This window comes from Podarcis gaigeae (genome assembly GCF_964106915.1).
Source record: "Podarcis gaigeae genome assembly, chromosome: 10".
NCBI lineage: Eukaryota > Metazoa > Chordata > Lepidosauria > Squamata > Lacertidae > Podarcis > Podarcis gaigeae.
This window is the reverse complement of record NC_139686.1, coordinates 49,643,202-49,782,646: the sequence shown is the minus strand read 5'-3', so window position 1 is coordinate 49,782,646 and position 139,445 is coordinate 49,643,202. Positions and strand designations below refer to the sequence as shown.

The following is a 139,445-nucleotide window of genomic DNA, read 5'->3' as shown; positions in this document are numbered from 1 at the left end:
AGGTGCCCTGCACTGGCAATGGGGAGTGAGGCCTTGAATTCAAAAGACAAGCTACAAAGTGTGTAGTTTGCTCCAGTGCCACCTTCCATGCCAACAGTGAGGATTTGAGAATCCTTACTTTAGCCATGCTTATTTCCTTAGGCACCAAAACAGCTGAAAATATCCCCTTCCATTTGGTATACGGCTGTGGCTATGTCATGATTAAGGGATGACCAATCTGTATTAACAGCACAGTCTTATACACGTTTACTCAGAAGTGAATCCCAATACTGTAAGATCAGTGGGGCATATACACCCAGGCAAAGGACTGCAGGCCTTAGTGATGTCCTCAGTATACACCCAGCATTAAGGGATGAAAATCACCCTGAATATGATTGCGAAATAGTGCTGAAGTAGCTGCACTGTTATTAATATGTAAGAACGCCGTGTACTGCTTGCTCACCTAACTTTATTACCCTGGAAGAACGCCTGGAATGTTAGAGCTAATACTGGCTGATACCCATTATTGCAAAGCTCTTCAATTTGCAAACCATTTGCACTGTTTTTGCATTTTCTTGGGAGTAACTTCAGTTGGGTTAAAATATGCTAATAGCCCGAGCACAGTGCCTGACACAGCATGCCAACAAAGATAAAAAACCAAATCTATTAGTATAAGTCACGTCTCTAGTCCATCCATGTAACATACGTACACCCTGACATTTTTAAACTCCAGCAGCACAGTGCCACAGTCCTGCCACAGCAAAGCACATTTAAATCCTATCATTATTCCATTAATATCAATGGAATGAAAAGTCCTTCCTTTGGCTGAAGCATGCCCTAGGAATGCCTCACCCTGGCAGCAGTCCTTATGCCACCTATGCACTCTGAGAGGTCTAGTCCCTCAAAATCCAAGGGACTTGATGGTGCAGAGGCCTGTGTTCCCCGATACGTCACCCCTTTGGGCCAGCATACAGCAAGGGGTGCGATGGACCCTCTGCTTGTGTGAGAGTGGCCTCGGAGACCAGAGAGAGGCATAGAGAATTATGAGGAGTAACTAGCAACTAGAGCCCCAGATGCACAGTAGGTGTTTGTGAGGTGAGCAGGTGGGGTCTTCTGAATCCTCTGTCTTGGCCTCCCTCATCTCATCAAGAGGAGGGGAGGGCTGCAGGGACTGGGAGTTTATTTCCTTCTTGAGCGATGAAATAAAAGGAGTGTGGTGACATGTTCTCCATGCATCCCAAATTCCTTTATTTGGTGACTTCCTGCAATCAGAAAGGATTTGTGCTGGCCCTGTTGTTCATTGGCACTCACTGTCCATGCAGCCAACTCCGCCCAATTGGCGGGCTGTGCCAGATGTTTGCAGAGGATGTACAGGGGTACCTTAAACTGGATGACAATATGGTTCAAGTGGGAGAGCTGCTGAGGTTTTGGAAATTATCTACATAAAGCAGCATTGCAAGTAATATTTCTTATGCTGGTCTATGACCATAATAAAGTTTTGCTTATGATGATGTAATATTTCTGTTCATACCTAATTAAATGAAAATAGAAAGATTTTTTTTATTTTTTTACAATTTAAACATGTAGGGGTGTATCCATACATTGTGGTTTAGTCGTGTCCGACTCTTCGTGACCCCATGGACCAGAGCACGCCAGGCCCTCCTGTCTTCCACTGCCTCCCGCAGTTTGGTCAAACTCATGCTGGTAGCTTCGAAAACACTGTCCAACCATCTCGTCCTCTGTCGTCCCCTTCTCCTTGTGCCCTCCATCTTTCCCAACATCAGGGTCTTTTCCAGGAAGTCTTCTCTTCTCATGAGGTGGCCAAAGTACATATTGGAGTCTCAGCTTCAGGATCTGTCCTTCCAGTGAGCACTCAGGGCCGATTTCCTTCAGAATGGATAGGTTTGATCTTCTTGCAGTCCATGGGACTCTCAAGAGTCTCCTCCGGCACAATAATTCAAAAGCATCAATTCTTCAGCGATCCATACTTACGGACACACAACATTCATAGGGTTTATTAGCAGGGGCTCGGTGCTGTTTATAGGGCAAATTTTGTCCTTGAAAAAGTGAACATTTATAACCATATAGAAGTGATCAGAATGTGGCCTAGGTGGATTGTCTTGAAAATATTTCTGTGTAGAGATGAAAGGGATATAGAGGGTAAAATATGCCAACATCACTGTTTTTTAATTAATTTGATTAATCGGCTCAGTTTTTCGTAGGAAAGCTGTGGAGAGGGGTCTGTGGACAATTAAAAATGAGCATATATTGCTACATTAGTCTTGTCATACATCATATTATGACCAATTCTTAAAGAAACTCCCCCATACTTTCTCTTCTCATCAATGATAAAACAATGTGGAAGTAGAAAAAATCTGCATGCAAATTCATTTTACAGAAAACTGAAAACTTAGGTTCCTGGCTACAATCCTATCCATATGTATTTGGGAGTGAGACCCATTAAACACAGTGGGATTTACTTCAGAGTAAATATGCAAAGGATTGCATGCATTGGAGATAATATTCAGTTCTTTATTTCTGCAATCTCATATGACCAATATTATATATATATATATATATATATATATATATATATATATATATATTCTGCCTGATTGGAGCTTTACTGAGCACGTTGCTAACACATTTTTTGTAAATTAAACAGAGAAAACAAGAATATAGAAAATAATAGTTGCAGACAATGAGTCTGGGACAGATTTTGGGAGTTTGCAGTAGGGATCACCAAAAATCTCCCCATTCCACTGTAGGAAGTCTAAACTGGACTGCTGTCAGTAGAGGAACTTGAAATTGAATTGGATATAACCCAGTTAACATACTTCTGGGAGAGACAGATGATGGTGATTAAATTTATAAACTGCTTAATATATTAAAAAATATCTCTAAGCGGTGTACAAAAAACTGAAGATATCTATCCATCATCTATCTATCTCAGTTCATTTTCCTTCTGACGTGACCTCCCTCTCGGCCTCCGGGTTCTCATCCAGGGTCCAAACAAACTCTCAGCTCACCCACAAAGGTCTCACAACGAGAAGATGTCCTGGGAAAACACAGACATCGCCCTAGTCTCTCGTTTGAGGCTTACTTTTTATGGACAGGCCAAAGGTAGGTGGTACTTCCTTAGGCTGCCCACAACTGTGTCCCATTTAACTTCCCTCTCCACACACAGTTCCAAGTACAGCAGGTTTGTTGAGTTTCCCAGGGGGTCTAAAGGGCAGGAAAAGGGTTCCCCTCCATTCATAGCTCTTTCTTCACACCCTCTGTCCTCTACTCATCCTCCAGCTGATTTCAGAAGAAATCAAAATAATCTGAACTTCTTTCACACATCCGGGTGCCAGTTGTGTCCCCATGTCTACTCTGATCTAACAATGTTATGCACAACATTCATTCACCTCCTCATCTTGCAATGTGATATATGTCATCATTTGCCAGCAGTACCCTTCCACATTCTACCCAGGGCAAGCAGACCAGTCTCTGCTCCAAAGAAAACATGGACACAAATCTGACACCAGAAATGGCAATATTCATAAGCCAGTTCTATGCACTCTGTAAGCAATCTTAAGAGAGCCAGCCTTTGAGCATGGGGTTTGATGCTATTACTTATGGACTGAAGTGAAGCCTAAGATTTTTAGCACATTGTATGAGTTGATTGATTACCAATGCCAGAATTCCTGAGTCAGTTTTGTGAATTACCATTATTGATAATTTTTTTTTTTACATAATTAGCAATGGTAATTTTATTTCCCTCAGACCTCAGTGTTTACAAATCCATCCCCAAACCATATATGTATTCCTGTACTTCAGGATAGCACTTCAAGATTTTGAAGAGGACTGTAGTCCATGAAAATTCATGCCATAATTAAATATGTCAGGCTTAAAGAGCCACACAACTCTTTGACCTTTTTTCTGCACAAGGCTACTGCAGCTGCTCCTCTGGAAAGTGCTGTAATGGTACAGTGGTGAGTAATTTGAAACGTTGCAGTGGGGAATATTATCTGCCACCACAATAATGCTGTTTTTGGCCGCATCCCTGTGGCAAAAGTGACATGTTTGTGTGAACCTGTATTTCCATGTGGGTTGTGTATTTGTCTAACCACAAATATTTACACGGTGGCATCAGCACTTCCCCATGGAAATTGTGATAGCCACATAATGAACTGCCCACATGGAATCCCCAGTTTAAACGAAGAACTGACATCCTGCAAGCACGATCTGTCGTGCTCAGAGGGAGGGGGCAATTGTGTGGGAGAAACTGGTTTGTGTGAATTGGCCCAAAGACAAACCATCTGAGGTTGAACAGATCTCCAGTTGAGTGTTATTGACATAAAACTTCAAGCATGTGTCATGCATCTTCCAGGCTGCTCGCAAAAATGGCTGAATGAATGTATTCCAGCTGCAAAAGAAATACTGTTTCGAGGGGGGTCGTGGAATGCAAAGCAGAATGGACACAAAAGATAGGACAACTGCAGAAAGCATGATTAAGGACCATATAGCAGGGCAAAAGCCACACAACTTAATGACACAGGAAAACTGAAGCAAATAATGCAAGGTAAATCTAAAACAAAGGGGGAGGGACCCTATAATTTTATTTTACTCTGCTCCAGTACACCTTCTATCTCTGAAAAAGAAAGGATAATATTTAAATGGAAATTTACCCAACAGAATATTGCTTTTGTATGCTGTTTATGGATATTAGCTTTCAGAACTAGCTATGTACTCAATGTGTTCCTCCACAGGTTTATTATAACAAACAGTAAAGATTGTGTGGCCTCATGCTTAAGAAACTGGGCTTTTTTTCCAATATTATAAATGGCACCCCTAAGCTGTTGTCTAACAACCCTAAATATTCTTACATGAGTTTTGGTCTGATGAATTACAGTACTGCAAATTCCTGTCCCTTATTGGTAGGCAGGGTTGGAAACATTTCAAGTGTCATGTTGCCCAAGGGCCAAAAAGTTTAATCTTGGTGCTAAGAAACTTGAAATATTTCCATTCCTTTTGAGGTCAGGGTCTAAATACTTGATTCTGCCCAAAATTATATGGAAGATGAATTAACAGTATATCCACAAGAAATAGTAACAAAGTGAAGTACAGCCAGAAATGTTGACATGATGGGTTGCCATGTGTCCTCTTTTTCCTGGACATGCCCTCCTTTTCATGGGTAGAGTCGTCATAGTGATCTATAGTTAAAAATAGAAGTTGGCAAATGTGTCCTTTTTGCTCTTTAAAATATGGCAACCCAAATTTTTGTGCTCACATCTGCCAGAAAGTGGGTGCAGATTCTAATAGCTGAAGATGCTTTCAATTGATATGTTTTTTTTCAAAATCTCTCTGGAACGACTGCCAAAGGAGTGTTGCAACAGCAACCTGCTTGCGAATGAAGTGCCTCTGTTATGTTGGTTCATTTTGACCTGTGACAGTTTGTTCTGACGTATTCAACAACCCAGTCTTCTTTACAAAACTCGAACCACATGCTTGACACCTGCATGCGCAGGCAGGTGCTTTTAGAATACATATTTTTTGTTGTTGTTCCAGCAACAGCTGCCAAAGCAGGACTGCTTTTTAACTCAGGAAACATTTAAAGTGTAGACTCCGGTCAAGAGTTTGAAATAACTATTTCAGCTCATTCAACATTATCATGAATGGTACTGCACTGGGGAAGCAACCTTGAAAAGTTTTGTTTTTGATTATTTCAGAGAAAGGGAGAATTGTGAAATGAAATGTGCTTTCAGTGAATACTTGATGGACATCCCAAGTGCAGCAATTATGGGAACAAGCTTTATCTCTGTCGGCACATCGGAAATGTCAAGTTGTTTTAAGGACGAAACTGGTACTTTCTGAATGGGAAGGCAGTGCTGCTCCATTGTTCCCTTTTTAGCTGGGTGGGAACAATAGAAAAGCAGTCACAGTTGTGATGCAAAGACTCAAGAGGTTGTCTGTAAATACCTAAGGAGAGTCCTGGTGGGTCAGAACAAGCTCATCTAGTTTGGCATTCTGTTAACACAGTGGTCACCCTAGTGACTATGGGAAGCCCTCAAGCAGACATTAGTACAGCATCATTCTCCATCTTTTGTCCCCCAAGAACTGATGTTTAGAGGCAATAATTATAGCCATCATGACTAGTAGCCATGATTACATCCTTCTGAGAATCACAGGCATAACTCTACTGCTGCATGTATAATGATTGAAATAGAAGACTTCTTCCATAACCAAAAAGTTCTTCCATTCGCAGAACTGAGCCTTTGGAAACAACCCAGGACTACTATAAGCCACTCTTATAAGAAACAATGGGCCATATTCAGCCAAACAGAGCTTTCCCTTCCATTCTCTCCCCCCTGGTACCCCCCACAATCGGCTGAGCTGGGGTTTGGGAGCACTCCCAGAACAGTACCGGGGGAAGGAAACGGGAGATCATTCCATCTGACAAGAGCAGAAATGTTTGGGAAGCCTTAGCGTGACACTGAATTCCCACCACCATTTTGATGTTACAGCAATGCTGTGGAAGCCATTTTCTGCAGCCCCACCCCATAGTGCTCTGTAACATTTAAAGGACCAGCACCAGGTCTCCACTAGGTGATGACTGCTTAGACAGGGCCAGTGTGATTGAACCCACCCGCATGGTGTTGGGACTTAAGTATTACAGCAGTGGTGTGGGGTTAGACCAGAAAAAGTGGCTCCTACATCACTGTTTTAACCTGTAAAATACGCCTAAACGTGGGAGATATTCAGAATTCAGTACAAGTATATATTGACCCAGTTCTCACATCACATCACACCAATCTTAAACCATAGATTTATTGAACGAACCATGCTTAAGCCAATGATGATCAAAGTAACTATGGTTTCTTTCATCCTATTCTGCACTCCTTCCATTCTGAATTCTTCCTGCCTAAGCTGTTTCTCTGCCTGACATCCCAGCTGCTAGCATTTCCTTGCAGCATCGCCATTTCCCTTTCTGCTGGTCAGCTGCAAAAGAGCAAGGATGTGAATTTTCAACAAACAATTGCTCTTCCCTTCCATGGCAGCCATTTTGTGTCACTCTACACCCCTATGGCTGCCTTTTTGTGACTCCTATTTTATTACTTCGTGAGTTTTTGCCCTGAAACCCCATACCCATCTGCCAGGTTCTTAATGTGATATTTCAATGCTCGTGGATTACATAGTAGGGATTTCTTCTTCTCTTTAATCCCTGGCTTTCTTGCAAATAGGTTCAAGCGTAAAACATAGAACGCTATTCTAAGCATGCGCACTATAACTCCGCAATGAGAATAATCAAAGGGCATATTGCAATGCGGTGTGTTTTATATGTTTCCTGAAGCCATTGAAAATGAACACAGATGCCAAGCTGGGGTTTGAGCTTAAAACACAGGATGGTCCCATTATTGTGTGTGTGCATGTCTCCTTCAAAGATGCCTCATTATTCACGGCACCTTTGAAAATGGGCATAGCAACATCTCATGATAACATTTCATGCAGCTAATGAAGTCCACAAAACCTTATACCATAATAAACATGTTTAGTCTTTAAGGCGCCACGAGACTTTGTTGATTTTGCTTGTTATTACTTTGGTGATAGCAATGATAACAGTGATAACAATGGCCTGGCTGATCCACACATCATGTTAAGCCACAATATGGCTTAACGTGACTGTGCTTGCACCCATTTTGTTTCTTCCTGGGTTTTCAAGGTCAATGCAGGATGGTAGCCACGCCAAAGTTTGGCTTGGCGTCTTGTGTGAACCCAAAATCGTGGTTAAGGTCTTCCCTATTTAACCATGACCTGTAACCAACCGTAGGGCAAAGCTTGGCTACAGACTGTGGTTAAGGAGTAGTAGAGACCTTAACCATGCACCAAAGTTCAGATAACTTGCTAAGCCAAATTTTGGCTTTGTAGCCATGCAATCTCTTCGGAAGCTAGCATGAAAAAAGCCAAAATTTGGCTTAGTGTAAAAGAGAAACGCAACCAATGAATGAAACAGTGAATGAGGATACAGACAGAATGAAATGCTGGTATCTCCCGATAATATAACTTAATATTGTGCCGTTCTGTTTTGCAAATATTATCAAATGAATTCTCCTTAAACATTTTACAGAAGTTGCACCCCCTGCACAGGCAAAATAATGAATTGGCTCTACTATAAAAGCAGGCAAGTAGAATCTGTGTTATTAATTTCAAAAAAAGAATGCACTTATCATTTTTTTATAATAAAAGTGTCATAGCTTTTAAGTTCTCTGCTAAAATCATTTGTAAAAGCAACAAGATGTATTATGGGATCTTAATGTTTGAGACAAATGTCGGCTCATTCTCCTCACCGTATCTTTGTATGCTTTCGGAAAGCAGTCTGGGTTCGCTATTATTTCAGCATTTCATTTCTGCCTTGTGAAGATACCAAAGCCTGCATACCATGCCACCAAAAAAAGTCAGCCTCATCAAAGCTATCACATTAGCTTCCCCACACAACTGAGGTTTTCTTCTGGGAGACAAACGTTTCTTACTGCACATATGTGCACTTACAGTTCCATGGCCAGCTTTGAAAATCTCATTCAGTCTGAAATATAGTATTTGGATCTCATTGTCAGGAAATAATACACTCTACAAGTCCATTATTTCTGCCATTGTCATATAGACAAAAGATAGTTTCAAGCACTTTCCCCCCTGCTAAAACTTAAGTTGTTGCCACTTCCTTTGATGACAATAATTAGCCCAGACTATCCTGCATTTATATAAACCCAAGAGAGCAAAGGGAGTCAATGAGGCCTCTTTTAAGTTCCTTCCTGCCTTATCTATTGTGGCAGGTTGGTATTCTACAGAATGATAGGCACAGTCTACAAATGAGTTGGTGACTGTGTGATTGCTTGCACAGGTTTTACATCTTCAAAAGGATATATGGAAAGTTGCATTTTGGTGGGAATATGGGATTGCTTAAATTACACTAAAGTGGAAGATACTGCATATTTTTTTTGATCCACAAAACTGATGTGGAAAACATAAAATTGTATTTAGCATAAATGAAATTTATTTTTTTATCTATTATTTAGTTGAAATGATCTGTTTACCAATTAAGTACATCAGCAGGGAGACATCGTCTTTGCATCTCACACATCCATTCATCCTCTGATGTAGCCTGAAGCGATGATGATCAATTATTCAGCAAGGCATTTTAAGCTGCATCCATCCTTTCATAGCATGTCATCAGCTAAATTGCAAGCCACAGCAAAAGAAAGAAAACAAATATGATATTTCCTAAGCCTCTCTGAAACTTCAGTTGCTAGAGGACGGTTTCAACGGAGTCATCAGCGTCGCTAGAAGAGAATGCATTCCCAGTTTTTACGTGCTATTCTCAGAATGAAACGCTGTTTCCAGTTGTCCAAACATGCAGCCTTATTAATTAAAAGAAACAAAAAACCCATCAGTCACACTGCATTATCTCATATCTTTGCCTCCAGACAGAACTGACGGCATACCAATAGGACTAGAAGGAATGGATTTGAGAATGATTGGTCTTATTTGAACAAGGAACAGTAATAATCCGTCCACCTTCTAATGTTACAGACCTTGACCTTGTAGGGAAAACTGTGCTCTGATTGTACAAAAGGCAACATCTTAAAGTCAAGTAAGCTGCATTGATGTTTTGTTTTTTTAATCTGACCTCCTTCAACAATTACATATTGCGCTAGACTTGGTTTAGTTTCTGTTTGCATTAATAAATAAATAGAATGTATGCAAGATTAAAATTAGCCAGCATATCAATGGAAACCGACAGCTACAGATAGGTAAAAGGTAAAGGACCCTTGGACGGTTAAGTTCAGACAAAGGCGGCTATGGGGCTGTGGCCCTCATCTTGTTTTCAGGCCAAGGGAGCTCCTGATCAGCAAGCCCAAGAGGCTCAGTGGTTTAGACCACAGTGCCACCTCATCCTTATCTCTAACCCAGGATGGGGCCAGAAAACCATCATCCCTGAGCATTGGCTGTGCTGCCTACGTTGATGGAAGGCCAACAGCATCTGGGGTTGTTTAATGTCTCTGCCACTAACACCCTGCCTAAAAAAATAGTATTTTTCCCCTATTCCTCTAGAAGATGCTCAGAATAAAACTATAAGGAGCTAGGGAGCTGCCACAACAAATGTCTCTAAGAACTCTGACCATTTGCTCAGTGGCTCTGCTTCTTTCTGCTTGTATATGATGTTCTACTTTGACTTTCAGTACAATGAAACGATAACAAAATCAATTATGGGATTCTTTTGATTAAAAGCAAATCACCTGCTGTCGAGAAGTAATGTAATCTGGGATGTTAGCTTGTGCAATTGTTTTCTGTACCCTCTCCTTGCCAGTTTCTGTTGCCCTTGTTTTTATTGGTAATTTGTGAGAGTTCCCAAGTACTCCAGGAGCAGCTAATGAATCTCCTAAAATACTTTTACAATTGCTTATTGCAGAGGTTTTCAACCTTTCTGAGTCTGCAGCTCCCTTGACCAGCTACATTCTTTCTGTGGCACCCTTGTGGGGCTCAGGAGTTATGTCATCCCATGGCTGCAGAGCTGGCAGCCCCACACCCCTTTTTGAACACCCTCCTTAGTGGAGTGTTCCCTCTGCCTCCTCTCCTATCCCCTCTCCTTTGGAGTCCTCTGGGAAACCACTGCTGCCATCCCGGTCTCTGAGCTACCCCCCCTGCCCCAAAGAGGGGTGCCTCCTCACACTGCCCCACAGGTGTCTGGAAAGAGGGTGCCCCCAGCCTTAGTGGCCCAATGGAGACTGGCCAAAGGTGAACATGAGGCCAGCACCTTACCTTGGGAAGCAGCAGTGGCAGCAACCGGCGATGCCAGGCTTGCATGGTGGAAAGGCTCCACTTTGGTGTGGGACACTCAGCTCCCAGGCAGGCATTGCACACAACAAGCACAAGAAAGGCCAGCACAGTGTCACAGTCCAGTCTACAGGTGATCGAAGTCCCGGCTGAGGACGTCAGGACCGGGGTAAGATGGCGGAATAGGAGCAGGAACAAGAGTCCAGAAGCCAGGGGTCCGCGGGTCAGGAAGCAAGAAGTCACGAAGTCAAGGGTCCGAGGGTCAAGAAGCAAGGAGTCAAGAAGCCGAGGTCTGAGGATCAGGAAGCAAGAAGCCCAAGGCAGGAAACGAGTTGCTGTGGCAAAGAGCCGAAGGGAAATGCTGACCTTATATCCCTTCCCGGCTCTTGCCACCAGGTGCAGTGAGCGGCCTCACCTGTGCGACCATGCCTTGCCTCTCCAGAACAAACATAGGAAGGCCCCAGTCCTGCAAAGCCCTACTGGTCACAGGGCTTGGCTCCTGCATGCACTCCTGACACACAGTGCCCGTCTGCCTGCCTGCCCGCCCTCCCACATGTCTGTCCGTTCCCAACAACAAGGGCTGGTGGACTGGCTGGCTGGGCTCCCTCACTTGCTTACTCCAAGGCCGCCTCAGCTCCTAGCAACCAGCACCCCTTGACCAGCCCTAGAGACACCATTCGCTTGGGGAGCTTGTAGCCAGGGCTGCTGCAACAAACAGCTGTGCAAGCCTTTGGGAGGCAGAGACTCAAGAGCGCATTAGAGGAGGGAGGGAAGGAAGAAGGACAGAGGCCAGTGTTTCCCAGCGGCACCCCTCCCCATCATTCAAGGCACCCCAGGGTGCCACAGTACACTGGTTGAAAACCACTGGCTTACTGCACAATCCTATAAATTTCTACTCATTGGGGCTTATTTTGAGGTAAATGGGTATGAATACACCTAACCTCTATTGAACTCAATGGAACTTTCTTCTGAGTGGGTATTTATAGGATTGCGCTGTTAATTTGAGTTCACATAGTTGTTGTTATTTATAAAGTGGCATCAACGTCCATGGCACTTTCTAGAGTGTCATAAACAAACAATCAAACAAAAACCAGCTCCCCCAAGGAATTTACAATCTAAACATCAATTAATTCTTTTTGTGGAATTTCATAAAACAGTTAAAATCCACCTTCCTAATAATAAATCATCACCCTAGCCACAATGCTTAATCAGTAGCAAAAAATACAGTTGAAAAATATATGTATAAACATTTGTTCAAGCTGTATTTTACAACCTTTCAATATAATGTGAATTCTATATACCTGTTATTAGCCACAATTATTATTATTTTGCAAGAAAAACACACTAAAGGCATAAAAGGCTCAGGATCCTTCACAATGATAGATCTCTTTTTCTCTTGCAGAGCCAAATTGCTCTTCTCTACCTTTGAGGCATCAGTATTTTTCATAAGTTTAATACAGATCTCTGACACACTTTCCCCCACCCCTTTCATGTATTATGTTGCCATGGGTGTTCTCGTCTTTTGCCTGAAATGTCAATGTGGATAAGTGGCTATTATCTTCCTAAATTTATTCACTTTAGTAATAAACTCTGCTTGAGCTGTTACAGGTCAGCCAGCCTCTTTAAAAGCTATTAATATGTGACAGGCATTAAATTAACCTTTAGAGTATGGGGTGGCTAGCATGCAGCCTCCCAGATGTTGTTGAACTCCATCTCCCATCAGCCCCAGCCAGCATGGTCCATGGAGTCCGCAGTAACATCTGGAGAGAGACAGGTTAGCCATCTCTACTTTAGGGTGAAAAATCTTATTGACTCTTAATGGAACAAATACTGCCACAGGTACATTTTCAGGAAGTCAGCTGTGAATTACATCTTGGAAATACTGATGGGAATAAGATTGCTCTGTGTAAAATCCTGTGAGGAAGCCAGATGTTAGGAGAGCTCACTATATGTCAAGAGCAGCTCCAAGACTATCCAGTCAAGCGTGCCTCCTCTTGAATGAATAACCTGGGATAAGGAAAGTGATAAAGGTCTCCAACCCACTGAGTTTGGTTAGCCAGGACTGGGTGGCTGGCCAGAGCTGGCCAAAACACACAGCTAGAAACAAGATGGTGGCTAGAGCATTAACCTAGGCTCACATCAACAACATATATTTAAAACCAAGTTATATCACTTTAGCACTTGTGACAGGGCAGATAGTCAAAGCTGGGGGGAAATATTGGAGAATCATACACTGAAAATGCTGTCTATAAGAATAAAGGAAAATGATTATAAATTAATTTGGAGACGGTATTTAACACCAGTCAGATTAAATCAAGTAAACAAGGAATATTCGGGGTTACGTTGGAGGGGATCCCAGGAAACGGGGAATTAGGTTCACATGTGGTGGGGGTGTAAATATGTACAATTTTTTTTGGCAAGGGGTGTTTAAGGAGATAACAGAAATCACTGGGTTAAAGCTGACCAAAAGTCCAGAGGTAGCGTTATTATCAACTTACGATGGGGTGGAAGGTTCACAGCCCATGAAGGACTTGCTCACAAATTCATTGACAGCTGCACAAATTATTATAGCTTGAAAGTGGGGCAAGTGGAATATAAAATGGAAGAATGGTATAAAGAGGTGTGGGATATAGCTATTTATGATAAATTAACATGCACCATTAAAGGAGAAATGATTTTGAGCAGACATGGAGGATGTTTGTAGAATTTGTACTGTTAAAATGGAAAGGGTTCAAACCATCGCAAGAGGGGTTGAAATTTTGGGAGTTTGGATAGTTACAATGGAATGGTCTTGGTGATGTGGTGCACATTTTTATTCTTATTGATTTATGATTATTACTTTGTCAAAATAATAATAATAAAAACACTCATGGCTTTCCCCCAAATAATCCTGGGAACTGTATTTTAACCCTCATAGAGATACCATTCCCTGTCCCCTCAATAAACTAGTTCCCAGGATTATTGGTGGGGAAGCCAATTAGGGCTTTTTTCAGCCAGAACTTGCCGGAACTCAGTTGTGGCACCTCTCAGGTGGGTGGGGAGAACTCTGTATGTTGCTTTGAGCTGCCTGGGGGTAAAAATGGGAAATAAATTATAGCTACACTTTGAGCTGCAGAAAAATCAGTGTAAAGAAAGTCAGACCTGTAAGCTTGGTATTCAAAGAAATAATTCTAGTGAACTCTAAAGACCCTGTGCTACCTAAGGGTCTCGCATCCTCCCTGCTAACAACTTTCACAGTTCACCTCAGCCTCTATGTATGAGGACATTGGAGATGACATCAGTTGGGTAAGGACTGACGGTTGTGTTTGCACATTATTTGTGTCTGCTGAGACACAGAAAAAATTGTTTGGGCTCTGTCGAACTCCTGAAACTGCTTATGACCTGTTTTACTACAAAAGTATGCACATACTCATCCCTTCTAATCATATGCATGATGAATGAACTGAATATTTGAGAGTAGGTTTTGACTAAACCAGATGATTAGTGCGAAAAGATGGAGAAATGTAAGCAAAAGTTGAGCCTAAGTAAATGGATAACAGGGAAACAAAACATTTAAGGAAGCTCAAAGGGTAAGAAACATGACTGTGCTCTTAACAATGTTAAAATAGAAATCATTATTAATAATAATAATAATAATAATAATAATAATAATAATAATAATAATTTATTTATAACCCGCCCATCTGGCTGGGCTTCCCCAGCCACTTAATATTAACAAAATATTAAAATACAGTAATGCATCAAACATTTAAAGCTTTCCTAAACAGGGCTGCCTTCACATGTCTTCTAAAAGTCTGGTAGCTGCTGTTCTCTTTGACATTTGGTGGGAGGGCATTCCACAGGGCGGGTGCCACTACCGAGAAGGCCCTCTGCCTGGTTCCCTGTAACTTGGCTTCTCGCAGTGAGGGAACCACCAGAAGGCCTTCGGTGCTGTACCTCAAGTGTCCGGGTAGAACGATGGGGGTGGAGATGCTCCTTTAGGTATTCTGGGCTGAGGCCATTTAGGGCTTTAAAGGTCAGACCAACACTTTGAATTGTGCTCAGAAACGTACTGGGAGCCAATGTAGGTCTTTCAAGACCGGTATTATGTGGTCTCGGCAGCTGCTCCAAGTCACCAGTCTAGCTGCTGCATTCTGGATTAGTTGTAATTAATAATGCTCCATAAATTATACCATGCTCATTTACCATATCAGGGATCAGAAGACAGCAGATAATCAGTTTCATGTGGACATTGGAGATTAGGACTATTGTCTGAAGTGCTATTTTGGCATGTCTAAAAGCTGGCACATAATTCCCACCCACCCGGTAGAAGAAAATTCTCCTATGTCATGTCACCTTGTCATGCAAAACAAGTGGTTGGTGTGAGTTCTTTGTAATCCAGGCCTATAGACCTCCCTTGCTTTCAAACATCCTGCATTAGGTGTAGCATTCAACCTTATAACCATACAGTAATAGTTGCTTATTTAGCAGAAACAGACCTTTCGCTTAGAATAAGGAATGGCAATGTAGTAGCTTAGAAAGCTGGCCCTAGTGGCAAAATAGGAGCAGAGTTATTCTATATTCATGCTTGCTTAGGCAAAGCCATACATAGAATTTGCATATACACATTAAAAACCATACATACATACACTGGGGTGACTTGTAGTCCTCCAGCATTCATTGACTCCAACTCCCATCAGTCCCAGCCAATGGTCAGGGATGATGTGAGCTGGATTTCAGCAACATCTGGAAGTTCCCCATCCCTGCCTTAAAAATTTGGCCCTAATCATTTGCTTACATAAGCAGTACAGGGCTTATGCATTTATTTAGCCCCCGGTGGATTATTCCAAAGTGCAGCAGCTTGCAGAACTGAATCTTTTATCTGCTGCCTTGTGAATTATAATAAACGCAGTTAGTTCCAGGAAGTCACGTGATCGCTTGCAACGTATCACTGTTGCTATGATGTCTAAACTTGGATGTCCTCTAACTTCCCTTAGCTGCATACTGATAAGAAAGGGCTACAGGGGATTGGTTCACTCCGGTGCAGGATTCTTTCCCCACTCCCCACTTCCAAACAGTTGCCTTTGATGGTCTTATAACCTTGGTGATGCATTTGATCTGAAACTCTCCCGAGGAATCATCATATTAATCAGACAGGAAGATTCCTACATTGATGTCTCAGGAATTGCTTCAAGCTAGTATGACCTCTATGTCTCACCAGGGACTAAGCCTTTCATATATGCTTTTATCTCATCCTGTTGACCTAATTGCTATAACTCGCTGCTTGCTGGTTTACTGACTTCATCTCTCACTCTTTTGGGGGGGAGGGGAAGGACAGAAGAAATACACCTGTGCAAAAACACAACTGCTAAGAACACATCAGAGAGCCAGGATATACAACCATTTGGCATAGTAGAATATTAGTTTTCAAGCTACTATAATTTTATGAAGCTGGAGCCCCTCTTAGTACCACTGCTGGTACCTATAGAGGAGGAGAGTATGGGAAACCCAATAGAATGCAGTCGTTTTACAGTTGTGCAAGTTATCCAGCATCAGTCCTGAGCCTTCTTTGTCTTGTTTTCTGTTGCCTTCTAATAAGAGTATGGAATCTGTGGCCATCCAGATGTAAATGGGGGTTTATAGAGCAGTAAATTCAAGGGCATCAGGTTGAAGCCTTTTTGGCTCACAACTCACACAGCACCACAGAAGTTTGAATTGGGCCCTTTGATCTCTTTTATTTCCCATTACAGTTGATCTAGGATCAATGGGAAACACCTCCTTCACTTTGGCTGGGATCCAAACAATGCACAAGTATGGCAAACTACTCAGTATGTTTTTGGATTTGATATCCCGCTTTATCACTACCCTAAGCAGTCTCAAAGCGGCTAACATTCTCCTTTCCCTTCCTCTCCCACAACAAACACTCTGGGAGGTGAGTGGGGCTGAGAGACTTCAGAGAAGTGTGACTAGCCCAAGGTCACCCAGCAGCTGCATGCGGAGGAGCGGAGACACAAACCCAGTTCACCAGATTACAAGTCTACCACTCTTAACCACTACACAATGTCCACCTCCTTTTCGGCCCCCTTCCTATCACGGTCCCCTTACGCTACCGAAGGCCACTTCCCCATTTAGGAGAAGCTTGCCAAAGTGACAGGGGTCAACTTCCACAAGAGAGGGGTTTGTATGTCGAGCTTACACATTGCTACATAAAAATCCCAACAACAACAACAAAAAACAAAACTGTAAGAGGTAAGCAAAGATTAAAAATCAGCAAAAGCAAATGTACAAAACTAAATGCCTGGATAGACTTGCTGGAACAAAAAAGTTTTCAGCAGGCATTTAAGACAGTACTGTTAATAGGCAGGACATTCCAATGCACAGGTACTGCCACATCTAAATGTTGGCTTCTCAATGATGGGGGACAAGCATTATGCAACATCTGCAAAAGTGCAAGCTTTGCTGATTGCAGAAGTCGAGTATTGAAGCTTGAATTAATTTGATGTTAATTTGTTAATTTTTTTGAAAAGAAATAAAAATTAATTGGCTAAAATATATATAAAAAAATTGGATCTAATTTTAAATGCCTTGATTCAGAAGTGCTGTCTCCTTCTGAATTTTATTATTTCAAGCTATATGCAAAAGGGGTATAGATCTCACCAGCAGAAAAGTTTGCACGCTGCAAAGAGCTTCCAGGCTAACAGATTGCTTGGGTAAGGACCCATATCTATGCACATTTATTTTAAATCAAGGGTGCACACAACCCAAATCAATCTGAGGACCACTTTCACAGTGTCAACTGTGGAGAGGAAATCTACTGCAGTTGTAACTATTTTGAAAGTTGTTCTATTGACCTCTTTTCGCTCTGCGGTTTACTCTTCCCTTTATATGAAAGATCTCCCAAATTCCTCCCTTAATCCTCTTGCCTTTTCCCTCATCCCATCCACAGTGCTCTTGTACTTCTTAGCTTGCATTCTTTATTCTATAATGCAAGTTCCTGTTTCCCCACTTTCATTTCACCACCAGACATCCTTTGCCTCTGCACCCCATGTTACCTTCTTATGCATCTTATACCTACTTTTTCTTCCTTCAGTGTTTTTTTGCTCTGTCTCCACCAACCATATTTCCTCACTGATTTCAGGGGCAACTGATTTCAGAGCAGCTTTCACTCTCACACCACAAGGAGCCTGCATACCGTTTAGAGAATTATACTGTACACTCTGCTTTAAATATTTAGAAAAAATGTGAAATTCTGAGTCTGCTTCTTTAAAACAATGCCCAGCTCGCATGAAGATTTCTATACCATTCACCACGCACATTCACATGTTTCTGGTTTTTGTGAATAACTATGAGGAATCTTTTTTAAAAGTGAAAGCAGGTTCTCAATACGACCACGAACACGTAAATCTGCTTTAGAGGTAGCAACGCCACAAGACACATGGGCCGCTTAGCACACCATACACATTAAAATCCATGGATTTGTTAAGTCCAAAAATTCTGACATCCATGCCCTATATTAAAGAGATATTGGAAAATACAGAGAATTGTTCAAGGCAAAACAATTCAATGGGTTATTGTCCTGTATAAATCCGGGGCTATGAAAAATAAACTGATCTTTCTGCTCACTTTGTGTCATCACAATCCTTCCTTTTTAAGTTAGATTTTCTTTTTAATTCCAACAGCTGGGTGGTCAACCAAGTGTTAACTTATTGTACTACAGTCAGGTGGTGGTGGAAGGAAGTTCCTCCAAGAATTAAATTATAGGTTTACAGAACACCACTCTCAAGGCCAAAGGATGGGTTGGGGAGATCAATGACTGAAACTCCTGTTGTCTTTTTTGGGGGGGTTGTAAAAGCAACCATGAGTTGCCCAGTGGTGAGTGGCTGCACCGCTGAGGAAGGAGTGATGGTTAACCCTTTGCCCCAGGCTGTGGCTCTGTTCCTAGTTATCTCCCCCCTGGTGCTATTAGCTTTAGATGTGGGGAGGGAGGGGCAAAGGGGAGAAAGACACATGGCTGGTTTTATTATTCAAAGAGGAAGAGACTGTGACATCCATCCCACCTGTCATATTTAGTTCGGCCCTCAGATTTCATGTACCATGTCCAAACTATAACAAAGAACTGATTTAGATGTATATTGCAACACAGATCTACAGCATAATTTCAGAGTTATGTGATTGTAGCCAACTAAGCCCTACTCAGAGCAGACCTACTGAAATTAATGGGCCTAACTTAATTGTGTCTATTTATGTCAACAGGTCTACTCTGAATAGGACTAAGATTGGATGCAACTGGAGTTCAACTGCTATTTACATTGTCTCCAAGAGTGAAATTATCTAGGTATGCCTTAAGAGCTTAGAACTTCTTCTTCTAGAAATAAATGCCGTGTTTACTGTAGTATGTTTGAAGATGACATGGAAACAATTCAGTTCATGATTTTAAAATAAGATTATAAAAACTGATAAAATGCTGTGCTTTTCATCAGAATTTACAAAACAAGAAATATCTGATGTCCTCAAATTACTCAAATATTTTATTTGCAATAGGAGAGAAGTCTTCATAGCATCACAAACACATGTAGAATAAAAGAAGCCTACATTTTATAAATGTACATGGTATATGAATCAATCACTAAGTTCTTCCTCGTCACTAAAATATGCACTTTTTTTGATCCGCGGTCGTCTTGAATCAGAGGTTGAGGCCTCTTCTTCTGCCTGCACCAATTTTTGCTGCTCTTCCTCAATTTTGGCTTGCTGCATGACAATTGAAGACAGAGAGTTACATGAAATTATGTAATGCGAAATATACTTATTGACGGGCCAGTCCTTTTCTTGGTACTACATTGCTTGAATCTGCACCACTGCCTGGCCTGCAACACTGAGCCATTCCCTCTTATGCAATCTTCCTTTTGGAAGGATTAGAAAAATTACTTCCCTGGCCATGGAAAGATTTTCAGTGCAGGATGAATAACTGTTGACAAGTATTGTAAATAACTAACACAAAATAGATTCCACTATGAAGGCAAATGGCTTCCTGCTTGTACATGATGAATGTCTGTCCCTTACTTCCCACCCTGAAGAGCTGCTGTAGATGGTCCCTTGGCCATTTGGAGTTGCTTTTTAGGAGACGACAAAGGAAGATGCTACTCCACTTGCTATGTGAGTAGAAGCATCTCTCACTTGCACAGCAGGGTATTTTGACTCAGATCACTGTTCTGAAGTCACACAGTTTAGCAGAAGTGTGGGATTTGCATCTTGGCTTCTGAATCTTTATTGCTAACACTATAATGATAATGGTTTCTCCAGGAACCCAACGAAGCAGAATACAGTGTTTTCTAAAACAACAACCCACACTGAACTAAACAAAACTCCATTGCACCCAAATGTCAGGTTTTAAAACCATAGGACAGAGTTAGGGCATTTGATCAAAATCTAGTCCCAGGCAACTGGTGATGCTTAATAATTGTTGACCTTCAATGGGAAAGAGAGAGAAAAGAAGGAGAAACTAGTTCTCAAGGAGTGCCAGCTATTATGTTTTACTGCACCTCGTGGCATTATGGAACTGAAGTTCCTTTTTCAGAAGCTATCTTAGACTTTCTGTAGTGGCCTGCACAAATATCTGAAGCAGTTTGCACAAGCACCATGAGAAAAAATTTGGGAAAGCCACTTCAGAAAAAAAATGTGCTTCAGGAAGTCCAGGATTGCTCCCAAAGAAAGAAGCTCAGTTCCAAAACATGTTGAGAACTACAATAAACCTTAATAGCTGGCAGTTTTCCAAACTAGTTTCTCCCTTTTTGCATTCTTTTTGAGTTTTTTCTTGTAACTAGCCATTTAACCAGGGTCAAGATGAGCATCATGATGTGAATCCATTGTCCATTGTCCATGTACAGATCATCCTGGAGAACATAGCTTTGGAAAAGAGACTAGCACCAATTATGACACTGAACAGAAGCGAGCAGAACAATCTCTTCCTGTATATTCTGGATCGCTCCAGCTTTCCTTTAAAAATTAGAATGCTAACATTTAATTAGAATCAAAATAGGTATTTTTAGTACCTGGAAAGCTATAGCTTGACTGAGGCTATCAAGGGCAGGGTCTTCTCCTTCCTCTTCACTTTCTGGGTCTCCCTCACTGTGCAGCAAAGAAAGGAAGGAAGGAGACACCCAAATATATCTTATAAACTCACAAGAAAAAAATGGGGAAATGAAAGCTGCTTCGTACATCTCCTTGCACTTACATTTCTTCTTCCTCTTCTTCTTCTTCTTCAATTGCTTTCTTTCTTTTCTTCTTTTCTTTCTTTTTTGGTGGCTCACGCTCCCCTAGCATGTTCTTAGGACATGCATAGCTTAAATGCCCCGTTTCCTTAAGAGAAAAGGTATATATATTTGTGAACAGAACTCACAGAAAAGCGCAACAGCTTTGAGAATCAATATACAAACAAACTATTATGCTAACTAATTATTTATTAATTCTTGAAGTGCAAAGAGGTTCTAGGGTTTCCCTGTTAGGAAGTCATTCATCCAGGAACAGGGAGAAGATTCCAGAACAGTCATATATAAGTGGGAGAGGCACTCTGAGCATGTGCAGCTTCAGCTGGAAGGGCCGATAAAAGGAGAACTTTCATTTTCACTTTTTGCAGACAACTGACCACCAAATGCTGTCTGTAAACTGATGCGTCATGACTGCCTATAGACTGTGTTTGCCTACATCGTTGCTAAAAAGAAACAGGAACCGAAACTTAAGTATGCCGTTACAGCTACTGCTGTAATGATTATAAATAGTGCTACCATGATGCGTTTATGACCAGTCAAGCAATAAATCACTTGACTGAGTTTTATTGTGTCTGTGAGTGTTTCTTCTCAAAGTGTAGCTTCAATTGCTGACCACCGCTTCCAGAAACTCTGCTAAATGGAAAGCTTCTAATGAGGTGCCTACACACAAGTATACTCACGCAGCAAAAGTGTGAAGGACTGTGACCTTTAATATTCCCCACCTCACAAATGCATATTTTGAGAAAGTGGGCCTATACCTCAGGTATGTGTTACTCTTTGGAAGAGACAGTGTAGCATTTGCAAACACTTAAAAACAAAAGCATGAACTAGAGTGCATGTGAATATTAGCATATGAACTGTGATAAAGCAAGAAGGAATTGCTATCTGCAAGCTGACCTTTGAAAGTTATAGTAACTGCTGGAAAATAATTGTAACAATTTATCTATCACTTTAATAGTTGGTAATCCAGAAGTGTGCTTCAAGCTGAACTGGTTTAAGAGTAAGAGCGGGACCAAAAATAGATACTTCTGCTAGAGACCTTATAAATATACTCACTCCACATTCATAGCACTTTGATTTGTCATAGTAGTTTCGCCTGCGGATGAATTCTGCAGCTCTTCCATTGTCAATAGCAATACTTGCTTTTATTACTCTTCCAAACAGCTAAATGCAAGTGGCAAGAAAAGCAAATATAACCTTAAGTTTTCTGAACAAATCAAAATCTTCCTCATAACAATGTATGCTGTTGTCACTCACTTGTTTATTGTTAAGCGTCCGAGAACAGTTCTGTGCTGATTCTTTATCCAAGAACAAAATAAAAGCAACCCCTTTGCTCTTTCGTGTGTCTTTGTCTTTCATAATTGTCACTCTGAAACATAAGCAAGTTACTAGTATGAACAAAAGAACAGTGTGTTTACATATCACTCAGCATAAAACTGCCCTTTTTGAATTATTTGCTCTTTGACTCATTTTATATGTAACAATTATTACAATACAGAGCTTGTTAACAGTTCATATATCATTGAAGTCCTAAGTGGTTTGAGACCAGGCTATATGAAGGATCATCTTCAATAGTATCAGCCGGCTGAAGCTTTAAAGCAGGGAGAGGAAATCTGTCCTCCGCCCCAGATGTTGTTGAACTCCCATCAGCCCCAGCAAGCATAGCCAATGGTCAGAGATAATGGGAGTCAGGGTCCATCACCACCTGAAGGATCACAGTTTCCATACGTAAAAAAAAAAAAAGAATTCTAGCCATCTAAAATATATCTGGATGAGAAATAGAACTGCTCATGTTTCTCTAGCAGGACAAAAGAAATCATTATCAGATTGCTTATGAATGATCCCATTCCCATTCAGAAATAATGCTGCTGGCTTGTAAATTTTAAACGAGCTACTCTAAATGTTACATGTGAACTAGCTCCCTATGTTAATTGTCACAAACCACAATTAAAAATATGCAATATATGTCAAATCTTTACTCACTTAACCACTTTGCCATATTTGGAAAAAATCTGAAAAAGACATAAAAGGGGATTTTAGCTGTTTAGGTAAGGCAATGTGTAACAAGAATGCAAATAAGTGTTTTTCCGTAAGACAAGAGAAACAATGTAACATGCAACCTATGGCTATGCACAAAGTAGCTAAAACTTGATATTTATTTATTAAATCTCTATACCACCCTTCATCCAAAGATCCACAGGGTGGCTCGCAACATAAAAATACAAAATGCGAAGACAAAATCCATGAAAAACAAAAACAAATCAATAACCCCCCTCCCACAAACACATTTAAAATGCCACAGATTGTTTAATTGGCCAAAGGCCTCATTATAGAGAAATGCCTAGAGATATGTAATGAAGGAGCCAGGCAAGCATCCTTGGGGAGAGCTATTCACAAACGGGGAATCATTGCAGAAAAGCCCTGTTCTCATGTTTCCACCCTGTGGACCTCTTGCAGAGAAGACACACAAAGAGGGCTTCAGATGATGATCACAGGGTCCAGGCCAGTTCATATGGGTAGAGGCAGTCCTTGAGGTACTGTAGTCCTGAGCTGCCTAAGGCTTTATATATCATACCTAAAATTCATACGTAATTTCAAAGTATTCTTGCTTACTCTGTATAAGTCACTGTTTGTCAATGAGAAGGGTAAATTGGACACGTAAACTGTGCTTTTGCTTGGTGCTAATCCTCCACTCATTTTTTTCTAGAGATCAAAAATAAAAATAAAAAAAATAGTTAACGTTAACTTAGCTAATTAACACACCATTTTATAAACTAGAGTCATGAACAAAAATATAGACAGCAAATACTTTGTTATTTAAGAAATTATATTTACATGCTTAACCACCCAGGTCAACTATCATTCCAGAAAGTGGTCAGGAAAGGAGGCAGGAGATAGGTATCTATCCTGTCCAGACACCTCCAAGTGAGAATCCCGCTCCCCAGCAAGCCAACGACAATTCTGGCTACAGCAACATCTAGGAGCAGAAAGGTAACAAACCAGTTTTTCATTATTTTCACCATGGTGCTATGAGGAAAGATTTGGGCTTCTTAGTTTAGAAAGAAGGCAAGTGGTAGGGATGTGATGAAAGCTATATGAAGAGCATATAGAAAGTGGATAGAGGGAAGTTTTTCTTCCTCCCATAATACTAGAACAGGGGTGGGGAACCAATGATGCACAAATCCATTCTGAACAGCCCATCAATCTCCTTCTGTTTTTCTTGGTGGCAGGAACATAAACACCCACCCACCCACCCAAACCAGCGTCCAACATTCTCTGCAACTCCTCCTTTTCCTGCCTTTATGAGCAGCAGTGGCAATATAAAAACTTTTAAAAAACACACAAACCTATCCAGTCAACAGGGAATGTTCAATGGTTGGCAACTTCCAGTGTTCTCAGCAGTCTAAATTAAGACATGGATGGAATCTTCTGAAATGAATAGACACCAGTGTCATTTCTTGGAGAACATCAGAGAGCTCAGCCAACATTGGAGATTATGCTCTGTACCCTGCCTTTGCTCCCATTTTGATGGGGCCTGGTAGGTCAGCTTGGTTTCCCTAACACTCTGTTGGGAAAGGTGATGGCCTCTGCTTCAGCTGAGTGGGGGAGAGATCGCAGGAGATGATCACCGTAATCTCTCCACCCTGAAGGGGGATTGTGTTTTGACCTATATGTATGAGACTTACCCTGTTCTGGAACCTTAAGTTGTTCAATGAAGCCGAGTGGTAGAAAGGAAATATTTCTGCACACAACATATTGCTATGCTGTTAAAATTGCTGATGGTCACCAACTTAGTTGGCTTTAAAAGTGGATTAGACAAACTCATGGAAATAGAGTTAAAATTGCTATAAGTATGCCTCTAAATACTAGTTGCTGGGAAACTACACTTATGCTCTGTGGTTGGATTCCCATAGGCATCTAGGTGACCACTGTGGGAAATTGGATGTCATCCACCAAGCAGAACCTTTTTCACAGCTTCATGAAGGTGATATGAGAGCATGTGGCAAGTAAATATTCACCCCCATTTGGGCCACAAATAGTATGCAACTGATCTGTTAACAAAGTCCACTCAAAGTTACGAGCAGTACCGTTTGGCAATATCATGGGTAAATCGAATGGCTTGAATCTGTTACATATTTCAGCAGTTTTGAGTGAGTAGTTAAAAGTCTGAACCCTACCCCTGGAAGCGATAGGCGGGCTTCATTAATCTCTGCTTCAATGGACAGCAGACTTCACGAAGTGGAACTGACAGCTCGATTAGGTGTTGCTTCCTCAGATGTCAAGTCCTTCGCAGGGTTTTCGCTGAAGACTTGAGGGGGACGCGCTCTTGCAGGGCTACTGCGCTTGAAGGGCTTTTAAGAGATGGGGCGACTGGTCTCTACTCCAAGTAAACCCAGAAGCAGGAGGGTCCGAAGCACCCACTGGGGATGCGAAGGGTTAAGGACGCCGCCGCACACCTCCGAAGGTAAGAACTGAGGGACTCCCTGCAGCCCAGAGAAGCCGCTCAGTCGGGCCAAACCATCGCGCTCGCTTCCTCTGGAGCCGCCTCCCCCTCCTGTGGTCCCGAGCGTCGCCCTCCCTCTGGGACGCCTCACGCCTGGGCGCCTTTTTGATGACGTAATAAGCACGAGACTTCGTTAGGGTAGCGGCGGGGGGGTGGGAGCGGACAAACTCGGCCACTCCAGGTCTATTCGTTTTAAAGGACCCTAGTTTCCGGGTCCCCTTTGAACGCCGCCCTATGCGAGGCAGCCGCTCCTTTCCCACAACTCTATGGCCGCTCCCGTTGGCAAAGCTCTATTGCGGGAGGTCTATTGGCAGGGCTCTCTATGGTAAACTTCTCGGTTTGGGACGGGCGTCGGAGGGACGCGCAATGGACGCGCGTTTCCGGTGACGTCACCGTACGCACCGGAAGTGGGTTAGGGACAAGCTCCGTGTTGTGGCGGTCTTGACTGGCGGCGGGTGAGTTGGTTGGTACGGTACAAGGGATTATGGACCGAGGGTGGGTGAGGGGTAGGGGGGAGAGAGAGAAAAGGAACCCCCCCTCCCAATTCCCCATGGCCGGCCTCCTTTTTTGGGTGGCGCACGCGCAGAACGGCATTGCCCGGCTCTTGGGGATCTCTCGGAGGTCACTCCTGGATGATGCCTTCGGTTTTCGCCCGGTCCGTTGGCCCGGCGGGGCTAAGGGCGCCTCTGGAGGCAAGTGCCAGTTCGGCTGAGGTTATAGCCTTGAGCCAGTCGGCCGCAGCCCTGCGCACGTGTCCTCGGAAGGAAGCCCCGCTGAGGGGAATGGGATTTCCTCTTGCGGCAGCGTGGCACTTCGGGAGCCGCCTTTGGGCGAGGGGATTCACGCGTCCCTCTCTCAGACGTGGTGTCAGGGGCGCAGTACTACACGTCTACTAGCAGCACGTCTTTGAAAAACACGCCGGCTGCACGTTGAGTTCCTTTGCTGCTGATTCCGTTCCTGGGTCTCTCTAACAGGAACCCGCTGCCTAGAAATTTCGATGAGACGTCGAAGGGTTGAGAAATGTTCCACCCGGTGAACTTCTGTTGCAGTCGCGTCTGTGCAGAGTTGCAATAATAGTAATGATTTTTTTAAAATTTATAAGCCGCCCATCTGGCTGGGTTTCCCCAGCCACTCTGGGCAGCTTCCAGCAAAAATACATGAAACGTGTCTTGCATAGGACAACAGAAGTGGAAGAGGGGAGAGCTGCGTTACACTTAACAGAGCCCAAGTTGCTTCCAGTTGCCATCCTCCTCCTTTTCTGCCTTGCTGCAAACTGGACACGCTTGTTGTAAATTAAACACAATTTCTTGTTTGTGTTGGATAATAAATGTGGACCATCCACAAGCCCTTGCCCCATCTAACTAAGGGAATCCACACACAGATCAGGAACCAGAGGTAAAATAGATGAACATGCATGCATTAACTTCTCATGATACTCTGCTTCATGGAGCCAGCATACTGGCTTCCAGCCTTTGGCTTCCGCTTTGTGTGTGCGAGACACACATACCTGCATACCTCAGCCTCCTCGCCCTTTTCCTGCATACCTCAGCCTCCTCGCCCTTGTACGAGCCTATTCTCTTGGAGCTTTTATTGACACAACCATCTCATTTTTATATGTGTCATGTTACTATTAGGGGAGTAATACTACTGACCAAAGGGCTCTGCTCCTCAGATGTCTTCTTTTCCTGCATGGGGTAATCAGCGTTATTGTCCACCCACCCCCAACAGCAGCTCTTCAAATTCCGGGAAACTGACTCCAAGAGATAGATGACCGTACAGAATTACTTTTGAGGAATTCTGGAAATGAAATTGTTTTTTGGCTTGTACAGATTTTAGAACCAAATCTTGGTTCTAAATGGTATATATGTGCTGGTATATGTGCTGAAGCAGGCACCATATTAGAAACGGTATCCCTACTGGTACTGGAGGGTTCTGTCTCCTAACTGTCAGTAGTAGATTTTCAGAAGTACTGGAGAAGGTAAGGGAGAGTGGAAGAGTCCCCTTGCACAACTGTCTTCATGTTCATAGTTCTTTGGCCCCAACTTAATGTTATTTTGCTTTTAATTGAGATAGATTCATTCCCCCTTTACATTTGTTTTTAAAATACACAGGAACGAATTTATTGGGATTTAAAACATTGTTGAAGAAAGAACAAAAGTAAGTGATTTCAAATGCTATGTCTGTTGAACTAAAATTAGTTCTGATAACAAAGCTCTTTATTTTACACAGTGGGCAAAAAGTTTTTTTTAAAAAATAAAAGCTATAATTGTGCGTTTCAGATTTTTTAAAATTCTGCTAATGTTAAGTGAAGAGTTGGGGACCATCCTGGACAGATTCTGGGGGTGCAGGGGAGAAGAGGAAGGGGAAGATCTGTTATGTCAATGGAAATCCATTCTACTCGCATACAGATAGCATTGGATTCAACCCACGGCCTCTTAAAAATGTGTTAAGTAAAATTAAATCATACCCAAACATAAACATGTGTGCTCTCATCTGTTAACTGAATTGATGTATTAGCCATCAAAAAATGAGTTAAATAGTGCTCTTCTGTGTAAAATATGTAACAACCTTAGTAAATATAATGACGCAATAGGTCACTTAGAATTTTCAAGTGAATATAATATCTATTTACCCGATCAATCATCTTACATGTCAGGTGTATGTAGTATTTGGTCAGATGTGCTTTAATCATTACATAAATTATTATGCGCACCAGGTCAAAAAGTTTATGTGGCTGGATTCAAACGAAGGTGAATCCATGGAAGGAAGAAGTCCTTCTGTGAATTCAAGGGCCTATGATCCAGTTGGGGCATCTACTCACAGAAAGGAGGTAAATTTAACCAGTTCTGCCTCTCTTGTGAACCACCCACATGTTTCAGAAGACCCCAAGCCCTTGGGAGAAAGCCTTTGGTTTAAAAGATAAGTGAGTGAAAACTGACTTCCTCTCGCCTTTCTTTAGCAGGGATTGAGAACTCTTCTCACAGGTGCTTTGAATAAAACCTATGTAATTACAGGGCAATGTCCCACTTGCATGGGGGTTCTGTTCTAGGCGTGCATCACTGGGACATTGCAAACTAGGATTCCCCTTGTTCTGCTCTCCCTGTTCCCTTTTGACATGTGTGTCAGCGGAAACATGCACAAGTGGGGAATTGCCTGTACGATGTTCTGAAATTATTTAAATCACCTATGTGTGCTGAAATAGAAGAGCAGTGAACACAATTGGAAATGTAATATTAGAATTTCACTCTAAGCATTGAAATTAAGATGAGATAAGCCATAATAATGAACAAACCTAAATAATTGTTTGGCTTTTTCATGCCGTCTTCTCTCTTTTCCCATATGGTAGTGCCAACCTGGACAATACAGCTAGATTTGGACTAGCCACAAGGCTGAAAGTTCAGTCAGTGAGCTTTGATTCAGTGTTTTACTACAAGAATGCATACAACAGGTACAACAGTAGTTCTACAGGACAGCTTAAGAGTGGGTTTAAAGCCTACTGACAGCTTATCAAAAGGTAAAGGTAATTGAGTCATTGCAGAGAAAATGAACAAGCCTTGTGTAGTGTATAATAACACTTTAAAAACAGGTGAAGTTATTTGACCCTTGGAGTTTATCTCCCATAGACTGAATAGCAGGTAATAATTTAGATAGGGAGGTTGTCGCGTGCCAACTTTTCTAGTTACATTTGGTGAGTCCAATTTAATTTAGCTATTTATGAATTAAAACCGGCCCACTTGTTCCATGAGAGCATACTGATTAGTCACATTGCAGGAAAATGCAGATATACCCCAAGGATTATTATCAGTTCTCCAAGGCACAGATAATTGCTTGCCCTCATCTTTCACACCTTTGACAAATCCTAGTTTGCATTTATGTTATAAATGAGAAAATTATGGCTTGTGCAAATAGCAGGCCATGCTTTAGTATTATAGTATGTGAGTAGGCTTTAGTTTTACAAGCTCCCTCTTTGCCTCATGACACTTTTAGTGGAGTCCAACAAGTCTTAAGCTTGTGTCCTTGCCACTGCTGCACCAAGGAGGAAACAAACCAAAGTCTAGCTTCTTAGGGGAAGTAACCGCCAAGCCAGAATCTGGCTTGTTTTCATCTATAGCAGCAGCAGGAGAGGAGCCGTGTGAGAACTTTTGAGGAGCATACACTAGCACTCTGCTCATTCACATTAAATCATAGTTTGTTTTGAGCTATAATTTAATGTGCTATGCAAACCAGGCCAAAGAAGCTTTGAGTTAATTATGTGTAAAATGAAAAATTGGCATATTTCAAATATATAAATTGTCTTAAAATTCTGCACCACCAAATCATGTCAAAAAAGAATCCTTGAGGTATACTGTTGAATATTTACAGGCAAATGATTTTTTAAAATGCTAATGGCATTGGGAAAGTTTTATTGAAATCAGTTGACGCTTCCAGATAAATAAGTGTCAACTTGGTGTATTAGAATCTTGGGTTTTCCCAGTATATGACAATGTATCTCATGAAAAGTAGAAGACGCATTCAGGTACTTGTACCATCACCCAAGTTTTGACTTTAGGTAATAAAATCTTTATCTTTAGTGGCATACAGAAGAGATGATGTGTGGTCTGATGAACGATATGATTATGATAGACTTCCACGAGAGCGGCTTCCTCCACGTCCTGATGTAAGTATAGTGCCATTAATCTGCATTACGTATTTCCTGCTCATAGTTCTTTGTCTTTATCGTTTCCTTTTCCCAAATCTTTTATCTTGGACTATGCACTGAGGATTTCTATTAAAGACACCGAACATGTAACCAGGGGATGTGAGTCAAACTCAAGCAGGGTTATATAGAATGATGTTATGAAAATTGGAATAGGAATCTTGATGGCAGTTCAGTGTAATTTTTCCCCAGATATTTGGAAATTCAGTAGTCATGGGTTAATTTAATGCAGGAGCCCCCTTTTAGGGCTCAGGGGCACATTTGGAAATCTTAGAAACTGTCGCGAGCACCACAAAATATTTATTTAAACTTTTAATTCTCACAACTTGCCATCAAAAACAGGAGGCAGCCAATCCCCCACCATAGAAAGAAAGAAAGGCGCCAAAGGAGGTGACTGAGGGTACCACATGGGGACACTAGGTTTTAGGTAAAATGGCCTTTATTGGGCTGTATTGGATCACTGGGGAATACTTTACCTTCTCTACCTCAGTCTACCTTTCGGTGGATGTTAATAGTAGGCACAAATGAATTGTTTTGGGGGCAAATTGCTAGATCAGAGCTTTTGTTAAATTCATTCCCAAATACCCGTGTTGGGCATTGTGAGACTTTCAAATGGTATTGAAGCTGCCACCTAATAATGCGCTCTTTGCGCATAGGTTCTCCCGCTATTTGCTGGTCTGTGAATCTTTCTTCACACCCCACTTTTTTAATGATACGTTTGTAACCTGGAAGACAGGATGTGAACTGAGAAGTTTACAATTGAGACAGTAAAAGGCAACATTGTAAAGTGTATATATATATATATATATATATATATATATATATATTTGCTTTCGTATATATGTGTGTGTGTGTGTGTGTATGTGTGAGAGAGAATTATTGGGAGTTGTAAAAACTTAAACATAAAGCAATTTTTATTTAACAAAATTTATATACCACTTGAAATCCTGTAAGCAGTTTACAAAATCAACATTACCTTTCTCTTTGAAAACCTGGTTTGCCATATTGGATTGAAGAATTCAGAGAGTAGATATTGGCTCTTCAAAAAGCCAATTAAAATCACATTTGCATCCCAGTCCTCGGCAAGTCCATTCAGAAATAAATCCCACTGATTTCCATGAAATGACTCATGAGTATTTTTGCTCCCCAGGCTCAAATCCTTTGCAGAAGCAGAGGTCTTTTACCAGTCCTGTCCTGAGGACAAATACAGCCTAGCATAGCTGCAGAACTCATATTGGATCAATAGAGTTCTGAAATAGTTCAGTACTACGCAGTCCATTTCTGAGTTGGTTTTCTCTGGTGCCTTAAATGTAAAATGGCTATGTAACGCAAGGGAGCAAATCATAGAATATCTTAGATGCAAAGGTTGGGTAAGAATACAAGTCTGATTAAAAAAACACCTGTGTGATGGTTTAGGAACCTTGCCAGTTTTATATGGCAGACTTGAACATTTGGATGGTTCAAAGACTCCTGCCTTTAGACCTCGCTTGCCTCCCCAGTTACATCTTTATCTGTGTAGAAAAAAAGTAATATCAGAATTGGCCTTTATAGGGAGAGAAATTGGAGCAGCAATGGAAACTTAGAATATTTCCATGTTTTGCCCCCAGTCAAGATACAGTTTTGACATACTATATCTTAGACTTGAATAAAATGTCAAAACTGTTCAGTATTAATTTCATCTATGAAGAAATTAAAATTAAATTAAAAAGGGCATTGTTAAGCAAATCCCAGCCCATTTCCAAAGACAATTCAAAGTGGTGGTTCTTCCTTTTTAATGTCCTACATGGCTTATCTAGCTGAACAAAGGAGTGTCTGTTCTGACATCTGTCCATGCCATGAGGTCATCTATAGATGTCCGTGTTCAAGAACATTTGACCTCTGATGTAAGACCTCCTGGTTGTGGCACCCTGCCTTCGTAATTCCATCTACAGGATGCCTCTCAAATCATTTAGTTATTTACATGTTGCTTCAATTTCCTGTTTTATCATTGTTTATATGTTATAATTCCGAGAATTACAATTCCTAGAATTCCCATTTTGAGAACTGTTGTTGAAAACGTGGTATAGAAATATCCTAAATATATGAATTCCTTTAAGCCTTAGTGATAACAAATGGGATTTTTTAAAAAGAAAACTTTCTAATTTTTTTCATTTGCAGTGTTTGACGAAAGTATTTGACAGCGTAGAACACCAGGTATTAGTAACTAGGTTGTCATTCTTTTTAAGTTTTTAAGCTGGCTTGTGGTAAATCTTGATGGTTTTACTTTTGTGCACCTTTTTCTGGCTTTCACATATGGCACTGTTTGTCATTACCAAGACAAACTGGTAACTACCATTTGAGCACTCTTCTTTGTCAGGTGTGTTACTCTGGGAGAACTGGGCACTAAGGTTCCTCTGAAACCGTCCAATATATCTGCATGTTGTGACACTTGGCCAGGGGTGAACAGCATAGAAAGACCCATACCTAGAAGAGCGGCTTCTGGCTTCAGTCTCTCCCTCCTTCTTATACATAGGGGAGGGTACATAAACCTAAGCTGTCCCATCAGCAGTAGCTGGAGTGGGAATTTTGTGGAGACTATATAATTGCAACACATTAGGGGAAAATAAATCAAAGTAGGTAAGGGTGAATTTTCTTCTGGTATGTGATGCTTCTTAATTCCTTTTACAGGAGTCAGAGTGCTCTTCTCATTTTCAACGGGCTGGAGATTGGATGAGATTGAACGACATATATCTAGTCAGTCAGTTTTTTTTTGTTTTAATAGCTAAGCAGCAGTAGGATGTAAAAATTGGCAGAACTGCTCTTTGACCAACAGTTACTCTATGATGACAGTAATAGTTTACAAAAGCATTTTTTTAGCTAAGGATCAGTGCATTTCAATAATTATTAAGTGATTTTGAGGGTTCTGCTTTTGGTCCTTTAAATGGTTTTATGTTTCCAATACAGTGGTACCTTGGTTCTCAAACTTAATCCATTCCAGGAGTCCATTCGACTCCCGAAACTGTTCGAAAACCAAGGCACGGCTTCCAGTTGGCTGCAGGAGGTTCTTGCACTCAAGCGGAAGCTGTGTCGAACGTTCGGCTTCCTAAAAACATTCACAAACCAGAACACTTCAGGAGCCGATTTGTTCTGCAACTAAGCCGTTCTGGAACCAAGGTTCCACTGTACAAGAAATGCACAGAATTATTGCTAAGTTCAACTTTATGTAATCCTGAATATTTTCCATACACAGAATAGTGGATGGATATCTATCTTTGCTATCAATATAAAAATTAGATGTCATGTGTTTTCTAATTTCTATTCCCCAACTTCCTTTAAGGCAGAAGTTATACTAGTTTTGAAAAGCTTAGAAAAACCATTCACAGTAAAAATGTAAAATGTGTATTACCAAAGGATTGGGTCCAGATTTCCTCCTCTGAAAACTGTAAGAGCTCTTCAGTTTGCAGAGGGAATTGGAATCAAGCAGATGCTCACCTCTGAATGAAAGATGGGGAGAGCATTTTCATGTATTAGCCTACTTTGCACAGTGTTCAAAAGAGCAGGTTTTCAGGAATTTGCAGAGGGGAAAACAAATTTGTGATAGTTTTCTCTCTGCCTGCTTCCTCTACTGCCAGCATAATCTCGGTGAGCACAATTCTGGATCCAACCCAATATATTTTATTAGTTTGCCAAATTTTGCACTTCTTTTAGAAAAACAATTCCAAAGGATGAAGTGCCTTCCATCAGCTTCAGCTGGTGAGCCATCTGTACCCCTATCTGGGCAGGAATAACTTTAACTTCTGTGGTCTGTGCTCTTGTAACCTTTAGATTAGATTACTGCAATGTGTTATACATAGGGCTGCCTCTTAAGACTGTTCGGAAACTTCAGCTGGTGCAGAATTTGGTGACCAGGCTGCTAATTGGGGCAAGTCAGTTGGAACATATTATACTGAACCTGGCTCCACTGCACTGGCTGCCAGTCGGTTTCCAGGCCCAATTCAAAGTGCTGGTTTTGAATTATAAAACCTTTAGTGTATCAGAACCGCAATACTTCAAGGACTGCCTCTCCCTATATGAACCAACTCAAACCTTGCAATCATCATCTGAAGTCCTTCTTTGTGTGCTTCCCCCATGCAAGGTCTGGAGGGTGGCAACACGAGAACGAGCCTTTCCTGTGGTGGCTCCCTGTTTGTGGACACCTCTCCCCAGGGAGACTCGCCTGGTGCCTTCATTACATATCTTTAGGCGCCAAGCGAAAACATTTCTGTATAACCAGGCCTTTGGCTGATTAACATTCTGTGGTCTTTTAAATGTGTTTGTGGTGGTAATTGATTTGATTTTGTTTTATTATCTATTTTGTGTTCTCATGTATCTTCGGAGGAAGGGCAGTAAACTAAACTAAACAAACAAACAAACAAACAAACAAACAAACAGAAGAAGTATATAGTAACTTTGAATTATTGAAAAGGAAACATAATGGAAGAAGTGTGTAATTTTAGATCTCAGGGTGTGAGTTCCTGTATCATGTGAGCAGTGAGGTTCTCCTAAATCTGCCCACAACGTCCCCCGTGCCCTCAAAATCCACTCTGCTCTGGAGAGTCCTTCACCCTCTAGAGTAGATTTTGGATGGTACTGGGAAGGCAGAAGGGGGAAGAGGTGACACTGGAAGTCTTATTTTCCCAGTGGATTTCCGTTGTGCAAGCAGATAGATATAATTAGACATTGCCCTAAATATGGGAAGGCAACTATAATTAAGTAGTGGTAAAATCTTAATAGAATGGTGGAAGAAACTGGGCTATTTTGGCATAACTACTCTTTATCCTGATCAGAGGTGTGTGTGTGTGTGTGTGTGTGTGTGTACGTGCGTGAGGAGGAGGAGAAAAAGTGGAAATCCCTGTGAGTTGCCTTGGGTGGGCTCTCACTCCCCTGAAGTGGCTTAGAAATAAAACACCATTTCACTTTTTTAGGAAGACTATGCTCGAGAAGTCAACTTTGCAAACAAGAAACCACCACTTCCAGAGAGACCTGGGGAAGGAAGCTACAGTAGATATGAATATAGTCATGCTCCTGTTGGCTATAGAGATTACGGAGAAGGCCGCGGTTTTGCCCACGAAAGAAGGAGTGGACCACCACACAGAATGGTAAGTTAAGTTTTTGCCCCTCATGGCACACAGCTGGAAATTGCATGCTCCTGATGGGTTTTTTGGGCTTCTATCTTAAATTATCCGGCTCAAAGAAATGATACTTGAATTTGCACCTCAACCACAATGAAACTTGTTATGTAATCACAATAGGAAAGCAACCACAATGCTTTGATTCTATTTCCTAAAATGTAACACACTAGGTTACCTTTTAAATGGTGCATCAAATCTAGCCTCATTTTTGCTCGTTTCTATAATGGATTTTCATAGTTCCAGGGCACCTTGTTTGGAGGATGGGTATTACTGTTGTAGAAGTATTGTCTCGGTCTCATCAGTCTATCATTCTGTGTGCCTAATGAAACAAGGTCATAAGCAACATGCAAATTAAGATCTAATCTCTGGATTTAACATTTGATCGGTGCATTCTGCTCCTTGCCCCTTTGGGGGAAATAATTTTGGTTTCATAATACTTAGTAACTTCAGTGTCTGTGGAAGACCTGTAGTGTTTTATATATTGTGGAGAAAGATTCTCAGCAAAGAACTGCTCCAAATATTTGTGAGAGGTGTGGTGAAATTGAGTGCCCTACTACTATGTGGATTGTGTTTAAGGTAAGGTAGAAGACTGATGAAGTTTTAATTCTTCAAACTGTATCTTGCATTATACTCAATTTTGCATTGTACAATTTCACTTTTATAGGATGATCCTGGATATAGATGGCAAAGGGACGACCATCCTGCTAGTCGTCAGCCTGATTATAGGTAACTGTGTTTTTAACATAAAATAATTGTGTTTTAATTGCATACACTTCTGAATTTTTTAGAATTATTTTGTTGATATTAAAGATCAATTTGTGCCTAGCAATTTGAATGCCAGGTCTGCAAATATCTATATCTATATCTATCTATCTATCTATCATCTATCATCTATCATCTATCTATCTATCTATCTATCTATCTATCTATCTATCTATCTATCTCTATCTATCTATCTATCTATCTATCTATCTATCTATCTTCTGTTTCTATCTATCATCTATCTATCTATCTATCTATCATCTCATTGGCACTTTAAAGTAAGGGTGGTAGTGTTCATACTGTTCTTCAATGAAGCTATAAGTTCCTGAAACGTCTTTATCGCTAAATACCTTGAATTGTACCCATGTTTCTGTGTCTTTGATAGTATTTTTTTATTATTATTTTGATTGTTGGTGTGCCATGCATCAGTTGTGAGAGCTATTTTTGATATTTGCTTCCTAGCCACAGAGCTTTCCGGCACCTAAATCCAATGTTTGTTTGGATAGGATGGAAACTTTTAATCTGATGGGCGAAATAACTGTATTGCTCCTGTTGCTACTGTACTTGATTGGACTCTGCATAGCGGATGATGGGGAGGACCAGATAAGATTGAACACCGCCCCCTCCCCCGTGTGGTGCAATATGGCCTGGGTGCCATGGCATAGTAAAATACCTACCTACCGTGTCACCTAATTCATCGGGCTCTAGGACCTATGAATGCATAAGCTCTTATGCTGCCTGGAACCTTGATTCTGAAAGCTATGCATGCCAGCTATGGCTGCAAGAGTTGGTAAAAGCATTAAAATGGGTTTTAGAGGTATGTTCAAAGGGAGGGGAAGGAAACGGTAGTTCTTCCGCTCAGTAACGATATTATTGGAATGGCATTATATCCATTGCTGGAAGCCACAGGAGTGCTTGCAGGTTTCCCACAGGCATCTGGTTGGCCATTCTTGAGAAGTGGATGCTGGACTAGTTGGGCCATTGGCCTGATCCAGCAAGCTGCTCTTGTGTAAGGATGGTGAAATCTTAACAGGTACAAAGAGAAAGGGGGATCTCCTATAAGCCGGTGTGAACAGGTGAGAAATCAGGGCTGTAGTTCAAGGTTTGTCAGGTAATACCTACCTATCTGCCTTAAATGAGTTCAAGTTCTAGGATTCCCAGTTGCTTAGAGCATGGTGCTGATAATACCAGAGTTGTAGGTTCGATTCCCATATGGTGGGACGACTGCATATCCCTGCATTGCAGAGGGTCAAGCTGAATGCTTCCCAGGGTCCTTTCCGACTCTACAGTTCTATTATTCTAGTGGAACTTGCAGATGTACTCTCGGGACTGCTGTCTATTGTCCTTGAGACATCTTTGACAATGGGTAACTAACCATTGACTTCCAAGTCCAGAGATACTAGAATAAATTATAAATCAGTTTGTAAGCATTTTGATCCCAGTGTAGTGATTAGTTGATGGCAGCATGAATTTGTTGCCAGGACGTCTTTTATTTTATTGGGTTCCTAGCTGAGTGGATTATTGGAGTGCTGTGGATGTAATTTATCTTGATTTCAGCAAAGCACTTGGCAGAGTGGCTCATGGCCATTGGGCAGGAAGTGCAGCGGAACAACCGTGAGAGGGCCACAGCTTCGATCAAATCTGTGCGTAGATAAAACTTCACTTTGTTTTCATAGCTTGCCAAGAGATTTCAGTGAGTGTGGCATGCTATTTTTATCTGCAGATCGTCCAAGTGTGTTTGGTTTGTAGTTCAGACTTCAACCTGTGGAGGGCAGTGATTGACTGACAGAGGGGCAATTCTGTTCTGTCAGTTTTAATCTAAGTATCTGCATCAATGTGTGTGTTGAGGGTAGGTAGAAGTGGCTGCCTGTGAGCCCCATGTTGAAATGGATGCTGTTAGGATTGCTGAAAAATTAAGGAAGAAATATATCGATCATAATTTTACTAAAATGCATCAATATCATATATATTTAAAATAAGAAGAACATTCCGTACAACAAACATCCATTGCTCATGATCATGCTTTAAAAAACAGAAAAAGAAATGAACTATTTACTCAAAAGAAGAAACAAAAACATTTATTATACATATTCTAGAGAATATGAACAGTTATTGGTGTTTAAATAAAAACTGCTCTAAAGTAATAGCAATATTTTTCATTCTGTGTCCAATTTTAGAATCTCCACAACAGCTTTACCAGTATTTGTATATTGTTTTACTATGCAGATAATTAATAAACTTATGCTGCCATCAGTATATTCTTTCTGTCACCATAGTTCTTTCTTTTTAAAGTCTTCTCTCTTAGGTTTCCCAGTAGAATAACAGTAGCGTTCAAATTCGAATTTCTGATTTCATCTGCCTTCCTAATTGCTTCAATCTAAAAAAAATGGTAAAAGTTTTCTATTGCTTCCACATCTGTAGAATGTTGTGGTCTTTCTTGGTATATAAATGTTTTCCCCAGCTACCTTTGATTCCTGATTTTTCCCCATGTATTTTTGTTAGAGTTACAGATTTTTGACATTTACGTTGAAATTGTATGAGAGGTATGAATTAATTAGAATTACCCTGAAGTGACATTAAGCATCATTTCGTTTGTAAACATGGCCTGTTAAACTGTAGGGAGTATTGTTTTCGTTTCTTAGTGTTATGTATTTTGGTATTTTTATATTATAAACTGCCTTCTGATGTTCAGATTAGTGCAGTATTGAAATTTAACAATCTGACAAACATTTAATAGGTTTTATTGCTTATCTGAAGAAATTAGTTGTAAGAAACTGCATTGGTAGGGGGATTTGGTTTGCTTCTAAGTTCATTCCAGATACAATTGTATCCATGACTGTATTGGATACCTCTTGAACTTAATCGGATGTCCATACCCCTGTTTGCTTTTCTGTCTTGTGGACTTACAGGTGATCAAAACAATGCATCAAAACTTTAAGGACTTAACATCATTATCTATTTCCTAATACCTGCCACTTCATTAAATGTCATAGACTTGAGTGTTTAAAGGGAAAAAATGGCATGCACTTTAAATCTTCGTCTTTTCTAACTTAAAACTGGATCAAATGGTAAACAGTGTTTGAAGTGCAGTAGTGACCTCCAATGGCCAAACAGAATAAATATTAAATTTGAGCTTCCCTTGATAACAGGATCAAATCAATAAATACAGACTAACTTTGAATCAGTGTCTGTCAAGTTATACTTAAGATTCCGTAAACCTGATGCATTTCTGCTGCTTCATGTGAACAGTGAAGCTTCCTCAGTTTTGACTACTATATTTTTCATTCGTAAGGATAATCTCTCCCCCCCCCCTCGCCAACACATCATGAGTTCAGATGAGGGTCACTCATTCCAGGTGCATTTTATTTACTTCTGTAAAAGCAAAGTACTGTATGCTCTTAGCAGGGAGAAATTGGGATGGAGCTGATTAGGATCTTCGGGGAAAGGGTGGCTAATAAATGCCATTGTGTGATTTATTGGCATGCGGATTGGCCTGCTCTCTCATCAGATGAACAGTTTAAACAAGTCTTGGAGAAGTGCTTTTACGTCTGAAACCTTGTGAGAGAAAGGAGTTTTTGTGTGTGTGTGTTGCAAACGTGAATGCCAAAAATGGTTTTGGTGCTTAGGAAGCCAGCGCTTCCTTTCCATCTTTCCCATACTGTCACAATGTCTGGATGCATTCCCTGGGTCTATTCCATGACCTTGCTCTTAAAAGATGTGATTGCATGAAGGCTTGCTTTGTTAGCAATGGAGTAAGAGGCTATAAGCAGTTAGTTCTCCTCTTTTTGTGTTTTCTGGATTCCTTGATGTGGTTTTTCTGTTTTGTTTTTAGGCAAAGAGCTAGCTTATATAGATTTTATTTTGGCAGTGTTTAGCTGGTGAGAAGCCATTTAATATCGCTATTAACAGTACAAGATATGAATTCTGTTCTTTATTAATCCAAGGCCACTAATAGTATTTTTATGTTTGAAGGCTAGAACTGAAGAAATAGGCATATTGTTTAGTATTCCTATTCCATGGTTGACTCAGTTTTGCAATCCTAAAGATGGACATATCTGCAAAGTTGAAATTCACACTGGAAGTTTTTTGGGGGGAGAGAGAATATTAGATTCTATTAGGTGCTTTTATTTAGAATTTGGCATGCTACTGCTGCTACATTAAGTGCTTCATAACAAAAAAAAAACTTGTTAATGTAGAATGTTTTAATGCAGTGCATTTAAAAGTAGCACAAAAGGGATCGTTTTCTTCGCTGCCGCCATCAGCAGCTGAAAAAACAAGAGAGTGAGCAAACTTTTGGAGATCCAAGTGACTTCTTTCAAGAGACTGTCACAGCTTCCAGAGCATTGGCTCTGGGAAACACAAACCCTCTTTGTGGAATGAGAGAAAGAACAACACATTCAGCACCACAAGCCTGTAAATTTAAGCAGCTAAGGGGATGTTGAACATCTAAGTAAAGCTATTCCCACCTTGCCAGTAACTTAAAATGCAGTCCCAAGTGTGTTTACTCAGAAGTAGGTCCTATTTGAACACAGTGGAAGTTGCTTCCTAGAAAGTGGGACCATCGTTGTCTTGTATTGATTCTGCTTTGGCCAGCTTGCTGGCATTCCATTCCGCTTTACTTATTAGAGCAAGCATGTGACGAGGGCTTGAGCTTTGTCATAAAATGAGTTTATTGATGTTCTGAAACCTAGGTCCCAACTATTTGCTCCAAGAGCTTAGTTGCCTTTTTTTAATGCCAAGCTTCCTTTGCTAATTGATGCTTGCCCCTTTAACCATTTTTTTGTTGTTGTTTGTTTGCCAACCAGATTTCTCATATGCTAAGAGTTGTTTGTGGTATCTGAGATAACGCATATGGCTCTCATCGACACCTTATAACTCTTGTGAGAGAATGAAACAGACTGTGTGGAAGGTTCGTAGGCAATTTCCTCTTGAGGAAAGTGAGAAATTAGTTCAGTAGGAAATAAAACCAAGATTCTAAGGAGGTGAAGACAAAAGACAGAAGCGATAACGCATGGAAGTGTGAAGAAAACGCTCCTATGAGCAAGGGACAGGAGGATGCTGGAAGAAAATGGACGGATGGGAGGAGACTTCACTTTGTCTCCCTACCGCTGTCTTGGCAGCAAGAGAATGCAGCCATTGGATGCAACCAAAATGTTGCAAAATAGTGACCAGTCTTTCAGGTCCTTAAGAGCACGTTGGGAAGTGCATGCATACCTGAAACTGAAATTGATAGATACTGCCACACTTATTTTTGTATTAGTGGTGCAGACTGTTCATTGCATTCCTCCCAAGAGCCTAATGCTTGCTTTCAGCGTTGAAGGCGCTCTGCAAAGTGTACACTAGAGGGCTCTTTCCCCCCATTTACCATTAATTTAACTGCTGCATCTACATGTGACTCTCTGTGGATCATACACTTAAAGCACAAACTTACAAAGAGACTGAAGTGAAGCAATAAAATAACCCATGTTTCAGTTTGCTTTAAATATCTCCCTTTTATTGCATGGCAATATAACGGTTGTAAAAGCCCACTGAAGATGTGAAAAAGTTTCAGGTCACTTGAATGTATTTCCTGGCTGGTCCATGGACATTCCTAATCTAGATCTAGTTGGTGTTGGTTTCCACACTTCTAAACTTTATGTGAATCTTCACGGTTTGAAACTTGACTCTGGTTTTTAATGCAGTTTTTTCCTGTACGGTTGAGTTATTGCCCAAGTACACCCCAACTTTTGGCTGTTGGATCTTTTGATGGAATTTTGTTTTCACAATCTTTTTTTTAATGATCATCGATCCAAACTAGTGTTTCCCAAACTTGAGTCTCCAGCTGTTGGAGAACTACAGCTGCCATCATCCCTGACCGCTGGTTCTGCTAGCTTAGGGATGGTGAGAGTTATAGCTTATAAGATATGAAAATTTCATGTTTCTTCCCAAGGTACCTTATTTCTAGGAGGGATACATTAGACTGCCCTATTGGAAACCAACAAGGCTACACCAACCTATGCCAAATGTTGATCTCCCTTTGGATGTTGTCAGTTTAGCCATATGAGAAGATGAATGTCTATTTCAACTTGAGAATGTGAAAATATCCGTGAGTTTGAAAGGAAAGATTTGCAGCTATGACAGATCAAGGGCTGTATCCCGCTACGTTCTACTCTGAATAGACCTGTTGAAATTAATAAGGTAAAGGTAAAAAGGTAAAGGACTCGTGGACAGTTAAGTCCAGTCAAAGGTGACTATGGGGTTGCAGTGCTTATCTCGCTTCAGGCCAAGGGAACCAGTGTTTGTCCACAGACAGCTTTCCAGGACATGTAACCAGCATGACTAAACTGCTTCTGGCGCAACGGAACACCGTGACAAGTCCCAGAGCGCATGGAAACACCGTTTAGCTTCCTGCCGCAGCGGTACCTATTTATCTACTTGCACTGGTGCACTTTCAAACTGCTAGGTTGGCAGGAGCTGGGACAGAGCAACAGGAACTCACTCGGTTGCGGGGATTCAAACTGCCGACCTTCCGATTGGCAAGCCCAAGAGGCTCAGTGGCTTAGACCACAGCACAACCCACGTCCCTGGCTTTGAAATTAATAAACCTAAGTTAGTTGTGTCCATTAATTTCAGTCGGTCTGCTCTGAATAGGACCATCATTCATTGCAATCCAATGAAGGTTGCTATTTATCCTTAGAAAGGTAAAGTGAATATGGAGAAGATGTGATCTACCAAATAATAATAATTTATTATTTATACCCCACCCATGTGGCTGGGTTTCCCCAGCCACTCTGGGCGGCTTCCAACCAAATATTAAAAACAATACAGCGTATTTACGTCTCAGGCTGCCCATTCAGAGTGTTCATCCTGTCTTCTGCACAGTATGTCTTCGCTCTGCGCACTGCACTTGAATCAGCCTCTTGGCTCCCTGAGGATAATTTTCAGCTGAAGAAAATCACAAGTAGAGATGTATAAGACATTAGAGGAAGTTGGATGAAGAGCTCTGCTGGATCTGACCCTCCTGTTCTCACAGTGGCCAATCAGATGCCACGGGGAAGCCCACTAGCCGGACCTGAGTGCAACATGCTCCCCACTTGTTTTCCCCAGCAACTGATATGCAGAGACACACTACCTCTTGACAGTGGAGGCTGAGCATAGCCATCATTCCTAATCACCATTGGTAGCCCTACCTCCCACAAATGTATCTAATCCTCTTCTAATGCCATCCAAGTTGGCAACAATCACCATGTATTTTACACCGATGCTTTTCCTTCTCGGATAATACTAAATACTTTAAAGCCCTTCACGGCCTAGGACCCTCGTACCTACAGGACCGCCTCTCCCGGTATGCCCCGCGGAGGACCTTAAATAGCAATACCCTAGAGGTCCCGGGCCCTAAGGAAGTCAGATTAGCCTCAACCAGGGCCAGGGCCTTTTCAACACTGGCTCCGGCCTGGTGGAACGCTCTGTCTCATGAGACCAGGGCCCTGCAGGATCTGATTTCTTTCCGCAGGGCCTGTAAGACAGAGTCGTTCTGCCTGGCCTTTGGCTTGGAATCAACATGTTTCCCTCCCCCTCTTTCCTTTTCCCTTTATCCTTCTGTGATGGAACTCCTATTTGGGGACTTCCCTGGCTTTTTTCTGTCCCATGTAGGACCAGTCTGAATAGTTGGCCTTGGTGAAGATTTGACGTTTTCATCCCCAAAAAGTTTTTGATTTGAGTTTCTATTGAAATGAGGCTGCATTTTAATGTTGTCTTTAATCTTGTTTTTAAGTTGTATCTTAATCAATTGTTTTATATCTGGTGTTAGCCGCCCTGAGCCTGGTCTTGGCTGGGGAGGGCGGAGTATAAATAAAATTTATTATTATTATTGTTATTAATAAACTGATTTGTCTCGGAGGAAAGATTCAATAGAAGATGGGTGCTTGCTTCAGATATTTAGTTATGTGCTCCTAGAATTTTGACATTTATTAAGTAATTTTAATTTCTTTTTATGGGACTTTGAAAGGGACCTAAGAGACGGCATGCGCCGGAAACCCGTCTATCCTCACTATGCGAGAGATCGATCCCCGCATAAGAGAGATTCTCCTTACTTCAGGGAATCACCGGTCAGCAGACGGGATTCCCCCCACAGCAGATCTGGGTCCAGCGTCAGCAGCAGAAGTTACTCTCCCGACAGAAGCAAAGCCTATGCCTACCACCAGTCCCAGCATAGCAGAAGTATGTCATCTTTACCTAAAAGAAATATTTCTCAACAAGGTAATAGAGGATGGATGGAAACTAATATTAGTGAGCTGGCACTGACTTCCGCTATTTACAAGGTCGCAATGCTAAGTGCTTGAGGGAATTCAGCTCCTCGCTCTAAGGTTTGTAGTTAGTTGCATCCCTGCACTTTTTGAGAAGGCTCTTTGCTCCACAAGTTTCTATGAGTCCAAAAGAAGGCAGGAGTTGATTTTTGCCCAGTTCCACCTTTCTTCTGCAGTTGCCATGTATTATATCATTACAAAGGCTGCTCAAACTCCTTTCAGCAAATTTTGGGCTAGTGCATGGTCAGCACAAGGAGAAACTGCCGAAAATTGCCTCCCCTCGCCTCTTCTGATGCAGAGATCACATATCACCTCCTTTCTCTAGAACAGATTTTGGGCTGGTGCATGGGGGACTGCAGCGGGAAGGTGAGGAAGATGAAGTCCCATTGTATGAGTGACGTCTGACTCCTGTGCAAAAACTGCATAGGATAAAAGTACATGTCTATACATCATTTGGGTTTATGCAGATCGAACCAACCAATTTTGCTAGTATTTTATTATGTGTGATCATGTGATTTATAAAGGCAGTGGAATGCATTAAAGAATCGCTTGATAGCAGAAGAGGTGATCACAGGAAAGCATTCAAAGTCGGGAAGCCTCAAGTAAGGGAGATTTTGAGATCCTTCATTTGCTTTGGGTTTACATTGAAATTGCTTTGCATGCCTAAAAGTAAACTCCTCTGCTGGTTTACCCAGATGCAAGTCTCACCAAATTCAATAAGGTTTACTCACACGTAAGTGGGTCTAGTATTACCCAGCTGGTGAAAAGGTGATTCAGAAATATTAATTTACCATACGTTTATTTTAAAAATAAAGGAACAGTCATGTGCATTAACAATACAAGTCTTCAGTATTTTAGATGATTTAAGTCTGTGGAGGTCCAAAGTTTTGTCCTCACCTCACCCCAAAATCTGATAATTGGGCTTGAATGGAGAAAAGTCCATTTCAGGTTTTTACTGAGGAAGGAGAGACAGTAATAATCCACCATATAACTCAAACAGAACCCACTGCCATTAAGCAGCTATGTAACAGTTTCATTTTCAAATGCATTTCTTCATATGACTAATAAAACACTTATGTTGTTGTCCATTTAGGTAAAGAGAAAAGCGCCTCTCAGTCCTTGAAAACGTCAAGAGATGTCTCTCCCTCAGCAACAGCAGCAGGGCCACCTTCAAAGGTGAATTCATTAGTAGACTTCAGTAGTAAAAGATAGTAAATTAAATTCAGGAAGTCTCCGTTACATCCTGGCCTCTTTGTTTTAAATTTTTTCAAATACTAGAGAGACCTGCATTTGTTTTTGTCTTTTAAAGTTCATATTTCTACAACTCTATAGTGTGGATTCTCAAGGTGTAAGTTTGTTGGTTGTGCTAAGGGAGGGTGAATTCCTTCACAGGTCTTAGCAGATGTTCAAAAGTTTGATTAAGCTCTCTTCATGGTCCTATCCTTTTTGCAGTGGTTTTAAGTTCAAAGCGTTGGCAAAAGTCCTCTACAACCTGGGACAAGGATAGCTAAAATATAATCTCGCCCATTTTATACCCAGCTGATTGCTGCATTTTTTATTGAGAGGGCCTCAACAAACCGTCTTAAGTGGAGATTTTTATCCAAGTCTGTTGGATTTGAAATTGTTTTTATTGCTGATGTTTTTTATTGTTCCGTTGCTTTAGGATGTTTCATCGGAAGTGAGTCATAAATGAAATGAAGCAGGCTTAATATTTCACTAGTTGTTGAAAACATTTTCTTTTCTTCCAAGTCTTCCTCAGTCCTTCCCCCCCCCCCTTTCTCTCTGCCATTTTAAAATTTTTGCTGGTTTTTATGTTTTAAATAGTGTTTTTATTATTGGGGTTTATATATATATATATTATTTCTCTACCTCAATCAGCCATTCTGTAAATGCAGTTTATACATTTTGAAATAAATAAAATGTACTGTTCTCAGTCTCCTAAACATGATAAGTAGATGGATCATGCAGGAGGCCTAGTCCCTCTCATGTCTCCTGTACTCTTGTCCTTCCCTTCATTGGTTTGTTTTACATCTTTATCTTGCTATCCGAGATTGCCCTCTTAATGTGAATTTGAAACCAGCTTCCAAAACTGGTGTCAAATTCTGGTTATGAAGGCAACTTGCTGGCATTAACCATAGTCAGCAATATGTTTTTATATTTTGCAGAAAGCCGCCCAAGAGTGGCTGGGGAAACCCTGCCAGATGGGTGAGGTATAAATAATAAAATTATTATTATTAGGAGTAATAAGGGGAAGGCACATGCAAGCCAGTTGGATGCTCCTGAGCTCTTAACTATTCAGGAGATTGGGAATACAATGTCAACTCTGAACCATTATTTGGTATGTTACATTTAATTTATTGCTCATGGGTTGTCCTTGAAAAGTATCATTTTATCTCTGAAAAATTGGACCTTTTGTATCATTCACAGAGTCCCTTCAGCTGTAAATTTCCTTTTATTTTTATTTTTTCGAGTGTTAATATAGAAGCTAGTTTTTGTAATAGTAGCGTTTTGCAGGTATTGGTTCTTTAAAACTGCCTTTTTAAGTTTCTCTGTGTATTTAAGTGCATTTGATGTGGATGTATTATTATTACATATATTTATCTTCCTTCTGACACACCCTCTCACCTTCTGGGTTCTCACCCAGGATCCAAACAAATTCTCCGCACACCCGCAAAAGTCTCACAAAGAGGAAAGTCCCTAGAAACAGCAGATATCAATGTCTCTTACCCGAGACTTGCTTTTTATGGTCTGTGTCCTGTTTTGCTGCCCCTCTCCACACCCAATTCCAGATACAGCAGGTTTGTTACATTAACAGCCACACTCTGGGCACTGGCGGAGGAAGAGGAGTGCCGGGGGGAGCACACAGCCCCTGGCAGCACAATCCCGGTAGGGTACCATCGTGGCTGTCCCCCACCCGCACTGGGCGCCACGCTCCTGCAGGCGGCATGCCCCACCCCCAGGACACATGCCACGCCCCCAGGACATGTGCCAGCCCCACCCCCACCTGCTCTCTGCCACTGACTCTGGGGTTTCTTTTTTCTCACCAGGCCTTGGACAAAAGTAGCCGCTTGTCAGAAAAGGAGCTTGCAGAGGCTGCAAGTAGGTGGGCAGCTGAAAAAGCGGAGAAGACAGACACAAGCAGCGTACCTGAAATTTCAGATTATGAAGTAAGTTAAAAACAATAATTTGCCACTGTAACTGAGCAAAACTCCAAACTGGTCTGATAGCAGAGCCATGTAACCAGTATTCAAGTAAGTTCTACTCAGAAAAGAGCCATTGAAATTAATAGACCTAAGTTAAGTGGCTTAATTTGCCAACTTTATACTATAACTACCTTTGGGAATCACACTGTTCTGCAAATTTGGGTCTGGAAACCATTGCCTGAATAGTGAGTCAGACTTTTTGATAGTTCTGATTCAGCAGTTTCACACTTTGAAATTCTTGTTTCTTTTCTGCAGTAAAGGAATTTCAATTACCGTATTATTTGCTGTATAAGACTCACTTTTTCCCTCCTAAAAAGTAAGGGGAAATGTGTTTGCATCTTATGGAGCGAATGCAGGCTGCACAGCTATCCCAGAAGCCAGAACAGCAAGAGGGATTGCTATTTTCAGTGCGTCGTGATCCCTCTTGCTGTTCTGGCTTCTGAGATTCAGAATATTTTTTTTCTTGTTTTCCTCCTCCAAAAACTAGGTGCGTCTTGTGGTCTGGTGCGTCTTATAGAGCGAAAAATACGGTACCTGTTTTCCTTATTCTCTCATTCCTGCCCTTACACAGATTGTACATTAACTGCATAAAATTACTGTACCTTTCTTAAAGGCTGCATCCTCAGAACCGTTATATGCAGAACGCCACGAAGAAACTGTCGCCAGCATACCAGACAATAATGAATTGTTTGAAGACAGCCCACATGTTAGTCGTTCCAAGGCAATTGCAGCAAAGACAAAGGAGATTGAACAGGTAAACCTCACCTCTGGTAGTTGTTGTTCTCTGATTCTTTGTAATTATTGTTTATTTCATTATTAAGTTTATTTAGGATGGAATCCTGAAAATCCATAAGAAGAAAAAATCCTTTTTAAAAAGACTTTCATGGTGGCTGCAAGTACTTTAAAACTTGCATGAAGGCAAGTCTCAGGGTTAATATATATATATATTTTAAATGACTAAATGAGTCACTGTAATGGGGCAAACATGGGTGCTGCCATGTGCTTCTGTGTTTCTGCCAGCTGGTATTTTATCTTTTAAAATAAAGCAGATTGTCAGCCGTCAGATCAGGCTTTTTGCAGCATAGCAAGCTAATGAGAGTTTTAAAGTTAAGCGTAGATTTGGTGCAGATGCACTTACAGTAAGCTACAGAATAAAGCAATGTAGATCTAGATCAGAGTGTTCATTGTTTTTGTGAAGCTGCGGCAGCAGCTGCTTGGAAGCCACCTCCTTTTTTAGACTGCGATGAAAATGATCATTCTTGAGAATGTGCTGCTTCATTCATAGGGAATACTTGCACAACAGGGTCTGAAGGCTACTCCTATTACTTAATATTTTCAGTAGTTTCATTGATAAAATGAATTTAAAATATTTCCATTCACATTAAAGAATATGGACAAAAAAGAAATCTGTGTTTGATTCAAAGTTGCTTTTCAATCAATGTATTTTGGGTCTAGTCTACTCCACTCTATAAACTAAGCTTTTCCAATATTCCTGATTTTCTTCAATGCGCATTTGCTGGACAAAATTTTATTTCATAGTTTTGCTCCATAGTTTTGCTAGCTAAGAATGTAAATGGCTGGATGTTATTGCTTCTATTAATTTTGGGGGAAACTGTTTCTATTCCAAAGCTACAAAGACCAGAAACTTCTCACAGTGTCTATACAGTAATCTCTTTATCATAGGAGTGAAGCTGCAAACCTCAGATATTTACGCTTCTAGAACAATAAGATGATACTCTTCCAGCCCAGTTCTTGTCCAGCCCAGTCCAGACTGTTCAGCATATGCAGGTGCCTATTCTGAATCCTTAAATGCTTCAGAATTAAGGAAATGATGCAGTCCATTACAGAAAATTAGTAATGACTAGCTTTCACAAACATTGCATTTGTATTTTGCTCTTTTTAGTTCAAATCTGGTGTTTGTGGTGGCTTGCCACCTAAAGTGGAGTCAAGAGTGTGTGAAATGAGGAAGGAAAAATACAGAGTATATTAAGAGCTAATCATTGTCAGTCTCTATGGCATACGTGTAGTGGCAGACCTCATAAATACGTGCTAGAATGAATATATGTTGTCAGCAGCAAATTGCATTTCTCCATGTCTGCTAAAAATGGGCTGCTTTTGTTTCCATAAAAGCACAATAAACCCCACCCTCACTTAACCTTTGTTCTCCTTTATAAGAAGTCTAAATTAAATTTTCTTCCTGTGAGGGGGCTTTAAACTTGAAACCAGAATCATTAATGCGTTTCTAGCTATCAAATCAATACTAAGCAAACAATTTTTGTAGATAAACGACACCCTTCCTGTTTTCACAGAGAAGCAAATTTTACTAGGAAACGGCGTTGGTCAGTTTGCTACTTTTAAAATAAACCATTGAAGGGTGGGGTCCTTCCTGCAGTCAAAAGTTTATTACTCCCTAGTTGTATTTTGAAATGTTTTGAGTAAAGCTGTTTGCCCTTTTGAAAATCACTGGAAGCGGTTTAATCAACATTTTAAACTGTAGGCTCAAGGATTGCTTCGTGGTAGCGTAAAACACTTTTGTGCATGCAAGGTGTATTACCAAAACTTAGGTGGATGACCTGGGCAGAGTAGATTTGACCTAGCCAGGTACTTGGTGTAGCACAAAGCAAAGGTATGATTGTGTCTTGCCAGGAAACCCCTCTCTTCTGGGCTGGGATGGAAGGCCTATGCCTAGTATTGGGCCAGAGAGAGAGATTAGGGCTGCTATTGGTGTGCTATCCTTCCTGTTTCCCTGGCTGAGGTGGTCAAGTTTATGATATCTGTGAAGCTGTCTTGTCACTGAACACTGCACTGTTCAGGCTCTGAATTCTTTAATTCAAAGTGTTTTGTATTTTCCGCCAGGCTCCTGTTGGTGGATCTTAGTAGAATCAGCGGAGAAATCGAAACTTAAAAACAGCCATGACTTGCCTTGTAGAGCCAGCTCTAATTAGATCTTTGTAGATCCCAGAAGCCTGAAGTCTGTCCACCCCTGGGCTTACCAACCACCCTGCAGTTATTCATTACTTTTGCCCTCAATGTTTCAGACCTCCACATTTCAGCTTGAGCTGAGAGTAGCTTGGAGCAGGCAGGGCACCAGAGACCAGAGTTAAATATTGCAAGTCAGGAGATATTGTCTAGACCAGAGTTAAATATTGCAAGTCAGGAGAAACTGAAGCAGAGGCTGGTTTGGATTCCTAATCCCTGTCTTCCACATCTCTCAGTTTGCAGCAAATATCAGTTTTCCCCAAACAAATCCAGCACTCAAGTTACATACAGAAGAAACCTTGTACTCCATTGTCTCACACTTTTTTTTACATGTACTAAAATAGGGAGGAAACTGTGTGCAAAGAGCAGGGACTAACATTTGAGTTTTTAGGCAGTGTCAGGGCACATTGCAACATTTTGTGGCTAGGCACCTTTTATTTGTGTGTAATACAGTTAATTAGCTGCAAACTTCATACAGCTATTTATATAACTTGTACGACCAGTCTTTATAGATGTTTTGAAAGTTGGACGTAGCATGTTCTTAATCTGAAATCACCTTCCATTCGGCCTGCAGTTTCTGCAGAACTGTGTTCTCTTTATTTTTTTTTAACCAGGTCAAATAAATTCAACTGCTGTACTAAATACAGTTAGTTTGCATGCATTCCCATTTTACATATTCAAATTCTGTTGTGTGCCTCAATAGTAAGCAGGTGGGATAGTTGAGATGTGGTGTTTCTGGAAATGGACAAGTAGTGAAGCAAACAGACAGGATGAAGGCCAATAAACAAACTAAATCCTGACCACCCAGAGTTTGATTGTGTGTTTATCTGGCCAGAGAGATGTATTTGCATTCCTTCTGAAGGATCAAGTTTGCAGCCCGGGTGCTGAGATACAACTTGTCACAGGAGGCCTAAGCAGCTTCTGTGCCATGGACTTAATCAGCTGCTCCTGGGTACAGGTTTGTGCATGATCTGGAAACCTTCATATTAAGCTATTGCAATGTGTTGTACATCATGACTTCTCCAAGTTTGGAAACTTGTTAGTTCAAAATACAGTTGCAGGGTTGCAGACTGGAAACAGCTATAGGACATATCTCACCATTTCTGATCTCTTCAGTGGTTGCTGGTCTCTTTCTCCGTGCAACTTATCAGTATTTGCCTTTTTTTTGCTGGGCCCTAGGTAACTAGATGTGGGCCCTAGGTAACTAGATGTATGGTAGCATAATCACTCCCACCAAACTATGACACTCTTTGGGAGCCCTTTTCTGTCTTTAGAAGTTAAGCTGCTGGCCTGTCTGATGCTGACACCTAGTTTTGTTTTTTTCAAGGCTAGATGTTTGGCTTTTGTTTTCTCAGGTCTTTGAAAATTAAAAAGCAGTCTCTTGGGTTTTAGTCTGATGCCGTGATTTTCTGTATGTAATGGGGAAATACTTTAATTTTATCATTAAGTTGTACTGTTTGGGGAAACGCCAGCCATTTACTCCTACCTTAAGGGGAAAGGGCACAGAATGACACCTGCCAGTTTTTGGAAATTGAGATAAAGTTCTGTACTTTTCTGGAGAAAGTCTGTTGTACCAGTTAGCCTACTGTTCTTTAGTGTGGAGGATACATTAATATTGCTGTATTTCATGAATTTCAAAAAAATCATTTCTAGGTGTACAGACAGGACTGTGAAACCTTTGGTGCTGTAGTGAAAATGCTGATTGAAAAAGACCCTGCATTAGAAAAACCCATCCAGTTTTCCTTGAGACAGAATTTGCACGAGATTGGTGAGAGATGTATTGAAGAACTTAAGCACTTCATTGCAGAATACGACACCGTCAGGCACGAATTTGAAGAATCGTAAGGTCAACTTGGGATTGTCCATATGTAAATTGGAAACTATTTAAAAATTGATTTCCCATCAGCATCTGCACACTTGACTGCATAACTCTTCCTTTGTAGTAATCTATTTTATTATTAACAGTTAAGTAAATTCCTGAAGAAGGCGAAAACATGTTTGAGGTATTGTTATGGTCATTTCTGAATTTCAGTGCAGATTCCATACATTCCATGTATGCAGTATACATTAGAACATGCTTAATAAAGTGACATGCCCCATTACCAAAGCTAGCTACGTATATACAGTAGTAATGGTGGAGTAAATTTACCTATGTGTTTAGGGTAGTTTTTTGTTATGTTTAAACTGAAATTAAAAAGAATACTTCTGAATAAGTTGACAATTTGCATTTTAAAAAAAATTATTTAATCCTAAAAGGAATGGAAGAAAAGGTATGCTGTTCCCCTTCCAGTGTTTTCATTTGTGTACATAAAAACGTATTTCAGATTGTGTGTGTGTGTGTGTATGTATGGTAGCATAATCACTCTAGAAGTGGTATTATACGGACAACTATTTCCAGAAGTGTCAGGGATGCTTAATGGGTGCATTTCTCCCCTCCACCGATAGGGAGAGTGAACATGTGTTACCTTGCTCATAGCTTTCACCTGCAATATGGGATTAAGTAAACTACCTCAAAGGATTTGCCAGTGTGACACTTAGTGTGGATGGCATCACATTAGGATCAATTAAGTCATAATCTGCCTGAGTTATCTCCAAAGCGGACAACATAATAGTTGTCCACATAATCAGTATAGGCAGGTTGAGCATTTGCTTATTATGAACTGTTGACATGGTTGTGGTGGATCAACAGCAAATAACAGATTGCAAATGCTGCTAAGACACAGACTTTTCTTGGGTGTTAGACAATGAGCTGAAAGATGTCAGTTCCTTTCGTAGGAAGACCATCTGCATTCATTCTCTCTCTCTCTCTCTCTCTCTCACACACACACACAGTGTCTTCCTTTGAAGATAGGGGCCATGTTTACTGCCTTTTGGTGGCTTGGTTGCTACTAGGAAACCTGCTGCAGAAAGTGGGACTCAAAAGCTGCTTGATAGCTGGGCTATAAACACTACCGTATAGATGATTTAATTTTCAACTACTTCAATACAACATGGGGCATTTCACCTGGTCATAAATCAGATGCTCATTTTAAAGTGTGTTATTAGATTCAAGCCTGTCGTATGGAAACAGTGAAAATGAAGTGTTTTGTTGTAATGTTGCTTTACACTTAGTTGTCTTAACCCATAAATAATTCCTTTAATATTACGTACCATAGCTTAAACAGTATTTACATAGCTCCTACCATGCAAAACAGAGCTTTTCCGTCAAAAATTAAACATTTCACTACTTTAAACTTATGAACATTTAACAAACCCCTGCCTGACTCAAACTGCTGTTAAACCCTCAAACAAAACTAATGGTATTTTAAACAAATGTCTTGCAATTCAGGGATATAAAAATAGTCTGTTAAATCTCAACTTTACAATATGTACATTATTTGCACCGTTAAGTTACAAATACAGATTTAGCTATGAAATACTACATTATAAATATCAGATGGCTCTAATTTTTGCTTATATGCTACATTTGGAACTTAGGGTAGTGTTTCAAATATACAGGATTCTCAGACTCATTTTCACAAAAGTTTAATATAAGCAGACTCACTGACTTAATGCAATTAACTTTATAAGTAGGGGCTGTAGCTTACACCATATTTTTAAGGGCAAGGAACATCATATATTTAAATTAATTTACCTGAGGGTCACTCAGATACAATGCAAAGCAAATAGAATAGTCAATCTGATACGCCTTTTGCCCTGTACAGAAACAGCATTCTTGCTTAGCATCAAAATGGTTGGGCTACAGTAATATCTATAGGATGAATAGGGTTGCACACTATAATTGAGATACTGTGTCTTAGCTAGGCAACAGAAGTAGCAGGCAAGTTCTAAACCTAAGGTACTGACTGGCATTCTTGCTGGTAAGGCCCTCTAAAACCACATCTGAACAGTATTATAAACTCTTTCAATTTATTCTTCTACCACTCCCTCCTGATTCAACTGATTATTGATTGCAAGGCCTTTATAGAGAACATGGGCAAGAGACCGCCCCGTTACAGGTTACACAAGTTGTTTTAACCATTTATGTACATAACATTTGAAGAACAGTGAAGAAACAGTTCAAAATTAAGAAATTATACAGTTTTTGCCTTTGGGAGGTTTTCTCTTTTTCGATTTGGTTACCCTCTGTCCAAACTGAGAACTGGGGAGTTCAGCAGTCGGGCTGGAAAGGATATCTGTATAGTAGGGGTATCTGACTGGTCGGGGCTGTGGAATGGGCTGTCCTAAGAAGTACCCTTCTTCTTCAGAATCCGACGAGGAGGATGAAGACGAGCACCAAGAGTCTTCCTCCTCTCCAAAAAATCCAAGAAACTGGTCCCTCTGGTTCCTCATTGTGTAGTCAGAGGCAATATGAGTATATTGGCTGTATGGGTTTGGAGTGTATGCTCGAACGGCATGACCTTTATTCTGAACAAACTTGTCATAATCCTGAGGAGAATAAAAATTAAGTCTTTCCTTTGGCGGAGATTTTCTTTCTGCAACCAAGTGAAGCGCATTATCAGACCTAGACTTCCTACTCCTCCTGCGGCGATGCTGGTGTCTCTTCCCAGGGTCTTCAAACTTATAAACACGCCTACGAGTCCTTTCACTCATAGGAGGCTGGCGGATTTCGAGATTCTCATAACTTCCATTGTCAATGACATCATCTGAAAACTTGACTTGCTGAGGTCTGGTCTGCGATTTGGATCTTCTCAGTACTGGCACGTGGATTGGCTTTTCCTCTGGCAGCGTTTTGCCTTGGCATAATTCAGAACTTAAACTTTTTAAAGACTCTGTACTCCTGTGAAGCATTGAGGAGTTCAGAGTCCCCATGTTGCTCATTTTCTCACAATCCTCTACTTCCAGCTCTGGGTAGGTTTGTAAGGAATACAAGGAAGGTCTTGGTTTGACTTCTCCATCAACTGAAGCACCTAAGAGGAATACATTATAAAGAAGTAGGTTAAATGAATCCACCACCATTATTTCCCAACAGTTCAGATGCAAATGTTTATACATTTCAGCTCTCGCTAAGTTACCCAAGTATGGGTTATGAAAGAGAGCGAAAAAAGAAAGGTTGGTTTAATCTGGCCCCTGTGGCAGGGCAGTTTATTTCCTGGGGTAAAATAAACAACTTTGGGGTAAAATCATAAAAAAGCTCAACAGCTTCAATCCTAAAAAAAATTGTTAACAACTTTGGTCGGCCCTCACGGCCCTTCACTTCATCAAATCTGGCCCTCTTTGAAAAAAAATTGGACACCACTGCCCTATAGTTAGTAGAAATTGTAGGCCCTTATCTCCCCTACCCTATTTCCCCTTTGTCAGGCTCAGCTAAGGCAAAAGGGAGGAGGAAGGCAGCAGCGGAAACATACGCAGTGTTCAGCTGGCTAGTAATGGAGAGAGAAGAAACCTGTATCAAAGACTCATATCTCATCAAGTCCCTGTTCCTTAATCTTAAATTCCCATGCCTCGACACGGGTGGTATCTGTACAACGAGCACAAGAGAGAGAAAGAAAGCCTTGAACAGAGCATAACTCTTGTAGCCTACTAGTAAGAAGCAAATCTGTCGGGATGAATGCTAACTATAGATTAGGCATCACTAGTGCTTTCTAAATGGAAGTGCAAATCACAATATTACATTCTCTTGATCCTCTTACCTGTGATATTAGATAAAGCCAGGGAATCCATTGAATCCCGAACACACTGCTCTTGTTTCAGGTTTGACAATCTCTCCAGCGAATCGTCATACCATTGCTTTTGGTCATGTTTGTATCTAGTTGCGGCATGTTCCATGTCCAACTCTTGGATTTTCCTGCTGCTGGCAGGGCCTGGGTGGCTACCATATGCAGAGTCGCCTAGGCCATCTTGGGACTGTGCCCAGTACATATTTGAGTGGTATTTCTTGCTCGCTAGGCTCTGACTGTTTTTCTTCATCTCTGATCTGCCTTTCACCATGCTCTCGCAAATCCACTGCTCATTTGATCTAACGTCTGCTTCCACCGGCTGCTGAAAAAGGCCTTTGTCGCCAAACTTTAGGAGCAGCTGAGTCATGTAGTCTTCATGCTCAGCCCATTCTTCTGGATCATCAGGCATTTCCTCCCGCCTTCCTTTCCAGAGCTCTTCATCAACAAAGCCTACTCCTTGCCTTGAAAGACTTAAGTCATCCAGTTTCCGCGAGAGTGTATCATCGGCAGTGCTAGAAAGGCCAGGGAATTTGTAGTTCAGGGCCGGGGACAAGAGGAGAGACTGCCTGCACTGATCTGCTGACCGGCTGCTTTTCCCCATGCGAACGCTTCTCCTGGAGTCTCTCGAGCGGGCAGACTGGAAAGCAGAGTCGGAAGAGTCCGAAGCATGAACATCCTCTCCCAGACTGCATGACTTGGAGCAATAAATCTGTCCTTGCTTGGGAAGGAAAGGGCAGCCAAGTAAGGATACTTTGCAGTGAGCGCAAGAAAAGCATGTTTCTGTGGCATGCCAATGTTGTCCATCGTAAGTCATCTGAGCATGGTCAACCCCTGGTTAAGAAAAGGAGTAGTTGAGATTATTATTTTTATTGTACATGTCTGCTAGAATCATGCTGGTGTCAATTAAAAAAGAAAAAACTGGAGCCACCCTGCTGAAGACTAACAGATCTGTTGCAGCAAAGCTTTTTGTGGCACCAGAACCCACTTCACAACAGTGGATGGATGAAAAGTTTTCACTTGGCGGTATACCAGTTTTCAGAACGAGCTGTTCTATGCTAATTTAACACAGCTGAAGTAATAAAAGAAACTCATACTTCAAATTAAATCAAATTGAAATTGCCGGCAAACTAGTTCAGCAAACATGCTGGAGCTTCCCCTTGAAGCCTTTCATCAAGTGTGGTGACTGTGAGGTCATCATTCTGAGATTAAAGTCTACTAAATGCTTATTTTTTAAATTAACAGACACAAACTTGGGAGATTAAGCCCTGCCCCCTCAAAAAACAAAACTCTAGATGCCAGCTGTCCCCCCCAAACAGGCAACACTTTTAACATTCATTTTCAGAGACCCCTTCACCTACAGATTAGAAACTTGAGCTTAGTTTGTAGTGTACCCATTTTTTCCCCTGTGTTAACATACACTTACCTATGTGTTCCCCACAAGTCTCACAATACTCTGCGTAGAGGGACTCAAAGCAGCCGCAACAGAATGGGCGCCCGTCCTTCATAATGTATCTCTGTCCTCCAAGGATGGTTTCACACTCAAGGCAACAAAAGTGTTTCATGTGCCAGTGGCGACATTCCGCTTCTGTGCATTCATCAGCAAAAATAATCTACGAGGGGGAAAATAGTTTAGGTAAATACGTGGATAGCACAGTTGCAGCCACTATATTTAACAATATTTTTTTGCAAGGAACGTTTCTTCAATTTACTGGAGAAGTTAATGTGTGAAAAGTCAAGAGAATCTCAGGGTGGTATTCAACGTGTTTATTTCAATGGGTCTTAGTCTGAGCAAAAGTTAGCAGAATACTACCCTCAAGTTTTCAGTTGTCTTCAGGAAGCTAGCTGTTTAACTGAGCAAAGAACACAATTCTCATTTCGACCTCCGGCTTTTAAGTGTTATGGGAATGTGGTATTACCTCATCACATGCCGAGCAACGCGGCTTGAGTAGTTCAGCATGGTGCCTTCCACAATGAATTTTTCCATCTTGGTAGAAATAGATTAAGTCAACAAGTAGTTCATTGCATGTGAAACACACAAAGCAGGATGGGTGCCAGCAGACTCCCGGCCCAGCTCTTGAGGCAAATACTGCAACTTCACCTCCACTGATCTTTGTACCACACTGAAAATAAAATACAAATGAACAGGCAAGTTCAAATTAGTTTTCTGTTGTATGAATGTTGAATCTTCACCATACTTTATAGCCTACTTCCATCCTGCTTTTTTCCAGTTAACATAATTAACAGTTTATTCTAGTTCAATATTTACTTGCTCTTTCCATTTTAACAGAGCTGAACCGCATACCTTTTATGCAGCCTTATTAAATTTGTGCAGTTTTCAAGCTTTAGTCCATTAACTTTGGTCCTTATGTAGGTTTAAATATCCACAGTTGAGCTTCACACAGGTCCAACACTATTTTTAATTTGGGTAATAAGAACGTTACCTGCTCACAAAGTGCATGCATCACTCCTCTTGAGAGCAACTTAACCGTGCCTCGTCCCAGAGCTTCCTTCTTTCGTTGTGAACTAAATATCTGAAGTTCCTTCTTCTCTTCTTCACTTAGAGACTGACAGTATCTCACCTTCACCAAAAGGAAAGGATAACAACTTTAAGATCTAGGCTAGTTATATTGGAAAGAAATGCACTTTTATTATATATATATTAAAAAACCAGTCTGCCTTTCCTCAGAAATCTATGACAGAAGTGACTATGTCCATCAAAATGGAAGAGAGCTGAAGACAAGATTTCTTCTGACATTTTCACTCCTGTTCAATGATTCAGGTCTTTGGCAATGGGAACTGGTACAGTGACATGAGACAACCATCACAAGATGTGTGTGCAGTTCTACTCTATATGCAGAGATTGCTTTTTGGAGATGGTATAAGGGCATTTAGTTTTACAAGTTAATACAATAGGCTTTAAGCAGAGTTCCTTCCAGGTTTTTTTTCTTTTAGACTATAACAGTGAAGTAAAGGGATGGAAGAGATTAAAACCTGATTGGGTATATAACTGTATGAGCCTCAAGCTTTTATAATTTAGGATTGTTTGGGAAAACATTACTTATATCAGCACAATTAACACAATACACTCAATGGAGACACCACTGAGACTTAGCAAACAGTACTTGCCCCAAGCCTTGACAGTAGCTTTTTGTCTAGAACCTTTAATGAGATACTACAAACCCAACCTGCCCAGCCCAAACCTCTACTTCATCCAATACCTATACTCACTGTACCAACATAACGATTAGATATCATTAAGCAAGTACTTTTCAAAGGAAAAGCTGAGAAGTTTGGTTACTTATATCTAAAGACGTTTGCATTCAGTGTACAAGAGAGCTACCTGCCTCAGAGAACTTCACCTCCTGTGTTTCTGTGCGAGTTGGCCTTCCTAGTTTACTTCTTTTCAGGTCATTCTGCTGTGTCTCTGCATCTTTGCACCAGGAATGACAATCACAACAGATGCAGAGATGCAGCAGTATTTACCTGCTCTCAGAATAGTTCGCTGGCACACCAGAGCAGGGAATCATGCAAATACACAGAAGGCAGATTCCTCTGTAGAGGGGAATCTTGTGATCTCTTGCAACACACTTTTATTTACTAAATCTATACAACATTATCTGGTGAAGGGCTTTTGACAAGTTAAAATATCATAAGCCACACAGTAAAGCAACCAGTAAAACGCATACTAACAGCCAGCAAGATTGTAAAATGCCAAATGCATTTCAAAAGCCTAGGATGTTTTATTTAATAGCCTGGTGCCGAAAAGATAGCAATACTGGTGCCAGGTAATCCTCCATAAATTCTAGTGTTACCTACCCCCTAACGGAAGAAGAAGCAGAAATGTAGACATCAAGGGTGTGGGAGCTGGAGGAAGGCACTTCAGGTAGCTATGTCTCAAGTCATTCAAAGTATTAGTGCCCTGAGTTAGCCTCGGAAGTGAACAAGAAGTGAAACTCTTACTACCCAAATAAACTCTGCAGTCAAAATGACAGCATTACGTCGTGCATAGGTCTGCCTTTGAAGACAGTATATAGATGTTTCAGTTGGTACCAAATATAGCTATATTCTGTACCAACTGAAACATCTATATACTGTCTTCAAAGGGAGACCCAAGCACGACGTACCACAGTAATCCATTCAGGAGTTTGCCAGGGAATGGAGAACTGTGGCTAGATATAATAGTTCCCTATAACACAGTGCCATAATTGAGAAATCACAGGCTTGTTGCACATTCAGCAAATTGGTCCTTCTGCCTGGACTGCAGGGCAAGAAATGCTTGACCATATCTACCTCATTATCATGGGGTGGCAGCTGATACAGAAGCTGCTTAATTCGGTGTTTTTCTCCTGGACTGTTAACGTAAGGGATCTTCTCCTCAGACAAACAAGCAAAGTAGAGCTGTACCTGAACAGAGACCAGAAATATACATAATGACCCATGCGCTCCCTCTTATCTACTGCTGTTATCTTAGGGTTTTGTTGTTTTTTAACAAAAGACACTAGGATTTTCTTCTTTAGATGTTCGGCAAAGTTTGCATTCCTCTTGCTAAGAAGAGCAGGTGAGCCAACTCTGCGAAACTGGATTGCCTCAGATAGCCAGCACCCAGCTGTTGAATTGCTGTTTTGGAATGCTATTTGCAGTGACAATTAGGGGTGCCATAAATTATGCACATCTAATTTCCACATCCTTCAAGGATTGTCAGCAAGTCTGTTAAAATTCCACATTTTCTTTCTGCATTTTATCACCCAACGTGTGAAGATATCCAGAAAGAATAACAGTTATAATCAACAGGCTTTAATCTTACAGGTTAAATAAAGAAACAAACATTGTTTTGTAAATTAATTCTTTCCATGTGAACTTTGCTAGAAACTCTTGAATTTTTATCTTTGGGAGAAGGTTGGAAGAAACTCCATTTCCCATCTGATAAAAGTGGAAACCCACTAAGAATTTGTCCTTTTTTTCAGTGTAGGTCTCAAAAAATAAAATTATTCCACCAAAAGTTTATTTTGCTCTATGGGTGGTATTGTTTTTAAGTTAAGATTAACAAAAATACTGACAAATCCCCAATATAAAATAAGGTATTTTGCTTCATCTACACAGTTAAGGTTAAGAAGTTCAAAGTTTGATTATCATTTCCTGGAAAAAATCATGAGAATAGCGCTGCCTAAGTGAGGGGAAATTGGGTTAAACTTTTGCTTTTGGACCACTGACTATGCATGTCAGCATAAAAGGACACTTAAGGGTCAAAGAAGTCAAGGTCCGACAAATAACTTGCTGTAGAAAATGTTCTAAATCAAATTAACAAATAAAAGAGCTGCCTCTTTTTGTAAGCTTTTTAAAAAATTATTTAATCGGTTTTTCAATACAGACATCAACCACAAAAACCACATACAACAAAAACCACAATAACACTAATAATGCAATTTAACAATTCAGATTTGAGTACTGATATACCCTTTTAACAATATTTCCCCACCTCTCCTTCCCCTACTTCCCACCACTTTGTAAGCTTGAAACGAGTAGTTTCTGCTCTTACCTGTTCAGGTCTAAGACCTGGAGGAACCCAGGCATATTCTTCTAGGGCACAACCAGAGTCATCATCAGACGTCGAGCTTCGCTGGAAGCCAAATGTCAGGTTGCCCCCTTTTGGCTCCATTTCTAAAACACACACGGTCAGTGGGGAAGTGTCAGGATACTCAGTTGCAGTTCATCAATTAAGAGCTCTGAAAACAAGTCGGAAAGTCAAATGTTACAACAAAAAAATCTTGGTTGCTGCTTTCAAAACAAAGAAATGTCAAACTCTCTGGTGTGCATACATATTATGTGATAACAGCCCAAGGGGGTTAAAAAAAACCAAGCCTGTTTTTCAAATAAACAGTTGAGAGTTTTTTAATCATGTGTTTCTAAAAATTTAAAGCCCAAACCCACAAAAACTCTACAGACTGAGCAGCGGTGTAATGGAGAAAACTACTATAATCTTTATACCTGGAACATAAATAAAGATACACAATTAGCAAATGGGGAAAAAATGTCAAGGAGAAATGTATGATGTGGTTGGGTCATCATAAACAATCCCAAGGCAATTCTTACATATACTCTGGGACGTTTTAGATGCTTGTTCGCAGCATCTCATGCTCAGTGGCATAATGATAAATATTTGTGCTTCCCTGAACTGCTTGCTTCTGGCTGCATGATTTCAACTTGTAAAATGCACTGGGCTTTAACAAAAGATCTCAAACTAGACGAGACACAACTTTTAGCTTTTAATTAGAAACGCAAACACACTATTGGAAAGAAGTGTCACTATTTAAACTATTTAAACCACTAAAATGAACTTCCCCGAGCAAAAATGTGCTTTGGGGTTCTATGGTGGTAGTGATAGCTACTTACAAAAGAGTTACAGACCGCAATTCTTTAATAATCATGCTGAGTTAGACCCTGAAATATGTGTCAATATACCAGACCCCAAGCTAATTTGAGAAACACAGGGCTGTATTAAACTAGTTAGTCCCAACTAGCAGAAGCCCACACAAGGACTTCCACTAGCGCAAAAATACTTCCTCTTGCCCATTCCAAAATTGGCTTGGTTGGGGTTGGGAGAACCCCTAAAACAGGGGCACAGGCAGGCAGCAGAGGGGAAATGCTGTGTTGACTTCTGATGGAACGTTTGCCTTAGCGCAATGTTGAATTCCTCTTATACTCAAATTTTGAGATCAATAAGAACCATCACTACTTATAAACAGGGTTATCACTGTGGAAAGTGAGTCATCCCCTTCCATCAGATAACTTCTGCAAGTTAAATCTATAGCACAGAGATACAACTGTTGGAATTATTACAAGGGGCAACTCAATGTGGTTTAAAGTACAAATTTGTTTTAACCCTGGTAAACCAATCAGTGCATGCTTTTCTAGGCGGTGAACTGCACATTTTGGACAGTGAAAATAAGTCAAAATCAATAGGTTTGCCAAGATTAAATTTGGTCCATGTGTGAGCTACAAATATACCCCCTATTGTTCTCTCATCTCTGCCCCTCCTTTTCCTTTTGTTGTCTTGAATGAACTTCCTGTCCTTCCTATGCAATCCGATAGCTGTGTGTGGTAGACGGACCATCTAACAGTTTATCTCATTCAGTTTCATGTTAGTAGAACAGATTTTGCTAACTCTTATCTCTTGATGTCATTTGCAAAAATTTAAGGGGGGGGGACAAGTAATACTACAGTCTCTTGAGCATTCAAATCTGTCTCTTTTCCTTGAATGCAAAATGCTAAATGAAAAGAGATCAATATTATATGCAACAAATCTTCGTAGTAAGTTTAATTTTATTCAGCACATTGCTGGTAGCAAAAATAATTTGACATTTAGGCCACACTAGTTACCTTCATGAAACTGCTTTTCAAGCTGGTAAGACTAATATCCATTTTACTGAGCTGATCAAAACCCCATTTTTTAAACTCATTGTGGCACAGTGTCAAGTTTCATTACAGAGTTTAAGCACATGGAAAATATTAATCAGTTCTAAAACAAAAATTTACATAAGTAACCTAGGCTGAGTTCAACTGGACTTGTTACTCCAGGAAAGTGTGTGTTAGGAATGCAGTCTCAAAAAAAGAAAGTGCTAATTAATACTTTAATTTATATACTGAAGATCAGCTTTGCCATTTTATTGATGTATTATACAGTAACCGGAAAGGAGCCATTCCAAGAACATAGAGCACAACGATGGTTCAAAATATCATGAAATATACAGGCATTCATTTGGATCCCAAAGATGAACTTGCAATCATATATATTATCCATAGTTGGGCAACTTTTACATTTTGCCCAAGAGTTTTCTAAGAGTAAACGGAAGCAAAACCCAAATCATACTCTGCTTGTGTATGCTGAAGCAAGAGAACTCAAAGACAGTTACAAGCACTGGAAATAACTTTGGAGGTCAACTCCATGCTCCACAGTAACTCAACAATACAGCCTCTGCTTAAAAGCCACCAATGAAGAAGGAGACCACCATCTCAAGAGGCTCTTACTGATTGGGGAAAGCTTCCTATGTTAAACCAAAATTTGGTTTCTATCCATGAAAGTAAAGGTAAAGGGACCCCTGACCATTAGGTCCAGTTGTGGCCAACTCTGGGGTTGCGGCGCTCATCTCCCTTTATTGGCCGAGAAAGCCGGCGTACAGCTTCCGGGTCATGTGGCCAGCATGACTAAGCCGCTTCTGGTGAACCAGAGCAGCGCACAGAAACGCTGTTTACCTTCCCGCCAGAGTGATACCTATTTATCTACTTGCATTTTGACATGCTTTCAAACTGCTAGGTTGGCAGGAGCAGGGACCAAGCAACGGGAGGTCACCCAGTTGCAGGGATTCGAAACGCCGACCTTCCGATCGGCAAACCCTAGGCTCTGTGGTTTAACTTACAGCTTTTACAGAAAAAGACTGCAAGACAGCCCTTCGGATATCAGGAAACAGTTATGTCTCCCATTAGTCTTTTCCAAGCATGCTTGTCTCTTTCAGCCATTCCTCCTGAGACTTGCATTTCCAGAGTTCTTACCAATATGGGTTTTGCCAGTTTCCTCCTTAAAATACAGTAGCCAGAACTGGCCACCCCACATGAAGCTTGACCAGTAAGTGCATAATAGAACAGAACTATGACTTTTCTTTTTGCAGTCTAGACACTTGCAATCTAGACATTATGTTTCTATTTAACATCCAAAGACTGCATTAGCTTCAGTACTATACAGAGCTTACCAATTACAGCACTTAACGAACCAAACATTACTTTCCTGCTGCTCAGTTTCTTTGACCCAATCCACAATTTCAAAAACAGCACTTTAATAATTCTATGTTGTTTTTTCTTCACTAGGAAGCTTAACTGCACTGTGCTGGAAATTTCTTCTGCACAGTTTTCAACCATTCTCTATCAATTAATGAGGGGGGGGAGAAACACTGGATTTTATAATTTTCTAAGGAGAGAAAAATTCTTATGGATGAAGTGCAAGGCCTTACCTTACTATCAATGTGGCCACTGTTTTTGGTGACTGCCCATTCCTTTACTCCAGTGCTTTTTTTGGGGGGGGGGGTTCGCAGGGGTAAGCATACCCCTAAACATTTTGTGATTATTTTTTTTGTACTTTTGTCCATTTGCTATATTAATTTTCCCGATTTGATCTATAAAATAGTGATTTTCTTGATTCAAAATGAGAGTACTCCCAAACACTTTTTTAGGGGGGTGGGGAAGCACTGCTTCAACTCTACATATTACAGTGGTACCTCGGGTTACATACGCTTCAGGTTACAGACTCCGCTAACCCCGAAATAGTGCTTCAGGGTAAGAACTTTGCTTCAGGATGAGAACAGAAATCGTGCTCCAGAGGCGCGGCGGCAGCAGGAGGCCCCTTTAGCTAAAGTGGTGCTTCAGGTTAAGAACAGTTTCAGGTTAAGTACGGACCTCTGGAACGAATTAAGTACTTAACCCGAGGTACCACTGTATCTCTCTAGTATTTCCATTCTATAGCTTTCCCAGGGGTCTTCACTTTTCCCCAAACCCACAGCTGGGCTTTCCTGTTAGCACATGCTCTTGACAGCTACTGATTTGTTGTTGTTTTCCTGTGACTAATTTTTAACTTTTTCTGGACAAGAACACATATTTTGGCCAGCATTGCCATTCCGCTAGGTTAGACAGTCCCAATGTAAAAGACTGAGAACTTGCTCAGCCTCCTTCACCAATCTTGTTCAATAAGCCACATTAAATAAGAGAATATTTGAAAAAAGTAAAAGCCTGCTTTTAAGCCACTAAAAGAAAGTGCCACATGAACCGGCCCATTCACAATTTCCACATTTGGAAGCCGTCCTTTGGGTACCCCCACGTTCTGCAGTGAGGAAACCGGGAACTGAGCAAAGGGCCTAACCTTTGGAATGCTCTTCTGAGGTAGCTTAGCTTGCCTGGAATCCACCATCATATATTGCGTTCCCAGCATCAGGATCTCTCCATTTCTCTTAACTTTTATAAACAGGGGTAGAGAACATAAAGGCCATCCAGGTGGTTGCTGACTTCAATTTCCATCAGTTCCAGCCACCATGGAATAATAGGAGCTGCAGTCCAGCAGCATTTGGGGGACCCCAGACTCCCACCCAGTTATAAATGATGGTTAAGTTAATTTTAGGCTGCATTGCAACCCTCAGATTTTACTATTATGTTTGTTTTAACTGTGTTGCCTTTTGTTTTGATAGACATTATTGTATTTATCTATTTATATGAGTTTGAGTATATACATATAAAAGGGTGGGAGAAAAATAATTTAACAAAATAAATATAGTCTTAAGAGTATCTTCGTCTGCACTGGAGGAACTGAAGGCTAATGTATAAAATTGCTTATTAAAATGTGTTTTTTTAAAAAGAAAAAACCAACTTTGCACACATTCCAGGTACTGTTTCTGCTTAAGCAGCAACAATGCTGTTAATTTTAAATCAAGTTTTAGAACTAACTATATTCATTAAAAAACTTAAAAAACCTGTACACTATTTAATATATGAGTGAAGAACAGGCTGAAAGTTTTTATGATTGAAGTTCTCAGCTCATGATACCATTGTAGATTGTGTTAAACATCTACATAGAAGAAAATACTATGTGACATCTTCCTGCTCTGTTCTGCAGAACATGAATGACCTTAAGTGCCACCTCTGTATAAGTGCTGACTAACTACTAAAGCTTACAAAGAGAATCCTTGTACTGGTGAATGAGCAATTATTAACCATGTAATTAGATTAAAGGGTAATTTGATTATGACGTTTAGATATACACCAGTGTAAATTTCACCTATTGTCATTTAATAAAAAGCTGTTCTAAAGGCAGAACTCTTTGCATAAAAGCTACCAGAGACACCCAGTTTCTAAAAGATAGATGTATCCTTGTTCTCTGGGCAACAGTTGAAGCCATGTGTGAAACTAGCCCTTATGTTAAGATTTCCAGCTCCCAGAGTATGTATGCTCTGTGCTCACCTCTGACCAGATCCTAAGAGGTCACAATTCATAAGGCCAGTTACACAAACATCCTTCCCTGCCCCCTGCTGTTTAACTCTGTCCTGCAGGGCAAATTGTTTAACAACTTTTTGTTAAACTGCTTGTTAACAAGGCTATGGGGAATTCAAGATGCATATCACACCCCTAGCTCACAGTACACTGCAACTATAACCCAAAGGGTCAGAACTTGAGGTTAAAAAGCAGGTGTCTTTGTTGCTGTTCTAATGTGCATGTTATTAAGAGAGCAAGGAGTGGCAATATTACCAAAGCTGGATATTAACATACATATATTTCAAGTGCAAGAGGAAGGGGTGATAGGGAACCAGACTTATTAAATTATATATTGAAATAATTCACACCTTAGTAACACTTGAGAAACAAAACAAAAAATAGCAAAAGATATCTTAGATGTTGATTAAAATATTTCAGTTTCTCTTTATCTTCAGATATCACAATACACATTATATTTGTCCCTCTAAATCTCTATAGGCATGATCCAATGTGCCACTGGAATAGATTCAATGGCATAATTCTATATATGTGTCTACTCAGAAGTAAGTCCCATTGAGGTCAATGGGATTTACTCCCAGGAAAAGACCCACAGGAAAGAAATGAGATTTTAGAAATGCTTGGCTGTATCTTACAGAGGAAAAGCACTGACATATTAATTAGGATGGAAACACACAAAAGGCTTTGTCTCAATGGAAATTAAGCTCAACAAAACAGTTCAGGGTAGGAAAGCAATATCCCAAAGAAGTAGTTTTTCCTCTAACTTTTTAAAATATCCCTATTGATATATGCTTTACATTTCTCTTTAAACAGCCACCATAGGAAACAGCGGCCAGATTTTACTCCAGTGTAAATATATACTCAGGTTTCACTCCCATCACCTGTTGGCTCTTGAACACCATACTTCTTTGTTAAAACTTACCACTCTAACTTTTGGGAGGGAAATCATTTACAAAGAAAACTGTTCAAGGAAGTAGTAAAGTAAGCAGTAGATTTGCATATAAATTAGCCCAGATTCTTTAAAAAATAAAAATAAAAGCCAACATGTGGGGCTTTATTTGGAGTGGGGAGAGAATGCTTTAACTTCACTTTAAAGGGGAATCTTATTTGTGTCTACTAAGAAGACCCAATGGGGGCCTTACTCCCAAAAGTCCACAGGATGCAGTCTGTACAAACTACTTGAGTCAGGAATAGTCTCTCTGAAGTGTTTAAGACTCCCTCTACCAAACCTTACTTATGAATGGCTTCCTCTTTTTTTTTTTTTAATGGCTTGAAGATTTTGGCTTTAAACTTGGAAGATCTTTGCTACAATTTGTTCAAAGCTGCCTGCCTTTTTAAAAAAAATAGTCATTTCCAGCAGGCAGGTCTGATGAATTAAAGATCCTCCATCTGTAGCATGTCTACAGGAGCAAGAGGAGAGAAATCGACACAACAAAAATGCTCAGGGCTCTGGGGCAGAAATGTCAGGATGCCCTTCTTCTTCAGAGGTGCAGGCAAAAAAAGAGAAAAGGTGCTTAAGAAGTAAATTACTTCTGTGTGACATTTCTATCCCAACTTTCTGCCACAATGGAATGCAATGAACTTTTAAATGTTGATTAATGAAAACGGATTCAGATAGGTAGCTGTGTTGGTCTGACGCAGTCAAAATAAATTATATATAATTGTCCAGTAGCACCTTAAAGGGACGTGGGTGGCGCTGTGGGTTAAACCACAGAGCCTAGGGTTTGCCGAGCTCCCGTTGCTCGGTCCCTGCTCCTGCCAACCTAGCAGTTCGAAAGCATGTCAAAGTGCAAGTAGATAAACAGTTACCGCTCCAGCGGGAAGGTAAACGGTGTTTCTGTGTGGTTCGCCAGAAGTGGCTTAGTCATGCTGGCCACATGAGCCAGAAGCTGTACGCCGGCTCCCTCGGCCAGTAAAGCAAGATGAGCGCCGCAATCCCAGAGTCGGTCATGACCGGACCTAATGGTCAGGGGTCCCTTTACCTTTAGCACCTTAAAGACCAACTAAGTTTGTTCTGGGTAGAAGCTTTCATGTACATGTACACTTCTTCAGGCACACTGAAACCGAAGTCACCAATGACTCCTCACGACCAATGGTAAACCCATATATACCCATCTCCTACTACCCTTCTGAGAAAAACCCCACCATATATGAGGGTCTAGTGACTTCTGTTTCAATGTATCTGAAGAAGTGTGCATGCACACGAAATATTATACCCAGAACAAACTTAGTTGCTCTGTAAGGTGCTACTGGACAATTTATTTATTTATAATGTAAACAATAAGCCTCTTGTTAAAAAAGGAGAGGGCACAGAAGCAGAAGCCCCCCCCCCCCCAAAGGCACCTTCATTACAAAAGAGCAAAAAAAACCCCAAGCACTTATCTCTGTTTGGGACCCAGACAACATAGATGGGTGGCTTTACTTATAAAGCTGGAACTTGTGAATGGGGAACTTGTGCGGGGCGCAGAAGAAGGGAGATGCACTCCAAAACCCGAAGTAGCCCAGGCTTCCTCAGGATAGGGAAATTCGCCCCCTTTTTCGGTGAGGCAGGAGGCTGCCCTTCCTACGCCAACTGCTTTGCCTCCCCCCCCCCTTCACTCCGCGCTCCCCGCGCGCGCTCCTCCTTCGCTCCCCTGGGCTCGCCAAGGACTGCAGCGCGGGACTCCTCGCGACCAATGAAAAGCGCGCGCAGTCTCCGCAAGCCCGAAGCACCGCCGCAAACGCCACAGGCAGGGCGCGCTGCTCTGCGGCCCCGGCGGGGCGGAGGGCTTCACCCGCTCGCGTGCGCAACGCCTCAGGGGAGCCGAAAAAGCATAAACAATAATAATAAAAAGGAAGGGGAGAGCGTTTTTTTTGGGGGGGGGGCTCCCCCCTCTCATACTCCCCCCCCCCGATTCCCGCACCCACCCCCTCTAAGCTACCATCGCTCTAAAACGGGTGGCCATTGCACCCCCTCACACGAAGCACCGCAGTCAACGCACACGGCGCGCAGGCAGGCATACCTACCAAGGGAGGAGGGGGGTGGCTCGTCTCTCCACTGCATCGGAAGCGGCCGCCTCCACGCGGAAAAAAACTTCCCGGAGGAAGAAGCCTCCCTGCTGTCCCTCTTCGACAGCGCTTCCAGTCAGCCCCTTCCTCTCCGGCTCCCTATGCGCCCCCGCAGCTCCTGCCCATTTCTTCGCGAGACCGGAGTCCGCGGCGGGCTTCGCTCCTCCCCGACGTCCCCCCACCCCTCACAGCCGCCCACCCCCTTCGCCGCCGAGCAATCCTCTCAAAGGGGCCTTGGCAAATCCCGCCGAAGGAGCGTCTTCAGTCAGTCGCCTCCACACGCGCACACAAAATCATTCCTCAAGGGGGTTTTACTCAAGAGCAGGACACGCAGTTGAATGGGGCGGGAAACGGCGCTCTTTAACGCCAAGTTCAGCTCTTTCACTGTGAAGAAGCGAAGGAAATTCCTTCACTTTCTGCTGTCAAGTCTTTGCCCACTTGGAAGATCAATTGCCCCGGCTGAGAGGGAGACGGGTCCATTGCATTTCCTCAGGGAGGAGACACTCAATTTCCTCTCTCAGGCAACCGAGTCCGAGGCAGGATATTTTCAGACACAGGAGGCAGCTCACATCCTGAGGGTGGGGACGTGCTGGAGAAAAGTGGCGGTTTTTCTATGGTGTTCATGTTAAGTTTTCAGTCTATGTCACCCTAACTCCACCCTCCATTGTGCCTAAAAGCCCTCCTGGCTACATATCTGAGCTGACCCCTGTGCAGTTTCTAATTCCTTAAGCGCCAGTCAACGCTCCCAATCAATCACTGGTGACCCAGTATGAACTACAAGTGGCCATAAAAGCTGGGGAGAGGAGCAGCCAGTCAGTCCTGAAACACATGGGTGCGTAAAACCAAAAAGATGGGAGGCGTCATCAATTTCCCCTTTCTTCCCAGGCACTCCCTTCATCATCGCACAACAAGGAAGTCAGCAAGAGGATGCCACTGGGTCAGAAATTAACAAGCATATGGCTATTCTGAGAAGGGAAGCATTTCCATATGAATTGCCTAAGCATTCCCTACCATGTAAGCCAAGGAAGGTTAGGTACTTCTGGAAGGAAAAGCATTGCTCCCCACCAGACAACAAAAAGCAACAATGGCTTGGGACTTCCATGTTTGTCCGCTTCTCAACTCTGTGCATTGGCCATGGGCCTTACAGCAAGGTTCAAGATCTCCCCTAATTCAAAATGTATCAGCACATCCCATTACAAGCCTGGATTTACGTGTTAAAACTATACCGCCTAATAATTATACACCTTGGGGTAGAAATATAGGAGCATGCCACACTGCTTCTTCAGGTCTCTATGAACCTTTGATCCCTTTAACAATTATAGTCAAAAGCGATTAAGTAATTCTCTTTCAAAGCTCAAGTATTAGCCTCACAACCAATTTGTGAAGTCACAAAATCCTCAGTTTGTGGGCAGGTGGCATAAGCAGCTTACTGCACGACTCCAGGAACCCAGGTATTTCATTTTAGCCCTGTTTTTCCCCCATTAACTTCGGTAGAACTAAACTCTAGTGTAGCCAAATAGCCTGGTTTAGCTGGGCTGCAGATAGAACTCTGGTGCTTGCTTGTGTTTAACACAGACAGCTTACTTGTATTTAATAGGAGGAATCCTATTCCTTGATCAGTGCTGCTGATCAATAGGATTCAGTGATGGCAGGCCCCTTCTGCACCTGTACTCTGAAGCAGCCAGCAGAATGTCTCAAAATGGGACACGGGTGGCAGCAGGGCTAGCGATGGTCCAAGTTATGTAAACTGACACAGTCTGGGCCCCTGTGCTGTGCCGGTCTAGAGCTGCCATAGCAAAATAGGTGCAAGCACTATGCGACCACCTTCTGCCCGATCCAGTGGTGAATCTGCCATGCCATGCTCCCTCTGCCCCAGTCTGGATTGCTGCCTTAAACATTACACTGGCCTTTGCCGTATTAAGATACTTAATAGCACAGTCTTTTGCATGTCTACTCAGAAACACTGAACTTATGGAGTTCAGTGGGACTTTCAAGTGTGTATAGGCTTTCAATCTATACTTCAGTGCCTACAACGGGTATGAATAAATGTAGTGTAGGGCATCTGTAAAGACAACAAGGAAAGGAAGGTGGAGGGTTATAGTTCCTGAAAAAACAGGCATATTAGTTTGCTGCAGCAAGTTGTCAAAGGTTTATATCAGGGGTGAGGAAACTGTGGCCTTCCAAATGTCGCCAGTGATTAATTTGTATTACTGCTGAACAAGCCTCTGCAACATCTGAACCTATAAACTACTGATTGTGAAATGACTGAACTACCTACAATATTGGAGTTTAAACATATGTTATCTAAGAACTTGGGTGCAAAAGCTGTCTAAACAAACATTTCCATTCAGCCGAACAACAGACCTCATTGTAAGCTTCAGTGTAACATTGCACACTTAGCAGCGAAGAGTTTAGTAAAGCTTAACAGCTCAGAAGTAGAATTGGGTTTCCAGTGCCAAGTAACAGGGACACCGGCGAAGAATGTTGGTATTTGAGCACAGATAGCTGAAGGTTAAGTTTGTAAGTGCAACAGCTAGCAAGACTTGGCCCTGGTCAGACAACAGTATTTATAATTCAGACATGCTTGGCCAACAGCCAGCACTGAATCAACTTGATGAACTTTCAAAACGGGATGAACTAATGACACGGCTGCTCCTTCTTTGTACATTTTAAAGTGGAAACTTTTTTTCCAGCTCTCATTTTAGATATGATTTTTCAGGCTTCAACAGCCTTCAACAACTAGCCTGCTATTCACTCTAGGAACACTGCAGCATAACTCTACTAGGTATGCCTGAGACATTCAATCTTTACCAATTCCAGTATAGAAGTGGATCCACAATAATTTGTGCACTGGAACATAGCTGCCTTATTTCGCATTTCTATACACAGTGCAACAATTTTCAGGTCCCCAACTTCATAACAGTGATTTTTAATTGACACTCTTGTGAGATAATATATGTTCAAATGTATATGTTTAGATGGTTTTCAGTGCAGTTTTTTAAAAAATAAAAAAATAAATACAGATACACATGCAGATTTATCCACCCTAAACTCTGCTCAAATAAGATCCAATTTATTTATTTTTCAGTTTAGCCTCTTGTTTGTTTGTTGGTCAGAAACTGAAACATTTTCTTGAATTCAGTTAATCTGCATTGTTCTTTAAATGATACCTTGTGTCACACGCAACTTAAAATTGTGCACAGCAAAAAAATTATCACTTGGGGGAGAATGAGACAAACAGATCCTGCCAGAGGAGAAGATAACAGAGCTCGCAGGCATATCTCTCTGATGATTAATCACTCCCAATACCTGCATGATGGCAACTATTTAGCCGTATTATTCCCTGAGATCTCCAATTTACTTACATAAAAGAATTATTACCCCCCCAAAAAAGAAGTGTTAACACCTGAAGGTGAATACTTTCCCCAACCTTCCATTTCATCTGTAGCTGCAACATTTCAGTCCAAGATGCAGCATATTTTTAAAAAAGCATTTTAAAACAATATATATATTTAAACTTAAAAGAATCCCAAACATCTTGTAAAAGCTGTTCATGTTTGGTATTCAAGAAGTTTGTGGATAATGGTCTTGATACATACTATTAAAAAAAACATCTTTGGGACACCAAATTTCTTACAGGGAATATGAAGTAATTTCTCAACTTCAAATTCCCTGTAAGAATGAATTATCAAGAGTATGTAGTGTACAACACATGTTGCAGCATTATCCGTAAGACAAACTAATCCCAAATGTGACTGACCACACACATTTACATTATGTGGCTATGTTTTATATACAGGTGAATTACTTTTTTATTCCTTTCAAGGATGGAGTTTATGTACCTTAAACAAGAATGAATAGCTATTTAAAACAATTCATGTAAAAATCAGGCATAGGCAAACTCGGCCCTCCAGATGTTTTGGGACTACAACTCCCATCATCCCTAGCTAACAGGACCAGTGGTCAGGGATGATGGGAATTGTAGTCTCAAAACATCTGGAGGGCAGAGTTTGCCTATGCCTGATCTAAATCCACACATGAAACATTATTTGGGTGCGGGGGAAGTCTATTTTAATTAAATGTGAAGGGTTTTTTGTTGTTTGTTTTTTGTAACAAAGAACACCAAGCTAATTGTAACTCAAAGCAACAGCACAGCTATCCCTCTGGAAATTGTTAAAATGGAAAGATAATGGAAGGAAACAATGATGGACTCAGGGCTGGTCTTTGCATATGATTCATTCAGGTGACTGATCCCAGGGCAGGACACCATTTTCTTGCTTCCAGTCATTAATTTAAAAAGTGACAGCAGGTAGTCAGAAGGGAATGTTTTGTTTGAGGCATATTAAAAAATGGCTACTATGTACAAGGAACTGGGGTCTGCTTAAATCTATTCCATGTACAATGGCACTACAATTTTACAGCCTGCTATTTTGGGTGGGATGAAGAAGTCTGCAGAAACTTCTTACAAGATTCAAAATTTGAATGAGGCAAATTTATCCACAGGATGCTAAGAGGAGTTAATCATGTCTCAAATGCATTGTTATTGCCAAGGGTGAATCCATTCTTTTTGGGTTTGTTTTGTTTTTCTCCATTCTTAAAAGGAAAAGGTTGCGCGTCACAAGGTCCATCAAGGCCTAGGCTTACTTCAGTGAGGTAGTTTAGCTGTCCCAGAGTTGGCAGCTCAGCAGAATGAATTCTGTTTTAACAAGCTCCACCCATTCCTCCTCCTCAATCCTTGGAGCCTTCATCAATAAAGATAAAACTGTTTGCCTCATAAATTATCCAAGAAGAGTATCATGAAGTAAACTACTGGTAGATGACATTTGTCAGGCAGAACAGATTTAAGAGCACATAGAAAGACTGTTGTTACAAGCAACATTAAGCCAAATTCCATGCAGCTTGGCAAGCACTCCCCTCTTACAAAATTAATTGCTGCTTATGCTATATTACACCTATTTATAAAATTTGATCTATATGAAGCCCATTTCTACGCAGAATCCCCACCTCAAGGTCTCTCTTAGCAATTGTGATTCCAGTGTGATAACACTGGGGCAGAACCCAACCCCTATAATGTCCTGTTTGTTGCTATTATTGCCAGGTTCCAAGTAAAGTAGGAGGCTAATACAGGAGTTTGTGGCACAGTAGCAACTACAACATATTGCAGCCCACACTCGTCTTGTTTGAATTATTTGGAACAAGTTGCTGATGGAAGAGCTCTCCCACATTTGCGGCAAAAAGAGTAGTCAGCTAATTGAGCTCAAGAACCTGGGGGGAAGGGAAGCATTTTGATCAGACAGGGAACATTTCTTCCTTGTGGGTAAGCTTCTGGGTGCAACATCCCAGGAGAGAAACGCAAAGCACAGTTGGAGAAACAGATGTTACTCTTACTTTGCACATTAATCTACATTCCACCCATACAAATGTCAGAGGGTTTCTGCTTCGAAAATGTGCCCGTTCTCCACCCAGGTAAGCAAAAAGGGAATTGCCACAGTTCAGGGGCACTATCATCTAGATAGGCAAAAGCAGTTGAGGGTTTGGAGTGCAGGACGCAGCCTGGGAAGAGTCCCCAAGAGCCAGACAGAGATGCCTCTATTCCAGAGGTTCCTCATGTAGATATTATCGCCCGGAATTGTGGCAAAATAGAGGCAACGTTCTAGATGACAGGAGAAAAAATGTGCACTAGAACTCTTAAAAGGGACTTCCAAGTTTTTTGTTGTTCTTAAAGAGTGTTGGAAAGAAACATGAGCAGCTCCAACTGGAAAAGCATTTTCTCACCCAGAAAACATGACAAAATCCGGCTCATCGGTACGGTTTTGCTCCCAGAAGTATCGCTATACATTAAGTTCCCTTGAAACATCAATAGTGATGTCCATGCCTCTTAAGAGAAAGATAATATAGTCGCACCTTGGTTTTCGAACGGCATAGTTCTCGAATGTTTTGACTCTTGAATGCCACAATGAGTGTTCTGGTTTGCGAACTATTTTTGGCAGCCGAACATCCGACATGGCTTCCACAGCTTTTGATTGGCTGCAGGAGCTTCCTGCAGCCTTCCTTCGAAAAAGTTTGCTGATCCCTGTACTATGTCATCTTTCTTCCCTTTAGATTGAAAGCTCCTCCTGTTTTGTGTGCATAGCTGTCAACTTTTCCCTTTTTTTAAGGGAAATTTCCTTATTCCGAATAGGATTCCTCACAAGAAAAGGGAAAAGTTGAGAGCTATGGTTTGGGGGTTGATTTTTATTTTTTAAATTTTCTTACTTCCCTTACTCTGTTAAGTGCCGTGTACATTGATGGTGCTTTAATACATTAAACTGATGGCTTGCTGCTCACCATGATTCTCTTTCTATCTTACATTAGAAGGATGATTTAATCATGTTTCAACTAATGATTTAATGGGACACCATTACTCTCTAGTTTGTGCAGCACTATGAAGGAACAGCTAGCATCTTTGCCGCTGAGGGCAAGAATTCCTCTTTCGTCTGTCTTTGCATTGTTAATTTTAAAATGACAATGGAATGAGAGTTTATACATACATGCATTGTGTTTTTATATACTGTATGTTGGAATCCACCCAGAGTGGCTGGGGTAACCCAGTCAGATGGGTGGGGTACAAAATAACAATAATAATGGCTACTAGTAGTAGTACCACTGCTGCTGCTGCTACTACTACTACTACTAGTAGTAGTCTTCATAGTTGTATTAATGTTACTTTTGGTTCTGGCTGCTGAAGCACATCCAGGTCACTGAGGAGACTCTCTTGTCTCTCAGTACATGGCAAAGACTTGGAATAAACATTGTATAAACATCCTTATCTAGACTAATCACTCCACTATTAGACATATACCTTCAGGCTAGAGGATCTCTCTCTTGATAACAATCAGCCTACATCACTGATGACCAGTTTAAACATCACATACACATTATCCAGGTGCAAATTGTGTATTGCAGGTCACTTCCTAAGGGATGACTGGACACCCTGGGGTGAAATAGCTACACTTGTAAACAAGTTTTAGCATTGCTGTTTTGTTTTAAAACTTGTTTTCAATGACAATGGAAATGCTTTGATTGTGGGACATGTCACATGCTGCTGCTAAGTTTAAGACATTCTTTTGAAAAAGATGGTGAAGTTGTTGCCTTAGTGGGTTATCATAGGAAAAGATGTTTTGGATTGGCATTCCAAAGTGCTGTGAAACAAATCTGCATATGCAGGGAGTACAGAACACTAGACAGCAAAAATAAAAAGTTCTGGCCCAAATTCTCATTCAGTTCTAGTAATCCGCATAAAGTAACTACTAACTTTTGCTTAGGCTTGTTTTTCCACACTGCTTTTTGTATCGATTCTGACCTGAAGCAAAGTACTGTAGTGAACTACCAAATTGTTCTGGCACAAATTTCTCAAAATTAGGCGCAGGAAATAAAGTTGGAAGATGGTAATGTATTACATGGGTTTTAGGTCCAGTGAAGAGTAAACCAAATTAACAAGCTGAAAACTGTAAAGATAACCACAATGCACCATAAAAATTATAAATGTTAATACAGCATGTAAATACTTGCGGAAATGAAACCTGAATAGTCACTTTGAACAAATATTTTTCAAATATATTTATTTTCAATCTTCACACTTCTACCCTTTTATAATAAAGGGAAAGAACTACCATAGACAAATTATTTCTTCTTCTTCTTGGGGGATTTTATTTGCCTTCCAATATTCAGCAAACACCAGCTAAAAAGGCCACAGGATATATATTCCCATTCTTTTTACAGCAACTTTTCTGTGTATGTACACAAACAGGAGACGATGCAACTTTAGCTGTGGCCCTATAAACCCATTTATTCTTCTCCTCCCAACAGTTTGCTCTAGGACACATCATTAAACAAAGTTCCTACATCTGGTCCACATCTGCAACATACAGAATTGTAGTTTCCATCATCACATGTAATCGCTTAGCAGTAATATACTTCCTGGTAATTAATTTAATAATTCCCTTTAACTCAGCGCATTGCAAGGGTGTGTGTGGGGTGTATACTGTATTTCCAGATCTTGACAAAATATTGACTTGTGACCTTGTTCTTTGAATTTAATCCAAATTCATAACTTGGTTTGCAGGGAGCCCTTAAGACAGTTTCCCATTTCAGATGTCATGGGAAACTGTGGCTTAAGAAAACAAAAACCACCTCACTAAAAGCTGAGCATAAAAGGGGAGAAAAGGGTCTCTGTATTTCCCTTCAGCTTGTGCCCTGTGCTCAGTGTCAAGGAATATGAACAACTCTTATTAAACAAGGAGAGGGGAGGCACTGGGCAGGGATACTGAAACTTCCCATTCCCTGAAAGTGTGTATCCATTGAATGAGCTTAACAGGGAGATAAATAAAAACAATGATCTGTTATAAATAGCGGTCTATGAAATTTTTTCTACATGGAAAAAGATTGAACCCAGATATCAAGGTGATTAAAAGTCACTGCCATTTAAGTTTCTTTTTAAAATGGCTCAGTCCATTCTGCTCTTTTCAAGGGGGGGGGGGGCATCTACTACCAATCTCCGACTAGCTATTATATTTACACTCTGCCTGTTTGAAATCTTAACTCACATATTTGGTAAAGCGGCAGTTCTAAATGCAAACTTTGAACATAGAGCTATTATGCCAGAGTAGTCACATACATGCTATTCGTAGAGTAGTCACATACATGCTATTCGTAGGACTTGGCTGAAATACCTTCAGTCTGTTTCTTAATCAGGTTAGTTGAACACAGGAAGCTGCCATTTTCTGGCCCATCTAGCACAATGCTGTCTACAACAACGGACGAGTCTCTCTCAGCCCTACCTGGAGATGCCAGGGACTGTTTCCATGCAAAGCAAGCACGTGTTCTCCCCATGGAACTACAACCCTTCAAGGTGAAGAATAAATGCCATTCAGAAAACATGCTCTGCGCTGTTGATCGATGGAAGCCTCTTGCGGCTGCTTCTTGTTGATGATGTGCTGCCACTTCCCTCTTGCTTCTTTTCACTAGTCTCACCTTGAAGCTTTGCTGGTGCTCCTTCAAATACCTTGTTGCTGCCCACTCACTTCTCCCTACTCTTTTCACAGCGCAACACACAAACACCAGATTGGCAGGTGGGTGTGTGGGAAGTGGTTGGAGGAGCACTAGCAACACTTTCAACTGGTTGCCAAATTCCCTTTGGACTCTCAGCTGCTGTTAAAGTTATTATTATAGGACAGGAAGCAGGAAGTGCCCTTCCCACAATGGAACAGCTGGTGGTGCTGGTTTTTTTGCCCCCCCCCCCCCAGGGCAGGACCCACTGAAACTGCAGGTCTGTTTATGGCTGGTTGAGTGCTAACAACACTCACTCCCTACTATCAAACTCAAATCAAACCGAGACACACATAGAATCACTGAATTGTAGAGTGGGGAGGGACTCTGGGGGGTCATCTGGTCCGGCCCCCTGCAATCCAGGTAGCTTTTGCCCAATGTGGGGCTTGAAGCCATGAACCTGAGATTAAGAGTCTCATGCTTTACTGACTGAGCTATTCCAGCTCATTAAAAAAAACACTTATTGGACCGAACCACTTGTAAGGTTCAGTCGGAATAATGGATTTAAACTCGGGTGATATCCAGCCACAAAAATATATTGTATTGCAGAGAGAATAGAAAAGGGGTGTCAGTTATACTAAGATAACAGTTATAAGCCATCTTGGCCCCATGCTGAGCAGAAATTTCCAAAAAGCGTCACACACAAAATACTTTTCCTCGAACTTTTTCATACATGATTGCTAAGTAACTATATTATGTTTAAGGTGAGTTTCGCGGGTATCATAGGTATAAGGTTGTGAAGAAATCCAAGAAAGAGTCTACCAACAGAAAAATCTGAAAGCTAAACTTGAGTTCCACCTTAACAGGGATATGACCAACTTTCTGCTTGTCAATTTAGCTTACATAGCTGTCTGGATCCTGTTATGAGTAAAGAACAGTTATTCACTCACATCTTTCCTGGGGGGTTTCTTTCCTTGAAGTTTCCATAACAGGAGGAGGTCATTTGTCGGGAACTGCGGGAAAAAGTCTGAACTCAAACCTTTATTTCCAAAACATTCATGCTGTCTGTTGCTGGGACGTGTTTTACTGCTGTAGTTCAAAAAGAGTCTGAACTGAAGGCTACAGGATTAAGTGCACTTATATTCTGCCTTCCTTCTATCATAGAGCTTGAGGCAGCACACATGGGAGTTCCCAAGCAGTCTCCCATCCAGGCCCTAACCACACCCATACATGTGTGTAAGGGAGCTGCAACACAACCATGCCCTGGTAAGTGAAGCATGGGCTTTGAGCCAATTGGATTTTTCCAAAATTCAAGGCAAGCAAAACACAATTGCTAAAAAACAGAACTGCCATCTATCCAGAGCCAAATTCTAAGAAATACACAATTGTGCCAACAAGCTGACATTTATTCTATCATGAGCTAAAGGTAAAGGGACCCCTGGCCATTAGGTCCAGTCGTGGCCGACTCTGAGTTTGCGGCGCTCATCTCACTTTATTGGCCGAGGGAGCTGGCGTACAGCTTCTGGGTCATGTGGCCAGCATAACTAAGCCGCTTTTGGTGGACCAGAGCAGCGCACGGAAACGCTGTTTACCTTCCTGCTGGAGCAGTACCTATTTGCACTTTGACGTGCTTTCAAACTGCTAGGTTGGCAGGAGCAGGGACCGAGCAACGGGAGCTCACTCCGTCGCGGGGATTCGGACCGCTGACCTTCTGATCGGCAAGCCCTAGGCTCTGTGGTTTAACCCACAGCGCTACCTGCGTCCCTAGTACATGAGCTACTCAGTGGTAAATCCATAACACTCTTCCTAGTTAGTTACATCTTCTTTTCCCTCACTAATCAGCAAGAGAGCTTCCTCCATGCTTACTTGGTCAGATGTGAGAGTTATCAAAGGTGGTAGCCAACCAAGATGTACTTCAAGTAGCCTAAATGTAATTAATGGACCTAAAGTAGTTGTGAGCAGGGAGAACTCTGGGTACAACTCCAGAAACTTATTTTCTTGCATTACCACTTCACCTCATATTTATGCCAAATAAACAACAGGCTGGATGCAGACTAACAGTGCAATACAACTCTACACAAAAGTAAGCCCCAAGTTCAATGAGTCATACTCCCAGGTAAAGGAGTTGCAGCAGAACACAAATTCCATTAAAATCAATGTGACAGGTTAGCCATGTTTTATTTTTCTCAATCAGACTAAGTTAGTCTGGATCCGGGGAGTCCAGGTTTACATGGGTGTCAATGAATAAGACTCCACATGATAAGAAGGATGCAGGTGGGCAATTGTAGCAGCTCCTACACCACTATCTGCTCTCCCTTCCCACTCCAAAAGTGACTAGCAACTTCTTGGATGCAAAAGCAGCAGCGATGAACAAGGAAGTTGTTGTTCGGTGCACAATATTACCAGCACAGAAGCATCAAAGCCTGGTTGAAATTCTGTTATCTTAGTCTCTTCTCCAAACCAGACAGACTATATTCAGTGTTACTCAAGGTCAGATGGCCTATTCTTGGATGTCAATTTCTGTTACCTCCTACAGAGAGACCTTTAATCCACTGTTGTGTAGGCTGCAGTGACGCTATTGTTGGTTGTGCACCAGTCAAAAAACATTAATCATTTGTTTTCCTTACTCTTTCAAAACAATCTTTGGATTGAAACCCTAGTTGTTTAGTATTTCTACAAGGATGGCTATGATCCTGAGCACACTCTTATGTGGTTTTAACAATATTAACTTCCAAATAAATGCTAAAGGTATCTCAGTATTCCATTTGATATGAGCAGACAAGAACACTACCCTTACTCTTTGTAAAATATATAGCTGATGGAGCTATAAGGACCAAAGGTATGATTCAGTATAAGACAACTTTCTATGTTCCCATCCACAACCATTTCAAAATCTGAGAAACATTTTTCTTACCTGTACAAAAGCGAGGCAGTAGTCATGTCCGATACCTAGAATTGATCCCTAGATTCAACAAGCACATTCCGACTTCTCACACATTTACCTATTATATTATTGGGGGTGGGATATGTTCCCCTGCTTCCATGCACAGCAGCAGTTTGCTGTTTTCAAAAACTGACGCTCTTTCCAAAAAAATAAGAATAAATGAGTGCTGATACAGTAGTTTAATTCTACTAAACTGCTTCCAGGCACAGACCATATTTCTTCCCATATTATATACTTATAGTTCAGTATAATTAAATTAATGCATCATTCTCATTTTGAGCCACTTCCAATTTTTTTAAGCAACATGTTTTTCAATTTCCTCAAAGCTAGTCATTCCAAAGGCACCCAGCCCCTAATCTGAAATTTTATATATTTCTTAAGTCCTCCCAATTATCCTCTATCAGAACAACGCCCTTTTGAGTAAGTTGAAACAAGATTCAGATTATTAGCTCAGGGAACATTTCCCAAGGCTACACTGGAATGTGTTAAGATGAGGGGGGGGGAGGAGTTCTGTCATATGCAGTGACAGCCGTCTCAAAGGCAGGGCACTCCTGGATAAATTGGCATGCATAGCTTAGGGTTCATCTCCTCCTCTAAGCTTAATCTTGAAAGGGTGACTGGAAAAGATAAAGAAAATAACCTGAAGCAAGAGACATAGAAGCTCTCACCAGTACAGAGAACCACTGCCTTATGCCAGGCCAAAACAGTTGTCCTCTTAATTCTAAGCCCAGTGTTGTCCACTCTTGATTGACAGTGGCTCCCCAGAGCCTCTGGCAGGTCTTTACCCATCATCCACTAACTGATTTAACTGGAAATATGTCAGGGATTGAATCTAGGGCATTACAAATGAAAAGCATGTGCTGTACACACCGAGCTATGGTCCTTGGCCAAGAAACTGAGGCTTCTGTTCCAATAGAAAACCAATGGGGTGTGGCGGAATTACAAGAGGCTGGAGCCAATAATTGCTTGGGAAACTCCAACCAATATGTTCCATTTAGTCCCTCACCATAATGTAATCTACTTCTTTGGGCGCCCTGGTCCTTCCTCCTCCAGAATCTCTCTGTTGTGCCCACTCTAATGGCACAAAACCTCTCCTGCGCCAAGACTGTGTGGGGAAGTTCTTCACTTCATTTCCAGCTCCTTCCAGGTCCTCCACAGACACACACCTGAGATTCCTCCTCCTTAGGAAGGAAGCAACTGCTGTCATGGTAGACAAGGGAGAGCAGGGAGGAGCCTTGGAGTGTTGCTGCTGAAAGAATGGAACTTCTTGTTCCAAGAACTCTTGATTAGGGAGAATGAGAACCGACATGCGTGTGTTGGAATCGCTCTCATGTTCCACCGTCTAATGTCAAGTGAATAGCTGAGCATGCAGATGACACTCCTGGTTAGGGAATGCATCAGCTGCTACATCAGTTATACCAGGGATGTCTAACCAGTCGAAGCGATCTAGCGGTCGATTGCAGGGTGTCTGTGGTCGCTCATGGAATCCTGATTGATCGCCCCAAATGAACAACCAAAAAAAGGGGGGTCAATCCAATGGGTAGATCACTGCCAGTTTATTTATAGTGGGAGTAGATCACTGTCTCTTGGAAGCTGGACGTGCCTAAGCTATACCATTACAGAGGATGCTAAGCCATTCCTCTCTCAATGGCAGCTACCTCTGCTAAGGATGACAGGAGGAGAGATGGACGCAACTCCTCCTCCAGATATCCCTTGTAACTGAGCATTCATCATGATTTGTTGTCACACTTTCAACACCATTGGCTCCTTCCAAGGTTTCAGGTTTGTTTGCAATAGGCACATGTCTTGTAGTAGTTTCCTGCTAAAATCCTGTAACTTTTCATACCACAAATGTTCCATAGGTTTTGTTTGTTTGTTTGTTTGTTTGTTTGTGTTTGTTTGGTCAGACTTTCATTGTGCTTATAGTTCAAGGGTGCCTCTCCAGACGGCAATTATGTGGCAAACTGGGGAAGCTTAGCAGAACTGTTGCTAAAGCAGAATAATGTGTGGATGCTCCAGTATAAAACAGCTCAGGACTGCAACATCTCAAAGGACCACCTCTCCCCATATGAACAGACCTTGCAATCATCACCATGAGAGGTCCAGAGGGAAGCAACATAAGGAGGAGTGTTTGGCACAGTAAAAATGCATCTCTAGCAGAGGGATTGCAGATCTGTGGGCCCTCCAGATATTGTTGGACTACAACTCTCAACATTTCCTACCACTGACCATCCTGGTTAGGGCTGATCAGGGCTTGAGATCCAAAAACATTTGGAGGATCAAAGACTCCCCCATCCCTCCCCTGGGACAAAGGGACCCTCCTCCAGAAAGCCTATCTACTCTCACTGAGATTTGCACTAACCTTGCACTACCAAGACAGGATTGAGGTAAGAATCATTTCCATTGTCCTACTTGCTCTGAACAAACTCCAAGGATCATAAGGAAGTGGCAGATCCCAAAGATGTATATTTTGTTATCTGCATCCCAGCAGAGGTGAGAGAAAAACACTTATTTAGCAACCAGACTGAACTTTTAAATGCTGAACACACCAAACAATAAAAGTTTAGGCATTTTTATCACATCACTTGCCGCTTATCTGAAGCATTCTTCCCAGTTAGTTCAAAGGGTCAATTTCACACCAGGATACCAGTATTTATCAGCCTACTCTCCACCAGGGGCCTCATAATCGTAAAGAGAAGTGTTGCCTTCAACTGCTATGACAATGGCACAATCAAACAGGCACTTCAAAAGATATAGCGTTGAATTGACCACAGTCTTCATGTTAAATTCCAAGAGGCTTTCTTCATGAAGAAATCTGAACACACCCTTCAGGACTATATATAGAAGAATGTGAAAAGTCAAAGTCACAAAGCTGTGTCAAATTGGATGCAAGTAACCTATCTATATATACACCCTGCCATTGGTATATAGAGTAGTGAAATGCAAAATGAGTATTAGCATCTAAAGATGATAGTGATTAGCAGTCAATAGGTCCTCTGTTTTGCACATTAAAAGTCCATTGTCTTACTACTAGTAAACACCTCTGGGCACGGCAGCAGGTAGAAAGAAAAAATACAACACCCCCAAGCCAGATCTTGCCCACCTGCACAAGTAAACTTTTAGTTATGTAGAAATAACCCAAATAAAACTTTTAGTTATGCAAAAATAGTAGAAGACACACAGAGCCACCCACCAGCTATAACCAAGCTCACCCAGCCTTGTCACCTCACCCTCTCCCCATGTGATCACAGTAACAAAATCACCCACACATCTTATAAACTTTAAATATGCAGCATCTCAGCATGTGAACAGATCCAGTCACGCTAACAGGCAATGCAGGTAAACTGCCCCCAGGTGTTCATAAAAGGATGCTTTGCTGCTGCTTTGTAGATCAGGACCATGCCCTCTCCACCCCTAAAAAATCAAATCATGACACCCCCTTCCCCATTGTAACTGCTGCAGTAAACATCCCTTGATCTCTCCAAAGTTGGAAACTTAACAGTGATGCAAAGCATCTATAAAAAGTAAGTGCCAGAGCTTGGCTATTTCACTGCCTGTTTACTTGCTTTGTTTGAACAGGAGGCTCCTGTTTGTTTGCTTCAGAGCCTAAGCGCCAGGAAGAATGCCACTCTGCTCCCTTTTTCTTAACCACTCCCTGATTTTCCAACTTTAGCTCAAACGCTAACAGACAAATAGCATTATGCACATGACATGTTCCTTCTCCCAGAAACATGAATTAGGAAAACCACAATGGGTAGATTGGGTCTTAAATTCTTCTCAACTCAGTTAAAAAAAAAATTCATTATCGTCATAATCACATTTGTATTGGGTTTTGTTTTTTTTTAATCTGGCCTGGAATTTGGTAAATTTATATATAGTAATAAAGCTTGCCAGTGCTCTACTCTTAAGTACTTTACTTTTTGGCCTTTTTAGGGTTTTGGAACTGAAACAGAAGGAGGCTGGAAAACATATGCCCTGCTGTATTATGACAAATAGTTTTACATCTGGACAAAGTGCTTTTACATCTGCAGCATCAAAGCTAAAGCATCTATAAGGTACTATTGAACATAAATTGTTTGGGTTGAGATCTGGTAGCAGAGACAAGACCCCAAAAATGGAGGCATATAATCTAAACTCTCTTCAGCCACAGTCAGCCAATGATACATGGTAGTGAGGGTTGTAGTTTGAACAGCATCTGAGGGGACACAGGTTGCCCATTGTCATTGTTCACCTTGATCTCCATGGAGGAAAGGTGAAATATAAGTTTACTCAGTGATTCAAATATAGGTCACTCAATGCAGGTAGCAGTGTTCCAAGATTTTAGGACCATGTAACAGATCATACCAACTGTTTGGGCATAGGCATTTTTTGTCATAATAAACCATCCTTTCCGTCTAATGACTGTCTAGCCCTTTCTGGACATGCTTGTATTGCTTTTCTGATGTGTGGCCAAGAAAAAGGTAGACAACCCATTTGTTTCACTTGGTCTCGATTGGGAGCAAGAACCATCCAAGCAGATTTATATAGTACCTTAAGCAGAGCAATTCATTCTGAAAATCTTAGGTTCCCACATGGAACAAATTTACCACGTGGATGTTGGAATAAATGGCAGTAGAAACAAAAGAACTTAAAGAACACAATCTTTCGGCATTAAAATATTCAAGATGTAATTAAAGTGTTCCACAGGAAACGTTTGCCACAGCCCTAATTGCCCAGTTAAACCTGTTTTTGCACACTTACAGGCAGTCCAGTAGAAGAACGCTGCAGATGGCAGAGGTTTAAAACTGGCAACTGGTAATATTTTACATACACAACTCAAAATTACTATGGTTAGGTCCCTTATAAGAGTCAGTGGTGAGTGAGACAGTCACCTGTTTGTCAGATATAGACTTACCTTATTTCCTCAAAATGAGAAAATAAGTTGGACAATATTCAAGGGTGGGGTCTGGGCCAACTTGTTCAGCACTACGGAGGTAAAAAAGAGGTAAAGGACCCCTGGACGTTTAAGTCCAGTCAAAGGTGACTATGGGGGCGCTCATCTCGCTTTCAGGCCGAGCGAGCCGGTATTTGTCCACAGACAGCTTTCTGGGTCGTGTGGCCAGAATGACTAAATCGCCTCTGGCACAACAGAACACAGTGACGGAAACCAGAGCACACAGAAACACTGTTTACCTTCCCATCGGAGTGGTACCTATTTCTCTACTTGCACTGGTTTGCTTTCGAACTGCTAGGTTGGCAGGAGCTGGGACAGAGCAAAGGGAGCTCACCCAGTCTCAGGGATTCGAAGTGTTGACCTTCTGATCGGCAAGCCCTTAGAGGCTCAGTGGTTTAGACCACAGCGCCACCCACGTCCCTACAGAGGACCTGTGAATAGTTACACAACACACTGTCCTGGTGTGGCATGAAAAATCCCAGAGAGATAAGATGGAGAACCTATCACCTGCATTGAAGATTCATGGTGACCAAAAAACAGTAGATTTCAAAATATGTAGTTTAGATATGTACATTTAGTTTTGTTTGTGGGGGTTTTAAATAGCGATTGCTGGGAAGCGGGCAAAGGGAAGGCTCGATCAGGACTGGAACAAATAGGAAGGTGGGATTTAACTCTTCTTCCCACACTGTGGTCCTAATGAAAATTCAGCCCCACCCTGCAATATTTAGCATAGAAGAAGAGCAGCTGTTGGTCCAGAGGAGAGCTTCCCTTCCATATTCAATAGGAAGGGGAATTCTTTTAGGAAACATAGTATGGGGAGGAGGAGAAAACTCCTTCCTTTGCACCACAGTCCCCATTCCTAGTTCTCCCTCCCTACAGCCACTATTTAAAGGTTTTAACAAATAAACGTGCACAGCTGAACTTTGTGTAGCAGCCCTGAGCAGGTAACATGGTCTCTGCTTCCCATCTGTCTAGCAGGATCAACAAAAGGTTAAAAACTACGAAGCATTTTGCAATTACTGTAAAACAGGATGGCTGCTAAGCAGTAAGTGCCATTTTCTGTTCAGCATCAGGAACGGTAAGTTACCCAGCTGAGTGGAAGGCATTAACTGCACAATGGTGCAGAAATAGAAGGGAAATGGAGTTGCTGGCAGGAAATAAAACCTTGAGTTTCACGGGGACAAGTCCACAAAACGCAGTGGTAGGACATCTAATTTGCATGCAGAAGGCCCCAGGTAGGGCTGAGGGGGAGGGACTCCTAACTGAAGCTCTGAAAATTGTGGCCAATCAGCGTAGACAATACTGAGCAAGACGGACCAATGGTCTGCCTTGGTATAAGGCAGATTTCTATGTTTCATGAAGAATTCTTCTCAAGAGTCTTCTAGGAACAGGAAATAGTGAGCCCAGTTGTGCTTCTCACAACCCTATTGTTGACACCATGACAGTATTGCTCTTTATGTCAAGTCTTCCTATAATTGTAGCATTCACACAAATACACACAAGCCAACCGAACCACACAATTTAACGGAGCCAGTGTGGATGGCAACCCACCCAGCTGACTGCCAGTCTGCAGCGCTGGAGCAGCAGAACAACCGAGTCTGAAGCAAAATGGTTAATTGCAACCATTTACTTTCATTCAGAATTAATAGAACCCATCTGTTTAATGATAAGTAAGCTCTGTAATTACTTCTATTGCTAGAGGGAGAGAATGCAAAATAGCACCAGGGAGGAAACATGACAGACAAAAAAACGAAACCCACCCCTAAATCAATAGCATTCATTAATCTTAAAGGGCTGTTTTGAGTTCTTATCAGCTGCCTTTGAGTTTTTTCTCCAAATTTATCAAACACTATTCTTGATAATGTATGCCTTCACACCCTTCAATTTTATAGTTATATTATGTTTAGAAACTATAATTGCAGAGACATAACACACTGAATATATTTAAAGCCCTTCTTTTCAGAGACGTATGTCACTCTCTGCGTAAATTATCTGCAATCCTAAACCAAATATCCATGTTTGGCATAAATGCTCCTTTTTGAGAAAGAAAAGAACCACAAACATTTCCAACTCACCCTTCTCTTTGAACTAGGACTCTCTCTAGACTCTTAGCTAAACTAACATTCAGGACTTCTAAGCAGATGTGAAGGGGTCAGAGAAAAATAAGCAGGTTTTGAGCTCTTTGTTGGTTCTCAGCAGTGAGAAACATCTATTATCCTGACGGCTGTCAATATTGACCCACCTATAAGCTTAAAGGATGAGGCATAGACACAAAGATGTAAAATATGGTTCAGGCATAAAGGTAAAGGGTACCCTGACCCCTGACCACTAGGTCCAGTCACAGACAACTCTGGGATTACAGCGCTCGTCTCACTTTACTGTCAGAGGGAGCCGGCGTACAGCTTCCGGGTCATGTGGCCAGCATGACTAAGCCGCTTCTGGCGAACCAGAGCAGCGCACAGAAACGCTGTTTACCTTCCCGCCAGAGCGGTGCCTATTTAGCTACTTGCACTTTGACGTGCTTTCGAACTGCTAGGTTGGCAGGAGCAGGGACCGAGCAACGGGAGCTCACCCCGTTGCGGGGATTTGAACCGCCGACCTTCTGATCGCCAAGTCCTAGGCTCTGTGGTTTAACCCACAGCGCCACCCGCGTCCCTTTGGTACAGGCATACCTGTAGCTAATTTTGTAGAAGTGCAAGAAAGGCATAGAAACACCCAGAATAGACAGGTAACAACCAAGGTAAACACCCACCAACTTCTTGTCATTTGTTTGCTATAGTCCAAATTAGTTAACATTATTTTAGCTAGATCAGAGCACTTGCATTAAGATTTCCTATGGTTCACAACAGGTTGCTATTAATATCTCCTCAAAGCCCCTACTTGACAAAGAAGTAAAAACAGAAACAGTACTGAACGGTGTCAAAAGCAGCTATTACGGCTAATCCGGGCTAACAGGGTACCTTCAGATGTTACCTTTTGTCATGCAACAGAGACTGCAGAATGTGCTACTTCTCCAGTTTTGCTCTAGCTAACAGCAGCAGATCTATATCATACAGCAAAGTATGAACTCATGAGATTTACTCTCACTGAACAGGTGCATGTGGCCCCCAGTTAAAGAATATTTTGAGGTTAAATTGCATGTTTGACATTTGTTCATTGAATACTGAGTCCATCCATATACAGAATTCAACCATACTTGACAGCCACTCAACTTCCATCTTGTTGCACATTTAATGAATTTTAATATATACACCAGAAAACCAGTACCAAGGCAAATGTCACTGAGCCAATCCAGGGCCAAACAAGGTTATGTTAAATACTTCTGTGTGCAAGCTATTCCCATGAAACCATTGATCACTTCCTAGAGAATGTTCTTGCAATTCCTGCCTCCTGTAGACACTTGACCCTTCCTATCGAGTGTCTATCAGTTTGAAGATGTGTGGAATGGTCCATGCAAGCAGCTGCCCTGTGTCTTCTCAGAGTACAGGGTTTCACCTCAGAACTGAAATAGGAGAATGGTTTAGTATGGCATCAGTCAGTATAGCTACCCACCACATTCTCTGTGAGGAGGTGAATTGGAATACATCTTAAACTCTAGATTGCATTACACATAACACAAATAGAACAAACAGCTTTCACGCATTATGAAGTTATATGAAGAATCGGAGTAGCTAATTAAAACACAGCAACTCATACTTTCATGAACGAACTCTGGGAGGGGAAAAAAAAGCACTTTGGTAATGCCCTTGAAAACTGCTCAGTTTCCCCAAAGTGATGAAATCTCAACAGCCCCAGCTGGTATGACCAAAGACATCAAGCTAGCACAAGAGCAGGGAGAAGAGAGGGAGGTCTAGGGCAGAGTCTGAAGCTATGGGTAGCGTCAGCAAATGGCAGATACCAGTTCAGCCTCCCATTGGCTCAGAACAACAATATATGATTGGCCACACCAGATGCTCCTCATGTACAGCAGCCAATTCATGCCTCTTTGCAATTTGTATCCACAGTTGATACCATTGCTGAAATCAGGAAAGACTTACACCATAATCTGACAACGGTTTTCTCTATTTCTATCCAAAACCCCATCCAGGTGCACCAACTCTATGGGGCAGAGATGTCTCCAGCCCCTCAGTTTGTCTTGGGATGGGGCTGAGCACCCACCCATGGTCAGACTCCTAGTCGTGGTGGCAAAAGGATGGCTCCCCTTCCCAGACGCTGCACTGTCTCCCAATTGGTCGTCACCTCTGCTGCGCCTCCTGGCCCAGAATCCATGGTGCGCAGGGGCTACAATTCCCACCATGCCTTAGACCCCTCCACCAAGCTCACTTTGTCTGCAGGGCCAGCCATGGCAAGGCCAGCGGGCCAGGAGCTGAGAGCCAGTCGGCACCTCTTCCCCCACCCTGTCATATGCCTAGCCCCAACCAGAAGATCATATGAAGAAACGCTTATGTGTGTTCTTCATCTTTCTTTATTTATTGAATAGTACAAAAATTTCAATTCAGATTTCCAAACATATCTACTTAAACATAATTTACATATTTGCCAAACGGAAACTGTAAAAAATGATAAAAAGAAGAAAAATGAAAAAAAGAAAGGGGAAGAAAAAAAGCTGCTTTCCATAAACAATAATACCAAATTTATACTTACACACATTGTAAAAAACAAATCTTAGTTAAAATATTTTAAAAGACCTCCGCCGCCTAAACCACACGTCTTTTGTTATCTAGTTCACCTTTACCTCTGTTTTTCATTTCCATCCCTTAAGATCTTCCGTAATCCATTAAACTCTTTATATTCTTTATAATCCGCACAAGGTTAGTCTAAACACAACCAAATTTTCGTAGTTGAGCCCTGTTTATGTAAATATTCATTTAAACAATCCCACTGTTTCTGTACCATGGTTTTGGGTTTTCGTCTTCTTAAGTCCGTCAATTTAGCTAACTCCAGGTATGTTCTTCATCTTTTTATTAACCTTGCTCCAGAGATTTCTTAGCAGCTCAAACACAGGTTATCACCCAAATGCTTTTTCTGTCAAGCACTTTGCAATCCAATATGAGAATGCACGCTTATTTGTTTGTTGGATGACTGGACTTTTCTTCTTAAATGTGCCTAATAGGTATCCTTACTAAACTTTTGGGGATGTATTGTGCTCAAGAATCCAAAAAGGATATGGTCTAAGGCTGAATGTTGACCAAACCTTTTGTTGCTTATTAAGCAATACAATTCTAAGGATCGCAGCCTTAGAATCACCACAAATCTTTGATTCAAGGACAGTTGCTTGGAAGTAAGTTTAATTGTGATTTGAAACCCTCCCCTCGGTAAACATGTTTCGGTTTGGAAGGGTAATAAACTAGGAGGGAGGGAGGGAACCTACCTATGAGTAAAAAGCTTTAAGAGAATATTCTTAAGGAAATGTGAAGGTCAAATCATGAATTCAATAGGCTCAAATACAGTCAATGGAGTCTTTGTAACCAGAAAGTTATGTAGCAAAAAAGTATTTTATGCACACTTTGCTTACAATTAGTTTATGCTCACATGACACCTTAGCTTAATAAAAACAAACCTGCTTAATAATTCCTCTTTATCCATTATGCTGCTTTAAAATGAAAAAAAAAACTAAGAGCATGGTAATAACTTATTTAAGAAATGCAAATTTAATTAAGTATAAAAGGTACAATGTTTCCCTTAAGATTTACTACCCTTTTTTCCTGAAGACTAGGCTTTCTGTAAAACACCAGATGCTAAAATTGCCTCAGGAAAATTCCAGTAGCATTTTCTCTTGTGCATTTGCAGCATTTGACTATTTCTAAACAGAACCTTTATTTGCCTGGTTATTCTGTTGATTTACATTGCAGAGCTATTGACTGACTTTATCAGCCACTTCTGCCATAACAACTTTTTGGGAAAGTCTCTTGTGTCATGGAAATGCTACAACACATTCACTACTCACCTGCAGAACTCCCTTTAGGAGCACCTTTACATGTGGGTATGAGCTTTCAAATGCGAATGGAGCATTGCCACACCAATCTCAAGTCTGCTCTTAACCAACCAGAGAGAGAGAGAGAGAGAGAGAGAAGGAGTCTCAAAGAGGCTAACATTCTCCTTTTCCTTCCTGCCCCACAACAAACACTCTGTGAGGTGAGTGAGGCTGAGAGACTTCAAAGAAGTGTGACTGGCCCAAGGTCACTCAGCAGCTGCATGTGGAGGAGCGGAGACGCGAACCCGGTTCACCAGATTACTAGTCCACCGCTCTTAACCACTACACCACACTGGTTCCTTATTTACAGTCAGTCCAGAGCATGGCACCAGCCATCAGCTTTTTCACCCTTTGCCTGTGTTGCCTTGGTAGAATTCAGCAGAGAGGAGGATGGGGATAAAAACAGAATTAGCTGGGTCCACCAGTCATGGTCCACAGTTGCCGCCCAGTCTTCTGCCCTACCAGTCCCAATGGACACCATCCGCCACTGGGACAGGACTACCATTTATATCCCTATGCACACGGGAAAGAGAAGACAGTGACGTGGGGAAAAAATGGAAGTGTGGAAATACTGGAAATCATTTGGAGAGGGAGGAGAAAGCATTTGAACCAGACAGAATGACAACTGGTTTGGGGCTATGATTCCAGGTAATAAAAAGCTCATACTTAAGTTGCAAACTAATGTGTTTAATTGTCCTCACAAGCAATTAGAATGAAGACTTGTTCAGGAAATGGGAAGTTTTAGTTTGAATGGCTATTTTTTATTGGCAATTTAGAAGGAACCGTCCTCTAAACAAACCACTAAAACTCACACAAGTAAGTTCACACAGATCTGTTAGCAGAAACGGTATTACTACTGCAACGCAGATGTCTCACACTTTGGTCTTTCCTGCATGTTGCTAGGGGTTGCGTACACTAGCGGGTTTGAACACAAGCATGAATGAGTCATGTTAATACACCCTCAGGAGTTCTAGAAATGTATTTGCGTGGACAGTACAATACCCATTATCAAATTCTGCCATGAAGTCTTTGGCTACCACAAAACATTTATCATACTAATATATCTCATAGCTCTGCCCTACTGATGTTAAGATCAGATCACATCTTTGTTTAATTTAAGAACATAAATCCACATTCAAGTCTCCAGACTCCAGATCACAAGCTTCCTGTACCAAGCGCCAATTCACATGGTTCATTCCAACCTCTACGCCCATGTTAATAGCGGCTTTGGAAGAAAAAGCTACTTCTGATGTCATGCATGAAGTATGATGCAAACCTTTATTCTGAGAAAAGAACAGGTGTAAAACTGAGGTCAACTTCCCAATATTGGGAGGTCTTTCTACCTGGTGTTTTCCTGAAGCTTCTAAATGTGGTTATGAACCGAAGTCATCAGAGAGTGGACTAAAAATGGCATAGCTGAAATAGCTCCAAGTCTTTTATTGTTATCAGTTGAACAAAACAGTCTTCATCTCCATCTGTTGCTATCCAAATACGTTGGACTCAAACTCCCATAACCCTTGGCCATTGGCAGTGCTGGTGGGGAAGGATGTGAGTTTCTGTCACTAAATATTCCTAACACAAACCCAGCAGTAGTAAATCTAGCATATTATGATTTATGTACAAGAGCATTAGGAGGTCAATAAAAAAAATGGTTTCTGGAATAAACACGTGAAGGGGGCGGGGAGTCTGTCTGAGGTTCTTGGAGAGGAAAATCCAAGAGCTGTAGCACCACTGCTGAAAAGGAGCTTTCTCCTAGTTACTGCACCAACCAACCAGATATCTGCTAAAGATGGCCCAAAGAGTAGGCTTTTTGTTGCCATTTGAAAGGTTCAGACAAGTTCATTAGGATGAAGGCTGCCCTTCAAATAACTCTGACTTCAAGGGCTTCAAAAGTTAGTATCGGCACTTTAAAAATGAGCCCAAAAAACTAATTGGCATGAAATGCAATTTACAGAAGTTAACTTTGGTTGGAGAATTCTCTCTCAACACTTTAACCTGCTGTATTTTGTCATGTGTATTTTATCCTTTCCACCCAATACATGTGGAATGCTTCCAGTTCAAAGAAAAATGCAGGATAAAAGCAACGAAAGCTAAAATTTAAAATCCCACTAACTTCTTGCAAACATGTCAAAAAGCCACACTTGAGCTCTGCCTGGAATCTTTTGAATGAGCATGTGAATCAAAATCCATTACGGTTCTTGAAAGGTTCAATAAACATATTGGTCAACTGTGTGCATGTGTTCTCAAAAGATATGTCACACAAGACATGTGTTCACAAAGGAATGTGTCATATAATGGCATTTACAGAGATGTGAAACTGCTACATAGGTATAAGTATTTGGAAAGCTTGCAGTGTCCCTCAAGGCATGTCATACTGCCAGAGAAATTTAGGTTAAGAAGCTGGGTAGGAAAGGGGGGGGGCTTCTTGAATACATAAAAAGGTTAATGTAAAAGGAGGATTTTAAGGTCTATACCATATCAAATGACACTCTCCAAATCCATAGAATTAACAGCATTTTAAACCATCTACAGTGGTACCTCGGGGTTACATACGCTTCAGGTTACATACGCTTCAGGTTACAGACTCCGCTAATCCAGAAATAGTACCTTGGGTTAAGAACTTTGCTTCAGGATGAGAACAGAAATCGTGCTTATATAGGTTGGACTGCTCCTCATATGTATTGCCAAAACTTTAAGAAGCAATTCCACCTAAAAGCACCGCCTCTCTAGATATACTTCCTGCAGCTGAAATTACATACAGGTTAAATTTAAAAATGACAGTGATTTCATGGGATGGACACACACACACACTCGTGTGTGTCTCTATTTTATCTGACTCATCTATCCTTTGCTTCTGCTATGAACTTAGAAATAGTGTTAATGTTTCTTGTTACTAACTATTCAGAGAACTGGTGCTATCCTTTTACAGAACATATGTGACTGCACGTGCCCTCATCGCTTGTGCACATACAACAAAGCAAACGTTTTTATATACATTGGCAAATCTGGATTGAATTTAAGCCGTTCCAACTCTTAAAATTTTAATTGCCAGCATGCAGGAAGTATTTTAAGAGGAAGAGGGCCTCTCTGGACTAAGACCACCTCTACAGAAGCTTTTCATGCTCACCACATTAAAAACAAACAAACTGTACCATGATCTTCCATACGTATCTCCAATTGTTGCAGGGGAAACAAGTATGGTTTACTACTTTCCTTACAGAGCAAGTGTTAAAGGTTGTTTTTGACATGACCATGAAGCAAGGAGATAGGAAACATGAGGCTCTTCTGCTTCTTGTTCCCCTGCATCTCTATAAAAAAATATACCGTATTCCTCTCTCCACTAAGTCATCACCATTCAATATCCTGCACTGCTTATAGCAGAGGAGGGGAGAATGTGTTCCTCCAAAATGCTGCTAGACTCCAACTCCCATCATCCTTAACTACAATGGCTAGGGCTGATGGGAGTTAGAGTCCAACAGCAGCTGGAGGGATATCTCCAATATAAAACCATTAAAAATGTGCTTAAATTTTTCCTCTCAGATATTTCAGGTCAAATACTTGTAGCATATTGGAACAAAATATCAACACTGGATATTTTTTTAACACTCTTGCTTACCAACTACAAGTACAGTGGTACCTCGGGTTACATACGCTTCAGGTTACAAACTTCACTAACCCAGAAATAGTACCTCAGGTTAAGAACTTTGCTTCAGGATGAGAACAGAAATCGTGCTCTGGCGGCGCTGCAGCAGAGGGAGGCCCCATTAGCTAAAGTGGTGCTTCAAATTAAGAACAGTTTCAGGTTAAGAATGGACCTCAGGAACAAATTAAGTACTTAACCCGAGGTACCACTGTAGAATGAACGTACAGTAGACCCTCGGGTAACGTCACTTTCGGGTTGCGAATGTGGCAGAAGTGCTCTATCACGCCGCGTGCATGCACAGAAGCGGCGCCTCTTATTTTCAGGGTGAGAATGGGCCCCTGGAATGAATTAAATTTGTATCCAGAGGGTCCACTGTACTAAGAGTTCACTTGCTCCCCCGGGCATTAGAAAAATTTCCAATGCAAACTGTAAATTTCCCAATGAAAATAACTGTACACAAATTTGCCTAATTTGCATAGGAATTTTTTTTAACCCAGGTCACTGCTTTTGCAGGAAGGAAAGGACACCATGTTTTAATAAACAAATTCAGTGGTTGAATTTCGCCTTGTTTGTGCCATCCTTTTTTCTGCGCTAAGGGCTGCTTTATAGCAGAAAACAACCGCAAGAGAATCCAAACCAGGGGTCAGCAAACTTTTTCACAGGGGGCCGGTCCAATGTCCCTCAGACCTAGTGGGGGGCCGGACTATATTTGGAGGGTGGGAGTGGGAAATGAACGAATTCCTATGCCCCACAAATAACCCAGAGATACATTTTAAATAAAAGCACACATTCTACTCATGTAAAAACACATCGGTCAGTCTGAAATTGGGCCAAATCCAGGCCCCAGGCCTTAGTTTGCCTACCCATGATCTAAACTCACCCACTGAATTTCAAGCAGACCTTACTTCTAAACAACTAGCATTCAGCATGAGATCTGAGGCTACGCAGATGGTGGTAATCCGTCTGCAAGTAGAGGAATCCTACATAAGGTCCCGGGGACATATAAGAAATTATATTCCAAGAACATTGGCTTTGCAATGAGAATGCCTTCGAGCAGAATGAAATTTAAAGGTTTAGGAAACATTTTCCTATATCCATTTAATAGCAAAATGAAGGATCCACCAAAGAAGGGAATAAGTAGGGGGAGGGTGAGCAGGGAGGACTTACAGTAAGTGCTGAGGAACTATGAAAGGCAACAAAAGTCAAAAAACAGACACACACTTTTATTATGTTATTCAGTTTTGGCAAAGGATGCATCAGTGAGCTTTTACATCTGGAAAAGTAACAATTCAAGTAATATAATTATGCCCCCACCAATGCAAGCCTTACAGCTGTCAACAATTTAACTATACAGTAACCAAAATTAAAAATAAAAGAATACAGAGGGAGAGAACTCACTTCAATTAGATGCAAGTTTTAGTTCCATTTGTTTGCAATAAACACTCCCTTGTTCACACATGGAAGTTGCTAAATTTCAAAGTCTTAATTGGCTGTTGTTTAACTCAGTATTTGTTGTTGTCGTTTAGTCCGACTTTTTGTGACCCCATGGACCAGAGCACACCAGGCACTCCTGTCTTCCACTGCCTCCCACAGTTTGGTCAAACTCATGCTGGTAGCTTCGAGAACACTATCCAACCATCTTGTCCTCTGTCATCCCCTTCTCCTTGTGCCCTCAATCTTTCCCAACATCAGGGTCTTTTCCAGGAAGTCTCTTCTCATGAGGTGGCCAAAGTATTGGAGCCTCAGCTTCACAATCTGTCCTTCCAGTGAGCACTCAGGGCTGATTTCCTTCAGAATGGAGAGGTTTGATCTTCTTGCAGTCCATGGGACTCTCAAGAGTCTCCTCCAGCACCATAATTCAAAAGCATCAATTCTTCGGTGATCAGCCTTCTTTATGGTCCACCTCTCACTTCCATACATCACTACTGGGAAAACCATAGCTTTAACTATACAGACCTTTGTCGGCAAGGTGATGTCTCTGCTTTTTAAGATGCTGCCTAGGTTTGTCATTGCTTTTCTCCCAAGGAGCAGGCGTCTTTTAATTTCATGACTGCTGTCACCATCTGCAGTGTTCATGGAGCCCAAGAAAGTAAAATCTCTCAGTGCCTCCATTTCTTCCCCTTCTATTTGCCAGGAGGTGATGGGACCAGTGGCCATGATCTTCGTTTTTTTTTTGTTGAGCTTCAGACCATATTTTGCGCTCTCCTCTTTCACCCTCATTAAAAGGTTCTTTAATTCCTCCTCACTTTCTGCCATCATAAACATTTAGGATCAAGCTAAATCAATTACTGATTTCAGGACAGAACAGGAGATGAATGATAGGACAACCCAAGGTCAGTATGTGAACCTCTGAGAAGAACAATGACATCTTATTTAATAAAAGAGGCAGATATGATGGGAAGAGGGACGGAATCTAGAACAGAGAACAGGTAGGCAGAGGAAGATGACATTCCAGAACTCTGCCCACAGCCATATCGTGCTGACTTCAAATTCCAGAAATGAAGGCACCGTTAAAACCAAGTTAAGCAGATTGAGCTGGTTTCCCTCATAGCTGGGTTCGGAAATGCCCTTGGGCAGTGGCAGATGAAGTCATAGGCAAAAATTTCCATCTGTATGTTACCAAGACACACCCTCCTGCCATGCATTTTGCTATAAACAGAAAATTGTTTTAATTTGGAGAAAAGCAAAGGGGGGGCACTGAAAGTATTATCCTCTTTATTAGCTCATTACCTTCTTTCACTGATAAACCGTGTTAAAAAAGAAACACGCCACGTTTGGAGCAAGAGGGAAGATAGCGGCAAGACTGTGCAGTACGCACAGCTACCATGAACCAAGTTCAGCTCTCAAGGAGGAATCAGCTACAGGATGGGTGGGTCACGATTTGATGCCAATGTAGCACAAACTCCAAGTCTTGTGCGGTACACGCAATGTTGTTCTCTTCGTAAAAATGTGCTTGGGAGGCCAGCGCTACTCGAGAAGCTCACTCGCCCTTGTTGGTTCAGTAGGTGGTAAGTAGCACAAAACAGAGCTGTGAAACCCTGGACAGCCATTCATCTTGCAGGTAGCCATGGAAGTGTCTGGACCCATTCCTCTGGGCTCCCAGAAATCTTTCTGGGAAGGCATATGCCCACAGCTGAAAGACTGAATGCTATCTGTATAGGTGCTGATGCAATCATGAAGAAATTACAAACAAACAAACAAACAAACAAACACCAACAATACCAACAACATATTGTTTATACCCCGCCCATCTGGCTGGGTTTCCCCAACCACCCTGGGTGGCTTCCAACAAAATATTAAAAATACAGTGGTACCTCAGGTTAAGTACTTAATTCGTTCCGGAGGTCCGTTCTCAACCTGAAACTGTTCTTAACCTGAAGCACCACTTTTGCTAATGGGGCCTCCTACTGCTGCCACGCAGCCAGAGCAGGATTTCTGTTCTCATCTTGATGCAAAGTTCTTAACCCGAGGTAATACTTCAGCGTTAGCGGAGTCTGTAACCTGAAGTGTATGTAACCTGAAACGTATGTAACCCGAGGTACCACTGTACAATAAAACATCAAACATTAAAAACTTCCCTGAACAGGGCTGCCTTCAGATGCCTTCTAAAAGTCACAGGGCGGGTGCGTCTGTTAGGAAAGGATGTCCTACAGTTTCTGTTTGTAGAGTTGCTTGTTGTATTATGGATCTATTAAAGTTTTTAATAAAATTATTTCACACAGACAACCTACTTTGTCCAACTGGAGACTATATGCAGCAAGCGTTATGCTGTCAACACATTTGGCACCAAGGAATGTGGGTTGAAATGCACCCTGTGCAATATATTTTGTTTATCAAATACATTTAGGGAATCTGCTTTTGATAATTTCTTCACTGCATTTTCATACCCCTCACCTTTAAAAATATGCCATAATATTATTAGCACTGGACATGGGAGAACAAGGGCTTTGATTATTATCCGTTCTGAAACCGCTTCCCCAAGGTACAACATCCCTGAATTGAGCTTTTTAATTTTTAGAGTTTTCTTCCTAGTTCAAGTAGATAGGGAGAAAAAACACACACCAGGAGTCATCGTTATTGCTTCACGTTTTAAGAGTGCCATCTAGCGACTCCCTTTCCTCCCTTCCTTAAGGAAAACTTTGATAAAATTGTACATGCATTTTCTTCAGCCTCAAAAGCATCCCTTGACTTTATTTTTTAAAAACCAAACAGTAACAGCCCTTTGCCAAAGATCTCACCGGTAGCCTTAGTCGCAATGGCAGTTAAGTAGGATAACTACTGGATAGTTGTGCAACCACGAGGACGGTAAAAAGAAACCCCACACACTTGTAACCGCTAATCTACAAAGCTTAAAATTAATTATCCCCTGCAATTAAGCAAAGCTCTCAAAGCAAAGAACATCATAGCCAGCTCTCACTATGACCTCATCTCAAGTGTTAAAAGGGGGGAGGGAATTAAACTTGATCATCCAAGATTCGCAAAATTCCAAAACAGTCATTAGAAGAGGCCTACACTCTCAGAAGAAAACTGATTTCTGGACCAAACCCTCAACCCCAATCCAGTGCTGCAGTGCACATGTGAGTGCATACGTATATTTGGTACAAAAAAAAAAAAAAAGATTGCCCCAGCATGGATCCAAATGTATTCTTGGAAGCCTGAAAGGCAGCCTTCTTTAACCAGGTGTCCTCCAGATATTTGAGACAATTCCCCATCAGCTCCAGCCAGCATAGCCTGTGGTCAGGGGTGATAGCAGACGTGAATCACAACATCTGGAGGGCCTCGGTTTAGCCACACAAATGTGTCTCTGAGAAAGAAGCCCAAATGCAGTGACTCGCAGAAATCATGGCATACAGATACTATGACACTCCCAGCCCTGAAGCCCTTCCATTATCAGTGTTTAGCTTGGGTGGGGGTGGGGAAACCGCTCTAGACAATTAACATTTGGGAAGGGCTCCTTTGAGTCAAGCCAACCAGATTTTTTGAGTCAATTCTTCAGATGTTTAGTTTGTTTAAATAAAAAGAAGCATTGTAACCAACTGTTCAAACGGCTCCAGTTCTTTGCTGTTCTGATTTTGAAAAACTTAACCTTAGTTTCAACGGCAGCAATAATACTTTTTTTGGGGGGGTGCGTGCCAATTTGTATGCTTGCCTAACAGAGGAGGCTGACTTATACAGAGTCACCAATGGGTCCAGCCAGTTTGGTCCACACCAGTGTTTCCCAGCCTTGAGTCTCCAGCTGCTTTTGGACTACAACTCCTATCATCCCTGGCTAGCAGGACCAGTGCTCAGGGATCATGGGAATCGTAGTCCAAAAGCAACTGGAACCACTGGCAGCAGGCCTAGAACATTTCATACACCAGTCTGTGACAGGCCTATCTGGAGATGCCAGTGATTGGACCTAGGCCCTTCAGCATGCAAAGTAGATGCTCTACCAATGAGCTATGCTTACTTTTAAAACAGATTCTCATCCACACACGAGCAATGCCAAATCACCAGCAAAACTGGCCCTGGCCCAATCACAAAGTGAGTGTCTTCCATCTGTTTTCTTGCTACATCTGGCTTTTCCCCATTACTGATCTCGATTGGGTTTTCACACTGATGATTAAATGCGGTTTTTAAACATAAAAACACTTCCCACAGATCATTCCATTTGTAAGGTTTCTTGGTTCAAGCTTGCTTGCTTTGGGGCAACCATCACTTTTGTGTTGGCTGGAAATTAAAATTGGATTCAGCGTTGTTATTATGCTTTTTCCTACAGTACTCTGATGCCACAGAGACAACAGGTCGCTAATTAATTTGTTAAGATCTGCATACTTGCAAAAGGCATCAGTTTCATGTCAGGTAAAATGAACGTGGGAATGTACGGTAATCATCTTATTGGCAGGCTGTTCCCCTTTTAAGTTATTTACTTACACATCCTGTCCAAGAAGCAAAAGATCAAAGTAGTAGGCCACCTTTTTTACATTATGTGAATTTTTTAAAAAGGTCACCCCTGCGCAACAAGCCAGTTTTCTTTGTCAACAGGCATTTTCTTTCATATAAGCATCTCAAACAGATTTCTGCTAGCTTTAGCATGTTCTTACGCTCACTGGGTTATTCTCCCGATCCTCACTTCCCTCTGCACCGAACAACATCACTCTGTGTTTCCACTTCTATACATCCAGTTTGCCTAACAGATGCAATTTCTGCATAAATGCTCAGCATCAATGGCTACATTTTTGACTCACAGCTGTCCATGGAGGTGCTGGCTGTGTAGCAGCTCCATCTGGTATGCAGGCTGAGACCCTACCTGCCCACGGACTGTCTCGCCAGAGTGGTGCATGCTCTGGTTATCTCCCGCTTGGACTACTGCAATGTGCTCTACATGGGGCTACCTTTGAAGGTAACTTGGAAACTACAACTAACCCAGAATGCAGCAGCTAGACTGGTGACTGGGAGTGGCCGCCAAAACCATATAACACTAGTTCTAAAGGATATTCACTGGCTCCTAATATGTTTCTGAGCACAATTCAGTGTTGGTGCTGACCTTTAAAGCCCTAAACGGCCTCGGCCCAGTATATCTGAAGAAGCGTCCGTACCCTCATCGTTCAGTCTGGACACTGAGGTCCAGCTCTGAGGGCCTTCTGGCAGTTCCCTCACTGCGAGAAGCGAAGTTACAGGGAACCAGGCAGAGGGCCTTCTCAGTAGTGGCACCCGCCCTGTGGAACGCCCTCCCATCAGATGTCAAGGAAATGAACAACCATCTGACTTTTAGAAGACATATTTTTAGAAGACATCTGAAGGCAGCCCCATATTGGGAAATTTCTAATGCAAGCCACCCAGAGTGGATGGGAAAGCCCAGCCAGATGGGCAGGGTATAAATAATAAAATAATAAAAATAATACATTAGAGCATAGGGCAAATCTATTTCCAGGAAATATCAGCTTTAAAAATGTTTAGAGTAAAGCCCCCTTCAGGAACACAGAGGTGGTTATTTGGCACCCAGGACACCCAAAACCCCACCCGTAGCATTATTATTAAAACAGTGCTGCATATCCAACAGTAGTTCTTAACTCATAAGTGCACTAGACCAGGTCAAAGGCCTATCTAACTCAGCATCTTGTTCTCACAATGGACAACTAAATGCCTCTAGCAAGTCCCAAAAAAGGAACCAAAGGCAACACCATTCTCTCCACTTGCGATTCACAGCAACTGGTATTCAGAGACAATCTGCCACCCCAACAGTAGGAGAACCTAGTTTTATCCTCCAAAACATTTCAATCTTCTTAAATGTCAAAGATAACCAGAAACACAATTTCACAGGGTTCCAATGCCACGAAGAAAGCAAAACAAATGTGGAAGGGTGAAAGATTTAGGCAGAAGTTGTTACATCATTAGAGAGCATATATATATATTAACTCCCAACAGTTTCCTTTGTTGCAAGCACAGAGCAGAGGTGTTCCATTTAAAAATTAAAATAGGACAGTTATTCCCAACCTGATGCCCTCCAGATGTTTAAGGCTACATCTGGAGAGAGACACGTTGTGGAAGGCAAAAACCGGCTATTCCTGAGATTAACAGCATAATCTTATGAATGTTTACCCAGGAGTCAGTCCTGCTAAATTCACTGGGCTTGCTCTCAAGTGTGCATATTCCGTTGCCAACACTGCTTGCTATAACGGTGTACAAAGGCACCAGGCAACAGAAACAGCTATGTATAGTGGCAAAAACACCAGGGAGAAGCAGTGTAACAGACAAAAATCACAATGTTACACTGATTTCAGGGAGCATAGCAATTTTTAAACACAGCAAGACACTTCCTTACATTCCTTACTTTTCAAATATGTATCTGCAAACAGAGGGCAATCCAAGGTTTTAACTTTAAAAATTTAAACTGAAGCTTTTATGATCTTCCTTCACAGTGCGAGACAAAAAATGTGGCAAGCAGCGTATGTGTGCAGAATATACTCTTCCCTTTGGAAAATGAACCCAGGGCTACTCCACAGCAAACTAGTAAGCTATTATAGTAAAACAAAAGGAAATTGTAAGAGGCAAACAAAGCTTTCATGTGCCTTTAGGAGTTTGGCTCTATCAATTAGGGTTTTTCTACCCTCACACTAGATTCTGTCAGCATTTTTACCTTTAAAAAAAAATGAGCCACATGCAGAGATTGCTGTAAGTACTTCCTCATGAATAAACATTTCGAAGGGCAGCCTAACAGTGATGGGAGAGGACAAACCAAAGACCAAGGCAAGTTTATGGTGGGACTGGTGCTCTTGCGAATACATGTTTTTTGCAGCTCCCACATGACATTGCTGTCATCGAAATGCCAGCCCCATTTTAATCCAAATTTACCCTTTCCACAGAAATCTGATGAGTTCACACAAAAATAAACCCTACTGCCAATGACCCATTTGTGATTATGCTAATGACTGATATACAGTATTAAACTTCAGCAGAAGGCAAGGTTAGTTCCGTTTTGCAAAGGTTGAAATTTCCCCTCACTAGCCTGGTTTGCATGATACAGTAAGCCAAACCTTGGCTTATCTAAAATGGGAGTAAAAAAAGACTGGGGCAAAGCAAAGTGGATCAGAGTTTCTCTCAGAGATGCTTCTGTGGTTCTGCTAAGCTATAGTTTATGGTGTCACATGAAGCAAGCCACTGCCTACAAACAACTTCTAGATCTATTTCTGAACCATGTGCACAATAAGTTTCAGAGTGTGAGAACACATTGCATTGGCAAAAACTGAGCTTTCTAGAGATCAAGCAGCAACAGGTCTAATCTCTTGGAACTGAACGAGTAAGGCTTTTATTTTAAAAAAACTACAAATAAGGGAAATAATAGTTTATAATATAGAATCAGAAAATATCAAGAAATAATTGCCTGGAATATGGTAGGTAATTCAGTACTCTCTCTCTGAATACCAGTATACCTGAAGGAGCATCTCCACCCGCATCATTCTGCCCGGACTCTGAGGTCCAGTGCAAAGGGCCTTCTGACGGTTCCCTCACTGCAAGAAGCCAAGTTACAGGGAACCAGGCAGAGGGCCTTCTCGGTAGTGGCACCCGCCCTGTGGAATGCCCTCCCATCAGATGTCAAAGAGAAAAACAACTACCAGACTTTTAGAAGACATCTGAAGGCAGCCCTGTTTAGGGAAGCTTTTAATTTTTAATAGACTATTGTATTTGAATATTTTGTTGGAAGCCACCCAGAGTGGCTGGGGAAACCCAACCAGATGGGCAGGGTATATTTATTTATTTATATATTATTATTTTGTTGAGAATCACAAGTGGAGAGGTTGCTGCTGCATTCAGATTTTGCTTGCAATCTTCCCATGGGCATCTGATTGGCCACTGTTAAGTACAGCGTAATCCAGTTTATTTCAAGTAACTGAGAGAAATCTTTCTATGTATCCTTTTTTTGTCCCAGATTCAGATTAGCCAATAGGGCGAAGTTATTTTTTGAACTGTTCAACTAAGAAAAAATTTCAGTTGGGAATCCTGTTTAGGGGTGGTTGTTTTTCAAACTCCACTAGCTAGCGGTGAAGAGCTTGCTCCTGATGAATAAGGGGACTGTTTGGGGGTGGGAAAACAAACTCAGACCTAGTGTGGATATTTTTTTATAGCATTGCTGTATAATCAGAGTCAGTGATTTGAGCACAGATGCCAATTAAGTACCTCCATATATTGCCAAGAAGTACACATGTACCAGTATCCAAGCAAGACTTGTAGCAATACTGAGGTTTTTATGTAGCTGTTCAGCAGACACTTCCCCGGGATTAACTATTCAGAGAGAGTCTGAAAAAAAGAAAAAAGAACAAGTTTTCCATTTATGGAAAAACTTGTGGCTAGAAAGGGCAGGCGGCGGACGGTATGGAGACAGCAAATTGAGACAGGTTTCCCACCCCCCTGGAAGATTAATTCTTCATCACCATTAGTTGAACTTCCTTTAAAGAGCCAAGCCTACAAACAAAATGACATTTTAAAAAGTTACAAAGTAGTACTCACATACTGTTAATGTAAAATCCCCAAACTGAAGCTTGAAAGGATGCAGAGTTCATGCAAACTATGAGCCCAGAATTTTCTAGATACAGTGTAAAGAGTTAGAATTGCATACGCAGCCAAGTCAATACAGTATAGACACTGAATACATAATTATATGGATACATTTGTAGTTTCAAGAGTGTGTGATTTGTAATGTAAATACAAAAATGTAACACTTTTAGGGCTTTTAAAAAAAAGGATGCACCTAGTCTCATTGGTATAGCTCAGGGTTTCCCAAACTTGGGCTTCCTGCTGTTTTTGGACTCCAGTTCCCATCATTCTTAACTTCTGCTCCTGCTAGCGAGGGATGATGCGAGTTGTAGTCCAAAAAACAGAAGGAGACCAAATATTGGGGAAACCCTGGTCTAGTGACCCCATGATGCGCAATGGTAAAGGAGAGCAGAAAACAATGAGTAAAAAATAACATTGTTAGGCAAATAAACTGCTTTGTGTTGGCCTTGCTCCCACATTAACTATTTTATGTGTGCATCACGGCAGTCTAATTCACATAGCCACCTCTCTCTAAGACTAAATGATCTTACTCCTTATCCATATCCCTGGATTTTACATGTCTTACTCTGGGGCCAACTACTGTATCTTGAGTGTTAGCATTCATTGTCAATATTTAACTGGTTTTAAGGTAAGTCACTTTCAGTGACCTCTGTAAGAAAAGCAGCTAACAAATACTGTACAATGAATAAAGGTTCTTTCTTTTTTCAACAACTTATGACATAGCAGTTATCTGTCTTGAGTTATTCAAGGCCCAGCTTGGTAGTGACCAGTTAGCAGATTTCCACAAGTTGGAGGTCAACCATATTTCCACTGGTGCAGGACAGGAATGGAAACTTCTGTATACAACTCTTTGAGATAGACAGATATTGGCACTCAAGCACTTCCTTATAAAGGCTCACAACACCTTGAGTTGGGTTGCAACATCTATGCTGCGGAAGTACAATTTGATCAAGGATCCCTTGTGTAGCTATCATTTGCAGGACTGTGGTTTAACAAGGAAAATCTCCCAAGCAAGCATAAAGAGGTAACCAAGAAGCTTCCTTCCACTTAAGCTTTGAGAGCCTGCACAGCTAACCATTTGTAGTCAGTGCATGCTGAAAAGTGGGGAGTTCAGCTCCCCACTATCACCGTTTACTGCAAGCACAGGCAAACTTAGCCCTCCAGATGTTTTGGGACTACAACTCCCATCATCCCTAGCTAACAGGACCAGGGGTCAGGGATGGTGGGAATTGTAGTCTCAAAACATCTGGAGGGCTGAGTTTGCATATGCCTGGTTTACTGCAGCATTATTAGCTGGGCCCAGATAAAGAAAGCATTTAAATTCAAGGGTTGGGATTTCAAAATGCCTCTGAAAAGTCCTAACTGCTCCTAGTTACATCAAGGAGCATCAGATGATAAGCACTGCTAATTCTAAAAGACTGACTCCACAATTTAGATAATCAGCTCTTACATTACTCATTACCAACTGAATCCATAAGGAGACCATAAATACAATAATGCCAAGAACAATTACAGTGCTGACAAAACCTCAGTCCCAAATGGTAACACAACATGTCAAAAGGATTCCAAATTAATGCAAGTCCACAGTGTAATAGAGTCCATTTTGTGTGTGTTTGTCTGTTAAATATATTATTACATTTTATTGTCATGGGGGGAGGAAGTTTACAATGCTGGCTAAATCTAGAGAAGGTTACCTGTGCTTAGCCTCAGTTTTCATCAGCAAGATGTGTATTTAACAGTATTTAGATGGCTTCAACTGAAAGCTCTGCTTTCATCTAAAGAGGGTGGAGGCGGAAAGACTGACCAAAAATGATCCAATGTTATAAACCACTGAAATGGCAGCACACCATACATTTCAAGGGCATTACTTCCCCTGGGAAGTGTAGTTCTTACCCCCTCACAGAGCTACAATGCCTAACCTTAAAAAGGGAGAGGCTGGAAGGGTTTGGGAACAGTCTTTCTCCCCCAGGAGTATGCCTGCCCATTTTTCCCCAGTTGTCAGTAGCGTGATCCAGGGATGTTGGCAGCAATTTCTATATTGTAGTTGTTAGAGCCAGCTTGGAGACATGATTGTATGGGAGTGCTTTCTCAACAACCTACCACAAAGCATTAGAAGAGTGTGTCAATCAATGATATGGCAACATTATTTGATCTTCAACAGTATTCGCCACCCCAATAAATCAGGAGCTCAGAACAAGCCTTTTGAAAGCACAAGGGAAGCCTATTGAGATCTGGACTTCTTAGCCGTTAAGACTTTACTCTTCCGAGCAAAGCAGCTTCTGGTTTAACCTCTTTTGTAAATAAAGAATTTATTTCCAGCATAGGCGGCCAGTTGTCTTGTTCTTTCAAGCACACTGGGCAGTGAGCAAGGACGTTTTGTTGGCTTTTAGCCCACCAAGCTGTCTAGACTTATAGAAAGAGCACAAAGGAATTTATAGGATTACATTTTACTAAAACAAACAAATGTACAATATTATATTATTCCTTTCTTCCACACACACAAGAAACAAAGATCTAAATCACTTCAGTGATCGGCCATAAATGAAAACTATATTTATCACTTCAGAGCCTCTCTTTGTGCCTTGAACACAGGCAGAAAGATCTCACAATGAAGTTCTCCATAAGATAATCATGATAAACAAAAGGAACAGAAAGCCTTCCAAAATTCTTACGTTTTATTACACAATCCACACATTTCAGGAAACATCTGCGAAAACACAAGACAGGGTTTCATGCCAAACTTAATTCCATTTAGAAATGAGTATGTATATTATAAGTTGACACAGACACATTAATTATTTCTTCGAAGGCATGTAATATAAGCAAGAGGAGGACCCATTCAGATGTGTGTGGGCTACTTTGGTTTTTTTTTTTTTTTAAAAAAAAAACAATTGTTCCCCTGTGGTCCACCAAGTGTTTCAAATTTTACAAAGCAAGAGATCCCAAGTATCTACTCTTAACAGGCAAGGCATAACTAATCAGCGTTAAGGGATCCCAGGCATGCACTCTCGCTTCTGAGCATAATAAGTATCTTGCCTCTTAAGAGGCTCCACTTAATCCAACTCTCCTTACAGAAATCTTAGGAACCAGCAGGTACTAACTAGGCTGACCATCAGAACATCAGTGGACCATAATCAATCTTACAAATGCCCCAATTTAAACAAAATGAAAATGTTCTAGACATGCAGGTCATCGAAACCACCAATAAGCTATACTAAGCATTTTTGGCTGAAACAAAGAGAAGCTAAGCTCTTGAACAGATGAAGGGCTGGCATTGGCTAGAGCTAACTAGATTGGCTGGATACTTCTGCTGCAGATCACAGGTGCTGAGCAAGGGCCTGTCTCACGTTTCTATTCTTGGACTTCAGTTATTTATCCCCCAAAGCCCATCAAAGTCTCAGAAGGCAAGAAGCTTGGCTTGTTGGAAGGATTGGCTGCTATTCCAGTTAGCACTGCAATCCAGCACATACTTAACTTTCCAGAAGACTCACTGAACCTATGAGGTCTGCTATCTTAGCATAACTACAGATGATCTGGTTAAAAAGTCCATGGCAATAGGAGAAGGCGGCCAGGGCAAACACCAAACTCATTCTGAAAAGGTTCTGCGAAATGAAAAAGTCTTAATTATGCATCTAAATGAGCTGTGCTACCCCTCCTTTCTAGCAGTTATGAACTCCACATTGAAGAGGCCACTGAAAGTACTACTGGTGGAATCAAGGTGGATTGTCTAGGTGCAGAGGCTGTTAGCAGGTGGAACAGGAGCCTTAACAGTTTCTCAGTTGAGATGTAATGCCAAACCATGGTTTGCAAACACATTTCAACTTACAGTACCCAGTTCTGCTTTGTTGATAGATTACAACCATGGTCTGTTGTAAATCAGACTTCACACCCAGCTTCCTTAACCATGGCTTGGCATGCTGCCTAAATTCAGTATGAGCATGACACTGCAGTTTTGCAGCAGTCACTGAATGCCTCCCAGAACTTTTATTTACACTCAAACCTCACCTATCTCATATGGGTATATACCAGTCTATTGTTTGGGGGGAAAACATCAAATACTTTAGACTAATATAACTTTTAAGTCCTACCCTCTGCTTGAAAAATCACTTTTACAGCAGATGTTTAAAGACATGGGTTTCCCTCTATTACCGGTAGATCTGTCCTTAGTTTCAACAAGTCTTACAGCAAATGGGCATTGTGGGGCCATTTTCTGTAAGATTTAAAAAGCAATGGGTGATATCTAACACCATGTCAGATTCATTAATGGACCCACCGAAAGCAATGGGCTTTAAGTTGGATGTTGCCCATTGGAGCTATTGGGAAAGTTGCTTACCAAAAAAAGAAGGAAGTAACAGGAAACCAAGAATCCTAATTCAAATTAAATACAATCACAATTGCATTCTCAGAAGGTTGTTAGAGAAGCTATCTTTTTTTTAAATACACAGCTGCTTCATGCTGCCAATATTGTGCATAATTGGCAGCAGTTCAAAACAAGAGTTGTTACTGAAGGCAAAGACCACAACTGTAAAGTGAGAGATCTGCAGCTCATGTTCTTTCTTTCTTTCTCTTTTTTTAAGGCACAGCTGAATGCAATGTAAGCATGCTAATGTCTTCCTAGATTTGCTTGCATTCCTGGGCATATCCCAGACATTCTGGCTTACAGACCAAGAGAAGGGCAGTAAAGTGAGGTAGAACAGAGCAGAGCAGCTCAAAAAGCTTCCATACCTTTGATGGCAAGATTTAATGCATGTATTTCAAGCAGACATAGCCAACTGACAGGTAATGGACTTCATCTTGCCTCTGGCCTGACCTGCACTAAGTTAGAGGCCTGCACCAGAAGACATTCCATCTAACATCAGAAGAAAGATCATTCCAGAAGCTTCTGAAAGTCTTCAAATTAGGTGTTGAGTGAGTCATTACCAGCTTGGAAGAAAAACACAGGTATTTCATGTGTGTGTTTTTGGGTTTTTTTTGTCTGGGCAGGGAATACAGTTGTACCTTGGATCCCAAACGCCTTGGCACTCAGACATTTTGGCTCCCAAACGCTGAAAACCCAGGAGTGAGTGCTCCGGTTTGCGAATGTTCTTTGGAACTTGAATGTCTAACAGGGCTTCCCATTGGCCGCAGGAGCTTCCTGCAGCCAATCAAAAGCTATGCTTTGGTTTCTGAATGTTTGGAAGTCGAACGGACTTCCGGAACAGATTCTGTTCAATTTCCAAGGTATGACTGTAATCCGCAAGTGCCATCCCAGAATAAGAAGTTGCAAGGAAACCTGTGGGGTACCTCCTTTTATTTTGACAAAGTAACTTGCCGACAGCTGCATTGTCAACTGTTCACAGTGCTTTATATGGATTATCCAATTTACAACAACCCTGCAAAGTAAGTAAAACTAGTATCATTTCTATATTGCCAATACGAGACTGAGGGTACCTTGCCAAAGGCCATCTAGTGAGTATATGGCAGAGGCAAAATCCAAACCAAGGATTTCCTTCTTTGCAGCTAAGTCTCTTAACCACCACAGCACATAAACTCTTCACTGCTGCTTGCAGTGTCAGCATGGAGAGGGGCTTCTGGGTAGATAACTCCAGGCTCTAAACAGCAAAAGAGAAGTGTTCTAAGAAAATAATTTTTAAGAACCAGCAAAGTTTGTTGGGAAATATCCTGCAAGTTAACTTTATGGTATTATCGTGCCTTTGGTCATCAGTAATTTAAATTATGGCCACAATCCAACAGTTAGTTGCACTTGGGCCAGACATTTAAATGTGTTCAAGTACATTTAAGTCTGTGAGGACTCGTAGTCAGTGTTGCGTCTCCCCAAAAAAGGGAGAAGGGGGAAAGTGGGAAGAGAAAGTGGTAAATGACAGCACCTTTGTAGCATATTATCATTAAAGACAATTTAAGTGTTTGAATGGGCTGATGCATCTTAATTACTGTGCATATTGTGGGAAATCTCTCTGCAGATAAAAAAAAGCTGTAATGAATACACACTGCATGGTCATACCATGTTCCTGGAGTCTTCCTAAGATAATTAATTCAGTTAGAACAAAGTCTAAACATGAATATAATAGAAAAACAAAGTTAAGAGTTATTACAGGGCCCTTGAGAAATTTATCTCAAGAACTGGAAATACCCTTTGACAATGGACCAAGAATGAAGGAAACCGCATCTGGAAAGACTGTCATTTTGGCAAGGAGGAAAATGATCTGATTAGTCTGAGTACTGCTGCCAGAAATGTCATGACATCAGTGTGCTATAAGTTGTAAAACATGTTGCTTCTCACCATTCTTCAGCTTGATGAAGAAAAGAAATTCCCTCCCTCCAGTTCCTGTTATGGCAAACCCATAAGCAACTGGGGGAAGGTAACTCACCTGTATACCTAGAAGACTGATGCCCCAAACAGGTAACTTCAGGTTACCTTTTCCATTAAACCGAACAACTAAAGCTGGCCGAGTTAACAAACTTGTCCTTAAATAAAAGCCTTACAAAAATTGTTTCACATGGTTAAATTCTGTTCACATTTAGAGAACACATATCCAACAGCTATCCCACAATATTCATGGCAGCTACAACGTCAGATGTCTCAATTGCATGGTTATACTAGAAATTCCACTACAAGACAAGGAGAAAGGCATTCGCTCACATTTGCTACTGAAGGTTTGTTTGGAAACAATGACAAATTATACATCAACGAGCCTCTAGGGTCCACCGTCAAAGCAACTGCTAATATTAGCTTTATTGTTCAAAGCTTAATCTTAAAATGATGCCACAAGTACATCCTAGCACTAGTGCCTTAATAGTGTTCTAGTGTCACGGAACATCTGTGAATATTCCAACTTCTGAGGAGGAAAAGGTAATAATCGCTGTGAGGGGAATGATAAATCAGTCTGGCTAAGATAAAAAGCAAACAAAGGCGGTAGATAGTAAAGACAATAAAAGGTGAGAAAAGGGCAAGCACACACACATATACCCTGATATGTTATCTAGAAATTGGAATGGCTGTAGTGTGAAGCAACTAGCCAAGTATTTGGTTGCATTCAGACAAGCGTATTTCGGCTTATTGAACTGAGACATGGACAAGCCTTTCCACTACACATGTGTTTTTAAACCAGGAAACCTCTGACCATAGCCATCTGTTTTATCTGACACAGGAAACTATGGCCAACTGCTTCAGAGTAACATAAGTCTAAACCACAGTCTGCAACTGGTTTAGGAATCTGGATGGTTCCAAATCTGGTAGGCAAAGTTACTTGGTTCAGACAACATGGAGAGCAGGCAAAAGGCTCATTCATATCAAGGCACAATAAGACCAAAAATTAATAACAATAATCACAATCTACAATTTAGGTTTAGGATTACAATCATTTTGGTCAAATGCTGAGACAAGATATGCTTGCCAAAACACAGAAAATTCCTTATACCGAGTCAGACCACTGGTTCTTCTAGTTCAGTATTGCCTACAATGAATGGTAGCAGCTCTCTGGGGCAGACAGGCTTGGGAAATCTTTGGTCCTCTAGATCTTGCAAAACTACAACTCCCATTATACCTAGCCATTGGCCATGCTTACTACCTCCTTCCCCCTTGCCACAGCCATTATAGTCAGGTACAAATCAGTACGTTTGTTCACAGGCATGATGTTAAATAGCAAACCCAACTTCTGGCTGGGGAGCAGCATGGTCGAATGAACTGGAGAAGCCACCACTACACCCAAAGCTCTGCTGCTCACACTGGTCAAGGCAGAGAATAGTAGGTTTCCCCCTCCATTTTGGAGTGGCTATGCCAGAACTGGGCCCATCACCAGTAGCTAGACTGACTTAGGATTCAGCAGATCCTTGGCTGGTTCAGGTCTACCTCTTCCCCAGGAAGATCTCATTTCAGGGGTTTGAGCTGGCATTAGTTCTGCCTGCCCATACTTTCAATGGGCACAGTGGGGCTTTTCAAGCAGCAGGGATGTCTCCACAACATCCAAAGCCCCTCCAGCATGTCAGCTTGGGGTTTGAATTTCTCTGTTGCTGACTCCCATACCACTATTGGAAAATGTTGGCCCTCCTGCAGAGGGTGGCAGGTCTACGTGTGGCATAGGCCTTGGAGTCACTTTCAGTACCTTAGTTTTCTACTGAAGGCCGAGTATGTGTTAGCCCAATTCTTTTATATATATATTTTTCATGTGAAGCTGCTGATGCAAATGAAGTCATTCCTACTGCATATGGCAGGGGTAGCAAACATGGTGCCCTACAGATGTTGTGGGATGACAACTTCCATCACCCTTTGCCATTGGCCATGCAGGTTGCGGCTGATGGGAGTTGGAATCCCACAACACATGAAAGATGCCCTGTTGGTTACCCATGACATTTGGTGACTGTTGCTCAGTCAAGCACATGCGTACAGCAATGAGCTGAGGTTCATGCACAATTACCACAAGGCCCTCTTTCCCCCAGAGTTAAAACTCCCCAGAGTCCCCATGCCAGTTATGAGCAAATAACAGATTCCAATGTACTTAAGACACACTAAACCCATGGATTTTCTCAGACGATAGGGGGAGACAGTTAACAACCAAGGGAGAAGCATTTGTTTCGCCAAAGTACGCCTCCGTTATCCAACCAGCAAGAAACAAAATATTTCAACATCTCTGACAAGTATAATGTTCTCGATTAAACATTTTATTATCAATAGTCTCTAATTTTCTACTCACATGGATGTAACAATTCTACATCCTAGTTTTCCATAGTGGCAAACTTTGTCATTTAAACAAGAAAATTCTGGGATTACTTTCATTTCTGTGCAAAAATCTTCACATACTGCATGATTTTAAAATCTCATCTTCACTTAATTCTCAATTTACCACTGCATTAAAGCATTTTGGGGTTCCATTTAGCTTTTCTTTTTTAAAGTTCTAAATAGAAACAGTGTGGATTAAAGAAAAAAACCTTTAAAATACAATTACCTTTTCAGTTATACTACAGGATATTAGGGAAATCCAGACTCCCCTGTTTCTTTTAGCCACATCTGACTTCAATCTTAATAGCTCAGCTATTAACCCTGTAAGGTTTCCTCCACCACCCAGCTGATGTTAAAGTTTGCCTAGGTAACTAAGGCTGACCCAACTACAATATCTGTGAGTACAAAGAGAAAATAGCCACGTAGCTCCCAAATTATAAAATCTACAACTTGCATTGTGATCCTAAGCAAAGTTAACTTGGAAGTTTATGTCTTACAGAGTTCGATGGGACTCATTCCCAACTAAAGACGCCTAGGATTACAGCTTTAGGCTTACACAGTCATGAGGCCCCCTTTAGTGCAGTGGGACTTTTTCCAAGTAAACATTCACAGGATCAAGCTGTAATTGTTTTTAACTTTCTATCAGCTTTTGCTAGAAAAAAAAACAGGGGGAAAAATCCATGTCTGTTGCTGGAGTATTTACTTTTAGAACTTAAGCATCAATAAAGACTAAACAATTCCTTCAGCAAGCAACTGAAAACAGAACCTTCTACATGAACTGAAATACTTGGGAAATGGCAGAACCAAATGAATCTTTAAAACCTAGATTCTGCTAAATTTGCTGCAGGCAAAGTGGGTGGGGAAACAGCTAGCTAAAGGTCAGTGTTCTCAATCACACCTCAAGCTATAGAAAAAGGCATGGTAGCCATTTATTTTTGTCACCTTTTTGTTTTAGTATGTGGGAAATACACAGGGCGAGCCTTTAAATCTTCTGCATCAAGATTGCGCTGGGAGTTGTAAAATCATCCCCACTGTGCTTCAAGCTTCCCAGTTGATGGCATTTAAAACACTAAAGCTAGTAGAAAAAGAGCTTTATTTTGTTTTCCTTAACCCCCAGCTGTGGGAACAGTGACAGATTTCTGAGCTAGGCCCAAACATAGCCACATATACACCTTAAGATGAGTGCCCCCACCAGCCAAAATAAATGGTTACTGCTTTAAGTTTTAGATCTCCAAGCTAAGGCTCAATGTTGTTTAGAAAGGAGAGGGGAGATTAATGTTTGTTGCACTTTCTAAGTAAAGTAGCGAAGGCTAACTCTGTACCTTAAAAACTGAATTTTAGATGGTTTTCACCTTCAAGAGTTAAAAAATGTTTCTCCCATCCCTTTACAACTTTAAAGAACCAAGACCCAGACATATTGTTAGGGATCGCCAAAGGAACTCCCGCGGGGCTGCCCTGTATATACAAAATAATAGGAGGGAGTTGAAACATTGACACTTGACTGAGGATAATGGCGAAAGCAAAGCCTTGCTTGTATTGGGGGGGGGGGGGAGCCAGTTGTCACCCAAGTGACAGACAACAGCTGAGCTCACACATCTGGAGCCTGATTCAGGCAGACTCCCTGAAACTCACACCCATCTATAGCCATGGCCCGCTGCTAGAAAGACAGATGGGAGCTTTCCTTGCATGGACTGTATAAATAAATATATAAAGTGGCAGATATTCCGCAGCAACTGCCACACTGGCTGCGTGCTCTTTAAACGCATCCTTTTGATCGCAGCGAAACAGCTTATTGCTATAGGCATAAGAGATAAATATAGCTTCTTCCTTAATAAAAAAAAAAGTGCAAAGAGATTTAATTACACACATACCCTGACCTTGATATAATAAATAGTTTCACTAGTTCCTAATGCTATGTTCCATTCCTGATACTTATATTTCTTCGTGGTGGTTGGGGGTGGGCATGAAGGCGGCACAGCCATGCAAAGTTAAAAATTAAAAGCTGCTTTAGATCCTGCTTGAGAAAGTTACAGCAAAAGTTGCACCAACCCCATTCTGGACACGATTCTTCTGCAAGCAAAAGCTTCCAAATTCTGGGTTTGCGCGCGCGCGCGCGCACACACACACACCCCAATGCACGCATAGTCCTTTCTTCTTGCAGATCCAACTCTATGGGTGCCTACTCAAAAGTAGGCTCCACCGAGTTCAAAGGGGCTTTACTCCCAGTAAAAGTGGACTGTCTGCGGCGTTAGGGGGTTCAACCCTAAAGCACTCACCCTTTTCCAAACAGAAGCAACGGCGGATTGAATTGAATACTGTATCCCTTACACCGAGAAAGGAGAAAACTCTCTCGCTATTCTACCCCAATGAGAGTTGACTAGTACTCCGTGTCTCGGTTCCATAATTCACCTTGACCAGCCCGAATCAAAATGCACGTATATAAAAGAGGCGAAGTAACATTTCACGCAAGACGCAGCCCACAGTGGGGTTTACCCCACTCTCTTCTCCCCCAAACTTATACTACATACAACATTAACGTCTCACATCGAAGAAAACCGATCTGTAGAAAGGACTTTATGATCTGAAAACAGAGACATGGCACTTTTGTAACCCAAGAAAATCTTCAATTAAAACATTTTTTAAACAAACAGTGGGATTTACTCTTAAGTAAATGGGGGGGGGGTGTATATGTCCCTCATTAAGTGCAGCCTAAAACTTACCACTAAGGAATCTGAAAAGAAGATGATCACTGGTAGAGGTTAAGGGTCTGTTGCGGGTTGCTGGTTTTAGCTAGATTTCCTATTCCAGTAACCCGTTTCTGGGGACTTTTCTTGGAGAGTGGCATGAGATGCTAAGAGGGCGGAGGGGGGGGGGCGATCCTGAGACCTCCTTTGAGGGATTCTACATAAAGTGCCCCACACCACAGAAAGCAAATCCTTTTTTTCTCTCTGTCTCTGCTGCAGCACAGACTCACCCTTGACGAGAAGGACTCCGGCCACGAAGTCGCCCAGGTGCTCTTGCCGGACGGCGATCCCCACATTGGAGGAGGCGCGGCAGCAGCAGCAGCAGCGCCTGCCTGGTTCCTCGCTCGGCGTCTCTACCCCTCGCGGGAAATCAGCGCACGCCGAAGCCGCGCATGTCGAGCGGAAACGCGGCGGCGAAGAAGAATGAGGACGCCTCCGGGGACGGCGAGCGAGCGAGCCTCCGCGCCAGCAGAGAGCGAGCAGCGACCCCCTCGGCGGCCGACCCTCTTCCCCTACTGGAACTCCGGCGCCCGGCACCCGCTCGCCATGAGGAAAGCCTTCCCCGCAGCCCATTGGCTGCAGCTGCCCGCGCCAGCCAATCGCCGAAGGGCCTCGTCCCGTCGGCACTCCGGAAAACCCGGTTGGGTGGATCGCGAGCGACGCTTCCCCCTGGTGTCGCAGGGAAAGGTTTTTGGGGTAGGCGCTGCCCGTCCCCCAAAACAGGAGAGGGGTGGGAAGCGGGGAGGAAGAGCAGGGAGGAGGAGGAGGGGCCCCGCGCTATAAAAGGACAACATCCCATAGAAGCATGGAAGGGAACCTACCGGGTCATCTAGTCCACCCTCATTCAATGCAGGAATAATAATAATAATAATAATAATAATAATAATAATAATAATAATAATAATAATAATAATAATAATAATTTTATTTATTTATACCCCGCCCTCCCCAACCAAGACCGGGCTCAGGGCGGCTAACAAATTCAGGAATGTCCCATAATAGGAATCGAACCTGTATCCTTTGGCGTTATTGGCACCACGCTCTAACCAACTGTGTCGTTTGGTGATTAGCGTTTTGCTCGCCATTTGAAGTTCGCCCAGGCATGGCAAAAGTTTTAAAGCCCTTCCCTTGATGGATATGCGTCTAGGAAAGGGGCGGAAGAGCTGGCGTTGCCAATTTCCTCCGGTGAAATTGACAATTAGCTTTCCCCACCCCACTGCTACTAATCTTGGCAGTTGGTCGCTCCGTTCGGTTTCTATATTTGCCCCAGGCATCTCTCCGCACATGTGCCCAAGGTTTTTGGGGATTCTGCCATAATATGCATACAAGTATATATCGGACCCACCCGCTGGCATACAGAAAAAGTCGCCGAGATACCGTGATATTTGATTTCACCGTTTGATGTGCTGCCAGTTGTATTCCTATGAACCGCGAAGCATATGGCTCGTAACGCCATTTACTTGGAAGCAAATCCTACGGAAGTCAATGGAATTTGCATTCAGGGAAGTGGAGGAAAGACAACCTCTCTCTCTCCCCCCCCCCATGTTAATAAATAAATATGCTAAAACAAAATTATTTTCAAATGTTGCAAGCTATGCTCAGGATTTTTCAGTCAACTGCTAAATTGGTTTAATGGTCAACGTTCAACAATGTTGTACATATGGAAATTGATGGGTTAATTGAGCAATATGCACATTAGCTATATATACTGAGCTTTTCAGGCATATATTGCTGCAACATTGGGGCAGGGAATGATATATTTTCTGAATAAGCACTATACAAGTCTGGCTTCTTAATAAGCTGACACACTTTTCAGCTATGAATCAGTATGTAAGCCAGTTGCATGTATTCTTCACTCAGACTTCACTTTCTACATCATGTATGTAACACAGAAGTGAGCCTAGGAAGCTGCCTTATAAGTTAGGGCTTTAATATGTGTAAATTGGAGGGGGTTGGACTAGATGACCCTTGGGGACTCTACAATTCTGCAAAAATATTCCAACCACAGTAATTGTAATGAAGTCAAGTAGATTCTTCCAGGGTCTCTGACTCTGGCCATTTTCACAAGGGACATTGCAATATAATACCTACATTGGCTAGAATTGACATTCACTGTTAAGATAGCCCCCCCTTGTTAATCTACATGGATAACAAATGAATTACCCCATATTAAAACTGCAATTCAATACACCCGTACTGAGAAGTAAGTCCCACCAAGTTCAGTTAGTATAGGAATGCAGCTTAAATGAGTTTCTTAGCATCGTTTGTAGACTGCTTTTCCTTGACAAAAATAGGCCAGACATGATTTGAGGGGAAATGGATAACATTTCTCTCACAAGTATAGTTGCATGTGGTTTGCCACAACAAAAAGTATGTGTAATCATTTAAAATAATAGTCTAATAACCTTCCTGTATATTAAATGCAGAAAATGAATGCACTAATTAAAACAATCAGGCACAGCTTTGCTTCAGGAGAAGAGTATGCTTTGTTTCCCAGTGTTTTAATGCAGGATCTGGGTCATCAAAATAGAGCAGAGTACTTTTATCAATCACAGGGTAAACCTGGGCAGATCTCGCCTCCATTGAGATTTTCTAATTGAAGAGGTGGTGTACACTTCATTTGAAATTCAGTGAGATCAATAACATCCATAACTGTGATCTAGAATTAGCATTTTAGGGGGTGGGGGTGGGGGACTGAAAGATTATGAAAGTTTCAGCTAATATCCTGAAACGTCATACCCTAGACAAAAATGGTTCAAGGATTACCTAGTAAGGGAAATGGATAGTGGGTGGGGAGGAGGAAGACTGCAGAAAACCTTATCAGAACTGTTATGCTCTGTTTGCTCCTAATTTATGCCATGTAGATTCTGCTCTGTTCTTTTGCACTGTCTGTTCAAGCATTTCTGAAACTCTTATCACAGTAATATCTAGGCACCTTCAGATCTACACTACTGTATTATTTCCTTCACTTGTTTCGTCCCATATTGATCTTGGCTAATATAGGAAATTAGATGCTTATGTTTTTTGTTGTGTTTCCAGTCATATTAAGAGATTTATCTCTGGGGTGTTTGATTATCTTGTTCTTAAAATAGTTCTTTGCTACTGTTTTTATGTTCTACATTTCTTTATCTAAAACTCATTTTAAATGCATTTCATTATGATGAAAAACCTTCACCTTCCATTTAACCCCGCAGCATACTAAAAATGTTGTGAATAGTGGAGGCTTCCAGATTGTTGAGATTCAAGGCACTAGCAAAATACACATGTGATCCTAAATGTATAGGGGACCCCCATTTATCATTATATTTCAAGCCTTTGTTAGCTGTTTGCTCACATTCACAAAAATCAAGAAATGTGTGATGTGAATGTTAATGGTATGATGGCGCTGAAAACGAGAGTTGGCTGTTCCTTTCCAGGGGGGTATTCACCTAGTTTTTTATGTGGTCATTTGGGGTTGGGGGTGTACAGGTAACAACCAATTTACGCACATCCAATTGACGTGTGATTGTGCACATGCGCTTAACAGTGACCTGGAAGTGGCTGGAAAAGGGGGTGTAATGGGGGTGGGGGCTTAATGGGGCAGAGCAGGCTTATGCATGCACTGCTGTTGTGCATGATGACCCAGAATGCAATTCCCACACAAATTGGGGGTTGCCTGTATATTGTCTGCTTTTTTAAAAAATGTGGTTATTTGTTTGGTGTGGGGCTGGAAACCCCTTTTCTAGAGGATAAATGAAATATACTCCCACAATATCATATATGTAGTTTTCTACATGGAAACATACCTTCCATATTTTTTACTGGAAGCAATATATGGGAAACATAGTAAGATACCCATTTACCCGAGAGAGAGCTCCATTGACTCGGTGGAATTTACCTTTGGGTAGGGACATGGGTGGTGCTGTGGGTTCAACCACAGAGCCTAGGGCTTGCTGATCAGAAGGTCGGTGGTTCGAATCCCCATGACGGGGTGAGCTCCTATTGCTCCGTCCCTGCTCCTGCCAACATAGCAGTTTGAAAGCACATCAAAGTGCAAGTAGATAAATAGGTACCGCTCCGGTGGGAAGGTAAACAGCGTTTCTGTGCGCTGCTCTGGTTCGCCAGAAGCGGCTTAGACATGCTGGCCACATGACCCAGAAGCTGTACACCGGCTCCCTCGGCCAATAAAGCGAGATGAGTGCCGCAACCCCAGAGTCAGTCACGACTGGACCTAATGGTCAGGGGTCCCTTTACCTTTACTTTAGACTGCACTCCACACAGGATTAACTAATTCAGATACGTAGTCCCATGAATTTTGTAGCTCTCAAGAAAAAGATGACATTGCATTCTATCTCAGCTGATAGTACGGCCACTTTTTTTGTACCACGCCTCTAGTTAGTCATACTCTTTGATGCTTCCAGTTATGCTGCACTATGGAAGAAAAGGATTAAGGTGACTTGGAAGCAATTTAGGATTGCTGACAAAGAGGTTACACAGGATCAGAGCACTGCATAAGCTCAGTAACTGGTACTCATGGTGGAAAGGGCAACGGCAATCTTCGAGACAGAAGTAAATGTTAAAGCATTAAAGATCCACAGGGAAAGGTTACACTTATGTATTCAGAAATAATAAACCATTGGATTCAGTGGGTCTTATTTCCAGGCAATGGGAAATAAGGCTTACAGCCTCAGGAACTTCCACACTGTTGTCGTTTCCATCACATACCGGCAAATTCCAGTTGCACAATTATTGTTGATTGGGAAACCCACATTCCCTGAAGACTGACCTTTTTGCGATAACAACAGCGATGAGGAAGTGGCCTGGAAAGTGTGGGATAACCCTTGCTTTGAAGCAAGGTCATCTAAGCTCCCTGCAAACAAATCCAAATGATTCCCAAACAAATAGGTATCCTCTCATTCGAGGCGAGGAAAAAAAATGATTGCTCCACATTAGGGGTAGGCGACCTAAGGCCTGTGGGCCAGATGCGGCCCAATTGCCTTCTCAATCCGGCCAGTGGACGGTCCGGGAATCAGCTCGTTTTTACATGAGTAGAATGTGCCCTTTTATTTAAAATGCATCTCTAGGTTATTTGTGGGGCCTGCCTGGTGTTTTTACATGAGTAGAATGTGTGCTTTTATTTAAAATGCAGCTCCAGGTTATTTGTGAGGCATAGGAATTTGTTCCCCCTCACCCCCCCAAAAAATAGTCTGGCCCACCACATGGTCTGAGGGACGGTGGACCGGCCCATGGCTGAAAAAGGTTGCTGACCCCTGCTGTAGGCTATACATACATATGAAGTATGTTTGGCTTCCCTTTCCAAGAGGCTCTTCTGCCTCCATTGGCCACATGGCAAGCAAAAGCTGCAGACAATCTTTTCCCCCTCGGCATGAATCTTCAGGAAGGTGGAAAGAACCCTTACAGAATTTCATCCTGCCACGCAGCTATAGATTTCATTGTGGGGAGGCAAGGAAAGGAGGAAAAGCCCACCAAGTGTAAGATGACAAAATCCTACATTTGCTTGGAGATGCATTCTTCTTTCTTTCTTTCTTTCGTTTTCTTTCTATCTTTTACTTTCCATGTTCCAAGGCCGGGCTCTGGTATTGAAACTGGCCTCCTTATGGATTGGTGTCAAGATGTATCTCTACTGCCAGGCTCTTACTTCAAAGAACAATTCACAGAGGTCCTTTCCTACTACCAAGTATCGTTTTCTGTGTATGTGATAGGTGATATCAATCCAACACAGATGCTGTGTTGCACAGAGTAGCGCTTGATGTTTAAAGGCCCACTTTATGCTGTTACTTCAATTGTTATATTTATGAGAGTCCTACAGAGAGGAAACATGGCTCAGGGGCAGAACAGCTGGTTTGCATGCAGATGGTTACAGGGTCAATCCCGTGTGCCTCCAGTTATATATATATCTCTCAGGTAGCAAGTTATGGGGAAGACCGCTCTCTGAAATCCAGGAGAGCTGCTGCCCGCCTGAGCAGGTAGATAAGATCAGGGATGGACGACATGTGGCCCTCCAGATGTTGTTAGACAACAGTATTCATCATCTCTGATGAAACCAAGCCTTATGAGGAATGGCTGAAGGAGCTGGGTATGTTTAGCCTGGAAAAGAAGAGACTGAGAGGAGATATGATAGCAACCTTCAGATATCTCAAGGGCTATCACATGGAAGAGGGAACAAGTTTGTTTTCTCCTGCTCTGGAGGGTAGGACTCGAACCAATGGCTTCAAGTTACAAGAAAGGAGATTCCGACTAAACCTCAGGAAGAACTTTCTGACACTAAGAGCTGTTGGACAGTGGAACAGTCTCCCTCTTGAGGTTGTGGACTCTCCTTCCTTGGAGGTTCTTAAGCAGAGGGTGGATTCCATCTGTCATGGATGCTTTAGCTGAGATTCCTGAATTGCAGGGGGTTGGACTAGATGACCCTTTGGGTCCCCTCCAGCTCTATGATTCTATGATCTCACCACTGAGCATGCTAGCTTGGCTTATAGGCCAACAACCTCCCCACTCTTGGTTTGGATGGACAAATAGGCTGATCTGGTATAAAGCAGCTTCCTCTGTAATAGTCCCATGCAACATATTTTGCTAGCAAATATAATTGTTGGAGTGTTGTTGTTAAGTAGGCAGGGAAAAGAGAAAATGCGACCTTTTTTTGGAGAAGCCAGTAGGAATCACGCTGAACCTGTCTCAACTGGAAAGTCATTCCTCGCATATCTCACACACTGTATAAGTATGCCTCCAGACACCATAAAAGGGGAAGAAAGGCATTTTCCACCAAAACAATATTTATACTCTACAATAAAACCTTCTCCCCTCCCTTTTGCTATACATTACATTTGCCTAAAATTAATTTTATGTGACCACAATCCTCAAATCACACAATCTAGAAGAGTGTGATCAGCTTCCGTGAGGCTGCTTTGGAGGATAATAACCTGCATAACAAACCCATACAGAGAAGTTTGGAATCAAACATATTTAAAGTGGATTGCAAGCCATAACATTGATTTCCCCCTTGATTAGATTTTGTCGCTTTATGCTGCAATCTCGAATGTTCTTGAAAACGAAGTCTTTATTAACTAGACAGGGTATCGTAATCTTTTTTGTTTCCATGCAGATTGCTAAACGGCGTCGCTAAACAAATTGACTGAATGCCATTGATTATTCATCAGATTAATTGTGGCAGATCATGAAATTCTTTATTCGCTGTTCTTCGGATGGGAATAGATGCCACAAAAAAAAGAACGGCAATTAAGGCAGACCATAAGTGGATTCCATGGTGATCTGCTTTTATGCCACAATTCTTGCAATTATATAAAAATGGAAATTAGACACGAGCAGCTTGATGAAGACACTGAGTAATGATAGTTCAGTTTGTGTAACCCAAAGGGGCCTTGCACATGTGGGGTGACATGAGTGACCAAATGATGCTTCAAATTTTTTTGTTTCACCTCTTTTATACTAACTAAGCTTACATCTTCCAATATAGCCCAGTCAACGCTAACTGCTTTAACAGTGCAATTATATGCATCCAATGTCCAGTGAAGGAGCACAAGCTGAATTGCTTCCTTTCCTTTCCTTTCCTTTCCTTTCCTTTCCTTTCCTTTCCTTTCCTTTCCCCTCCCCATTCTTTTTTCCTTTTGTATCTATTGATATTGCTTTTACCACATCAGTAAAGGCAGAATCTGAAGCCTGAGTAAGGTAAGAAAATAGCAGACACAGTTCTGTCTCCTGTGTGTTCAGATTCTGAGCAATTTATGACTGACCATGCAAAATGCTCTTCATGTGGAAAAGTAAATACATGTCTCTTTGCAATGTGTATCCCCTGTTAATACAGTGGTACCTCGGGTTACATAAGCTTCAGGTTACATACGCTTCAGGTTACAGACTCTGCTAACCCAGAAATAGTACCTCGGGTTAAGAACTTTGCTTCAGGATGAGAACAGAAATTGTGCTCCTGCGATGCGATAGCAGCAGGAGGCCCCATTAGCTAAAGTGGTGCTTCAAGTTAAGAACAGTTTTAGGTTAAGTACGGACCTCCGGAATGAATTAAGTACTTAACCCGAGGTACCACTGTACTGTTGTAGGTTAATGGTGAAAGTATTGTTCATGTCAGGTTACAGAAATGCTTAACCTTCCAGTTAAAAGGTTAATCAGACAGGGCTGAAGAACCTTCCCATAAATCAGGCAGGGGTGAAGAACCTGTGGTCCTCCAGATTTTCCTGGACTACAAGTCCCTTCAGCAGTGGCCATACTGGCTGGGGCTGATGGGAGCAGGAGTCCAATAGCATCTAGATCAGGGTTACCAAACTTGGGTCTCCAGCTGTTTTTGGACTGCAATTCCCATTATCCCTGACCGCTGGCTGGTCTTGCTAATTTGGGATGATGGGAGTTGTAGTCCAAAAACATCCCACATTTGGGATACCCTGATCTAGATGGCAGCAGGTTCCCTGTCTCTGAAAACAGGTTTATAAGTGCTTACGGGTGCAATCCTAGGCACACTTACCTGAGAGTAAGCCCTCTTGAACATGGTAGGCCTTGTTTTTGAGTAAATCTGTGTTGGATTGTTGCATTAGATTAGCTGGTTGTATTTGCCTTGTTTTCCTTCCAGAGACTGGTTACAATCACTCTTTTTCAGAGATTGTAGAGAAATTGGGTTCAGTGGCTCTTTCTAGCTCCCCCTTTTAATTTTCATTTTGTATGGTGCCCTTTGGACTGGAAATAACGGGATATAAACTTTTATATAAGTAAATATAAATGCCCATGCCCATATAATTTAATTAAAATGCTACCCTTGTTTTAAACTCTTGAGATGAGTGGAAGTGCTTCTGTATCCCTTAAAAGTGCAATTCCTATGTCTGTTGATGCAGAACTTTACTCTTAACACCAGACCAAAAAAATGTAATAAACACCAGCCACTGCCATTTCCTTTCCCTCACATTTGTCTTCCTCTCTTTTGAAAAAAGTTGTTCTTCCCTTCTTTAGTGCTAGAGGACAAATTTCCTTTTTCAAAATAAAAACCAGTAAACAAAACCAGCAGGACTCCCAACTTCTGTATCCCATGGGGATAAGCTATTGCACCACCAAGTGCTAAAAGGTGCACTTGGAAAATTAAGGTTTTGCAACCTGTTAATATTCTTTTACATCTCCATAAGAGCAATGAATTCCTCAAACATTATTGAGAGAGAAGACCACCATCTTATATGCATAGTGCATAAACGACAACAGAAGTATCAAACACCACCAAGTAATTACTGTAGTAGCTAAAAAACAAACAAGAGTAAGTCCCTGATTAGCCAAACCTTGGGGCTCACCAGCCTTTGGAAAAGAGATAAACAGATACACTTTGCTGTTTGACCTGAAGGTCACAGATTCTTAGATTGCAAAGGCCAAAAGGGGATATTATGATCAACTGGCATGACGCAGACTTTTCATCCAGTGATCTTTTGCACAGCATACAACTGTTTTATCTTTCAATTATTCTCAGTTGAATAACGACAACACAAAATGTGAGGCTCCTGTAATTCTCTAGCTCAGTGGTTCCCAACGGTTGGTCTGCAGAACCCAGGCGGTCCTTGTAACTCATCCAGGGGTTCCATGGCCCCATTCACATAACAAAAACTACCATAGAGATATCAACATTTTCAAAAGCAGGAGGTCCGTGGCTTGGCTTTTGAAAAACAGGAGGGCCACAGTACTTAGCTAATTGGGAACCACTGCTCTAGCTTCTTTTGAATGTGCATGCTAGTTCTTTTTACATTTGCCTGGGGTATTGTTGGGATAAAAGGCAAGTAACATCCTTACCACTAAGCAACCACAAGTCCACAGGGGACTTTCTCTTTCAGTAGTACCATGGAGCCTCTGGGCATCTGCTTAAGAGAAAGACAGAAAACAGGAGAAAGATGGAGGAATGGGGAGGGTCAGGCATGATGCTATGTAGGAAGTAAAGAGAGAGTACAGGATTCCTTCTTTGCAAAACGCAACATCCCATTCCCAAGCCCTACCCCTTCTTTTTGCTAAAATAAAGATGAAAATTTTAGTGGACAAGGTGGTTTTTTGGGGGGGAGGGGGTCAAAGTTTGGGAGAGAAACATTAATCACCACAACGAGTTATAAATAAATGTTCCATTGGCTACAATAGAAGGCTTCCTTCAGGCCTAATTACAATGGAGAAGGGGTGATTTTTTTTGGGGGGGGGGCAGCTTGGGAAAGCAAGATTATCCCATCCCTCCATAAAAAATGCTCCCTACTGCAATTAGTTTGGAACCATTAGGCTTTTTCCCCAAGCCTAACTGCAATGGGAGATGGTGACTAAGGAAAGAATGGTTTACTTCTCTCCCCCATCAAAACAGAAGGCCTTTTTGAGGCCTAATTGTTGTGGAGGTTGAACATCCTAGAGATTGAAGCCACAATGGAAGGATTTGTGTGGCTGTGGCATGTTCGTGTTGCCCACCACAGGTTGTGTGTTCAGACCCAGAGACCTTCCCCCTAAATGAACACACATTTGACTCAAATTTTAGTTTTGTTTTTTGGCATAATTTAGGCCACAACTTTATTGATTACAGAAAAGTGAGTGGCTGCATAGGCTCTGGGTTGACTAGCTCCCTGCACCCTTGCAGGTAGCGCTGACCCAGGGCTCCAGCATAGGTCAGCCAAGGGTGAACACCTGAGGCAGGTGGAAAGCCTGGGAACAGACTCTGTTCACTCCCCAGATGCTCCCCTGGACTCAGGCATGGGGGTTGACCAAACCAAGTTGAGTCCCTGGATTCCATGGAATACTCTTCACACAGGGATGGCGAGACCATTCTCCCATCCCTATCACCTGAACCAGTGCCTATCCTCAACCTTACAAGTTGTGACGCTTTGCTACATGGCAGGCGAAACCCAATTGGCAACAGCCAATCAGCCAAGTGGGGAAAATTCCTGTCGTGCCCCTGTCCCAACGACAGATGACACACAACCATAGCAAGATCAATCGCAAAATACCCTAAAAGTAGGGAGAGGTGGGCGAGTGTTCCGATGCACGAGCCAAAAGAGGAAGCTCTGGGTCATGTGCATAGGCATATATAGGTCCCTTGATCCATTCAGACTGCACCCCATTGGCCAGATTAAACCCAGCAATGAGGGACCTACCAATCGGGTGTTGTGGCTGTCCAATATACCCACCCACAACCAGGAGGTCAGTCTCCAGGTCTCACCGCAACACGTGCCCTCTTAGGGAGTACACAATTTATCTCATTTGCAAATGAGCCCATGCCCCCCCCCCCAAATATGGTCAACCCCATGAGGTAAATTTTAAGGGCTAAGAACATTGCACGCAACCCTCTACATGGCATAGATAATGTAAGGCCTGCAAGTAGAATTTACTCTCTTTGAAAGAAAAAGAAAGACTTTCAATTTCTTTCTCAGCTGCCATTATTGCTCAGTGGAAATAAAAGCCATTCCTCTAAGGTTCAGTAATAACTCTTGCTTGAAGAATTACTACAATCTTACAATATGGTGAAAACGTGTTAGCATTATATAACGAGAATTGCCACCGAAATGTTTAGAGAGCCTCTCAGCACGATTTAAACAGGAGAGAAAAGGGGGTTGCAAGAGTCCCATAAATTCTACTTTTCAGCTATTACGGAAGATGATCTCTGTGTGCCAGATACTGTGCAGCCTCTACCCAGGGAACTGGTAAATCAATTTACGCAGGAATGTTGTATGTACTAAAGGGAACTGAGGGAGGTCTCGGCTGGCAAGGACTGAGGAACTAGTGCCAGGACTTCATTGTTCCTGCCAGTGAATGTCTGTGGTTCTTAAGAAAAGGGAACAATGCTACACTTGGATATTTAGCCAATCTGGACAGAAGAAGCGACATTTCTCCATTTTCAACTCTTAATTGTTTATTTATTAAAAAGGGCTACAACAACAACAATTTCCTCATTTGTTGCCAGACACTAGTTGCTAGCAGTAATCCATGTGACTTTAGGCCGTCTGCAAGCCCTGGGGTCTTTCAGATCAGGGGTCTGTTATGCCAAGATTCTTCATTGCCCTATCAATAGCTAAGTAAAGCGACACTGCTATAAATACATGGAAGGAGAGCAAAACTATCAGTCATCTGGAAACAATGGCATCCAAATACTGAGGGCTTTCTTCATCCCTCCTGCCTTTGGACAACTGGTGTGGTTTTACTCACCTGCCTCACTACATCTTCCAAGATCTCACTGAAAGGTGATGACGGGAATTGTAGTTTTAGGTTTCCATTCCAAACCAGGCTGCACAGAAGGCCCCGAAATATTTTGCTGCCTAAGGTGAAGGACAAAATGGGCACCGCACATTCCAAATACAGAGCTGAACTAGACTAATAGTGAGGCAGCCTAGCTCTGTACATCTTCTCTCTGAGGTAGCTGTCTCCCTCTGTCTAATAGTTGGGCCGGCCCTGATGTTGAAATATTGTACTTCACTTTCACTCACAGGTCAGAGTCTTCTACTCACTAGGCATTCACTATATTTCTGAGATTCCCAGAGTATGTATGTATACATGCATATATGTATATGACGTGCATGTACACCCCCATATAAAGTCAATGGATAAGCAGCATGGGAACAAACAATAACATATTTAGTAAATATATATTTGGTAAAAGTGTTACCGGATTTTTAAAAAGTTGTTTATCCACCCCAAAAATCATAGATGTAAAGAAATATGATGTTTCCTATACATTTTGTTGCTTGATGTGTTTCAGCTCTTGGGATCTTGCACAATGGTAAGGATTTAGAGAGTAAAAATAAATTCCAGGATACTTTACAATAAGTAATAATGCAACAATAATAAATACAAAAACTGACAAACGGTAAAGGGGAGTGAGAACAACAATCACATTTTAAAAGGTTCCAGTTTTGCAACTTTCACAAGTTTAATAATATGATGAAGATACATGCCCAATAAGCCCACTCAACTGTGCTTTTGACGTACAAATGATGACTAGTGTATTGTTGGAAGCAGCACACAATGGATTCATACCAGCTGTCAAGATTGGAGTCTATAGCAGGACCTAAAACTGAGCTTTTGGGCTTTCCGGCAGAGATTCACACCAGCAATCTCTGACAAAAAAAAGGGGGTAGGGGGAATTGGAGGAAAACAAGATAAACTCATACAAACCATACAGATATCGGACAAACAGAAGTATCATACTATTTGACTAAATATGTTATTTATCAAAACTTTGGGGGCAAGCATCAGGAGAGTTGAATAACTTATCATTCAATGAGTGGAACATCAACAGTTGATACAAATTACAAAGAGCCACATATTTACTCATCTCCATAAGGAACATTTGGCATGGCCATGCATACATACTTTTATTCGTATGCCACTTCCCCCACAGTTAAAATCACGCTCAAGGAAGCCTGCAATATGAAAAAAATACATTAAAAAGTAGTCACAAACAATAAAAACGTCCAAAAGTGCACAACCAAATTGAAACAATTACCACATCAATCATAATACAGTGGTACCTCGCAAGACGAATGCCTCGTAAGACGAAAAACTCGCAAGACGAAAGAGTTTTTCGTTTTTTTAGTTGCATCGCAAGACGAATTTCCCTATGGGCTTGCTTCGCAAGACGAAAACGTATTGCAAGTTTGTTTCCTTTTTCTTAAAACCGTTAATACCTAGGGAATCCATGTTTCGCAAGACGAAAAAACTCGCAGAACAAGTTAATTTTGTCTTGCGAGGTACCACTGTATCTAAAATAAAGATGCAAAGATACGAAAGCAGTAATAACAGCAACAACACCCCACCCCACCCCGCAACTAAAACCCTAAACAATACCCCAGCCCAAGAGTCTGTTCAGCAGCCTCTACATTTGTAGTTGGAGTTAGCCAGGGTCCCACCCTCCTAAGCCAGGTAGAAGAAGGCCAGCAAGGCAGGGAGCAGGACTTCCAGGATTCACAGCCAAGATGGTCAGTGATAAATGAGATTTGCACCAATGAGAGACTCCACTGTGTCTGCCATTTGCTGACCCTGCTCAACTTCAGACTCTGCTGCTTTCCTGCTCATGTGGTAGAAGACTAGCTAAACACCAGCTTTGAATAATGGAACTGCCAGGAATGAACTTATTTTTTTGCTTAGTTACGTGTTTAGTAGGACAGGGGTGAGGGACCAGTGGCCTTCCAGATGTTGTTGGACTCCAGTTCCCATCAGTCCTAGACAAAGGATGATGGGAGTTTTGCTGACTACTATCCTTTTGAACACTTAATAGCACAACAATCTATTTGCTTATTTGTTGTTGTTGTTTAGTGGTTTAGTTGTGACCCCACAACTCTTTGTGACCCCATGGACCAGAGCATGCCAGGCACTCCTGTCTTCCACTGCCTCCCACAGTTTGGTCAAACTCTTGTTAGTAATTCAAAAGCATCAATTCTTCGGCGATCAGCCTTCTTTATGGTCCAGCTCTCACTTCCATGCATCACTACTGGGGAAACGGTAACTTTAACTATATAGACCTTTACTTGCATCATTTCTATATCACGAGTGTGTGTGTGTGTGTGTGTGTGTGTGTGTATAATATCAAAAACATTACATTACAAAGCAAACATGAAAGCACTGCCATGCTCCACATATACAGCATCATCAACTGAGCAACTGAGCAGCTAAACAAAAGCACTGAGTAGAAGCTGCGCCCACACTTTCCCCACCCCAATAACATCTCCCACATGCATATTTAGCAATCTTCCACATACAGACGTCAGTCTCACGCATATGTGCCAACCATACGTGGATAACAGCTAATTCCCCCAGCCAACCATTTTTTGCAAAGCAAAGATCTTGTCTACAAAAAAACAAAAAACAAAAAAAAATACAACCACCCAGCAGCATGAAACAGAATTTACCACCAACTCATTCATTCACCCACCACCACCTAGGGCAACACGGTACCATACAAACAGCAACATCATCACTCCCTCGCAGCTTCACTATTTCTCACCCAAACAGGGCCATACTCTGTTTCAGCTCAATATCTCACACTGAAGAAACTTTGCAACACACACATACACACAAATTTACAATGCAGGCTCATACCATATGCAGCATACCTTCAAAGTGCTTTGAAAGCACATTTCCCCAATAAAAATCCTTGTAACTAGAGCATGTTAAGAGTGCTGGGATTTGTAGCTCTGTGAGTGGTAACCTACAATGGTGGGGAGATGAATTTAAAATGCAGGGTGTATACACAGTCTTATTCTGGGCAGCAAAAACACAATTCCAGTTAACATCCTGCAAGTACCTCGTTCACTTTCTCTGCCCAAATAATAAATTCAGCAGCACATCATTTCTAACTCTGCAAAGCAGAGAAGGTGTGACTGGATTAGAGAGCTAATCCATACTTTTCGTCTTGTCCTGCTGTTTCCCTGGGATTTGAGTGGAAAGGAGAAGGCTCTGGAACAACCTACTCCCATAGATTATTATTATTATTTTATAATTTGTTGAATTTATATACTGCCCTATATTTGGAGGTCTCAGGGCAGCTCACAGAAAAGATTGCAATACATAAAACCAAAATAAAAACAACAACCCATTGACACCCCCCCAAAAAGAGCCACATTTTAAATGGGTATAGGATGTTGATCAGGTCAACCAAAGGTCTGGTTAAAAAGGAACTTTTTTGCCTGGCGCCTAAAGGTATATAATGAAAGCGCCAGGCAGATTTCCCTGGGGAGAGCATTCCACAGACAGGGAGCCCCTGCAGAGAAGGCCCTTTCTCGTGTTGCCACCCTCCGCACATGAAGAAGGGCCTCAGAAGATGATTTTAGGGTCCAGGTAGGTTCATATGGAAAGAGGCAGTCCTTGAGGTATTGTGGTCCTGAGCATTGTGTAGCATCATTGAGGTCTTTCTTGCAGGTGCTGAAGATGCACCTTTTTGCACAGGAATTTGGAAGGGGCCATGTTACTGATATATTAGTTATAAACAGAATTGTGGATCTTTGGCTATTTTATCTATTTCTGTCACTACCCCCAAAAAAGGTTGACAATTTAGACCTGCAGCCCCCAAAAAGGTCAGCAATTACGTCCCCCTCCCTAAAAAAGCTCAAAACTTTGACCTCCCCCCCCCCAAAATGGGTAGATCACTGCCAGTTTTTCATTCTGTGAGTAGATCACAGTCTCTTGGGAGTTGGATGTCCCTGATGTAGAATATTATTACATAATTATTATCATATGTATAACCTGGGACCTCCTGGTGAAGGGTGGGTTTATATGTTTAATCAATCAGTCAGCCAATGCAAATTTTAATGGAAATTTTCACAGGTAAATTTTACTGACATAAGGTTGAAGCAAAATATGTCATTCTGCTATACACAAGGATATGATATCAGTTTTTTGGGGGCCAAAGCTATAGCTTTTGACAGAAAGACTGCCCAAATATGTCTAATTAAAGAATGCATCAGCGTTTTCTTTGGTCTTTTGACCTGTGACCCCATAGCCCTCCTTGTCATAATATATCATGGTATTACATCTGTGAGATCACTCTCTATAGAAGACCAATTTCCTTTGTTTGTTAACTCCTGAGGCACTTCAGAATTAATGTCACAGAATTAAGTAGTTTCAAGATGACCTTGATTGATGAGGGACTTATAAGCCAATAGCTCAAAACCAATTTCCCAATATGTTTCACGTTTAAACAGTGTGATTTTTCCTGGATAATATTCAGTTGGCAAAACATTTATTCCATGGATGACATGCTAATGTTTTTTTGTCCTGCTGCCAGTGTAATATATCTTTCTCAATGAACAGGTCCAAAAATATGATCTATATAATATTGCAACAACAAAGAGTTCTTTTTAATATAAGTGCTAGTTCTTTTGGAGTCAGAGTTTATGTGGGGTATGCAATGTTAGATTAAATGAAATCTTATTAAAATCATGATAGCTAAGAATACACACAGAGAGAGAAAGAGAAAGAGAGGGAGAGAGAGCGCGCCAAGATACTCCAGTAGAATATAGTGGAAAGTCTGTTTAATAGATCAGATTTCTGAGTGGTTTCTGCTGTTGTGAACTACTTTTTGTTTAAAAGTAAATCCACCACAAGTTCTGTTTAGGGGATACACATTAAAATACGGTGTGGAAATCAATAATTTCAATTGCCCTTTTGGATTTCAGTTTATAGTTTGTGTTGCGTTTCTTCAACAGAGTCTTAGTGTTTGGCAAAACACCTTGGTGTAGTACTCAATTAAATTATTACTTCTCACTGTCTCCAGTTTCTTCTCTTCCCTTTTCCAATGCCTACAACCTATTTGCTTTGTACACTGCCTCAAAGTTGCGTTGCATTTTGTTCTGTTTAACAAAAGAAACGACTTGTTTTGATTTCACATGCTTCCAAAAGCAGGGGCCTCCACATTCACTTATGTATGCCTCCACTACATCCCTTGCTTAGATTAAAACAAACAGCAACAAATTAGGAGTGCACAGCAGTTTTGGATTAACCATGAGCTGAAAAGCAGAGTTCCTTGGAGGGGTGGGGAATTCTGGGCTTGTCTAAGGTGAAGCAAGACTTGTACAAGGCATCTGAAGTCAAAAGCAAATTTTGACTTAAACTCCCAAAATTTGCTTAAACTGTTAACTTTATTTAAATGTTAACTTCTAGCAACTGCAGAAGATTAGTAGTCCTGGAGGCAAGAGTCCCAGGCCAGTACCTCACCCAGAAAGCCTTGCTCTGAGGAAGTTTCTGCTTCCCAAGAGAGGTAGAGAAGAGTGAAAGGTTGAAGCAGAGGCTACCAGTACTGCCGCCTGCCACATTAGCAAAAAAATAATCAGCATGGTGTAGTGGTTAAGAGCAGTGGACTCGTAATCTGGTGAACCAGGTTCGCTTCCTCGCTCCTCCACATGCAGCTGCTGGGTGACCTTGGGCTAGTCACACTTTTTTGAAGTCCCTCAGCCTCACTCACCTCACCGAGTGTTTGTTGTGGGGGAGGAAGGGAAAGGAGCTTGTGGGCTGCTTTGAGACTCCTTAAGGGGAGTGAAAGGCAGGATATCAAGTCCAAACTACTCTTTTTCTTCTTCTTCTTTTTCTTGTAAGCACGTGAAGAGCAGAAGGACCTGTAGGAAGATGATGAGGAGGAGAAAGGGGTGGCAGTGAAGCCCCTCACCTCAAGCAATGTCATGTCATGTCTTGTGCTGGCTCTAAATGTTTGGTATCAGCATGTTTTTTCTTCTTCATTTCATCTTGGTACTGCCCATGACTGTATCTAGATGAAAGACCATCCACCTCAGGCTGGTCACAGAAAATTTAGTTTGAATATCATGTTCAACTGCTGAATGCCACCTCTCTGGAGCAGAAAGTGACCCACTAGTTTTTGAGAACCATCTTGTTTAGTCTGTTGAAAGAGATGTTCAACAGGACTGACTTTAATAACCACAAAAGTTGATGCATCAAGGTTATAATAATCCAGACAAGGACTCTTGGTAAATATGGCTTTCAGATGCTGACACACTGTTGCTTCATGAAACACATTTTGCAGTTAGCAAGCAAAGTGGTTCTGAGATATCTGCACAACCTGGAACAAATTTCAAAAGATATGCACAAGATATCCATATTCTTAGGTTTTGGAACATTTAAGATAGTTACCACTGTGTTGGGGCACAGCTTGATGCCATCTGCTGAAACAATATATCCTACTATCACAATCACATGAGAACAAAATGACCCTAGTGTATCAACCACCTTAGCGTCTTTGGAGGAAAAATGGGATATACAGCAAATGTAAAAATAAAACACCATCTTCCTTATCTAGGTCATCTCCATTCATACAAGGGGCTGTGGATTAATAAGATCCGAATGAGCTGTGTTGTTAACAATGTTCCAGGATCCCATCACTGACACCAAATCATTGTGTTTCTTTAGGGTTTGCCTAACAATAAAATATATCTAGACATATATTTTATTCTTTCTTCCTGTTCTGATCTCTGTTTCCTTCTTAACCTCCCCATGCTTCTTTCTTCCATCCTTTACTTCCTTATAGTTCCCTTATAAATGGGATTTGAACCGCTGACCTTGTGATCAGCAAGCCCAAGAGGCTCAGTAGTTTAGACCACAGCGCCACCAGCATCCCATGCAAGTTCTCTTATAGAAACTACTGGGAACTGTATAGCTACCTCCTGCAGTTCTCAGGAGGCTATGCTACAGGTACAGAGAAGAAAAATAAAAGCTGGAATACTGAATTTATTCCCTTTTATTACTTATGTAGGCAATTTTATCAAATCCATTCTTCTTGTATCTAAAAAGAACTGGGTGCTAAAACTTGAACGCAATATAGAAATTGAATTGAAGTAGGGATGGGGACAACATATTTTTTTTACTTAATGGCTGTTATTTATATTTTGGCCTGTAGCTGGTCTCTGTCCTTCTATACATCATACAAAGGTGCAGCAGAGAGACCGTTGTCAACAGCAGTGCAGAGGCAGAACTGGAACAGGAAGACTGTTATTTGAAAGGACATATATTACGAAGTGAGGAAGTTAAAAGAAACTACACTACTGGGTCAGCCTTAATTTATTTTGGGAGCAGCAAATGGAGTTGCTCAGAAAGGAATTGATTTCTCACCTGCTCTTTGCAGTCAGGACCACTATTGCAATTCTTTTGGCGGGGGGGGGGGGGGGGAATAAAACACTAGTCCTGGAGAATAGGTTCCAGAAGGTTTGGCAACTTTCCCTATTAAAGAAATGGTGTCATAGGTTAAAATGAATGAGAGGACTGTGCAAATGGGACTCATTTTTCCTCAATTTGCTTTAACTTTGCTCTCTATGCTAATAGATGGCAACATGAGAGGTCGGTTCTCACAGCATTTTGGGTGCCTTGGCAAAAAGGTAGTATATAAAGCTAAGAAATAAAATAAAGCTTTTGTTTGGCTATAATAGCATTAATGATAATTGACTGGAACACATTGTTTTGGACTAGGGAACTTCAGGTTTTGCTATTTGTTTCAGTTTCAGTTACATACAGGTCACAAACTTGCAAGGAAAGCGAGGAACACACCTTGTAATATCCCTCCCCCAATTTGTACAGTGGCACCTCAGGTTAAGAACTTAATTCGTTCTGGAGGTCCGTTCTTAACCTGAAACGGTTCTTAACCTGCGGTACCACTTTAGCTAATGGGGCCTCCCACAGCTGCTGCGCCACCACTGTGTGATTTCTCTTCTCATCCTGAAGCAAAGTTCTTAACCTGAGGTACTATTTTTGGGTTAGCGGAGTCTGTAACCTGAAGCCTCTGTAACCTGAAGCATCTGTAACCCGAGGTACCACTGTACTGAATTAATGTACAGGAAGCTGTACGCCGGCTCCCTCGGCCAATAAAGCGAGATGAGCGCCGCAACCCCAGAGTCGGCCATGACTGGCCCTAATGGTCAGGGGTCCCTTTACCTTTACCTTTATATGATATATTATGAAAAATAAGAGAAATGTACTGTATGTTTCTCTACTGTATCCTTCTTGTCTATAGGCTAATCCGCAAAAAGATGTTTGTGTAGAGTGTGCCATTTTTCTTTTGTACTTCGATTATCCTGAAAACTAATAATATTATATACATAACTGGCTCAGTGAATTACAGCTGCACTCATTTTATTACAGCTGCACTCATTTTCAGTGTGAAAAATCAAACTCCCTACCCTTTTTAAAAAAAAGAAATATAAATGACAAAGAAATAAAAATGACAAAGTTGTGGTAAAAGAAAATACAACTAACCTTTGTGGTTTTCCCCTTGCTATTTAAATGTCATGTTTATCTAATAAACAGCATTCCATTTATCTAATAAACAGCATTTCAGGACTAAACAGTAACGTAGTGTCCACGATTCTGTTTTGAAAGGCAGCAGCTCCTCGCCTTGCTGTCTCAGAAAGCGGCAAATGCCTCCAATGAAAAGAGATACTATGCAGCTGGAGCGAGGAAGGCCATGCACAAGTCAGCTTCACATTTTCTTGCCTCTGGGCAGAGAAGAAATAAAGTTTTTCTTTCTTCAATAAATGGGAATACTGCTCCCTCTGTACAGGGAAGACATATGCACCTGGATTCTAGATAATAGTAAGCTTGGGCAATTGGCATTATTTATTTTTTAAAATAG

The 139,445-nt window shown here is 41.5% G+C and overlaps 3 protein-coding genes and 1 long non-coding RNA gene across 30 annotated transcripts; 1 reads left to right on the top strand and 3 right to left on the bottom strand.

Annotated features, from left to right (window-relative positions):
- Positions 1-8,990: 8,990 nt before the first annotated feature.
- Positions 8,991-11,047, bottom strand: LOC310825676. The gene is made up of 2 exons (XR_014555427.1): positions 10,780-11,047; positions 8,991-9,377 (listed from the first exon to the last, which is right to left on the bottom strand). It is a non-coding gene; the product is annotated as an uncharacterized lncRNA (long non-coding RNA).
- An 8,228-nt stretch (positions 11,048-19,275) lies between these two features.
- ZCRB1 (zinc finger CCHC-type and RNA binding motif containing 1) lies at positions 19,276-25,346 on the bottom strand. 3 transcript variants are annotated; one of them, XM_083699517.1, is made up of 9 exons: positions 25,217-25,346; positions 24,386-24,467; positions 23,652-23,741; positions 23,022-23,050; positions 22,296-22,407; positions 22,095-22,202; positions 21,005-21,129; positions 20,823-20,898; positions 19,276-19,521 (listed from the first exon to the last, which is right to left on the bottom strand). In XM_083699517.1, the coding sequence occupies exons 3-9, from the start codon at positions 23,733-23,735 to the stop codon at positions 19,393-19,395; spliced, it is 663 nt and encodes a 220-aa protein (XP_083555643.1). In that variant the 5' UTR covers positions 23,736-23,741; positions 24,386-24,467; positions 25,217-25,346; the 3' UTR covers positions 19,276-19,392. The 3 variants fall into 3 exon arrangements, with proteins under 3 accessions (XP_083555643.1, XP_083555644.1, XP_083555645.1); XM_083699518.1 differs by lacking the exon at positions 24,386-24,467 and having other exon boundaries at positions 25,217-25,345; XM_083699519.1 differs by lacking the exons at positions 24,386-24,467; positions 25,217-25,346 and adding an exon at positions 23,874-24,010.
- A 513-nt stretch (positions 25,347-25,859) lies between these two features.
- On the top strand, positions 25,860-52,942 carry PPHLN1 (periphilin 1). 23 transcript variants are annotated; one of them, XM_083699405.1, is made up of 13 exons: positions 25,860-25,997; positions 27,654-27,699; positions 28,889-28,990; positions 30,114-30,199; positions 32,396-32,431; positions 32,906-32,971; positions 35,182-35,355; positions 36,053-36,114; positions 44,138-44,388; positions 45,529-45,611; positions 47,483-47,602; positions 48,252-48,392; positions 52,271-52,942. In XM_083699405.1, the coding sequence occupies exons 3-13, from the start codon at positions 28,978-28,980 to the stop codon at positions 52,460-52,462; spliced, it is 1,224 nt and encodes a 407-aa protein (XP_083555531.1). In that variant the 5' UTR covers positions 25,860-25,997; positions 27,654-27,699; positions 28,889-28,977; the 3' UTR covers positions 52,463-52,942. The 23 variants fall into 23 exon arrangements, with proteins under 23 accessions (XP_083555531.1, XP_083555532.1, XP_083555533.1 ...); XM_083699388.1 differs by having other exon boundaries at positions 25,944-25,997; positions 28,889-29,056; positions 44,228-44,388; XM_083699404.1 differs by having other exon boundaries at positions 25,951-25,997; positions 28,889-29,056; positions 44,138-44,349.
- A 786-nt stretch (positions 52,943-53,728) lies between these two features.
- Positions 53,729-118,954, bottom strand: PRICKLE1 (prickle planar cell polarity protein 1). Of its 3 annotated transcripts, none has more exons than XM_083699167.1 (8): positions 118,597-118,954; positions 61,814-62,000; positions 60,568-60,681; positions 58,719-58,856; positions 58,194-58,397; positions 57,701-57,887; positions 56,251-57,108; positions 53,729-55,527 (listed from the first exon to the last, which is right to left on the bottom strand). In XM_083699167.1, the coding sequence occupies exons 2-8, from the start codon at positions 61,931-61,933 to the stop codon at positions 54,683-54,685; spliced, it is 2,466 nt and encodes an 821-aa protein (XP_083555293.1). In that variant the 5' UTR covers positions 61,934-62,000; positions 118,597-118,954; the 3' UTR covers positions 53,729-54,682. The 3 variants fall into 3 exon arrangements, with proteins under 3 accessions (XP_083555293.1, XP_083555294.1, XP_083555295.1); XM_083699168.1 differs by lacking the exon at positions 118,597-118,954 and adding an exon at positions 70,309-70,934; XM_083699169.1 differs by lacking the exon at positions 118,597-118,954 and adding an exon at positions 70,305-70,490.
- Between the last annotated feature and the right edge of the window lie 20,491 nt (positions 118,955-139,445).

Excerpts from the sequence above, each read along its gene's own strand:
- ZCRB1 (XM_083699517.1), bottom strand. The coding sequence starts at position 23,735 with ATGAGTGGAGGATTAGCACCAAGCAAAAGCACAGTTTACGTGTCCAAT. Across the intron at positions 23,051-23,651 it reads CAAACAGTGACTTATACAGA|ATTTTTTCCAAATATGGCAA; the intron begins GTAAGCAAGAAT and ends TGTCTTTTTCAG. Across the intron at positions 22,408-23,021 it reads AAATATGGCAAAGTGGTTAA|AGTGACAATTATGAAAGACA; the intron begins GTGAGTAAAGAT and ends CTTATGTTTCAG.
- PPHLN1 (XM_083699386.1), top strand. The coding sequence starts at position 28,978 with ATGCATACAACAGGTACAACAGTAGTTCTACAGGACAGCTTAAGAGTG. Across the intron at positions 29,057-30,113 it reads TACTGACAGCTTATCAAAAG|TGGCATACAGAAGAGATGAT; the intron begins GTAAAGGTAATT and ends CTTTATCTTTAG. Across the intron at positions 44,389-45,528 it reads AAGAAATATTTCTCAACAAG|GTAAAGAGAAAAGCGCCTCT; the intron begins GTAATAGAGGAT and ends TTGTCCATTTAG.
- PRICKLE1 (XM_083699167.1), bottom strand. The coding sequence starts at position 61,933 with ATGGAGCCAAAAGGGGGCAACCTGACATTTGGCTTCCAGCGAAGCTCG. Across the intron at positions 58,857-60,567 it reads TGCCACCCCATGATAATGAG|GTGAGATACTGTCAGTCTCT; the intron begins GTAGATATGGTC and ends CTTTTGGTGAAG. Across the intron at positions 57,888-58,193 it reads GTTGCTCGGCATGTGATGAG|ATTATTTTTGCTGATGAATG; the intron begins GTAATACCACAT and ends TCCCCCTCGTAG.